Source organism: Micrasema longulum, unplaced genomic scaffold (genome assembly GCF_059751315.1).
Source record: "Micrasema longulum isolate JH-2025_06_02 unplaced genomic scaffold, ASM5975131v1 h1tg000696l, whole genome shotgun sequence".
Taxonomy (NCBI): domain Eukaryota; kingdom Metazoa; phylum Arthropoda; class Insecta; order Trichoptera; family Brachycentridae; genus Micrasema; species Micrasema longulum.
In genome coordinates, this window is record NW_028277892.1 from 429,405 (window position 1) to 573,583 (window position 144,179).

The following is a 144,179-nucleotide window of genomic DNA, read 5'->3' on the forward strand; positions in this document are numbered from 1 at the left end:
TTCACGCGATAAATGAAGAAATTTGCGAAGCAATCTATGAAAATCCTGAAGGAAAAGATGTATTCAATGACCATCTTTACGAAGCGGCTGAACCGTTGATTAACTGCTATGACGAAGAGTTTGCAGATGTCGGGGAAAACGAATGTGCTCTGGAAGTTGAAGATTACCTAGAACCAAGGCAGTACTTTGACAAAAGTCCAGAAGCAGTAATGGACAGTTTGGCTGAAGAGATGATGAGACTTTTTGATGCAAGCATGCAAAGCAGAGAACATTCCAGGGGTAAGATTTTAAAATATGAGTTTTATTTTGCTAGCTTGATTGTTTTTTTCCTTCCATGACGACATGCACAATCCAACGCGCATGTATTGCGTAACATGGCTACGAGCCTGAATACTTTTAACATTATTTTTACTCTAACAATATGTACGAGTAAATAACAATAACAGGATATTACCCTTAAAAATGTTTTTTAAATGTCTGAAAGCATAAAGGCATTGCGTTTTCTTTCTTACGTTTCATCTATCTACACCACCCAATGAAGTGCACTACAGCGTACTTAAAAGGCACAAACAAGATTATTTAGTTCAGGTCTTTAAATGTCTGGCACTAGCTTTAAAAAAACGCCATCAGGAAAGAGATGGAGCCATTTTTTTGAAATGTTATTTCATGCATAAAAATAACGCTCTTATCCACAAATTTATTTACAGAAAATATGTCAAAACATGGATTATTTGTATTTTTAGCCAAATGTACATCCGAGAAAATGTTTGTAAGTCGACTGACACTGACTGTCGCATTAATCGATTCTTATTACCAGGACCACATAAAGCTACATTAGAGCCAGTGAATTAGAATTCGAAACGAAAATTGGCGGGAATTGTGGTTTCTTTGTTATATGTTGTTATTACGCAATTTTTTTGGTCTAAAATAAAGTTTTCTTTAAATTCTTTTTATTTTCACAAAATCCACGCATTTTCTTTTATACCCTCTCGGCTGGCAAGCAGCGCCACTAAAATAATATTACGCAAGTAACAATCGGTTTTAGTTACCAGGAGCACAGAACTGAGAAGCGCAAACATTCATGTCTCATTTATTTTAGTTTTTGAGCTTACACTGGATGGCGCTGTTTGTAATTTCAAATTAACATTGCCGCGGCAAAGCGCGCATTTTAAATAATAATATTATGCTATCTGCACCAACAACAATACTTTTGTTATTTCTATTTGAAATTAAAGTGAAATGAACGCTAAACGGGTAAGTAATATTTTGATATTAGATTTAATTCATTAAAATTTCGAATTACCTTCATAAAATTATTGAAATGAGAGGAAAACTACGAATTGTTACGCCATTTTCTTATCGACAGCGCCAATTGCGACAACACATGGTTTGAAGGCTTGCAACTACCAGGAGCGTAGAAAATCAAAGAGAAATCTGACGTATGCACAAAACAAACTTTAGTTTCAAATTTTATCAATGGGCGTCGCTATTGATCACACGATTTCCCGCGCGAATGTTGTTTTTGCCGGTAATTAGATACCTACATATAAAATTAGAGATATTGAATCCATATAATAATATTATAAATGCGAAAGTGCGTTTGTTTGTTTCCTTCACGTGTCAACGGAGCGACCGATTGACATTTTTTTTGCATAGGGATAGCCGGAGCGAATCATCCCGAATTAAAAAAAGTACAATGAAAAAATATATAATATCTGTGTCTTGAGCCTAAAAGGTCCAATGTCGGATTTCATTTTTTTCTTACCAACATTTTGTAGAGGGTTTATGTCAATTAAAAAATATACATATCTAACAAATTTATATACACACACATATTTGGTAATGTTTGTTTGTTGACAATAGTTTTAAACACCTCAAACAGTTTATTATATCGTCACAAAATAGCTGTAAAAGTACTCACCTATAATGTTGTGATTTACACGATTGGCCTTTTTAGACCCAAGCCACAGATAAATTAACAATGAGGACAACGAGCAACAGTATTTGAAAATAATTAGGCGGTAAAGTGGGCTGTCAAAAGGAACATATTTAAAATTATTTTTTTGAATTTGTGACTTGCTTTAAATATGGTTAGTTTGGTTTGCTTTTCGTTTTGGTTTTATGAAAATATTATAGACTCAACATATTTTTGATAAAACCAGCTGGTCCAAGAAGATATTTGGAAATTTCAATTATTTTTTTAGGCCTTGCCTAGTATGTAGGTGAAATAATTTTGCATGTGATATTCTGTGCATGTGAAATTGAAGGTAATATGATCAGTCTCACGCTTCTGGTACCAGTCCAGGGAATGAAATATTTTTAGTGTAAAAACACCCTTTTCAATAAATCTATCATATTACCCGTGTCGGGAATCGAACCCGAGACCTTTTGCATGGTAGGCAAACGCACTGACCACTACGCCACGAGGCTGTAACTATATTAATCCACAAAAAAAATCTCGAATTATTTATTGCTTTTAAAGGTTGTGAATTTAACCAAATAAATATTTCCTTTTCTTGTTTTTTTTATTTTGTCCATATTTGGTTTTGAAATAGGGAAATATCACATACTACAAATACCGATAAAAGTATAGGTAAATGGTTTTAGACAAATTAATCGTATTTTCCAAATCAATATGGATATTGTGGAAAAATGTTTTTATGTGTAATTTTTAAAAAGAAATTACGAAAAATATGTTACTAGAAAAATGCGACATGTTTGGCATTGATAGTTGTGACGTCAAGATTCGTGATGACGTTCTGAAAAAATATGAACGGTCAGGAACAATGTTGAAAATAAACATAAATCGTGACGTATTAGGGGCGTGGCCAATGCAATGACCGTTTTTGCGGGAATTCAAAATAAAAAATTTAAACATATTTTTTATGCAACTAATGAATAGGGTCCAGTGAATGAACACCCCCCAAAATAAGAAAATGGTTTTTTTTTCTGATTGATAACAATATTTTGTTAGTTATTGGTAATTTTATGTATCTGCCATGAACCAGTTACAGCATGGCCGTGTTGTGAAAATCACATGTTGTGGTATGTTCGAAAAAAATAGATTTCAGATAAGAACAATGTGTTTTTGTCAATATTAGAATATTACAACAGAGATGAAGAACTTTTTAGAGAAGGCAATATAGAAGTCCAGGCATCCACAGGGCTTATGACCTGTCATTGGCTGGTTTAAGTGCCCACTTTACACACTGTGTAACATTCACTATTCTGCCCATATTTGAACATTTCTATTCCTTCAATTCTTTCATCTGTTGATGTTATGGCACAATTTTGCAGCTTTTTATTTTCATTGTAGTAGGAACTACAGTATTGTTTTTTATTTATACATTTTTATATGCTTATAATTTTAAAACAATTGTACAAAATTATAATAATATCATATAATTAATTACGAATAATATTCAGGTTTCTAAATTGATTGAATAAAATAATTTAACTGTTCATTGACTGGGTTTTATTGTGTTCATTCACTAAAAATAGTGTTCATTCACTGGCGATCTGGATCATTTCTGATATATTGATTAATTAATAAAAATCTAGACAGAATATCTCAAAATACTTAAAAGGTTTTATTTTTTAATAATTGAGGGTGACATAAATGTATCTTAGAGTATACCAGAGCCATTCCATCATACCGAAAATATTTTTTAAAGTTGAATAAATCCTTTATTGTTCATTCACTGGACGGTTTACCCTGGCAAAAAACTAAATCTTTTGCTCGACAGTACTTCATAGACTTTTTTTACTTAAAAAATATACAGAATGGTAATATTTGCCTATTTCTGGTTGTATATAAATAAATAAAATATTTAAAGTACCATCCGCGGGTGGGTGTGGTGGAGGGGGTAGTGGGTACACCGCATCGGGTACTCCACTCTCTCTGTACTCATTCATACATCTGTTTGTCACTCGTATCTCGTATATCCCCTCGATCTTTTTCTTTATTTTCTCTAGTAGCAGAGGAGTACTTTTTTCTTCATTTTACTAAAGATCATTCCAAGATCTTTGAGGGGCGCGCTAATAATATATGAGACGAAAAAACGAAAATATATCTTTAATTGTTCTGTTTAAAACTTTTCTTACACTGAAAAATATTAAAATATTTGTTTAATTAATAAAACTAAAACATCTAAAAATGAATGTGCATTCCTTTTTTTTAATCAGTCAATATTGAGATTTATAACTGAAATTTTTTTTTTAAATTTTCTCCTATAAAATCGCGTTTTGTGGGTTACAATATTATACGTAGGAGAGTTTAATATCTTGAGCAATACGACCATTTTGACCATTTTGGCAAAAGCGTAAAAAAAATCTAACTTTAATGCTTTTTAAACTTAACTTTTAGTTTTTAAACTGGCCATTAATTGTATTTTAAAAACAAAGAGGAAAAAAACACTTTTTTTATTTGTATTAGTTTATCATGTAAATTTACAAGCTAACTTAAATTGACTTGCTTGTTAATTAACACAACAAAATATTCAAAGAAATATGCGTAACTTAAATTAATCTATAGAATATCTCTATCTAAAATATAGCTTCTCTGAGATTTTCTGGGCCGCGATTTTTTAACGGCTATTCTTTATCGGTAGGTATATCGATATTTATGTACGAAAGTGTGTATATAACCAGTAATTAAACAGGTTTAGGAAAAAAAATCTAAACATGTTATATTTTTCATACAGACACCTTAATTTTACTTTGTAGATAAAATTGAAGATACATTTTAACTTCCCATCGGGGGTGCTATTCTGAACCACGCTCGTAGCACTAGAAAACACTTTTTCTCGTGTATTCTGTATGTAAATACACGAGATAATACGGCCACGTGAGCATTTGGAATACCAGCCCAGAATAAGTATGCTGGCAAATCATTAAACATGTTTTAATATTTATAGTAAAGGTTGTTACGAGTTACAGTCACTCTTCCTTAGGAAGCCTGAAATCAACTTTGCTTCTCGTTCCAAATTGATCTTCATATTTCGGATTGGGTACTTCTCATGTTATGAGAAAAATAAACAAATTTATCGGATCAAAACTAAGTATGTAGAGATTAGAAATTCCATTATTCTTATTATCTAATGCCTTATCAGTGTTGAGGTTCTTGTGATACCAATTACAATGAGGATTTTTGTTTCAAAAATATTTTAAACATCTGAAAAATAATGTTGATGAAATGGAGAACGAATTTATAACATGCAGCGATTGAATAAGGAGGCTATTAACCATTATAGTCTATCTCCATGTTGAACAATATTACTTTGGACATTAACATTTTTCACGTCACGTGAAAGAGTTTTTTGTTACAAGATTCTCTTACTTTTTAACATAATATTCACTGGATATTTATTTATTTTATTTATCTATTTATTTCACATAAAACATTGTATTTTTTATTTTCTATATGAACACCTCACTGGGCATAACCCGTGTCGAGGCATTCTTTTACATTATTTTTATATTATGTTCTAGGGCATAATTAAATATGTAAAATAATAAATACCACTGTATTGATATAAACATAAATAGTAGACATGCAACAATAATACCAAGTTCAAATAGACTACTGTTTTGGTGGGGTGACCATCTCAAGGCAGTTTTCAGGACCCAAATCCAGAAGCCATTTTTTTCACAAATAAACTGAATTTCTGTAAATTTGTATTCAATTTTAAATCAAGAGGTAGAGTGTTGTAAATTTTGGGAGCAAGGTACATGTGACTCCTCTGACCAAACGATGTTGTCATTTTAGGTGGCACAAATAGTTTTCTCTTTTTTATCTTGTTTTATAGATTGTATTATATTTACTGCCACCATTTTTATATATACTATGTATACTTATGTGTTATTTTTATATATACCTAATTTAACTTTATTATTTTGATTATTTCCATATGTATGAATTAAGATATTCTATTTTGTAATGTACGTATATAATATGAATAAATGAATTGAAAATTGAATTAAACAGTAAAGGTGATGAGTGGGATTTGCATGTCACTATAATAAGTCTCGTAGGTACAGAGTCGTTTACATCTGGACAATACAATGTGCATGACAATATTGTCTTGTCCCAGCTCCGTAAACAGCCTCGACCGCGCGGGACAGAACGCTGGGACAATACGAAAATTCGGCCGCAGTTCACACATTAGTGCTGCAAAAATAAATGCATGACGGCGTTTAATACGAGCGAGTTCAAGAAAAATACTATTTATTTTAAATAACACAAATGATTTTTTACTAGCTCTTATTTCGGCAGAAAAAATGTGCAGGAGCGGCACGTTCACGCCTAGCGAATTGCTATTGTCACTAGCTCCTGTCCGTGCGTGTCCTGTCACACAAAGGGGTAATCGCTGTCCCGCGAAAATATCCTGCCCGTCTATCTCGGTGGCAATGTCCTGAACAATTTTTGTCCTTCAAATTGCTGTTTTCACTTAGACAATGTTAACATATTACAACAGAGACGTAAAACATTTTAAAGAAGACAATATAGAAGTCTAGGCATCTACAGGGCTTATGACCTGTCATTGGCTGGTTTGAGTGGCCACTTTACACACTGTGTAACATTCACCATTCTGCCTATATTTGAACATCTGTATTACTTCAATTCTTTCATCAGTTGATGTTTGTAAGGTTAAAGAGCTGAAACCTTTATTTATGCGAATGAGATTCATCTAATCGAATTATTTCACCTACATACTGGGCAACGCTTGAAATTTTTATTTTTCCAATTTCTATACTTCTTCGTGGACCAGGTGGATTAATCAACAATAACAACATGTTCTCCCCGGGGAGTTGAATCCAGTCCTTGTCTACAAAAATTTGGACCAACTCAAAATATTGTTGACTAAGACAATGATCGAGTCCTGGGACAAAACAATATTGTACTATCCACATGTAAACAGTAGACATCGGAAAGTTGGTAAGTGATTATAAGTATACAAATATTTTTGCTAATTTTATTAATTGCATCGACTAACGCTTCGAAGAGCCCTCACAAGATGATATAAAAACTTTGTCATAACTTTATTTGAAATTAACTCAGTTAGTTAATAAACGTCGGTAATATAACTGAATTAAACAAAGTTCGAATAAATAACGTGAATTTTAATAAGCGAATATATTTTTTAAATTATTTTTTAACAGTGATGAAAATTCAAACGTTTTGTAGTTACTGTGTTTAAGAAAAGTTGTTTTATAAATTAAAGACCTCGTTCTGAAAACATGAAATGCTCAAAATTTTCCAAAACGATATAATTGGGTCGTGTTATTCTTTATCTATGCGTCCATACAATCGTGCATCCAAATAATTCTTAAAAAATCGTAACGATCTCAAATTCTGTTCGATTAAAAATACGGTATTTTTGTGAAAACTGCAATGGTCTACATCAATTTGTTTGAAAAAGCAGCGCAGACTGCTAACTAAGCCATTTTCAATTTTTATATATCGTATTATCAGGCGCTATGATTTTTTAAAGATTTGTGTTTCTGAAATAACTCCGCGTGTGACGTCAGAGGTTCTTCTTCCGCTTGTTCTCGTTCAGTTTTGCCCATTGGTCCATTGGTAACGAGCAAACCGTTAATCTTCCATAACTCCCTTATCATTTATTGATTCATATGATTTTATTTTATTTAACAAATTTACGGACAATGTCCAGTTCAAACAAAGTATATAACGAAAAACAATAATAATACAGTAACAAATAATAGAAGGAATACAAAAAAGAAAAGCAAAGACAAGTTAATACATTTCAATTTTTCATTTTCATTTTTATTTTATTTATTCATATATATGTACATTACAAAATGGAATATCTTTATTTTTACACATAGAAACAATTAAAATAATTAGGTATATATAAAAAAACACATAAGTATACATAATATCTAGAGAATAACATGTTAAAAAGTAAAAGAATCTTGTGACGAAAAACTCCCTCAGAGACGTGAAAAATGTCAATCCAAAGTAATATTGTTCAACATAGAGATAGTCCTTTCAACAGGCATAACCATTGGCAGGTTGGTCCTGTATATTGGAATGTGAAACAGTCTATGCTGACGCTGTCTAAGGTAATTATCCGGAACATAAAAACTAATGCTCCGCATAATTTCAGGGTTGTGTATAATACCGCGCAACAATCGAAGAAGTGCGTAGTTAAATACACATTCCTTTTGGTCTTCAAACTGCTGTAACCGAGCATACCCTGGAGGAACTCAGTGGGATAAAGCCATGGATAATATCCGCACTCCCTCATGTAGAGAAACCGAAGAAATTTCTTCTGAACCCTCTCCACCATAAGAGAGTACTTCAACTCACACGGTCCCCAAATCATCGAGCGAGTCTCGAGTCTACTTCGCACCAACGAGTTATAAAGAATTCTCAGTTCTCGTGTACTACCAAAAACCCTGGCAGTACGCAAGACGAATTCTAACATCTTCAATGAACTACTACAAACTGTTTCCATCTGATCATGAAATGTCAGGGAACTCACAAAAGTGATGCCTAGATCTTTAACCTTCGCAATCCGCATAAGATTCTGGTCATTCATTCTATAGCGGAAGAAAAGCGTCTTGTGGGCCCTGGTGAAAGACATAACTGAGCATTTAGAAATATAGAACAATAATTTATTTCGTCTTCCCCATTTAGATACGTTTTTTATATCCGCCTGGAAAGTACGAAAATCATCCAAAGTTTTAACCATCAAAAATATCTTCAAGTCATCCGCGAATAACATTAGACAGGCATTGTGCACAGAACTCTCCTCTGATTCGCTTGACGCGTAATTATAATTTATTTTTCAATAACATAGACATATTTAACTGCAGTAAACTCACTTTTAAAACCAAAATTAAAAAACTATTATTTGAAAAAAAATATGTTTCGTTATAAAAAAAAATATATATTTTTACATTATCAATTTAAATTGTTTCTATTCACTCATATCAAATACACACTTACCCTGTCCTTAAACCTACCCTCACACCCATATACAATCACACACATATTCACATACCTACCAAAACCACACTCCACTTTTTTACACACGCATCCTCACACAAAAAAAACTCGCACACATGCACTTCTAAGAATTATATCTAACTGAACTGGATTTTTATAATTGTATTTATGTGGAAAACTGATTTGGCTTTATTTTATGTTTTTTTTATAATGTTGTGTATATTTTTTTGTATTGCTGTTGTTTTTCTTAATAAACAAAAATTAAATTAAAATTATGGAATCCGGGTTAATTCTACAAATATACAGTCAATTTATTCGGAAAATTCCTTCTATATCGATATTCCTTGGAGAATAGTCGGGACATCAAATAAACTATTAAGTATCTTAAACATGCAAATTAAGATTAACAAATTACAACAGGGATGGAGAATACCTTAAATAAGGGAATTTGCAAGTCTAGGCATTTACAGGGCTTATGACCTGTCATTAGCTGGTTTAAGTGGCCACCATATTATACATTTTATTTCATATTTAAATATTCAAACAACATTTATACAATTTTCTATACTGAGCACTGAAAGTGTATGTATGGTTTTATTTCATTGAAATACATAAATACAAAGGCAAAACCGTGGAATTCAGTTAACACACTCTGAAAAATTGTTAACTTGTGACATTTGAGGATTTTACGTAAAACGAGGTCTTCAATTATTATGACCAGCGAATACCATAAATTTCATTTATTCCAAACAATTTGCGTTCGATGCTAATTATTGTTAACATACGTTGTTATTGTTATTACAAGAGACTTGAACAGGAAATACACTTAAATTTCGTTTTACACGGTTTCGAAATAATTAAAATGCTAAAAAAATATTTATATAAAAAATACATTACATAACAATTAAATTAACAATGCATTGTCCATAGTTCCATAATATTCATCATCATCATTGCCATTCCGCAAAAAAAAAAGTTTTTTTTTTGTTACATGAAGGTAAGATGATCAGTCTTACGCTTCAGGTACCGATCCAGGGGCTATAAAATATTCTAGCGTAAAAACACCCTTTTAAATAAATATTTTTAATCAACCATGTCGCGAATCGAAACCGAGACCTCTGGCACCATTACGCTGACCATTACACCACGAGGCCGGCAATACTAATGTTATAAATGTGAAAGTGTGTTAGTCTGTTCGTTTGTGTTTCTCATCAAAGCGATAGTTTGAGGACCGGAAATCGATCAGGCTATTCTTTATCCCAAAAAATTTACAATTTCATCCGTAAAATTATTATCTTAAACGACAAAACTAATTTCAGTGCAATAAGAAGCCTCAGTGCCCTGAAGCTCAGTGCTACAGGAAACATGATAGTAGTTTTCTCAGGCGAAGTAAAAATTATTTTTGAAATTGGGTAATTATGTAAAGTGGCCACTTAAACCAGCCAATTACAGGTCATAAGCCCTGTGAATGCCTAGACTTCCATATTTCTTTTTGTAAGGTGTTCTCCATCCCTATTGTAATTTGTTAATCTTAATGACTCCCGAGGGGGTGAAATCCAGTCTTTTGTCTGCAAACATTTGGACAAACTCAAATATTGTAATAAAACCAACTGGTCCAAGAAGAAGTTTAAAAAATGGAAAATTGTTTTCAGGCGTTGCCTAGTATGTGAAATTATTCAGTCAGATGGTTCGCTTCACAACAATAAAGGTTTCAGCTCTTTAACTTCGCTAAAATCAACAAATGGAAGAAATTAAGAAATATGGATGTTCAAACATAGGCAAAATGGTGAATGTTACACAGTGTGTAAAGTGGCCACTTAAACAAGCCAATGACAGGTTATTAGCCCGGTAAATGACTAGACTTCCATATTCCCTTTTCTAAGGTGTTCTGTTAGTTATATTATTTCTTACAAACTGGATTTTGACACTAGATGCCAGCACTTGGGTATGTGCTGTAGCAAATTGTTGATATACATGTCATTTTAAAGCACAATTTATAAGCTATCAAAATCAGTCACAATGTTTGATTTGGTAGTGCGCATCATATTTTTCTCAACCATGGAAAATTTTAATAACTAGCCAAAAAACAGCGTTTGCGGGAAGTTTTGCTGAGTCATTTTTTTGCAAAGAAAACTGCAGCCGAAAGTCATTGTTTGCTCGTGGAATTGTATGGCAAACATGCTCTAGCAAAATCACAGAGTTTCGAGTGGTTTCAACACTTTAAAAGTGGAGATTTTTAAATCGGACAATGAGCGGCCTGGACAACCGAAAAAGTTTGAAGATGAAGAATCGGAAGCGTTACTCGATCAAGATTCGTCTCAAACACAAGAAGAGCTGGCGGAATTATTAAGCGTAACTTAAACAGCCATTTCCAAGCACAAAAAGCATTGGGATTTATCCAAAAGCAAGGAAATTGGGCGCCATACGAGTTGAAGCAGATAGACCTGGAAAGGCGATTTCGCATGTCCGAAATCCTGCTCGAGCGTCATAAGAAGAAGTCGTTTTTGCGTTGAATTGTTAAAAGCGACGAAAAATGGATTCATTACGACAACCAGAAGCGCAACAAATCGTATGTTAAGCTTGGCCAACCAGCCAAAGCGACATTGAAGAAGATTATTCACGCTGACATGATAATGCTCTGTATTTGGTGAGACCGAAAGAGATTGTGTGTATTATGAGCTTCTAAAATTGGGTGAAACCATTACTGGAAAGCCGTACTGACAATAAATGATTCGTTCAAAGAGAGCATTGAAGGAAAAACGGCCAGAATGGGGGACCAGACACGAGACATTGATTTTCCAACATGACAATGCTCGACCACATGTTACTCAACCCGTTAAAAACTATTTGGAAAATAGCGGATGGGAAGTTCTGCCCCACCTGCCATATAGTCCAGAGTGGCCACTTTCTGACTTCTATTTGTTTCGGTCGATGCAGAATTCACTTTCCGGAATACGCTTCATTTCAGTCCAAGGCATCGAAAATTGGCTCGATTCGTTCTTTGACTCAAAAGATGACCGGTTTTTTGGGATGGCATCCACAAATTGCCAGAAAGATGGGGAAATGTTGTAACTTCTGGTGGACAATACTTTGTATAATACAATTGTACAAGATTTTCTTTGATGAACGCTCAAATTTTCTTTAAAAAAACAGGTTTTTAAGTTATAGACCCAATAAGATTTAATTGCGCAACAAAGTTTCTCGAAAATGTATGAAAAATCGCAAACCAAGACCGTCGGTTACACGTTTATTGTTAAACTAAAAACCAAAAGAACGTATACCCCGTGTAAAAAAGGTTCCAGTGTATAAAAATAGTTATTTGAACCATTCAAAATAATCATAAATTTGAAATTCCTGCTACGAAGACAAGCATGCATGAAAACGTTTTATTAATGACTTAATTTTTCCAGTTGAGTGGTGTTCTTCTGATCAGTTATACTAAATTAATTTCATAGTTAATTAGTTCATCATAAATAACCGATGGAATTAGGTATACATTATTATCTCTCTGTTTGTGACTAAAGCAATTTTTTTTACTGGGTTTAAATATTTTTTATGGTGTTTGGTGACGGTTTTTGCTATGTGTTTCTAAACCCATAATGTGCTGGTGTATGAGAGTGACTTGTCCCATTCTCGCTAATTTGGGACACAGAGCTTGGACAGAACTAGCTGATCTGATCAGCTATGCTATAATGGGCCAAGGACAATCACGGGACGAAGGTTGTGTATACATATTTCTAATTAACCAAATAATTCAAACTCAAACAAAAAAAACTTGTTTTTAACCACTTATTATTTATTTAATCACAAACCTGTTTCAAATCTTCATTTATAATTTTAACTGTGTCTACAAAAATATAACACATATGGAGATAACTCCTGTCTCCTTCCAAACTCTTTACCTGATCCCACATTTCTCATTATTTAATGTGTATTATTATTATGTTTATACCAATGGGCAAGCTTTATCTGCTTAGTAAAAAACAGATGTTATTTGTAATTTGTTTTTTTGTACGAATTTTAAAAATGGATTAGTTGTAACAATGTTTGTACTGCTTTCAATTGATATATTGATATGTGATATACAAAAACGAGCACTTATTATTAATTAAAAACATTTTCAGCATGTCCAAATCTATGTAGACCTAGGCATGCTCAAAATATTATAATTTAAACTAACTGGTATAAAAAGAAGTATCCAAATTGGAAAGTGTTTTCAGGCGTTGCCCAGTAGATAAAATAATTCAACCAGATGATTAGTTCACGAAAGTCAATAGGTGGAAGAATTGAGAAAATAAGGATATTCAAGCATAGGCAGGGTGGTGAATGTTACACAATATGTAAAGTGGCAACTGAAATCAGGCAATGACGGGTCATAAGTCTCTAGACTTCTACATTCCCTCCTCAAAAAAGTTAATCCGTCTCTGTTGCAATAAATTTCTAGATAGGTTTTTGGATTAAGCTAATTTATTAAAATTGCTGTTTTCGTTTGTTTTATTTTCGACACTAACCTTTTTATTTTCAGTTTAGCCAATTTTTTGTCTAGTATTCTACCAGATTGTGAAAAAAGTTTCTAGATTCGTTTATTAGCGAACAGCAGTAATAAAAAAATACTTCAAACTCGTAATGTTTTTCTTTTAGATATACAAGAAAACTCAACACAGATTGTTCAATTAGGAGACCTCTATAAAGATACAAACGACAATTCAAACATAGCTATGAACAAACCAAAACCTCCCATCAGCAAAAAGCCTCAAATATTACCAATATCCAGACAGCCAAAGCCAATTCCACGTAAAAAACTTAATCTAGAATCTCCAGCAGTTGTAATGCCAGAAGCTAAAATTGAAGAAGACAAAATGGACGATGTTACAACAGCCGGTGAAAGGCCGTTTGTAACTCTTCAAAAATGGAACGAGTCGTTGAGGAATAGTGCTAAAAAGAAAAAGGTGGGTTTCAAAACTAATATGGCAGAAAGACCATTACCAGTTCCTGTTGAAAACGAGTTTTACTATATGGATATTGGAAGAAAGGAGGCTGAGAATCTTCTGGAGGGACACGCAGATGGAACCTTCATTCTTAGACCTTCAAGTCAGGTTAGTGTGAAAATGTTATTTAAATTATTTTATTTGTATGAATATTCCAACAGACGGATCCATTTTAATGAGAATTATCATGGAAGTCTATAGGCTATCGACCAAATTTTGATGAAACGTTAATGTATTTGGATCTTTGTTTACTTTTAATTTCCAATTAAAGTTACTGAACGTATTTGCGTTGTTAACACACCCTTCGACACAGATATTATTAATGAAACAAACTTTTTATAATTTATAAATGGCTACTTTACTATTTTTTATAAAATAATTACATTTATTTGTTATAAAATGAAGACGTAGAATCATAGCTGGTGGTAGAATCAGACGAAGATCGATTGGTACCATAAATAGCCGAAAAAACTGCTTGCTGTATCTTAATCTGCACAGCGAGTCGTTTGGCTGGTGACAATCTGTCTAAATGGGGAAGAAGAGACATCACAAAATGGTAGTTCTCGTTTGCTTTAGTCAATTTTTTGTCGAGACCTTCAACTTTTAAATCATCAATCTGAGTATCTAAAGTGGAAGAATCGAGAGTTTTGAGCCTCTTTTTGGCCGGACCCCTTGACGAACAGCTTTTGTTTTGATTCTTCATCAAAGTCTTCAGTTTGACGCTTCTATATTTCATTTCGTTAATGTCTGGTAAGAGTTTTTTAACAGTTACGGGTACTTCGTCCGTTATGTCTTTAGCTGGTACCTCCATGTAGTCAATAACTTCTTTGTTGTCTTCTAAGCTGACTTTTTCGTCTTCTGATTTTGTCTGGTCTGTTTCGTCTGCCTTTTCAAGTTTGATATCGAGTTCGGCCTTCTCTGGTTGCCTTCTAGGGACGAATTGATCCTTGAGGAAGAGCAGAGATTTGTAGTGAGACCAAGAAACAGAATCCACGTCTGTGTCTTCTAATTCCCCGCGGGAGACTAATTCCTGCTCTTTCTTGTACTCTTTACGGAAGTGATCCTTCAAGTTTTTCCATTTAGTTCGGGCTTCTTTTACTAAAACAAACGAGAAGAACATCTTCAATAAAATATCTCCATAATATTGTATTTTGTCCTTATGCAAATCCCCTGATAAGAAAAATAATAGTTCAGTATAGTATTTACACTATAATCCATTTTATTTAGTGAGTAGGTAAATATTATATTATTTTTTTATTTACACATAATGTTTTTCATACATAAACGTAAATGACATAATATACTAAAATAAAACAACTTTGTTTTTAACCACTAATTTTTTATTATTTTTTTTCCACCGACCGGTTTCAAAACAACAAGTAAGTAGTTAATTGTTATATTTTAAAGGAATAAATAAAATTACTTTGTTTTATGAACCACTTATTTACTATCACAAATTAACTAGTTTTGGCAACTCTTTTACTAAATATACATACGTATAAGAAACAACAAAATGGTTTAATTTTTTTTTTTAAATGTATCCAAAACAAAATAAAAATAAAACAAAGTAAATCTAAAATTTAAATTCATATCTACAGAAGAAAAACAAAATAGGTACCTATTAAAATTATGGTCTAAAATATGTTAAGGGTTAAAAAAAGGAAATAATAAAAATGTATTTAATGAGAGATAAAAATACTTGGTTTAATTATGTTTAATGTAAATAATAAATCACTATAGAAACGTTCTGTCTACTAACCACTTTCGTAATAAAAACATAATTTTATTTTTATTATGACAAGTTTTCAAGTCAAGCAGCAACATATTTAATATTTTTGGAACAATGTAATCCAACGTACGTTGTCCATATTTATTTTTAAATTTTGGTACAACTAGGCCATCAACAGATGTAAATCTTGTTAGACAGCTGTGTTCTCATTTATTTTTAAACATCGAGCAAATTGTTAAATATTTTATTTTTTTTAAATAGTATGGCAAAGTTTTCCAAAAAAATACTAACAATGTTTTGAGTGTGTACAAATTTTTGTAGGCAAATACTGGATTCAACCCCCTAGGGAGCTGTTAATATTGACATATTACAACTTGTCTACAAAAATTTGGACAAACTTAAAACATTGTTGATAAATCCACCTGGTCCAAGAAGAAGCATGAAAATTGAAAAATATTTTCAGGCGTTGCCTAGTATGTAGATTAAATAATTCAATTAGATAAATCTCGCCGGCAACAATAAAGGTATCAGCTGTTTAACTTCACAAACGTCAACAGATAAGAGAAACGAAGGAACATAGATGTTCAAATATAGGCAGAATGTTAAACAGTGTGTAACAGCCAATGACAGGTCATAAGCCCTGTGGATGCCTAGATTTCTATTTTCTCTTCTCTAAAATGTTCTTCAACTCTGTTAAAATTTGTTATAAAAATATACCAATTTGAAATAAAAGTTTCTATTTTTCCAGCACAAGTTATTTACGACTTTTGGGAAATGGTCATAAAATTTAAATATTTGAGTAAATAATAAGAACTCTAGTATTTCTCTTAAAAAAAAAAAAAAACTACTTTGAACGACGTCACTAGTTCTCCGAAATCAACCAATCATAGAGTTATGTGATAGATTTCCGGTGTCCGGGAAGCTAACCCTCCAGTCGGAACAACTCACCGTAGAGGACTTGTGACGTCACGCGTAGAGTAATTTAAAAAACACAAACCCTTTTTAAAAACGCAGCGACGATAATCCATAGATTAAAAAAAATCTTTATACTCGAAATTTTTGGATTAGTCTGATAGTTTACATGTTATAACAAATAAAAAACTGGCTCCCCAACGGGTGTGGAAACAATATTTTTTTTAAAAGGGTTATTTTGTTATTTCAATACCAACCGTTTGCTAAAATTCCAACTTGAAATTCGAAAAAAAAATTGTCGTAATTACGTTAAAAACAATATTTGTCAAGAATTGAATTTCATTTTTATGCGCCAGTAATAATTTTAAGCAAAACTGTGAATTTTATAATTATAAATAAAATCATTTTTAAATGTAAATAATTATTTTATTTTATTAGTACGTACACGAGACGGCCAATAGAAATCAATAAATGACGATTTCCTCTTCATTAATGTGTTTAAATAAGTTTACATTAAAAAACATATATTACTTTATTATTCCTATATTATCAAATTCCTATATAACGCTCAAAAAATCTTCATGGTTAAATCTAAATTCGTCTAAATTTCGCTCAACGAAGCTTGGCAAAATGTATTTATGATAAACTAAAAAATGAAAAGTCTAATAGCAAAAAAAGTGTGGCGACTAAAAAAATATTACTTAAATCTTTTTGACGGTGATAGTTATTAATATAATTCCTATAAATAGTGTTTAATACTGCGTTTTATGTTTCTAATTTTACGTTTTCTTACTATGTTGGATTGTTTTAACCGATATTATGTATCACAAAAATGTTTACTTTTTATGTAACGTCCCAAACAATTTTTTTTATGACTCCTGTAGCTCAATCACAAATATCTATCGACGTGTTTAAAAACATGCTAAGCATTTGAGCGATCACAATTAACAATAATGAACATGCTTAAGTTATCGCAGTCATAAGGCAACGCGTGTGTAATCTCTAAGTCAACGCTCGTATCGGTTTGTTTTTTGTTTTCCTCGTAAATAAATACAGTTCATTGGCGAAAAATCAGCGTTTACTATAAAAAATAATACGATATATTGCATTTTCAAAATAGTACGGAGTATCTATTTAAAAAAAAGAAAATTAATTTACAATTACTATGGCGACTGCTTTTCTTGACATTTGGCTTACCAACCGCCGGCTAAATGCAATAAATAGCTTGAAAAATAAATAAATAAAAATAGCTGTTTTGTAATATTTTCCATATTTATACCGGTGAAATTCAAATATGTGATTGCGCAGCAGGATTATACGTCGCGAAACGTAAATATTTTGACATTTAATATTAGGTGTTCACGGGTGTTCCATTATGATCGCGAATACGATAAACAACCACGGCGAGAAATTGTTATCACGTCGCTTATTAGCACGTCGATAGTTATTTGTGATAGAGCTACTGGGCCGCGATTATAAACGGGTATCTTCATCGGTATATACTGAGACGGTATAAACTACTATCGATATTTATGTACGAAAGAGTGTATATTTGTATGAAAATTCAAAGTATGTTCGTCGGTAACCGGTAATTGAACATGTTTAGAAAGAAAAAAATGTAAACATATTCTATTTTCATTCAGAAAACTTAATTTGACTTTCTAAATAAAATTGAAGATAAATTTCAACTTCCTATCAGAATTCGTACCCTGAGAGTTTAATATGTTCATGTATTATATGTTTTATTAATAATAAAATATATACTATTGCCGTTTCACCGCAGAAAAGGGTGCGCATAGAGGATAGGGCGCCTTACTTTTTCATTACACACACCAAGATGGTACATAAAATGCATCTGTATGCACGCCGCGCCGATTATTCCTACTTTTTAAAATATAATAAAATACATTTTAAAATATATTTATTTAAATAATCAAATACTTACTGGAGCAGTCCATGACAGTAGCAATTTCCCCCCATGATTTGTCCAACATATATCTATTATGGTGCTGTTTACTTCTTCTGTCCCATAATAACTTCTTTTTACTAACTTCTTTGATCAACAACTCAGTATCCATTATTAACTGAACTCATTTATCATTAAAACAAAAAAACATCAAAAATTGCATGGGCACAGTGCACTTGATGAGCAAAACGTAGCTTGAACTAAAAACTAAATAAAATAGATTTAAAAAACTTCGCATAACTGTTTCCATTCACTGAAATTATAATATTTTTTCTCGCGATAAACATAACCACAAAATAATCTTGTATTTTATACTAGGAAACCATGGTCAACTTCTGATAGTTTAAAAAACGTTCTTAGACGCTTGATAACTTTAAAATTTCGATCAGAAATTAAAAACATATCACAATCACTGAGATAATATACCTCAATGATCACAAAAGCGTATTTTTTCACTATTTGATTGTATTTCAACACCACACAATATTAATTGAGGCTTTTTTTGCGACATTTCGATGGAATACGGTGCATTTTAATTGATTGTCGTGTCGTATTTCACGTTATCGTGAGTTTATATGATATTGTCCGCTTTTTTAGACGCTCTTAGACGCTTCAACTCGCTACACGCTGCGCTATTCGCTCTCAGTCTCAGCGCTAAGCGCCCAGACAACGTTGCATCGTATAATACATTACACAGTACATAGCACACCTACAAAATTACACCTTGATCCAAAAGTAAATTAGCGTAAAATACTTGAGGGTATTAAGCAAACTTAGAAATCTCCATTGAAGGAGTTACTGAGATATTTGCAAAAAGAATTGTGAGATTTCTAATAATTACGCTTCACCAACTAAATGGAGAATGCTAAGTTTACGGTGTCAAGTAGTATAATTGAAATCTGTTTTTGCAAAATTTGGAAATGGTTTTGAATTAGGTACGTTATTATTTAGGTGGCTACCTAGGTTTTTATGTATAGTTTATTTTGGCATCAATTACTAATTTTCCGTTTATGGTGGAGATTTCCAAGTTTGCTTCTAATACCCTTATTTATCACATGTCTTTTTAAATTACGATGTGAAACTTCATCAGTGAAAGTACCTACATCCCCCTGGACATACCCGAAACGGTCGTTGCAAGATGAGGCCGCTGTCATATTTCGCTTGATGCAACACAAAGCTACAGCACCGTCTCCAGGGGTGCTTTTCTAAATCTTCTCTACTCGAGATTTTTATTTTTTGCATTCGTTTACATTTTGCTTCAATGTGGCCACACTGATGATTAAACGTCAAACACCGAGGTGCCACTTAATATACCCAGGTGATTTACTCCCCAATCCTCCTCGAAGAGGAGTGTGGGAGTAAACTACCGCGTAATCATTTCGAATTGGCGCAATGCACTTGGCATTGAGCCAAAATTTTTAAACTCGAACTGTCATGGCATCTCTTTGGTTTTTGTAGCTAGGATAGCGACCAAACAATTGTTTCAATTTTTCGTCAATTTGCGTCAGTTTTGGCATGTTACTACCTAATTTCTGAGTAAAGCCATTGAAACGTTTAAAAATCTTACAATCTCATTATGGTTTTTCGTACATCATGTTTTTTGTGCTTGTGTCCAGTCCACGTGACCACTTAAACCAGACAATGACAGGTCTTAAGCCCTGTAAATGCCTGCACTTCCATATTCCCTTCTCAAAGTGTTTTCCCTCTTTGGTAAAACAAATTTAAATTATGATTTTCATTTAGAACATTATTGCGACCTTAAGCATTACCCAAAACACTTGGTTGTGGTCCCGTGGTAGTATTGTGGATTCACGGACCAAAGGTCCCAGGTTCAGATCCCACTCTACCAAAATTCAATTTCTATTTTACCAGCACAAGTTATTTAAGACTTATAGGAAATGGTCAAAAAAATTGAGTAAATAATAAGAACTCGAGTATTTCTCTTTTAAATAAAAATAGGTTGAATTAATCAAACCGAGTTCGTTTTTTTCCGTTTTTAAAACAGTTTTATACATCATTTGACGTTTATCATCAGTGTGGCCGTATATGAAGCAAGGTTTCATCGCATTTAAATAATAAAAATCCCCAAATTGAGAGCTCTCTAGGAGGTAAAGATTTAGAATACCACCCTTCCAAAAATAATTTTCGATTGATCCCTGAATTAGTATTTACTTTAAAAACAATTCAATTGAATAATGTCACTTCACAGTCGCACTGTAGTCGCTCACCCGCTTCTCGCCCCGCTCGCCTCTCTCCTTGACGCGCCCGCCACGAGCCGCAGAGTAGCGTCTGCACCCGTCTGCCGTACGCGTTCTCGTACCCGCTGCCCGCTACCTTTCCCGCTCCGCTCTGCGGGCCGCTGGCAACGCCGCGCCGCGCCGCTCATCGATCGACAAGCCCGGCCGCGTGGCCGCGAGCTTAGCATCATTCACATACCTATGGTCCTTAAAATATAGCTTGATTAAAATGACAGCTGCCAAACTAATGTAATGGGAAATTACTGATCACTGATCATGTACCGATCAAATCTCTCTTTTTCATGCAAACATGAAACTCTGTTTCCGAAAATTGATGTAAAAACGCAAAAACAAGCTTATTATAGTGTCTTTAAGACAATTATACACCAAAAAATAAGACATTTATCCTTTTTTTCATGAACAACATCAAATGAATTATTTTTTTATTCGATCGATTTACATTGATCAATTTGTCCCATCTCTAACATTTTTGCAAAATCACGTAACCTTGTAAGAACGTCGTTAATAATTAGGTTTATTTTAGTTTTTTTTTAGTTTTAAAGCTGATTTTACATAATTATGTTGATTTATATGTCAAGCATCGTATTGAAAGGAGGGTGAGTGCCGGGAACAGGGTGAACGGTGCACTAAAATCTACTTTGGCAAACAAATGTTTATCGCAGGAGGCTAAACTAGCAGTTCACAACGGAGTTCTAGTTCCAACTCTAATGTATGAGAGTGAAGTATGGAATTGAAAAAATTATGATGAAAGTAGGTTGAATGCTGTCGAAATACGATCCCTCAGGCGAATGTGTGGTAAAACGATGTATGATAGGTGCACAAATGTCGAGATCCGTGTGTGTAAGGTGTGTAAGTGTGTAAGGCTGAGACATGCATTATTGACAGAATCAAAAAAGGGGTGCTGCGTTGGTTTGGACATGTAGAGCGAATGGACAGCGAAAGAACGGCTAAAAGGATCTACGATGCAAATGTTGATGGATGCAGAAAACGAGGAAGACCGAGAAAGACATGGCACGATCAAGTCCATCAAATACTTGAAGATGGACATGTCAAAAGTAGGAATAATCGACGTGCGTGCATGAGAAGATGTATGAATGTAGAGGAAGCGAGGTCTGTATGCCAAGATAGAGTGTTATGGCGTTCTATCCTCTCTGCCTACCCCTACGGGGAAACGGCGTGATGGTTTGTTTGTTTGTTTGCATCGTATTAAAAAAAATAATTAAAATGCCAGATACGAACGATTTTTCGTGTGTCAATATAAATTACACCTTAGACGTTACTACAAAGTTATGTCGTCACTTTTGCTGACAACTGCCATTTTAATCAAGCTATATTTTAAGGACTATAGTACAAATCGAAACAAGATTATCGGCCGAAACCGAACTTCGCCTTATGTTCTGGTTACGGCCGAAACCTGAACCGAAACGTATTTAAATATGTTAAGAGATAGGTAAGGAACGGCGAAACATAAAAGTGTGTATTAAGTGGCGTATTCTTTTATTATTATGGATATTGTAGCACTAACTTTGTGAATCCTTTTTGGTATAATATAATAATTTTGAGAATAAAATAACTTTGTTTCATGGAATTAAGAATAGTCCAGAATCCGCATACGCGCATCAAACAGAAGGCGACTTAACTAATCTTAAAGGAGTAGTTTTACGTTTTGACCCATCAGTTTCTTTGTAGACGTCGCTCAGTACGCAACTCCCGATTTGAATTCAACTATGCCGTGTTGTGTCGTTTTAAAGTATAGAAATACTGCCGAGATAAAAAATAAACAGGATGGGATCACATTTCATGTGTAAGTAGCGAATGCATGTGTAAGTAGCAAATGCATTACTTAAAAAAATGATTATTTTTCCATCTGTCAGATTGTCAAAGAAAACAAAATGGACATTATGTTAGTGTTGCCAGGGTAATCAAATTTTTTACGCTACTTTTCTCATCATATATTATTTAACATGACATAAAAATATCCGCTTTATGCGAAATAAAATTTGTTAAATTTTTCTTCAAAGTTCATTTATTAAATTACTCTTATTAAATTACCCTTTCCTTATCTACTCTGTTGTGTCAATCAACGTTTCCGCGTGCACAATAAAATTTTAGAGAACTTTAAAAATACATATAACTAAAATAAAATATATAATGATTATATTTTTCGCGATCTGGCAACATTACGCGGCGACTTCAAATATGCGCGCGGTGAAAGTGGGGCCAGAGCAATAAAAATAATAATTTACCTTTTTATTTCAGCCTCTTCATGCCTACACAGTGACACTCACCTACATGGGAAGAATCTACAATATTGGTTGTCGCCGGAGACAGGATGGAAGACTTGCTCTAGGGTACACCAAATCCAACGAACAAAGTTTCCTCACTATAAACCATCTGATAGAGCACTATTACACGGAGAAGTTGGTACTCCTAGCCGATGGGAAGAAAGTTGGAAGCACAGCGCTGAAGAAACTCAATGGATAAACACAAACAACTTTAAAATTTATTGCAATAGAGAATGAAAACATTTTTGAGAAGAGAATATGGAGGGCTTATGACTTATCATTGGCTGGATTAAGTGACCACTTTACACACTGTGTAACGCTCACCATTTTGTCTACGTTTCAACATCCACATTTTCTCAACTCTTTCATCTGTTGACTTTGGTTCTTCTGTTACCAGACCAGTCTGGAAACCTGACTAAGTTAAAAACAGTAGGAATTTTAAATTATTTACGTAACTCAGTTTGTTAGCTCTTGGATTGAGAAATGGGAGATTCTCAGGGGTGCTCCATAATATGGTGACCGATATTTGTCAAACTCTAGCCTTTGAAAAAATGTACAAAATGGTTGGTAAATTTTGTATATTCAAATGATGTCTCAATGTCTCTGGGTACGTTAAGAAATTTTTAAATAATTATAATTATAAAGTAATTTGATGTCATTAAATTTATAAAAATACTTTAATGGACATAGATTTTTGTAACTGAATTTGATACAAGTAAACACCGTTTTTGATACTATTTGTATTTGCAATATGGTCATTAGGAAGAATGATAATATCCGACAAAGGTCCTTCATATAATTTTCCAAACTCACTGTGAAAGTAGTAGAGTTAAATTCATCGAATATTGCGAAAAAAAAAATTTCTTTCTTTTAAATCCCAAATTTATTTTGATACAAGGAATCCTTCCACTATTATCCTATTTTTTTTTATTAGCATACTTTTTTTACTCAGTGGAATGTATCCATTCTGAAAAAGGAGGTTCCGGTGCATTTTAGGGTGGTCCTTAGGGTGGCCCTTAAAATAGGGCACCCAGTAATTTTGATCCACAATGTGAAAAAAGGGAACTCTCTATAAAGATATCCAAGAGAGCATACCAAGCTCTCCTTGGTTCCACACAAAAAAATTGTCCAAGAGATTAATCTCAAACATTAGTAGACTACGAATCGGCCACTATTGCACTAATAGCCACCTTTTCAAAATTAATATTGTAGGAAGTCCATGGTGTGAATGTGGTTTGGACCATGAGACTCCAGACCATATATTCTTTGGCTGTCCAATAAGGGACAAACATAATATGTACTCCTCCTTAAAAAAATATCCTTACCCTATTAACATAGCATCACTCCTCTCCATCCTTGATCCTGAAATTATCCACCATATAGGAAGCTTCCTCTCAAAAAATATGATAAATTTTTAGTTTTTTTTTAAAAATGTTTTTTAATTTTTATTCCTTTAAATAAATTGTACTATTGGCAGAAATCATCATTCTTAGGATGGATTGCCTTAGTATATAAAAAAAAAAAAAAAAATGTGAAAAAGAATTACTGTATTTTTTAGGAACTATTAAACATTATTTTACAGCAAATTAAAATTATTTTATAAGAAAACAGGTAGGAATCTATTATGAGGAAGGTCAGTATTTTAAAAAAAAAATGTGTTAAAAGCCTATTAAACTAAGGAAAATAAATATTTTTTTATTTTTTATGTATTATATTATCAGCGCTATGATTTTTAAATTTTGTATTTATAAAACTACTGCGCGTGTGACATCTCAAGTTCTCTTCTGCTTCTTCTTTGTCGGTTCTTCCGATTGGTCCGTTGAATAACCGTAAACCGGAAATCTTCCACAACTCTCTTATCATTGGTTGATTCTATGAACTAGTGACGTCGTTCAAAGGTTTTGGTTTTATTAAAATATAATTTTTTGTAGGTTTTCAAAAAACTTTGTTGTACAATTTTTACTGCACGTAAGAAAACATATTTTGTATCTAATTTCCAGTAGAGCTGAAGGCGTATTGCAAAGTAAATTATGTTTGATAAAGATGTGATTTATATTTACAGAAATTATAATGTTATGTAATATATATAATGTAGGCCTCGTGGTGAAGTAGTCAGCGTGTCTGCCTACCATGCAAGAGGTCATGGATTCGATTCCCGACATGGTTGACATGAAATATTTATTTAAAGGGGTGATTTTCACTAGATATTTCATAGTTTGTGCACTGGCACCTGAACCGTGAGACTGATCATCTTACCTTTATGTAACAAAAATTATCAAGATATGCTGCGATTAGTGTACCAATGCAGTGCCCAATGCACCATTAGGTGCGGAAAGGGGATGATGATAATGATGATGAATATAGTAATATAAATAAAAAGGTATTTATAAAATAGCAATAGTATGGAGGATAATGTACTGACCTAATTTAGTAACTTAATATAATTTTGCTGTTTAAATTATATTTAATTTCATAGAAATATCTTGAAAGTGTTTGTTTTTAATATTGATTATACTGTATGTTTTCTGAATAAAGTAAAATAATTTTTCAAAGGAAAATATTCAAATTAAAAAAAAACATAAAATTCTCAATTATTTTAAAAGTTCAAGGCTCGGTAGCGGCCCCTAAAACATTAAAAAAATATCAGACATTTTTTTGCCCTCGTTTTCTGCACAACATTTGCATCGTAGATCCTTTTAGCTGTTCTTTTGCTGTCTATTCGCTCTACATGTCCAAACCAACGCAGCACCCCTTTCTTGATTCTGTCAATAATGCATGTCTCAGTCTTACACACTTCACGGATCTCGACATTTGTGCACCTATCATACACCGTTTTACCACACATTCGCCTGAGGGATCGCATTTCGACAGCATTCAACCTACTTTCATCATCATTTTTCCAATTCCATACTTCGCTCCCATACATTTGAGTTGGAACTAGAACTCCGTTGTGAACTGCTAGTTTAGCCTCCTGCGATAAACATTTGTTTGCCAAAGTAGATTTTAGTGCACCGTTCACCCTGTTCCCGGCACTCACCCTCCTTTCAATATCTTTCTCAGCCTTTCCGTCCCTAGTAAACATACTTCCCAGGTATACAAATTCTTCTACCTGATTCAGAATATCTCCGTTCACGCTGATCTCACATTTAGTTATATTTTCATCCCTTTCAAAAACCATCACTTTCGATTTATCAACATTCATAAGCAAATCGCTTTTCTTGCATACACCGTAGACTTTTGTTACCAAGAATTGAAGGTCTTCTTTGCTGCTAGCAAGAAGCACGGCATTAATGCTTCACAAAAATATATTACATGATTGAATTTACAATGTATTCCTCACTGGGAAAACCCGTGCCGAGGAAGACATTTTACAGTTTTATTTTAGGGTGATATATATATTTTTGACATAATGAATTGTTTTGGATTTTTTACATGGATATACAGAAAATGATTTGATTCAAATACAAACACATGGTTACAAGTATCAACTAAGTGTAGGTAGCTTAGCTTGGATTATCGGAATTATAGAGTGTGATTCCATTTCTGTCCATTAACAAAATATTTTTTTTCCGTTTGAATTTTGAATATGTGGATATGTCGCGAGCATTTTTTGGCAGACTGTTGACAGGAATTGGATCCAAGATATAAGTGGGAACATTGACCATAAAATGTTCTCATTCTCGGCACCGGCTGCAGTTCTTCAATGGTTTTCCAGGTTTCTAAGTTTTTGGCGTCGGTTTTGGTCTTGTGATTGAACCAATAAAATAGTAAAACCCAATTGAAAATGAGTATATAAATAATATTAAATTGTAGAAATGAAAAACACAAGTTAAAAATATTTTTTTATACAATTTCACAGAATAAATATAGATAATTGTATTTTATTTATGAAAAAATTGTTTTTCTGCAATTCCATAGAACAATACTATGATGAGTATTTTTATTTATAAAAACAAATAATTTTTGAGTATAACAAAAGTGATGGTGAGATAAATCCAACATGATTCAATGGCAGACGCTCCTGAAGATATAAAGTATGGACGGAATGGATTCTGACTGTTCTTTGCTGCAAAAAAAATTTCATTATGATAAATTCCATGTAAATAAAAGCAAAAAAAACACAAGATTGTGTATTTTATGCAGTTCTTATATTTTTTAGTACATATCTTGTGAACAACTCATCATTTTGTTTGGAATGTATAGGGTCAAGATGGGGGCAGGCACAGTGGATCAAGTACCCTGCACGTTTAAGTATTAACACTACAGTTTAATCTGGCTCCCAGTAAGGTCTCATATATATATATTTATATATACGCCCAATGGGCATTTTTATAGACACATTTATGCACAGAAAATTATTATAAAAAAATTAGAAAGACTCAATGGTTTATAGTAGACTTTGTGGGAGTGGAAGCGGGACAGAGGTGTTTATAATTGAATTTGATTCAGTGATCGATGAAAAAAGACAAATTGTTATCAAATAAATCAAGACTGGTATGTTTGTTGGCAGACCTAAGAATTCTGGGCATTGGGGAATGAAACCATAGTTAGTTATATGGATATCGGTATCGAAGAGTAAGTTTTGTCTGAGGTTTCTAGTTGGGATATTTAATTTTATTAAGCTCAGTAGTTCAGGGGCATCAAAGAGTGAGTTGAGAATTTTAAATAGGACTATAAGGTCGGATTTATTTCGACGGTCTTGAAGAGAAGATATATTCAAGGTAGTTTCTAACTCATTATACGTATATAGGTCTCTGGATAAGCCCAACCTCCAGCCTATCTCATAGGGCAAACACATCACTACTAACTGGCTAGGAGCTGTGACAGTGCGTACAAGTGGTGCGTACATTTTTTTTTTGTGTCTCAAAAGTAAACTTGAAGGTAAATTTTCTTTGTCTCTTGTCCGATTTGATTTTTATCATTGATTTTACTGTAAAATAACAGTATCAATATTCCTATATGAACTATTCGTAGAGAGTTGACTCCTTGGTTTCAGAAAATTAAATTTATTTCAGTGCCTGAAATATGTTCACGTAAATAGGGAATTTTTTAGCAATAATTTGAATCGGATTAGTGATATATCCGATAGTGTACTGTCAGTTCCAGGATGCAGAACTAAGTTCAAACAGAGGCACTCTTTATTGTTGGTCCAAGATCCTTCAATCTCCTACCTAAGGAATTACAAAACATCAAATCTCTGATACAGTTTAAATTAGGTTTGAGGTCTTGGATTAGCATGGAAGGAACAAATACACCTTTAAAAAAAATATATTAACAAATAAAATACATACTGCAAATAAATCCTGTTTTTGTAGTAGCAGCATATGTTAATCTTGTTTTTCTTTTCATGGTTATGTGACACCATATTTATATACGATAAACTTATAAATTATTAAAAAAAGAATGGCCAACGCTCAGACCTCTAAGTCTTTGTGGGCATTTTTTCCAAATTACAGTATAGCTCAATTTTAAGATGTATTTTTTAAAGTGTATTTTTGTAATGAAATTTCTATGTAAATATTTGTATGAAAAAATAAACAAATAAAAAAATTATAATAATGATAAAAGTGAATAAATTTAGCAATTTTTGATTGTTTGACTAGAAAATCAAAATGGCCACATTAGGGTACAGAAGATCAAATACGTTAAGACACAGTTAATCATGAACCACTATGTACCTAACCTATTAGAAGTATTTGTTATGCTACCCACATATTCACTAAAATCTAAATACATATTTATTTACTGTGTACTAGAATGACCCACTGTTAATTTGTTTGTGATGTACTGTACTTGACCTATACGATACAGCTGTGTACACAGTGGACCATTTTCCACTTTTAAATAAAACCGTTGCAACTCTTTATATTGTTAGTAAATCTAAAAAAATACAATGAAGTCTGAAAATACAATAGTTGGATAATAAAGTAGCGAAAATGAATGATTTCCTCACGTTGTTCGTTGGGGTCCCTGATGCCGCACTGGCGGTACGAGATGACCTGCTTCCTCTTGGTGTCCAGGTAACCCGGCACGAACAGCGTGGGCTGGGACAGGCGGCCGGTGGACATCAGGCGGGAGAAGTCCAGCTCCGCAGCGGCGGCCTGGGGACCGCGGAAGTGCAGCAGCAGCTGCAGGCAGGAGCCGTGGTGCAGGGTCTGCACGCTGCGACTGTCGGCGTTCAGCATCCACGGCGGGAGGCCCATCACGTGACGGATGTCTTCCATGAACTGACTTCTGCAGATGAAAAATATAAATATATTTATTTCATGGTCAAATTCAACCTTTAATCTCTAAATATTTTAAGCTCTGTATACTTTACAACGATATTTGGAAGAATACTTAATATCAAATTTAGTAAAAAATGCTGTTTTTTTTTTTTGCTTTTTAATTTGCATAAAATATAAACAATATTTTCCCTAAATTGCTGAAATTGTTTTTTGTATGGCATCACTAAAAACATTCCAAATAATATACCTGTCATAGCGGCAACTCTTTCTTTAAGCTTAAATAAAGATTTTGTGGGGTTTTTTTCACTTTTCCTCTTTTACCTTTCACACCGTAATTAATTAAGATAGACTTCAAAACGCGGACATCAATCAGAACAAGGAAATGTCTACTTTCGGCGTGGCGGAGGAGTAGTGGAGGGACAATTTAATTCTCGTAAAATACATATAAACGGGGTCTATGTTCAAAGAATGCGGTAATGTTATAGTTGTGAATATCGACGAACCAATTTTTATCGAAACTCAACTTGACAACGTCACAAAACACTACCCAAAATTCCTTCAGTTTTGCCTTGAACTTAGAACCCGTCATTACCACTACAATTTTCAGAAATGCGTTCAACTCTAGGGTCTATTGCGTTTCTTGTTTCTTCAAGACTCTTTAGTTTGAAAAGGCTCCAATGATCTTTAAAGCTGGGCAGATTACGATTCTCCCTAGACCCGTAGGTTTTATTTGATTTTATTTTTGTTCTATCTTATTTAAATAATTTTGTACATACACTACAAATCGAGGTGGTTTCCTTATATTGGCGTACTTGATGATGTGAAAGTCAGGCTCAATATTGGCGCAGGCAAATCGTTCTGAACTTCTGTTGGCTCCCATAATGACAATGGACCTTCCCAAGGCGCTTACTACTCCCTCCAAGGGAAGATTAGAGTCTGTGAACATCTGGCGATTCAATCCTGGAAATTTAAACCAAAAAATTACTCATTGAGTCCTGTAGGTGCGTGCACAAATGTCAAAATCCGCGGATTGTGTAAGGCAGAGACAAGCACTATTGACAAAATCAAGAAAAGAGTTCGTTGTTGGTTTGAATGCGTAGAGCAAATGGACAGCAAAAGAACAGCTGAAAGGATTTACGAAGTATATGTTGATGGATGCGGAAAACGAGAAAACCCGAGATAGACACGAGAATAGTATTGCAGACTGTACCAATGTGGATGGTCCCCAGGCGTGAGGACAGATCGCCCACGTGGCAGCGAAGGGGGTTATCGGGACCACACTCCTGGCGGTACAGGTCATGGTTGAGTGGGTCAGCTAGTTGGGTGTAGTAAGGGTTCCAGCGGTATCCTCCGGCCACACAACGAGTGTTCGTCACCTGCACTGCAGCATCCACACCGACAGGATTCACAAAGATAGCCCAGTCGTGATTCATGCTCTGAAACAACAATTCAAAAACATATACAAGGGCTGATGAAAAATATGCCGAATAAATTTTTAAAGCAGCAACTGCTGACGCTATATACATTTGAAGTTATAAGTTCGATAGCCTGATCCATTGAGATAGTTAGTGTCAACAAGTTGTGACTTATCAGTCGGCTTCTAGAGCCGGAAAAATGAGGTCGTATTTACCATGTCTGTTGATTTCGCCAAAGAAGTTAATGAATTGTTCAATTCGGTGTATGGTGATAATGTGATGACTCTGAAAATTGTTTACAAGTGGTTTTTTACATTTTAACCAATAATTTGCAAATGAGTGAAGTGAGTGCATAATTTGTCACAAAATCTCGCTTCTGATCTACGAGATACTGGCCGAAAAAAAGGTTTTCTCCTGTCCACATCCCTCTTACTCTCCGGATTTAGCACCATGTGACTTCTGGCTCTTTTTTGGAAAAAACGTTTTAACACCTTTCCCGACATTGGGAGAGCCACAGCGGAGCAGCTGAAGGCCCTTTCGAAAGAAGTCTTCCAGAAATGCTTCCAATCATGCAATGTTAAGACGAGTGCATCGTTAGCCAAGGACATATTCGTACATAATATAATTAAGGTAACAGTGTGATTCAATTGACATTCATTTAATGCCGATGCACAGCCAGGTGATTGAGCCATTTCTAAGCAGAGATTAAATTTAGTAAACTTACAACATTCCTATCTCTCACTCCGGGATGCCTGAGGTTGACCTCTATAGTGGTGTCACTCTGACTTCCATCATTATACACGAGCTGGGTCATCCTGACGTAGCCGTAGGCAAACCCGGCTGGGTGGTGGAAGGACGCTATGGCCCGTAACTCTCTGGCCTCGGACGGACTGTACCCCCGCTCTATACTGGAGCACGCCCATCTGCGTTGGCCGTTCTGGAAATTTTTGAAGGCACGCATAATGAGAACGATTTTAGACCAACGCTGTGATAGATGATATATATGTAAGCATTTTAAGAAGAGAATAAGGAATTTAAAGAACTGGTTAAAGTTATTTATTTGCATATTTATTTAGAGCAGTAAATTTTTCACTTTTAATTAAAGCTAGGACAAAAAAATAAATAATAATTACTACCTCAAGCTTAGTGATTGTTAAAATCTAGAAAGACTTACACCAAAAAAGTCCAGGTCATGTCTGGAGTTTACAATGCGACATAATCGGGACATTGGTGCATGCAAGCCATAGTTTGCCCTGTGCTGATTATAGAACAGCACAATATTATTTCTCAACAGGTGGATCAGAACATTGAATGCCACTTGTTCCAGTAACAATTGTATATCAATTAAGCCATTTAGTAAATTAAACATAAATATGGAGTCAATGTTATTTCTACATTTCTGTAGACTTGAGATTTGAACATTGACTCCATTTCTCCATAAGTGTGGTCTCCCCTCCCGAGGCCAATTATTTATGCTATTTTTCTTAGCAGACAATGCTGCACCAATTCGATATGATTTTGATATGATTTATCCGGCCCACATGGAAGGGAGACCAGATCACAGAGGAATATTCTAAAAGGAGACGAGCAAGTGAGCAATAGACGCTTTAACTGTGAACATATGATTATATAAACTGTAAGCAAACCTTCTTATGAAGAATGACAGACCGCCCGAGTATACTTTGTGACCCGAATAGAGGAAGAAGCGAATCATTGTATGATCCCATGAACTGGGAGTTCCCTTCTATACCACCAAACTTTCCACTAAGATCTCCTACTTCATATTGATCTGTTGTACCTGGAGGAAAATATTTATGTAAAACACACTTATACAGTAAAACTCACATTCAAAACCTACTTAAACATGTCCAGCAAAGTTAATTACACAATTAAATTCAAATTAAAAACATCATTATTTTTTATTTTCTGATAACGATTTGATAAACGGAGTTCTGCTGTATTTAATAAATATTTTAATAACATCCTAGCAGATTGTAAAGCTATGATTTCGGTGAGAGCGGAGCCGTCATGTAGCGGTGGATGATGTCACTAAAATGTTGTCTGTACAAACCAGATAGCGCAGGCTTCCTAGAGAGTGTTGATTGTGAGCAGAAAGTCGAAAAGTGGTGCCGTCATTTGCAGGATGACCATCAAAATGGTACGAACAGTTTGGAACGTTTTTTTCTCATGTAGCGGTGGTTTTTGTGACTGAAAATGAGTGCAAACGTGATTTGGACTATCAAAAATGGTGAAACTTTGTATGAAAATCATTACAAATTTAAAATTTACACTAAACCTTGAAATGCACACTCTGCATCATGATTTTTAAACATTTCACTCGCCTTTAAATGATAGTTTTAGACTTCCTAATTACACTTTTATTCCAAATATACCTATTCATAATGCTGAGTTTGTATTGATTGTCCTACCAACACAGTATGTCTTAGTTTTATACGAATAAGTCAATAAAATTAGGTGATCACGGCATATCATGGTCTTTAGATAATGGCACCGCTTTCTGTCTATCAGGACGGAAATATACACATGTGTCAATTAGTACAAGCATATTATTCTCCTCTCCCTTGTAACCAAGTGGGGTCTTTGTGGCAACTGAGCCTAGTCTGGCTCTGATGGATTCATATTAAAGTAAATTTTACTTATTTACCTTTAGCTGGTGGTGGAACACTTCTTTCATCGACTTCTACCGGGTTAAACACCTCATACAGAGTGGAAGGTTCACAGGGAAACTCCAGGTCGTCTTCTATTGGAGTCTAAAACACAAAAAAAAATACAATTATTATTTAAAAAATCATATTATTACATTAATAATATTTACTTTAATTTTAAGGAGAAAAACACCAGTGTTTCCGCTAATATTCTGTTTCATTAATTGAAAAATTACAAACGGGCCAATATAATAAGAAATTTGTGTGTTTTTAAATTTTTCTCTTATTATCTATTGTGCTACTGTTATTTACTTTTAAGTTAAAACAATTTTCATTTTGATTAACACCTCTCGTTAATAACATTTTAGAATAGTTTCGCTTTACAGTTAAATTTTCAAGAAATGTTTAAAATACATACCATAGCACAAAACTTATATTAGTATTTTAAAAATGCTGATTTTTAAAAACATGGTAACATTCTGAGTCATGAATACATCCATAGACACTTAAAAATTCTTAATATGGTAACATTATAAAATATCCTTGCACTCTTAGATGTGGTTTGTTTTTTAAAATAGTAGTTGCTTATTTTTCGCCTTACTTATTATGTAAAAGGCTAATAGATTTGGACGTGGTTACAAACTAAGGCATGATTACATTCTGAGATGTAGTTACATTCTAAGACATGGTTACATTATATGATTTGGTTACATTCTAAGGTGTAGTTACATTTTAAGATGTGGTTACATTCTCAGATGTGGGGTTATTCGAAGACATCCTACCATTCTAAGACAAAGTTTTAGGTTCTTGCCTTACACTTCAATTTCTAGAGAGATCACAATAATTTAATATGATTTTCCTTAAGTCTAGATAATATGTTAATAACCTCAACAATGTTTGAGTATGTCCAAATGCTTGCAGACTGGCTGGATTTTCGGGAGTTATTCATATTTAAATTTATTGCAACAGAGAGGGAAAACCTTTTTGAGAAGGGAACATGGGAGTTTAGGCATTTACAGGGCTTATGACCTGCCAATGGCTGGTTTAAGTGGCCACTTTACACACTATGTAACATTCACCATTCCGCCCATGTTTAAACATCCACATTTCCTCAACTCTTCCATCTGTTGACTTTTGTGAAGTAAATGAGCTAAAACCTTTATTGTGCGGGTGAGATTCATCCGGCTGAACCAAATCACCTACTAAGCAACGCCTGAAAACAATTTTCCAATTTTTATACTTCTTCATTTACCAGGTAGTTAATTCAACAATGTTTGAGTATGTCCAAATGCTTGCAGACTGGCTGAATTTCTTCCCTAGGGATTCATATTTTAATTTATTGCAACAGAGAGGGAAAACATTAATGAGAAGAGAACATGGAAGTCTAGGCATTTACAGGGCTTATGACCTGCCAATGGCTGGTTAATTTGGCCACTTTACACACTGTGTAACATTCACCATTCTGCCCATGTTTAAACTGCTACTAAACTACTCTCTGTTGCGAATAATTTAAATGTTGATAACCTACTCACCAAGTGAATAGTGTACTTGCTGACATCGCTAAGTCCCTCTAAGTCCACCTCCATATTAGTGACATCAAACTCTGTCTGCTGAAGGAACTCCAGTTTCCCCGTCACCTTTATCTTGTCCCCGTTGGAGTGCCAATCTTTAGCCACTGCTTTACGCCGATAAACGCCGCCGATACTGAAGAAACAAAAACAATACTTTGTTTTACGAGCTCCTCAAACCCAATAAAACCATCAAGGGAGATCACTATCGAGTACAATTGAAGTGTTTGAGCCGAGCATTGAAGAAAAACGACAACTCTCAGGCACATGTTGCAAGGCCAGTCTAAACATACTTGGAAACGCTCAAATAGAAAGTCCTACCCTACCCACCGCATTCATATTTTCTCCTTCTGATTACCACTTGTTCCAATCGATGACTCATGGCCTGGCTAAGAAAAACTTCCATTCTTCTGAAGATGCCAAAAACTCGCTCTATCCGCGGATAGCCTAAAAAAATGAGTCGTTCTTTTGAAACTATATTCGTATGCGTTTGTAGTGTCTAGAGTCGATTATTGTAATGGTACCTATGCAGGTCTACCAATGAACAAAATGACTCGCCTACAGTCAGTCTGTATTAAATGCTGCAGCGAGACTTATTTTTGGAATCTCTAAGTTCAGTCATATCACTCCACTACTTTGGGAATTACACTGGCTATGTTTTCCACAAAGGGTGGAATACAAACTCTGTTGGCTTATGTATAAATCACTGCACAACTCTGCTCCGGAATATCTAAGGGAACTATGCATTCCAGGTGAACTAGACCAGCTACGTCCACGGCGAGAGAAAAAGTTGTTATACCTCTACGCAAACAGCGCACTAAATTCAATGAACGCGCATTTGCGGTCCCATCCCTATGGCATAAAATGCTCTCCAAGGAGAGGTGCAAGGCTGTGAGAGTGAAGTGATGTTTTGGAAAAAGCTTAAAACCCACTTGTTCTCTAAATTATTTGAATAATTCCGTAGCATGTGATAACAAAATAAATTGTTTGAATTAAATTACAAATTTAAAAGCTTCAGCTAAATTTATTTATCTATAGAATTACTATGTTAAGCGCCCTTGAGATATTATATTACAAAAATAGCCCTGCATAAGTTATCCATAATAATAAAAGTACGCTGCCAGAAAGATGGGAGGAAGCAGTCGCTGGCGATGGACAATACTTTCGATGACATGTTTTTTACTAATTTTTAAAAAATATAGCATTAAATTTTACAAAAAAAATAGCGAAGAACTTATTTGAGTCCCCAATAATATTTATTTTTTTACAGAAATGAAGATGTTGGAAATATGTAAGTCTAGGCATTTACGGAGCTTATGATCTGACATGGGCTGGGTTATGAGATCAAACTTATCTCTTTCAATAACAAATGTTGCTAGTTTACGATTGCAACTTACATTGAGCAGGCCATTCTTTCACCTCTGGCGACGGGTCCGTGATCGTCATATATTACCAGAGACTTCCCGAGGATAGAGTTGACTCCCGCCAACGGCAGAGAAGGATCGGTAAACATCTTTCTAGATATTTTGACGCCATCATTTTTTCGTCCAGCTACGCCCAGAGTTCCGTGTCTAAAATAAAAAATTGACAAGAAAAATTTTAGTTAAATCTTCTGTGTCCAGGCGGATGAAGAAAACAGTTAAACGTGTGAAAAGAAACAAAACCCTAAATGAGAGCTTTCGACTCGACGGCTGCTCTAGGGTACAAATCTTGATGAAGGAAATTGAGTGGAGATAAGTCTGCCTCGTCGTGCAGTGGTTGACGCATTCGCCCACCATTCTCAAGGTCCTGGGTTCAATTCCTGACAGCATGGAGTGTGAAAAAGTGATATTGAATATATTTTGAACTTTAATATTTTATTGTTACTGGATTGGCAACTAAAGTAAAAAATACATTTATGTAACAGACAATCGAACTACGCTGAATTTGGTTTTCGAATGCAGTGGCCTGTGCACCGCTGGGTGCGGAAAGGGGAATGATCAGTTAATTAAATACCAAACCTTATGATGCATAGGTCACTGCATTGGTACTCTAATCGCAGCGCATCTGGATAACTTTTATTACGTGGAAATAAGATGATCAATATTACGCTTCAAGTGCCAGTCCAAAGACAATGAAATATCGCAGTGTAGAACCCCCCTTCAAAATCAATATTTTATGTCTACGCCAGCAGTCGAACCCTGGACCTTAAGCATGGTAGGTGAATGTGCCAACTGCTATGTTACGAGGCGGACTCATCTCTATTTGATTTAGAAATCTCCACCAAAAACGGAAAATTAGTTATTGATGCCAAAATAAACTTAACATAAAAATGTACCTACCTAAATAATAGCGTAATTCAAAACCGTCTCTAAATCTTGCAAAAACAGATGTTAATTATAGGTAATTGACACCGCAAACTTAGCATTCTCAAATCAAATCTCAAATCTCACAATTATTTTTTCAAAGTTTTTCGCAAATATCTCAGTAACTCCTTCAATGGAGATTTCTGAGTTTGCTTCTGATATCCTCATATATGTGTTATTGCCTGAAAAACATGTACGTTCTGCGCACGCATACGTGCAATTTTCAAGCTCAGAACCTGCCCCATGTAAAATAGCAAAAAAAATCGCCCAAGATTTGGCACATTGTACAAGAAACTGCACAAGATCTTTTACAATTTTCTGACCGATGTAAAACGAGCCTAAAAGCTGATCCACCTTACAAATGCATTATCAAACGTTTCAATTACCTTGTGGACAAATCGCCGACCCTGCATTTTCCTATATGCCCAAATCCGCACGCAGTTTCGGGAGCAGACTTATCAAAATCGACCTTAAACGGATTATACACATTCCCAGCGCTGAGGCATCTTCCTGTCCAGTTGTAGAAATCCTGATTCGGGGCAGACTCGTGTACAGCCCACCTGTGTTCGAGGGAGTTGTTTAAGTTCGCCCCGTCCGCGTGCACCAGATACTCAAACAGTATGCTCGTGTCCGTCCACGGCTGGTTTTTGGGTTGCCGCAGAACGACTCTGCCTACCAAAGGGTAGCGGAGAATCACTTGAGCCGTGAATATTTGAGTTTGATATTTTGTATCCTGGTCATACAATGCGATTGATCCACAAACTGTAGGCTTGTCTTCATGTCTAAAAAGATAATTATATATTTTAAATTTTTTGGCAGGTTCTTATAAATTACTTACTTGAAAAACATTACATATTTATTTTATTTTATTTTATTTTGTTTATTCATTCAAAATTACACTAGTTTAAATATTTATGAACTTATTAAGGCCTTTTAGGCTATGCCCGTGTCAAGCCACAATAAATAACAATAAAAATACGTAGTAAAATTAATTAGATCAAATTATAATGACAGAATAACAATCTAGAAAAAAAAGGTAAATGTAATAAATAATCAAATTCCAAAGAATACAATGCAAAAAATATAATCAGAAATAATTTTTAAAATATAAATTATACAAATTAAGAATCACACATAATCAAATATACAAAATAGTGGTATCATAAAAATCAACAAAATGATAGTAAAATATAGTAGTATTAAAAAAAACAAAATAAGAGTATCATTTAAATCAACAGAAAAAAATATATATAAAGCATAATTGAGATATGTTTTCTAGAAACTCTCTCAATACTATAGTAAGAAATATAAGAAACAGGAGCAATAAATCATATGCCAAGTAATAGTACGTACTAAATTAAATTATACAAAAATACATAATGAAAAAAACATAAAAATTATCAATTTATATAAAAAGCAAATAAAAGTAAAAGTATGGAAGGAAAGCAGATTTAAGTAAAATTTTGCTAATCTCGAACTTTAAAAAAATTGACAACCTCGTCCCTATCGATGTGCAGCAACCAATTGCAAACATTTTTCTTAAATACATATTACACCATATTTCATTACATTATTAAAAATTAAAAACTATCACTAAAACAAAAAACTTTTTTCAATTAACCATTTGAGCATACGTCTCACTCCTGTATTTTTAATATTGTTTGGTAAATTGTTAAATATTTTAGGTAAACTATATTGCAGTGTTCTTTTGCCATATTTATTGCAATATCTAGGAACAGCTAGCCCTTCCATACTAGTAAACCTGGTGTTGTAATCATGTACCAACTTGTGTTTATACTCGGAGTGCGACGCATGCTGACAAATTAAGTTGTTCCAAAGTAGAGCCCTGACTGATAATTTATTTACAGATTTATACATCAATGATATTGAAATATTGTGTCTCTGGCGGTATACATATTTACGTAGTACCCATTTGATCATAGAATTTTGCAAAGTTTGAATAAAATTAATATTAGTTTCACTTGATAACCCCCAAGAAGTTATAGCGTATCGTATAATTGATTCAGAGAGAGATAAATAAATAATTCGTTAAGTATTAACAGGGACATAATATATTAATATATACATTCTATTACTTATTGCTCTTAATCGCATACACAATTTCCTAATACGATTTGTTTGCTATTTAGCAAAGTGTTTATAATTATTCGAAAGAGCTCTTCCTGCTCTACAAAACTGTGCTAATAATAAACTGCGCTGTTTAGAATAATTCAGAAGTCGAGAGTCAAGCGATACCTCCACCTAAAGAAGACCATGATCTGCGTTTGGTGGGACAGGAAGGATGTGTTGCAAAAGATCTGGAAAGATTGTCTCTAGCAGACGGCATTCTTATCTTGCATGCGCTAATCGTCACCGTGCATATTTTGTTTAGCACGAGCTTTAACCCTAAATTTATATAAAAAATACCAGATCTGGTAAAAGAGTGAGTTGAGTGAGATAACAGTAAATCACGAGTAAGAGGGAGAAGATAATATATTAGATGTTAACATAAGATGTGTTGGATTTTTCCAAATTTAAAAAAGAGCACCAAAAGTAAAACAAAATGGTAAAGGCAGTATGCCATTCGAAAGAAAACTTTATCATCTACAAGATAGTGTGTTTGCTTTTACGTTACATATATTATTTTGTTTAATTACGAGCCTTCAAAATAGAATATCAAGTAGATGAAAATAAGCATTTTTGACACCTGTTCTGTTTGCGTTGAATCGAGGAACTAAAGCTGCCAAAGCAGCTCGCGATATTTGCGCAGTGTATAATGAAAATGCTATGAATTATTGACTAATATTTTGTAATATTTTTTTATTGTGTTCTCATCTTATGTTAACACCTAATACCTAATTCTAGATATATAGTTCGCTTCTAATGTCACTTTGAACACGCGTTCTGGTTTCATATTCCGTTTTCAAAAATTTTCTCTGCCTCCATTGTGATGTATCAGTTCATAATAATGCAAGTAAAGTACAGAATTGTAAAGCGCCCTTAGGGCGATATTTCATCAAAAAAGTGCTACAAATATTAACCACATATATGTAGGATTTTATGCACGTCGAGGCATGGGAGCTCCTACCCAGTTGGAGGTGACAGAAGAAAACGATGTTGATGTTAGATGCGTGTTATCACATGTCGTATAAACAGAGTAACAACATAAATGTTTTACGTTTGTAACCAAGCACCTGGGCCACATTCTGAAACTGACTGTATGAACTGACTTTATGAACTGACTGTCCGAACTGACTGTATGCTGGAACTGAACTATCTAAAGATGCTACCACTTATGTATAGTTATTGTCCAGTGTCCACTTTACTTCCTAGTGAGAACTTGATTTCGTGTACTACTTCCCTAGCTGTCAGCGATTATCGATATGGCTGATATCCGCGCATGTCAGCAATTTTTCACAAGGAATTTAGGTGTTTTGACAATCTGTTGTTTATTTATTTTTTTAAAAAGAAATATTAGCTTTCTTATAATTTACCCAAATATTTAAATTTTGGTGACCATTTGCAACGAGTTGTAAATAACTCATTATTAGAAAATGGAAATCAAATTGGGGTAGAGTGGGATTTGAACCTCGGACCATTGATCCGTGAGTCCGCAATACTAGCCACGGGACCACAGGGATTAAACCCGGTTGACACCGGGATTAAACCCGGTTTGCATACAGGAAATGTATGAATTGATTTCTGCACTGTCCTTAAGACGATAGTAGGTCATATGACAGTGGGCATTTATTTCCCGGTGACTTCTACATATTAATTAATTATTTATTCAAACATAATACAAAATAAATTTTACAATACAAAATTTAAAAATATAGATTATACAAACATCACTCTGTCAGATTTAAAATTTACACTAAAAATGTATTATGTAACTTAGTAGACATTATAATAATAAATATGTACATCTCCCCCCCCCCTCCTTATCCTCTCTTCAAGCATTTTTGTCCTTATCCCGCCCAATTTACAGTAACTTAATGTTCTTAAAATTAATGTTTAAAAAATCTTTGATTATTGAGTACTTGAAAATAACATTTTTATATGTATAAATTGTTTGTATTTATTTGATATGTAATATATATATTCTTTACTAACTTTGTATACTATGTGGAAATCTGTTATTAGTTCTGAGTTTATACACTATATCTGTTTGTTTACTAAAAATATGTATGTAGAACTGTTGATTTCCCTAATAAAATAAAAATAAAATAAATAAAATAATATAAAACAAGAAAAATAATTTTTAAATGTTACCGTTTGATAAGCAAGCTCCTTTGTATAATACTATTTGGCCCATGTAAAGGAAGGAATATGTCCCAATATGAGCCACTCAACTCGTTACTTAACCCAGGAAGTAAATATTTATGGACCAGATACTCGGTGCGATCTTTCATCTTCCCCAACAAGTCTCCGATGGCGTATTGGTCCTGTGTACCCATTCCTGAAAAAAATACATTGAGGTGTTTCATTAAAAAGAATTGTAGACGACAGATAGCTATCAAGGCTCCCAGATTACAGAGAGCTCCATCAGGCAGCTTTTCTCGTTTGGCTGGCTTTTCTTTGTACCCGCTAAACATCAGAACACACTAAACTTCGAAAAACATGGCTACATGAGAAACCGGAAATCTAACATTACAACCTGTGAACCTGTGACGTTTCAAAGTAGTTTATTTTTACTAAAACCATTTTTAATATTTTTTTCATACAGTTTCGAGGAACTTAGCTGTACAATTAAATACTTTAATTTTTAAAGCGTGCGTCGGGGTCAAACTCCATTCATCGATGACACACACACGTGCCAAACAATTTTACTTGCAATGTAGAGTAACGACCGAAGAGGTAAGTCAGCATTTTATATAGAATACAATACGTCATATTTGCAATAGCAACAGTATTGCACATAAGATGTCCTTCTAACGTCCTGGAGTACATTAAATTTGTTCCCGCCATGGAGATATGAATAACAAAGGAACACAGCCTATAAAGAGGGCACAGGGCATGGTAACGTCAGTCCAACCATGCAACATAACTAAATTCATCATTTATTTGCCATGTAACAATTTCCCGTAGCACTGAACTTTCTCATTGCACCATTCATCATTCATCACTGGCAGTCTCCGTGGTGTAGTGGTTTAGACACTTGACTCACGCATGAAGGTTCCGGGTTCGATTTCCGGTGAGAACACCAAAAATAATAATGTGATTTTTCTCAAGCCTTGACATTCTGTGCCGTAATTCACCGCTGTAATTTGGCATCCTGGCCTGTTGTGATGCAAAAAAATAAAATAATAATAATAAAATCAAACAGAGTGGGAAAAAATGCTTAGTCAACAGAAAGCAATAAAAATGGAAGCTTAATCAAAAAAATTATTACAAACATATTTTTAAAACATTATTTTCATCAATTTCATTAAAGCGCAATTGTAATTTTTAGGTCCCAACTTGTTAGAAAATTCCATGGTAAGTCAGGACTCTTCTATACTAAAATCAAAATGCTCTAGAGTTATATAGATTGTTTGGAAATATTTGTATGTGTGCTGTGAACTAATGAATAAATAAACTTGCCTGCAGGAGGGGTCCTATTAACATCAACATTTTTGGGATTGTATATATTCCCCGTGGAGGAACACTTATCAAAACTTTTCACAAAATACTTTTTCGGTTCCTGGGGCAGTTCATGGATGTTGTAAGTGGATACAGAACTGGCGTAGCGGAGAGAGGACTCGTAAGTTCCATCAGATGCAGATATATTGAATGTCACCCAAGTGGGGTCGAATCTAGACTGCTGTTTGAATTCAACTTCGCCTTTGATTCCGTGGGAGTCTAATAATACCCTGTAATCAATTATAATCGAAATTATTGCATTTGCATAAGTGCAATTGAAGAAATAAGGAAGATCCAGGCGTGTACTTCAAATTCCCAAATAGTTTATTTCCAAGAAGCATATATTCCTAGCAGATGATTCTACAACAAATGATTTTTTAATCCAGTTTTTTAAACATCTAAATATTATTACTCTAGAAATGATTGATTGCATCTGTCCTGTACGGGCTTATTTTGCCTTATGGTGAATTTTTTTTTTAGTATATGTACTTACGAAGCGAAAAGTTTCGTAAGTGAGTTGAAAGGTCTGATTTCGGTTTATAAATTGGATAAAATTTTGGTTTAACGTTTCACAAATCGGCCGCTAGATGGCAGGATATTTAAATGTTTTTATTTTGCTTATAAAATAATATCTGTATCTATATACATATATAAATGAGACAGATTTGAGTCAAGCGTCGTAACCACTTCAATACGGAGGCTGCCGGGATATTAAATATATTATAACTGTGTGGTTTTGAAAGCGTTATTCTAAGAGACAGATTTTTTTTTTTTTTTTGAAGAAATATTTATTTTATTTTTATTATATATTTTTTTTTTTTAAAGATTTACCCAAACTATTTATTTATTAGAAAATGAGAACCTAGTTGTGGTAGAGCGTGGTGCGATGCTCGGACCTCTGATCCCTGGGTCCGCGACACCTAGCCACAGAACCACGCCCCCGGTTCATTATTATATTTAGATTGCTCATAACAGCAAAAAATAAATTGTGAGGCTCAAAAGGGTGAAATTTCACTTTGCCCGAGATTCTAATAAATCAAATGAGGCCCGAAGGGCCGAATTTCCTAGCATGTCACAGTCGGCGACAGCCATATAAATAGTTTACTAGTATAAATAGTTTACTGCTAGTGCATATAAATAGTTCACTAATTCTTTGAGTTTTGATTTGTTATGCTATTTTAAAAATTTTCTGCAATTTCAAGTCTTTTGTGAAGTTCCCATAGGCTATTTTCAGTACAATAAGAAAAATCTTGTTTATTCACAGCTCCAGAGATAAAAATGGGCTCGATAAAAATAGGTTTTAAAAATTCTCTCGGAGGGATTTATTAAAGCATTTCCTGACAGCTAGTCAATAACACCCAATCCTTGGACAAGCATTAGTTTGTAGGGATGAAACAACAAATCTTCATAAAGAATTCTCCTCAAAGAACGGTGCGTCATCACAAAAGCAAGCACGTGCTTTCGAGTTTAGCGTTTCGGTGACTGCTCAAATACTGTTCTAACCAACTGCACGGGTAACTGTTCGGGTGTTTTAACAGTTCTAGGTGCGAAATGTCCACCTTCTTTTAAGGTACATTCAGTTTCTTTCGAAATGGCGCGTGGAATGCTGAGGTGTTGAAAAAGTCCTTTGCGTAGTGATCACCGAATGGTTACTTTCGTAAAATACGCTCACAACAAAACCTCAGTGCAATCCAATAAAAATCATGGTGTTGACTGAAAATGGGATGATAGTGTAAATTCAATAAGACTACTCGTATTTGTCTACTTTAATTTCAGCCTGAGCAATGACAATATTACCAAGTATCAATGCAAAAAAAGAAACTTTTATAATATTGGTGTGGTGAAACAAACTGAATTTAAATATTACAGTTTTGAGAAAAATTAGTATAAGTGAATATTCTTTTTTTAAATACATAATAGTTCTGTCATAATACTGGTTAGTGAAAATAAAATTCCTAACCGAGTATACCACATATTTCAAAGACTATATTATATAATGTTTTGAAAAGGTTTATTACAAAAGAGATAAGTAATTGATATTTTTCAATTGGGCCTTTCCACCATCAATATAACGATATTGTTATCATATGAAATGTTTTTAATTTAAAATACTTACTTTGAGTATCTCGGGTGATGATGCCTTATTTTCGCACAAGCCAAAAAACTGTCGGAGTGCTTCGGGTCAAAAATAACAATATACAGAGTTCTATGAGGCCCTTCGAGGTCACTCGGTAATAAGGTCAACCCTTCATCCTTATAAAGAGACTTCGTCCTTTCGTTTGTAACGTCTGTCGCTATTTGAAGCTCATCGAGCCTGGAATCGATATCCCCAATCCCTTTTCCAGCTCCCTTATTCTCCGGATCAAACACCAACTGCAGAATATTGCAATTTTCTTCAGATTTATCTTTACCAGAATCAAAAATATCAGTCACGTAAACTTTCCACTTGTGCTCTGTAAACGGCTGTTTCAAATTTGTATTTTTAACATGGTATAAATCCGTTTGGATAAAGGTATCCGGGTGATCAGAATCTTTTGATGCGATCCATCGGAAAAATATTGTTCCAGCGATCGGGGTGTAAAATTTAGCAAACGCTACCCTTTCAACGGTTCTGTCATTTGAAACAATCGTAGCGCAAATTCGTCTTTGAGTTTCAGGAGAAACAAGTACTAAACTTTTTCCCCAGAATCCTATTTTCCCAGTGAGATTATTTTTGCTTTCGAATTCGCTGGTTTGATTGTCGGGAAGCGTCAAAAATCCGAGTTCCTCTGTCAGTTTTATAACGTCTTTTCCGAGTTTCGATGGCGCGCACCTTTCTTCGTCGATTTCTGAATAGTCGACAGGGAATTCGTGAATTGTCCATTGCCATACTTGATCTGGATATTCTAGAGTAGTTTTTAAATTTGTTCGTATGCTGACGACAGCTTCAGCCTTTTGAGAAAACTCTATCTCCCCGTGTAATCCATGTTGAGAAATATACGCTCTCAATACAACAGCTTCCGAAAAACCTGCAAAAATATTTTTTCAATTCGTCAAATTTCTAACTTCCGGAAAATGAATTTGGAACTGAAATATAGAAGAACAAAACAATCTCGCTCACCATTTTATATATCAATTTCGAATTCATATTCAAAATAATAATTACGCTGTCAAAATGTCAAAATAAAGTCAAAACGAAATGACAGAAGATGATATTTGAAAAATTGCCGTTCTAAAAACAAAACAAGTCGATAAAAATATTTTGCTATAATTCTATGCTACAAACACTGGTGTTAAAAAGCGCTAAACATGAATGATAAAATACTAAACATGTAAAACTATAAGTAATGTTCTTACAATAGACATTAGGATCACAACCGAGATAAAAAAGTTTATTAGTGGTGTAAATTATGAACAAAACTTTCATAACAGATTTTTGTAGCCTAAATTAGTTTATTGGTTTATTGAAATATCAATATATAATTATTCGTGTTTAAATTTATTATTCATACGGAAAAATGAATTGACGATATGTTTTTTTAGGACTCGAGAAAAATTAAAAATATATATTTCAAACTAGAATCATACAAGATTCGAAGGGAGTAAGCAGTATTTCGATTAAAAGTTTCGAAAACGTTTACGTTATAACCTTGTTAAGAATATTTACATGAACTCATAATAAAGATTTTTTTACCGGCGTTTATTTTTTAGTGATTTATACAATCGGATTTTATTTCCTGTGTGAAATATGTAACATTGTTCGCGATTCGCGACTGACTAATCCGAGCATCCAAGGTTCTGAAGTGGCATACTTAGATATAAGAAATACAAGACAATGTAAATATTGTTTTATTTGTATTAAAAAAAAAAACGTTATCCCCTCAAAGTAATAATGCGCATGCTATAGAGAAGCCTAAACCTAAAAAAAACATGATGATATTAAGTATTAAGTTAGCTACAGTTCGCAGCAAAACAATGGGCTGTACTCAGGTCGAGAATAATTGCCAAATCGATATTAATTTGCATTGTAATTACTTTGAAATATTTAAGCTAGGGTTTCCTAGGACAGCGGTGCCCGTATTTTAACGGCCGTAGTGAACGGTGATGCAATGGACAGCCGTCGTAAAGGTGACTAGAGTGTGGTTTTCTAGGAAAACGGTGTTATCAACACCATTTAACACCGTTTTCCTAGAAAACCACTCTCTAATCACCTTTACGACGGCTGTCCACTGCATCACCGTTCACTACGGCCGTTAAAATACGGGCACCGCTGTCCTAGGAAACCCTAGCTTTACACCTTTGACGCTCATACTGCTGCAACCAAACACACTATAATTCAACATTGTCGATTTTTATTTATTTTAAAAATAAATATCCAAGTTATTTAAAAACAAAGCTTCCGTTACGCGTCTGTTGCCAAACAAAACAAAATGGCCGCCAGCAGAGTGAAGTTGTCGCTAACTAAAAATATGTTTCTAAATGAGTTTTTTTTTAAAAAACTCCTTGGGAATATTGTATATAATTATGTATAATATGTTTTCAATTTAATAAAAAAATAAAAAAAATGTAACGGTTTCCTTCTATGCAAAATAATGATAGGGCCCCTCTATAGCTAGCGCATTATTCATCATCATCATCAATCCCTTTCCACACCTAATGGTGCATAGGGCACTGGATTGGTACACCAATCGCAGCATATTTAGATCAATTTTGTTACACGAAGATAAGGTGATCAGCCTTACGTTTCAGGTACCCGAACAGGGACTATAAAATATTTTAGTGTAAAAACACCCTTTTAAATAAATATTTCATATCAACCATGTCGTAAATCGAATCCGAAACCTCTTGCATGGTAGGCAAACGCGCTAACCATTACACCACGAGGCTGACATTATTAATCTGAGGTTATCCCTATATTTTTCCACCAATCCTTCTGCCAAAAAAAACACATTAGAACATTGTTTTAGGATGAACTAATGTCATAAAATAGGTATTATTTTAGATTTAGAAATAATTTTATCGCTAAGTAACCAACATAATTTGATTTCAATTTATTCTGTAAATTTTTTAACATTAAACATCATTTTTAGTTATTTGTAAAATAGTGTCCTTCAGAGCATTTTCTGTCGACGACATTGACATATTAATACACATAGACATGCCTTGAGCCCTCAAAAATGACGACACTCAACTCATGCCCAACGCGTATTTAGTCGTTCTTCGACCGCCAGCCACGCGTGACCTTTATAATTGAAACCAAAATATCTGTTTGTGTCATGAAAGCGTGTAAAAATCTTTCGGATTACCATTGTAAAGAGGATTTTGTAACTTTTCTTTAGTAAATATTTGTTCATGAGTGAAACGAAGCTTAAAACAATTCATATTCTAGTGTAAATATGTTTTTATTGTAAACGGCAAACTACGCTTAGCGGCGCAATTGCGAAGCTCTTTTTACTTACAGGGCTGTACTGATAGAAATACGTTTTTAAAATATAATAAATGTGAGTTAATATTATATTTGCGATCCCAAAAATCCAATTAAATATGGGTCGAAATTAAAAAAAATTTAAGGATAGAATCCGATTGGGATACGCGAAAAACGAATCTTGATTTTATTAACGTCAAAATATAAACACTTTTATACTGCTGTTGAATGCAGCCCTGGTCTAAATAAACAAACTAATGTTTTATTCTATAGTGCGCGTCTGTGCATTAATATATCAATGGTCGACGATATCAGATATAGAGACGTATGAATTTTATTGGTGTATTATTTTAAAAGAGGTCGAATAATAGCTTTAAAATCGTGTAAAATATTGGGTAAGTGCTTAAAACTATTAATATGACTCATTTTATTGGTCATCGTAAAAACATTTCTTGAAATTAATAACAAATATAACCATTATAATTCGTGTGTTTTTCATAGGAAGACGCGTTCTATACATATAATCTTCAGAATTTATTATATTTAAAACATCTGTTAAGTCTGTGTCCAAATTGTCCAGTGGTCAAGATCTAGATCAAAATTATAATATAAAACACCTTTACTCACAATTAGAAAGTAGGACAAACACACAATTATAAATTAAACACAAATTAATACGGAACATTATAAAAATTTGGACGGCAATATCACAGAAATGTTCATCTACTTTAAGTCATAACGAAGGAACAAAATATTTAACTTATCATTTCAACATTATAACCTTCAGACACAACTCCCATTCGCATTTGTCACAAGAAACTGGACAAAATGAATTCATTCATTTACCTGTGAAAGTTTGTGAACTTGAAAAATGAAAGAGATAGACTTATGCAATGTTACTACTAAAATAGAGAAGGATAAAAATGACAGCAACTGCCGTGAAGTTCGTATAAAGCAGGTAAAAGTTTTGACAGTTTTATATATGAGAGCCATCTATTGAGTAAATTATAAAGCATTTTCTAAAAACTCTTCTAAAATAATCACTTGTTTTCAAACTAACTGGATTCGAAGTGGATTTTTATGGGTTGTCGTGGAATAAAATATCATTTTTACTTAATAATTATATTTATTTGTAAAACGATGGTATTATTTACAAAATGGCGATCTGGTGTTATTCGATCGCAAGCGTGCTAGTTTAGGTTGGTCATTCTTCTTGCCACGCAAAATGGGACATTATTTGCATACAATAATAACAAAATGGAAATAATTTAGTGATATTATAATTAGAAATAAAACAAAACGAGATAACTAGGTACCGCTGACGTGTCCATTCGATTATATAATAAATAAATATTATCCATGACTTTACATTCAAAATACACCATGGGTAAGCATCCTTTATAAAGTGAAAATAAATAATATCAAAAGATGATTTCGCGATGAAAACAGCCTGGGTCACGTCACTAAATGCAACGCATCCCGCGTTTTTTTTTATGAATCCCTCCGATGTTGCCAGGCCGCGATGTTATAGTTTTAAATTATTTTAATGCTGTTGTGAGGGACGCTTTCGGTGAGGCAATGATTATTGTTTTTAAATGTGATTTACGCCGCTTCGCCGCCATCTTCTTCTTCGGCGGAGGCGGTCAGCATGGTGATGAGCCTGGCGGTGTCGATGAATCCTTTGTCGTCGATGTCCATCTGGTCATAAGCCTCGTCGACTTCTCCGGCGGAGAACTTGTCTCCCCAGGTCATGAGGGCGTGACGCAGCCTCTCGCTGTCGATCTTTCCTTCCTCGTCGAAGGACTTGAAGGCGTTGATGACGACGTCGTCCTCATCGGAACCTCCGGCCATCCTGGCGGCGAAGAGGGTGAGCAGCTGAGTGAAGTTGATCGGTCCAGGGGCTTCGTTGACCATCTCGTCTAACTCCTTTTCTGAGGCCAGACGACCCAGAGAGTCGAAGGTGGCACGGAGATCGTTCTTGCCAATGATACCATCCTTATCGTGGTCCATTAGCTGGAACGCCTGTAAAAAAAAAAACCATTAGCTTGCTTATATCGTGATAATTATTACCTAATTTCAATCGATTTATTATTTGCCCAATATGGCGTTGACATCAAACGCCTTCAAAAATTTAGAATCAAGTAAGTGGTTGATAGAAATAACAACATGAGTAATCATCAGTAAACTAAATATATTTTCGGGTCATATAACCATAAGTCTTTTTTTTTCAATGGAAATATTTGAGTTCGCGTGATTTACCAAAATATATCCATTTTAGGGTCATTTTCAACAAGTTGTAATTAACTCACAATTAGAACATGGGAATCAAGTTGAGGTAGAGTAGGGTTCGAGCCTCGGACCTCTAATCTGTGAGTCCACACACTAGCCACAGGATCACAACCCATTTTATCATTCCTTCGTCATCCATTCGTTCAAACTTCCAACTATCTTAGCGACCTTTTCGTAATCTTATCAACTATACCTGCCTTAGATTCGCACTCTAGTCTGATTTCATCATTTGTAACCCTGGCATACATTGATTTTCCTCACATTTCCCACAGATCGCATTTGACCTCATTCACTCCGCTTTTATCCGTCATCTGCCGGTACTATACACAAGTGTTTTCGACCACTCGCATTTTGATGCATGTGGACGTTTATTTACCTCCTTGAACTCAGCGACCTGCCTCTGGGAGAACATGGAGAAGACATTGGAGCCGGTTCTCTTGGCCTTGCGGGAGCCGCGAGACGACTGCCTCTGGGAGTCTCCGGTGCTGGCGGGTGCCGCCGCTGGGGCGGGGGCGGGGGCGGCTTCTTCGGGAGCGGCGTCGGCGGGCGCGTCTTCTTTCGCCTTCTTCTTCTTGATCTTCTTATCCTTATCCGCCTGGAGAAGATACAAATAGTCATAAGCGGGAAGAAAAAACCTCATTGTGCATAAACAAGTATCATATTACTCCCGCCGTGTGGAAAATCCACTAAAAAATACATCTTCATAAGTCAAATTGGAAAAGTTGAATAAAGAAGTTCTTCTTCATTTTCTATTTTTATTTATTTATTTTTAATTTTAAAACATATAACAAGATCAAGTCATGTTATGTCTCGTCTGGTTATTTTAGTCATCGCGTGATTTTAATGTTGATTTAAATTTGCCTCCAATATATTTTTTAAGCCGTCTTATTTTTGTTTATGTAAGCGTTTTAGTTTACTGTTTGAATTGTTGAATGTTTCCCAATGCAATTTTCTGTACAATTTTTTTCGTCCTAATTTTCGTCAAGTGACAAACTGCCGTATATTCCCTTCCTTTCGTTCAACCACTTATTTTATACACAAATATGGAGCGTATTCTCAAAGTTTATTATTTAAAGGCGAGATGATGATCCCTTCTGTTTTATTAAAAAATATGTCCGATGTAAAAACTATGTCCTCGTAAAAAAGTGTTTGTGGTAAAATTGGCTACATATTTTTCCCTTTTTTTTTATAAAATGCCCCTTAATTTCTGCATTCTGCCACAAAATTTAGCAATATCGTAGAATATTATTTTTAATGAAATCATGTTGAGTAGAAGCTTTTTATCTACGATAACGTTGTGTATAAATGGCAATAAATAAAAAGGAAAACCAGTAAACACTAACAGATTAGCTAAAGCTTTGTAAATCTAAAAGTGATAAAAACACATGTGATAATTCAATTCGTTGTTTACTCATCCGGAAATTACATGTCAAATTAGAAGGACGAGACGAAACTTTAATTATTTAATTTCCTTTATTTTAACTATTCAAATTTTGAATTATGTCTATGATTATAATTACGTAAATAAGAATTATAGAAATTATGGAAAATTTATTTGTTTGCTTATAAATGGTTTATTACACATTTTTGAGACATAAGTCCCAACTCCATGGGACTAAAAGTCCTGTGTTGAGTTGGGACGAGAACACAGGCATACGAGTACATAACCATAAATATTATATAGAAAACTAAAATTTAAAGAGAGAAAAAAAAGGTGGTCATATATTCTAAAAATCATCGAGGAGTTTCCCACTCAAATCCCTCCCACTAAGTAAAATCCAGTCCTTAACTCCTCTCTTAAAAATAATAATTGTCCTTGAGAGCTTCCAAAATATTGAACACTCTCGGTGCGATAAAGGAGAGATGCCTCTGAGCGAAAGTCGTACTGGTTTTGAGTATGACATAATTCGTGCTCTGGGAAAACCTCGTACGAACATTTTACTGAAATCTCTCCTTATTGTTCATGTATTGGAATAACTGTTCTGATGGGTATAGAATAAATAAAAAACAAATTATAGAGTCGTTAATAGATAATGTGATAGACACGTGATAGACACGTGATAGATGATCAACAATCAACATAACAGCTGCAGTGAAGTTGGTGTAGATACCAATGCACCGACGTGTGCAAAAAAAAAATAAAATATTTTAATATTTCAGTAGTTTTTAAAAAGTTACCAATACATGACATAGGTAACCGAGACTAATTAGTAAATTTTCTTAAAACAAACAATTTTACTAGTTAAAAATAATTAATCAAAAATCTCTTCAATAAACAATGGAATGACAATGAAAAATGAATCCTTGTTATGTAAAAACTATACCGCCGTCTGCTATTAAAATTATGTCGATGTCATTTTAGTCAAAATGAGGAAGTTCAGTGGTTTTTTTTAAAATAATTATTTGTTAATAGACTGTTAAACTAAGTCAATTTTTTTTTTAATTTTTATATATCGTATTATCGGCGCTACGATTTTTCAAAGTTTTGTATTTCTGAAATATCTCCGCGTGTAACGTCAGAGGTTCATTTCCGCTTATTCTCATTCAGTTCTTCCTATTGGTCCAGAAGCGACAAGCAGACCGGAAATCTTCCATAGCTCTCAGATCATAGGTTGATTCACATGAACCAGTGACGTCATTTAAAGTAGTGCGTTTTTATCAAAATATTTTTTATTATTTTTTTTGTACATTTTCAAGAAACTTTGTTCTATAATTTAATGCTCTAATTTTTACCCCGCGTAAGAAAACATTTTTTGTATCCAATTTCCCGTAGGGCTGAAGTTCCTCATTTGTCTTTTAAAATTAAAGATTTCCCTGATAAATTAAGTTTTGCAATCAAGCTTGTAAGTGAAATCTAACCCAACCCTCCCAATAATAATTGTAATAATTAATTATTAATTTTGAGTGAGAAACTCTTTGATGGTTTTTCAAATATTTGAATTGGTTTTATTTTTAAAAAAGCATATATTTTTTATGGTGTTATATTGCATGTTCTATTTTATATATGATATGCCATGTATTTTTAACTTATGTTTTTGTTATATGTAGTAAATATGGTGATATTGACTATTAAAATTGTATACATATACTCGTATTCGTTTGAACTCAACACAGGACTTTGGTTTTATGAAGTTGGGACTTGTCTCAATAAATGTTAAATTAATATATTGTGAATAAGGTAAATAAATAAAATAAAATAAATTAGAATATTAAAATCGTCGTGATCGTGGAACAACGACGGATGTGACATTGACTTTCTTTTAAAATATATTTGATCTTGAAAAGATTTTAAAACGGCCTTATATTACATGTTTAAAAAAAATAAAAAATAACCCAAGTATCAATAGAAACATATTTTATGTCATTGTGTACTTGTCAAGTTATGACAAAAAGCGTCAAAAAATAAAACCGTTCTCATACAAAATTGAAAAAAATCACATGCGTCGTTCTTCTACAAGCATGACGAAATGTTTCTTTGACTCTCGATCATTTCAAGATTACAGATTACAAAAGCCTTGTTTATTTACGTTGCTTTCAAACAATAATAAATGCAACTTTTACACGGCTTTTAATCTCTGAAATACAATCATTATTATAAAATCAAAAAATCATGACCTTGATCGTAATGGCGACTAGGATCGACCAAAAGATTCTTTTAAATATACTTTATGTAGGTATACTGTTTGGTCGGCCTCGTGGTGTAATGGTCAGCGCGTTTGCCTACCATGCGAGGGGTCTCGGGTTCGATTCCCGACATGGTTGATATGAAATATTTAATTGAAAAGTGTTTTTTACACTAGAATATTTCATAGTCCCTGCACTGGTACCTGAAGCGTAAGACTGATCATCTTTTCTTCATGTTACAAAAAAATATCAATATACGCGGCGATTGGTGTACCAATGTAGTGCCCTATGCACCATTCGGTGCGGAAAGGGAATGATGAATGATGATACATTAAGTTATTATAAAACTTATTTTCATACTTATTTTGTCATTTTCAAACGAATATGAAAATAAAGAAGACTGGAGGTCCTTTTATAAACAAATGTATATTGAATAACTGTATACAGTTATACAAGCCTATATTCGTTTGAAAATTCCCATGTTATCCGATTTTTTGTTTTAAGAAAAACTGAATTTCAAGATTCAAATCAGTGTTTGATTTTAAAATTAAAATTATAATAGTGAGTTCTACAAAATAAACGCCAACTCTATTATGAATTATATTTTAAAACCCTGCAGATATTGGGGTCATTTAATAATGATTTAATTTTCATTCGATTTCTAGAAGTTAATCGAACGTTCAATAATGATCGTAACGCGATATCGGTTCGTATTGTGTTTCCTCTTTGGCAAATGTCCATATCGAGATCGGGAGCTTTTCTTGGCAAGCGGTGTAGCCATTATCCAAAATAACTTGAAGCATCACACACCGTTCGGATTCAGAGTTGGTGTCGGGGATTCAAAATAACCCGCAGCTTTGAGACATAGTTCGGATTCAACGTGTCAGCGGTAGTTTTAAATTTAGACCGGAAAGCGATTGAAGTATTTTGTTTTTTTGGCTAACGAATGTGTTTATTGCACATTGCGAGTTAGATAAGAACTTTGGCCCCGCCTACCCGATTGCATTATTTTAGGATATATATATATATTTTTAATTTTATACGATGCATTTTAAAAACTAACATCTGGCCTGATTTATTTATTACACAATAATTTTGAGTTTATTTTGTAAATTTGGATTAATGAGTAGTTATTTTATTTATTCTAATGAAAAATGTTTGTGTTGTTTTGCTTTTGGCAATAAGTAATGCAAACGATGCTATTTTAATTATCTTAACTAATAAACTAATTTCAAATTGCAAAAAAAATATTTTTCCAAAAGTCTTTCTGACACCTACGGTTCAAGTGTGTTTTAGGTAAGAATTCATAGAAATTCATTAAATCAAACAATGCATTATGTAAATATTTTTTAAAAATTCACGAATGATATTCTAAAGTTGCACCATATTTTAATAGTATTGTAGTCTATACTTAAAACATTTATTTGATAGGATATTTTTACATTTGAATATTAATTTCATAGTCCCCGGATTGGCACCTGAAGCGTCATCTTACCTTCTTGTAAGAAAAATTATCGAGATGCGCAGTGGTTGGTGTATCAATGCAGTGCCCTATGCATCATTAGGTGTGATTAGGAAAACGACGACGATGTATTATGTTTTTGTATTTTTTTAATTTCAAAACTCATCAGCTATGAACTAAACAATATTCCGGGTTTAAAAATATACGTATACAAATAACTATCCCAAGCATCAAAGGATATACTTTTGTATTTATCGAGTTGTGACGTCAGTGTCAAAAAAAAATAAACCGCTCTCATTTAAAGTTGAAGAAAATCACATGCGTCGTTGTTCTACGTTGATGAAGATTTCTTTTAATTTATTTGTTTCATTTAACACGGGCACGGCCTAAAAGCCATAAGTTCGTAAATAATATATGTGAACTATTATTAATTAATTTGAAATTAATGAATACATATATGTAAATGAATGTTTTGATTGATTCAGTGACTACGATATTTGCAGTTTGTACTATGAAAGCCTATTTAAAGTATCGTGGCTTCTCTTGTATTACGATTTCAATCATTTTCAAAATAACAGAACCCGTAAACATAATTTGAAGTCCGAAAATATGACTGACATTTTGTAATATTTTGGTTTAATTGAAATCGATTGGTACATTTTTAACAAAAAACAAATGCACACATGTTGTTTTTAGAAGTAGGACTAGAAATAATAGAGTTAGAGTTCCTTTTCAATTACACTGTCAAATCATCGTAATTCTTGTACCCAGTATCCGCAATCAATGGTGCATAGGACATTGTATCGGTATAACAATGCAGCGCATTCTTTACAGGTGATGATGCGTTTAATAATATAACGAATGAACAGTGTTATTTCCTTTCCGGGAATCAAACCCAGAAACTCAAGCATGGTAATTAAACGCGTTTACCGCAACACACGAGACACAACTTCACGAAATCATCACAAGTGCTTACGTAATATATAAAAACACTTAACTTTTGAATTCACTAAATAATTTCGATGTAATATAAAAATATTGAAAAGATAACTGTTTCTCGATAAAAGTTGGCATCACCACGATAAAAAAATGTAATGGAGTTAAAAATTCCACAAGCAGTCGAAACGATAACGCTTTGAGCAACTTTTCACTGGTTGTATTCCCCGGCGCACATAACGCTGTGTAGATGAGTGTCGGTTCTTCGCGACTTACCATTTTGTGTTATTGAAGAATGACCGTTAACCCCAGGAGTACAGCAACCGACTGGCGACTGGTGGCGAGGAGGTTTTCCAAGTTGGCTCCGTGAGACAGTCGCCCCTTCCTCTCGTTTCCCGGCCACTTCGAGACGCCTCCCGAGTCCATATTTAGTAGGAGCCAAGAGTTAATTCTGTCCCAGATTCAATCTTCTGACTTTCGCAACTGCAATCCCAGTGGACTTAAGACTCTTCATCTAAAAAATCCACATAAGTTTACAAAAATAAATGAATTTGAATACACATGTTTCACACAAAATTTAAAAGATTATTTTGGAAAAAAAACAATATGGAAGACTCTAGGCATACGACCAAAAAAGAGGTGGCACGGTAAGATAAACCCAAATCTCAAGTCTGGTCATGTCAAAAGCAGACACAACCGAAGGGCATGAATGACAAAACGTATGAATGTGGAATAGGCTAGAGATGTGTGTCAGGATAGGCGTGTGTGGCAGTTCATCCTCTCTGCCTACCCCTACGGGGAAATGGCGCGATGGTTGTAGTGGTCTAGGCATTTAGAGAGCTTAAAAATTTTGTTATTGTCTGGTTTATGCTATCAGTTCACACACTGTATAACATTCGCCGTTCCACCAACTACCATCACGCCATTTCCCCTAGGTAGAGAGGATAGATCGCCATTCCTAGCTTCTTCCGTTTTTGTTTCGTATTATCATCTCTATGATTTTTTAAGGTTTTGTAATTTTGAGGTTACTCCGCTCCGCCCGTGACGCTCCAAAGTTGTCGTCGGAGAGTTGTCCTGACTGGTGAGTTGGCTTCCCAGATACCGGAAATCTATCACAACACTTAACAACGCTAAAGTTAATCGGTCGATTCCCAAGAACTCGTGACGTAGTTAAAGTAGTTCTTTTTTTTCTAGAAACTTCGCTGCTCAATTATACTCTAATTTTTACAGAGTGTCTCTCTTCAATCCGTGCCTTATGTCTGAGGATAGTGATTACGCCTGACTCCAGGCATGGCTCGTCTGTGAACTATCTTCCTCCATCTGGAACGGCCTTGTACTCTTTTGTAAGCATTCGTCAGTAATTATTCAGTGACCAAGCCGCTCCATCTTGTCGGTTGACGTCCACGCGACCTTGTCCCTTTGACACTTTCCAGGAGAATAGTTTTCTCCAAACTACCAGAGTTCCCCCTGAAAATACGTCCAAAGAACTGTAGGATTCTTTTATCGCACATGGATGTGAGTTTTTCTCCTCCTTACCGTGTGTAAGAAATGTTTATATCCAATTTCCCGTAGTACTGAACTTCCTTATTGGCTAGAGAGCTGTAATGTGCATTGAATTTGAAATAAATAAAAGGGATAGGTTGGAGAACATTTCTGAGAAAGTAAATACAGAAATTTAGGCTTTCACAGGATAACTACCTACCATATGAAATTGATCGATTAAACCAGCTAACGATAGTCATACGCCCTGTAAATGCCTAGACTTTCATATTTCCTTCTTTTAAATGTTCTCCGTCTATGTTGTTATGTCTTAAATTAAAAAAATATATTCATGTCTTAGGACTAGTAAAAAGAAAACTGGGTTTTATAATGGCTGCCATTTTCCGTTGTAATCCGCGCAGACGCGATAATATCAAAATAGGATTCACGGTATTGTGGAAATCGTATAGGTATTATCGGGTCCCTACATTCTGTGTTTACTTTTAGAAGTTTTAAAGGTTATGTATTATGCTGAAGACAATTATTATTATGTTCAAATGCAGATTAATTTTCTAGAACAGGGTCAAAAATTCCTTTTTGATTAGGAGTTTTAGTTTTACGCGGTCTTTACTTCGAATATGAAATATTTTGTTCTTTTTAAAATAATGCTTATTTCGACCTATGGACAAATAAATATTTTATTAGTGTATTCACTAAACTTTTTGTTGATTTATTAAACTTCAAGAACAAAAATGTATGCATTTTGGTGGACTTATTGCTGAAATCAATATATTTCAACTATCTAAAAAACAGAAAGGTCAAAAAAAAAATTAAAAATTTGTACTCAAAAAAATATATAAGTATATATAAATATACATATTTATTTTCAGAATTTAGGCATTTTTTAGTGGGCAGATAGAGCTTGTACATAACGCACTTTTAGGACGAAAACAACTCAACTCAAAAATTCAACTTTTTGGGAAATTGCAAAAAAAGAATGTAAATTGTGACACCTTCGTATTCTTTCGTCGATTGTTTCGTATTTTTCAAATTCAGCACCAAATTTTGAGTTAAAAATTATACCAAAGGCATTCAGCTTTGAATCTATGAAAAAAAAGCGTAATAAAAATAAATTATTATAAGTTTAAACAGTACATTTATTTAATGAGTCATTATTAGATTGAAAAAAAACAAACAAATGCACTGATTAATAAGATAATGAGATAATTTCTATTAAGTCAGATCTGGTCACCAAACACATGTTATTATTTATTGACATGTCATTATTAAAATCGGAACGAAACAATCACAAAGCAAAATTGGTCATTTTAATATTTAAAATAATAAAGTAAAATTGCCATTTGTATCGGAATAAAATCGACTCAAGCGGCTTTCGGTCACTATATGTTTGTCTGCGTTGCGTCATTCACACAGCAATATAAACACAACACTAATAGCGTCGCTTCCATACCGACACGGAACCTAAATTCATTGAGTAACAAAGACACCGATGTAACGGTTTTGTCCTATTCCCACCCAAATGTTGCATTATTTTCAATGCGGAAAGATGGACAGTGTTCATTGAAGTCGCTTTATAATCTTAACTCATTTTAAGTTTTTTTAATATTTTTTTTTTTAGTTAAGTCGTTTTCGTTTTGAAAGTGCGATATAAACTTAAGTATAAAAATACGTGTGTTATACATACACGTTACATGATGAGAAATGTGAGATCAGATAACGAATTTGGAAGGAGACAGGAAGAGGATCCAGGAAAGAAAAGGAATAAAAAAAACGAGGGGAAGTTGGGTTCTTCTTCTTCTTCTTATCAGCCTGTTTCTCTCGACTGCTGGATAAGGGCCTCTTCCAATTTTTTCCATGTTTTTCTGTCCTGGGCATTCTGTTTCCATCCATGGCCCACGAGTTCGACGACGTCGTCACTCCATCTCCTCTGCGGTCTCCCTACTTTCCTTTTACTTTCGTTGGGTCTCCAGTTTCGTATTTAGGGGGTCCACCTATCGACTTCTTGTCTCGCCGCATGACCCGCCCACTGCCATTATTGTCTTCCCACTCTTTCTGCGATATCAGTCACCGTTGTACGGCGTCTTATCTCCTCATTCCTTATTCGGTCTATAAAGAGACGCCCGACATTTGTCTTTCCATAGATCGCTGAGTGCATTAATTTTGTAAACTCTTCTAGCAGTGAGTGACATAGTTTCAAGACCGTATGTTGCCACCGGCAGAACACAAGAGTTGTAGACTTTGTGTTTCAGCTTTCCTAACGCAGCCCAACTTAACCCGATTCGTCTAGGCAGTTCCGCGGTTGGGTTCTAAGGATGTATACTAATGTTTCAGTGTTGTTATTCTGAACCACTCTCGCAGCACTAGAAAACAGTTTTTCTCGTGTATTTTGTATGTAAATACACAAGATAATACGGCCGCAAGAGCGTTTGGAAAGCAACCCAGGTGTTTCTTAAAAATATAGCTATAAGAGGTAGCTCATTCTAAAGTCTGGCACCTTGAACACAACAGAAAATTGATGAAGAATGATTTGGTATGTCCAGGAATTTAAAGTGTCTTCTGAGAAAAGCGAAGTAGTCGACCATGTGATCATGGTTCTGATGAAAGGTAAATGAAGTTCTCAGCAAGATATTTTGGTGCGCAAGAATTTTTGAGTAAGCCTTAATAGATTGGCATTAATGAGTTAAGTTACTTAATCTAAACAGTCTTAAAATCTACATAAATTTACAAAATGTATAATTAACAAAATAAATAAATATGGCATAATCTAGGCGGAAATGGCAAGTGTGACATCGCGAGTCAAGAGAGACAACATCGCTTGCTTCTTAAATGCCTGCCCTTGCTGTAGGAACACATCCGCAGTACCGTTTAGTGAGATTTCGTTCACTGTTCTGAGGATCCTTGGCAGCGGGGAAAAGAATCCGATGTTAGTTTTATAATTTCCCACAGCAAAGACAGGATTGGTACGCAAGTTACGCCGAGGTACATTAAGGTTTATCTGAGCAAGGATATCATGGGCATCTATACAGTTAGATATTGATTTGTGCAAGAATATCAAACTAGCCAAAATCCTTCTGAATTCTAAACTAAAGATATGAAAGTACTCTAGACGATCATAATAGTTGTGTGCATATTATAAAAATCCAAAAAATACATAAAGAGACTGTTGTCAAAATAGTAGGAGAATCCTGCCCCGGAAAACCCCTTCGGATACATGGAACAGATCAACATTCAGAGCGATGTTGTAGCTCTCCCAACAGACATAACCATCGGCAAGTTGGTCTTGAATATCGGAATATGAAACAATCTTTGCTGACGCTGTCTTAGGTAATTATCAGGAACATACAAACCAATGCTTATCATAATCTCAGAGTTATCGATCATATCACGCAACAATCGATAAAAATGTGTAGTCAAATACAAATTTCTTCTAGTTTCTAAACTGTTGTAGCCATGCATACCCTGGAGAAACTCGGCCGGGTAGAGCCAAGGCTAATACTCGTACTCTCTCATGTGAAAATATTTCAGAAACTTCTTTTGGAATTTCTCTATCATAAGAGAGTACTTCAGTTCATGTGGCCCCCAAATCATTGACCCACTCTTAAGTCTACTTCGCACTAAGGAGTTGTAAAGAGTTCTCAGTACGTGGATATTTTCAAAAACCCTGGCAGTACACAGAACGAATCCTAACATCTTCAATGAAGAAGTGAGAGAGGTTGAAAGTTTATGCGCTGATTAAAACGAAGGCACTTAAGTTCGGTGCGCAAGGGTGATTGATACATGGTATTTTTTTATTTTTTTTTAATCTACCACGATGATACATGTTCTGCAAACCCTCCAGAAGATTAATAAAGTCTATATTGGCGTCATGATAACAAACAGAGAAGACTAAAGACACACCATTTTAAAAACTGAGAATCTTCCTATCGATTTCGCTCGTATAAATGTATTTTTTTACCAACATATTATAACAGAGATGTAGAACATTTTAGAGAAGGGTATATAGAAGTCTAAGCATCTACACTGCTTATGACCTGTCATTGGCTGGTTTAAATGGCCACTTTACACGCTGTGTAACATTCACCATTCTGCCTATATTCCTTCAATTCTTCCATCTTTTGATGTTTGTGAAGTTACAGAGCTGAAGCCTTTATCGATGCGGGTGATATTCATCTGATAAAATTATTTTACCTGCATACTGTCAATATTGAAAGAGTGAAACAGTTCAGGTACTTCCGGCAGTATCATCCCTGAAAATCTAGACCCCGACATTGAGATAAAATGCAGAATAGAAGCAGCCCGAACAGGATTTAACTAAATAAACAATATTATTTGTAACGACAATATAAACCTTAAGCTGAGACAACGAATGATCAATCATCAATCCCTTTTTGGCCGAGCCCGCACAATGTGTAAGGAAAAGAACTTCAAGTTTGTTTGGATAAAATATGGCCAAATATTTGTCCGAAAGAGTGAAGCCAGTCCGGTACTTCAAGTGACTTCTGAATTTGTGCTGCAAGATATTTTTTTATAATAATTTTTTATATTTTATTCTTTACTTTGTTTTGTAACTGCTTTTTCCATACTTTAATTATTAACTATCTTTCATGCAATTTCTGCCCATGTTGTTGGTTTTCTATAGATAAAAATTCAGGGCCAAAGCTCAAATAAGTATATATTATCAGAATGTAACTGGTTTGCGTTCAAAGACGAATGACTTTTATCTTAATGTGACTAATAACGACTATGATGCTATATTTATAACAGAAACGTGGCTACTCCCTAATATTCACAATTCTGAACTATTTGACGACCGTTATCAGGTTTACAGGCATGATAGAGAAGGTGACAGACGTGGTGGTGGTGTAATGATTGGATTGAAAAAAGAATACAAAGCTTTTCATCAACTTGTATGGGAATCATCAGTTGAAGACATATGGGTAACATTAACTATTAATAATAATTTTAAAATTAACTTATGCTGTGTCTATATTCCACCAGGCGTTAACCATTTATCTCATTCTGTAATCTTTCTCGACAAATTATGTGATATTAGAACTAAACATCCCAATGATGAATTTATTATAATAGGTGATTTTAATCTGCCCCAAGCCTCTTGGCATAAGAGTATCGATGGGACCATGTATATGGCAAATAGTAATCAAACTGTTACTACAGCTAAATTTTCAGATGTATTGTCGTTTACTAGTCTATCACAGTATTGCAGTATACCAAATAATAACAACAAATATCTCGATCTAGTCGTAAGTTCTCATAATTTGGAAGTCTCCAAGATTAGCCAGCCTCTCATCCCTGAGTGTCGGCACCATATCGCTCTATGTATTAAACTTGAATTATCCGTTTTTACACCGATGCCTAATCACTCCCGTACTATAACATTATTTAAAAAGGCAAATTATAATACAATTAATAACTCCCTTCAGAATATCAACTGGGATAGCGAATTTTTTAATCTTTCTTGTAACACTGCTGTGGATAGATTCTATTACATCTTAAGGGAAATTATATCTGTAAATATTCCCACGAGAGAATGCAAAGCAAATAACTCGTATCCTGTATGGTATAGTCCAGCATTAATTAAACTCACTAAAGAAAAATACAAAATTTTCAAAAAATGGAAGAAATTTAATAACCCCCTTGATAAGATTGAGTTTAATATTCTGCGCGCAAGACAAAAACAAATGGCTAAAGATTGCCTTAAAAGTTTTGTAAATGACTCTGAGATTAAAATTAGTAAAGATCCAAAGCAATTTTGGAATTTTGTTAAGAGTAAAAACAAAAATCATGGTTTGTCGCAATCTATGGTTCTTGATGATATTACAGCGGACAATCCCAGTGATATTTGTGAGTTATTTTCAAAGCATTTTGTTACTTCCTTCAATCATTGCACCCCCAACACACAATTACCTTATACAAACATACAAACTGATGATCATGTCAACATATCTTCTATTTCAATTTCAAAAAGGATGATTATTGGTCATATTAAAAGTTTGTCAAATAGTACAAGCGGGGGTAGTGATAACATATCTTCATATTTCATTAAAATGTGTTGTTATGAAATCGCCAAACCATTATTTCTATTATTTCAATTATCATTAAGTGAAGGCATATTTCCTGATATGTGGAAAAGCGCCCTTATAACACCCATATATAAATCTGGTTCAAAAAATGATATAAAAAATTATCGTCCAATCTCAAAATTAACTATTATCAGCAAACTTTTTGAAAAAATAGTCTACAGTCAACTTTATAATGCTGTCAAAAACACTATCATCGAGAACCAACATGGTTTTGTAAAATTTAGATCCGTCACTTCTAATCTTGTTGTATTTTTGGAATCTGTTTTAAAAGCAATGGACGAAAGAACTCAGGTAGACGTAGTGTATACTGATTATTCAAAGGCTTTTGACACTGTTACGCATAGTATATTACTCAATAAATTATGGAATTTGGGTATCCACGGTAATCTACATAGGTGGCTGACGTCTTACCTTAATAATAGACTACAATCAGTAGTCGTAAACGGGTTTAGTTCCGATGTTGTAAATGTACCCTCAGGCGTTCCACAAGGATCGCATTTGGGGCCATTACTATTTATAATTTTTATCAATGACATTGGTAAGTGCTTTAAATTTGCAAATTTTTTACTTTTTGCTGATGACATGAAAATATATTTAAAAATAAAATCTAATTTAGACTGTGTCAAACTCCAAGAAGATCTCGATAGATTAAATTTATATTGTAAACAAAACTTACTAAAATTGAATATTAAAAAATGCTCTGTGCTCACATTTTCAAGGAACAACTTTAAAATCATCCATAATTATTGCCTTGACTATCAAGTACTTACTAAAGTTAATGAGATGCGGGATCTCGGGGTTCTACTTGACAATAAGTTAACGTTTGAGGCACATGTCAACTCAATTGTGAAAAAATCATACCAAATGTTAGGTTTCCTCTTCCGTATAGGGAGAGAATTCAATCATGCGCGCACTCTTAAAACTCTTTACTTCACATTTGTTCGAAGTCAATTAGAATTCGCATCTCCCGCTTGGAGCCCTCAATACAAAAAATACACAAACCGAATTGAATCTATACAATCAAAATTTTTATCGTATTGCAATTTTAGACGGTTGACTCAGAATACAGGTCCAGATGAGTCTATAAACTTACCTAAACTCCAAACTCTCCAAACTCGAAGGAACATGGCTGATGCCATTTTTATGTATAAAACTTTGAATAACATGATAGATTGCCCTAAGATTCTGTCACTTATTAATTTTAGAGTCCCAGTAACGCAGACCAGAAACCAATCTCTTTTTAAAATTTCTAAATGTAAAACTAAATCTTTTCAAAATTCATTTGTAAATAGAACCTGCCATATGTGTAATCAAAAATTAAATTGTATTGATATTAATAATATATCTTTAACTTCCTTTAAAAGTGAAATTTCCAAAAATAATTCAAGTTATGATGTTGCGCCTTGAATCCGCAGCCTATATTATGCAGGTGATGTGCAGTTCTGTATGTAGGCACATAATAAATGAACACTGTATGGTCAACTATAGTTGTATTATTTATTGTAATGTGCAACTGTGTGACCAATATTCATTTACATTTCTAGTAATATTATAAGTTTTGTATGATTAGTTATTTTATGTTATGTATAATTTTGATGTGACAACATTTACAATAACAATATTATGTGGAAGCCTCTAATTGGACTTTATGATATGTATTTATGGTATAATTGATTCTTATAAATGTATAAATGTCTGTTGGCTTTCCAATGAAATAAAATAAATAAATAAATTTGAAATGTGGATCCACCGTAGAATGTTAAGAATATCTTAGACCGATATGATAACCAACAATGAAGTATTACGTAGAGCCAATACTAAAAGAGAACTATTCACCACTTTTAAGCTCCGTAAGATTTCATATTTTGGCCATGTATTGAGAGGTGATAAATATGCCATACTTCAGCTTGTCATGAAGGGGAAGATCGAGGCACGTAGAGAGGTCGAAAGAAAACAGCTTTCCTGGCTTCGAAACATCCGAGCATGGACCAGGATTAGAACTGTGGAGGAGCTTTTTCGCACTGCTCAGGATAGGGAAGCTTTCTCCCAAGTGATCGTCGACGTCGGGGGGACCCGACATGACACGTGAAGAAGAATACTGGGCAATGTCTGAAAATATTTTTAGTGTTTATACTTCTTGGACCGGGTGGATTTATCAACAATATTTTTGGTTTATACAGAGCTGTTAATTTTAACATATTACAACAGAGATGGAGAACATTTTAGAGAATGGAAAATAGAAGTATTTTTTAATGTTTACAAAAAGCATTTGTGTTTTGTGGATCTAAATCAGATTCTTTCCTTAAATTCCTTCTAATTTCCACCCATTTATTTATTTTTACTGGATTTTTGGATTACCAAGTAGTATTAACTAAAATAATATCAAATTCAATACATTTTTAAAAGTTGATTTCTACATTAGTACACTACTCTGTTGGTGAAAAGACCACCATTTTTGAAAAAATATTTATTTTATGTTTTCAACCATAAACAAGTACCTACTTAAATTTAATATTTACAATCCTTAGTTTTGGAATTTAATCACAAAAAAGTATCTAGGTACCTACTTATCAATGAAATATCTTTTTCCAAGCTAATAGCAGGCAAACCGACGTTCGGGCAGGACAACGTCTGTCGGGTCCGCTTGTATATGTATAAATAAATAGTGTGTGCTCATAAATGTAACCAAAACAAGATAAAAAATAAAACAAAGGTAATCGAAAATTTCAATTCTACAGAAAAATAAGTACCTCTTAAAATTAAGATCTAAAATATGCATGTAAAATAGGAAAGAAAGAAAACAAAAGGTTAAAACTAAAATAATTCAAGTGTATTTAATGAGAGATAAAAACACCGAGTTTAAGAATGTTTTACGTAAATAATAAATCAGTACAGAAACGTTTTGTCTACCAGCACTTTCGTATTAAAAACATAATTTTATTTTTATTATGACATGTTTTCAAGTCAAGTGGCAACATATTAAATATTTTTGGAACAATATAATCCAACTTACGCTCTCCATATTTATTTTTAAATTTTGGTACAAAACCAGTCCATCAACATTTAAATCTTGTTAGATAGCTATGTTCTAATTTATCCATTAAATCAGAAATGGGTCGATTTTGTTGCGATTTAGCAGCGATTCGCAGATGGAAAGTCGGTTGATGAAGTTTTTGCCTCAGCTGGTGTGGCACCCAAACATCGAGCTTTTTTTCAATCCAGCCTTCTGCAAATAGTTCAAATGGTTTTATAATCGATATTCAGCTCCTGGGCGATGCTACGACTGCTAACATGACGGTATATGTCGATATTTTCTTTAGTTTTATCGTCATTTTCGATGACAGGCCTGCCAGAGCGTGGTGCATCATTCACCTCCACTACACCAGAACAAAATCACTCGAACCACTGTTGTGCAGCACGAATCAAAAGAGTATCGGCCCCGTGTACATCGCACATTTTTTTGGTCGCTTTCGACGCGTTTTTCCCTTTCAGGTACCTAGTAAAAGATGACGAATTTCTTCCTTTTAGACCTCTATACTCGACGCACGATAGTTCACGACTGAACCGACCAAGCGCAATAATGCCAAAGAAACGTTTGTAGTATACACTCACACCTTTACAACGCCGTATTGTATAATCCAATATGACTAATAATGATCGATATATACTTAGTTGAAAAAAAGGCGCGAAATACGAAATTACTTTTTCCCCCAATCTGATATATATATATTTTTAAGAAAGAAATATTAGCGTTCTTATAATTTACTCAAATATTTCAATTTCTGTTGCTAATTTTAACAAGTTGTAAATAACTTACTACTAGAAAATGGAAATCAAGTCGGGGTAGAGTGGTATTCGAACCTCGGACCTCTGGCTCGTGAGTCCGAACACTTGTCACAGGACCACAACCTAATTCAGATATAAAAGAAATTGGGACAAGACAGAGGATGGTGGGAAGGAAAAAGAAGGAAAGTGGTGGAAAGTGAGGAGTGGTGAAGGATGAATGAAGGAAAACAGTAGTTTAAGATGGCATTTTCAAGAGCAAAAAAGATAAAACGTCTATTCTTTGTGATTCTGAATCAAGCTTGTTAGTTCTTTTCTGTGCCTATTCAATATAAATATATCTAGACTATATAAAGTCTTGTTAAATCTTTCACATCACGAGGGATGGTAGAATATTTCCGATGATTGGTTTTAATGTTAGGAATGTAGAAATGGCCAGAAAGTCTAGTTGGTTTGGAGGGGGCACGGCAAGCAAGTACAGTAGATTAATTAGTTCTGAGGAATCAAACTTATTGTTGTTTTCATTATAAGTCTCAAGACTCAATAATTTATTTTTTTTAATTCAAAATATGCATAAATACAAAATGAAAACAAAAAATATAAAAACCGACTTTATTTAACATGTTACAGCATCATCTTTACTAAACGGCTTTTAAAAGAGTCATGATTCATGATGCCGTATTGTAAGCTTGTATGTTCTGATTCTATTTCACACGCAGAACTATATTCTTCCTCCGCTAAAATACGGAATTAATAGATACCTACGTGAAATTATTTCATTTGACTGACGCCTGAAGCGTGAGACTAATCATCTTACCACGATTTTAAAAAGTGTTAAAATAAGTGTTTTAACAACTACTGCCCATTTTAAAAACAATAAGAAAGAAAATATCTCTAGTTAAAATATTATCTGCTCAAAAACTTAAATAGATCAGGCGCGACCTCACGTTATTTATAAGCCAACGCAGAAAACTTAGTCATGAAATAGGAATTCGGAATTTAGTTTAGAAAATAACACAATACTTATGTAGGTTATGTGGGTAAAAGAATTATAAATATATCAAACCAATGCAACAGGTATATTATACATTTTCAGATATAATTTCGACCTTTGCTCAGAGAAATTTCTCTTTGATGGCCCCAAGAGTGTTGAATGTCCTGAATAAACATAAAACAAAAACCATTTTCAGAAAGAGTTTACAAGTCTGGGTTTTGTCTAAGGGAAGAGACCATTGCAGGAGACTGCTGCGAGATGTTGCATAGATTTATATTCAATAGAAAGCGTGTTGTCCGGATGTTTGTTGAAATATATGTATGTTCATGTAATAATATTTTATTTTTGCTATTATTTAATAATGTACATGCTCCCACTTTCCATTATGTTGTATCCAAACTCAACACAGGGCCATTGGCCTCATGGAGTTTGGGATACGTTATTATTATTGTTTGTAATATGTACGTAAAAAAAATACAAAATTGGGAAGACAAATAATGTAAAAATATGATGAAGGTAGGTATAATGAATGCATAAAGAAATTGACTTCCTCACACTAAAGCAACAAGTAAAATATAATCTTCCATTTTTATTCATAATATGATAGAATTTAATCAACAATGCCATACATCTGTCTTCAATCCGTGCCTCATGTCTGAGGAAGGTGACCACGCCTGACTCTCTCCCTCCATCTGGAATGATCTTGTGCTGTTTTGTAAGCATTTATCAGTGAAAATTCAGTTACCAAACCGCGCTCCGTCTCAAAGTTTCTCGACAATGCATGAAAAAAAAAGAACTACTTTGAACGACGTCACGAACTTTCCGCAATCAACCAGTGATAAAGTGTTTTGTTCGGTTTCCGGTTACCGGGAAGCCAACTCACCAATCAGCATAACCCAACGAAGAGAACTAGTGACGTCACAGGCGGAGTAATTTCAAAATTACAAAACTGAACAAATCATGGCTCTGATAGGTACGATACATTTTATTTTTTGGCCTAGTTTGATGGTCTATTGACAATTTTTTTTTTTAATTAACAAGCCCACTGAATCTCCAGTAACATGATAAATAAGGTGCATATTATTATACATTTTAAATATGGTTGCTAGCCATCTCACTGATAACCCGCTCTGAGATAGCTTGCCATGATTCTTTAGCTATTTGTACGTATTTTTTTATTTGTTTCTTTTCAGTTCACATACAGTAAACAATATAAGTATAGACAATTGATAAAATAAATAATAATACCACTAAACATCTTTCATCATTTATATGTGAACACCGCAATTATCACAAAACAAAATATACATTTGTTAAATAGACCAAAATTTCATTTGGAATATACCGGTGTTCTTTACACCCTGTCACATCCGAAACCACGATGATCAGTATGGGCAAGAAGATATATTAGCATATTTTAAAAATATTTAGAATAAAGAAAAAAAATTACAATAAAATATTTTTAAAAACAAATGGTTGCTTACTTCTGCAGGGGAAAAGTGAGGGGAGCGCGGCGCAGTATCAGACTCCCCTTTTCCCCCTCCTCGTTTCACCCCTACAGAAGTAAACAACTTTTTGGTATTTTATTTTTTTAAATTTTGTTCGATCTAAAAAAATATTTAAATGAGCCGATATGTCTTCTTGCTCATACTGGTCATCGTGGTTTCGGATGTGACAGGGTTTAATGAACACCCTGTATATATATAAATTATGCAATTTATTAAAATTTAATTCAAAATAGATATAATTTGTACAATTTCATAAAAAAATATTAAAGATTAATAATGTATAAATAAGTGTCTTGTAATAACAATAAGTCCTTTTTTATGATTTACAATAATTATAATAATAATGGTTACAAAAAATAAAAAGATGAACTAACAATTAATTAAGGGTATTTAACAATTCGAAACTAATGGATGGGATGAAGGGAGGGGCGTGAGAGTTTAATAGGTTTAGAGTGATCTTTCAATATAGCCCGTTATACGATGTTCCATTGTTATAATTCATCCTCTCCTTTTTTTCCAACTATATCTCAAACAACATAAAATATTTTCATAATCTAATCAGTGCTTGTTTGTCCTAATCAGTACGTGTGCTTATAAAAAGAATATCGTGTTGGTTTTATATGTTTGTGCACCAACTATGGTGAAGGTGTATTGTGGGTTTTGCATGTTGGTTTGATTAGTGTCCTGACGAAGAGATGGGTATGTCCCGAAACCGGTAGACTTAGAAAAGTCAGTAAGTAGTAATATACAAATATTTAATAATATTTAGATATCATTTTAACTTGCTAAAATTCCACTAGTCCATGTGTTTTGTAGCTGCACGACGATTGGTAATCTAGCTTCCATATATAAATGTTATTAACTATAAAATACCTAAATTTTGTAAATTGGGTCTAGAATTCCAACCGTCCATGCGCTTAGTAGCTGCAAAACGTGTTGTAATTTTACTCGTTTTTATTATTGATAGTATATATTTTTTTATTTTTTTTATTTCATTAATGCACTAAATTTCTTTGCTAATTTATAAAATGTGCAAATGGGGACTAGATTTTTCACCGTCCATGCGCTCTGTAGCTGCAAGACATGCTATAATCAAGCTCCTATCTGTTATAATTTAATTTGATCTTAATTGGAAAAGAGAAACTAGAGTCCCAACGTCCATGCGCTCTGTAGCAGCAAGACGTGCTGGTATATTTATTTATTGTACAGCAACCTTGAGGTGCTTTTCACAAAAATGGCGTTATGTAAATTATCCAACTATATATTTATTTATTTTACATAAACGGCATAAATTGCCTTTAACAATATATTATTATATTATATTATTATAGCATTCAGCTTTCAACCAAATATAAGGTGTATTTTGAAATTGAAATTGGTAGAACACAATGTAAAAATAGTAACAAAATATGCTCTGTTTTTATAAAATCAGTTCCTACTTTTAATTGTGCTTGAAATTTTTAGTATCTATTATTTATTTATTTGTTGGCAACATTAAGTGCAACATTTGGTTTGCCGGCAAAAACGAAATTTAAATCTTCGGATGCAAAACTGTGATTTAAAACGAATGTTTGTTCTTTGCATAAAGATAGTAAAACAAATCAAATAAGTTGAATAAAAACGTATGTTTTTAATTCAGTTTTAAAGGGTCCTGCTCAGACAAATAATATTTGTGTGTTTGTGTATAAAATAATCATAGATTTTGACAGGTTCGATGGCGACGCTCAGTGATAAATTTTGAAACTAGAATTTGTTTTGTGCATATGTCAAATTTCTCTTTAATTTTCTATTCTCCGGGTAGCTGCAAGCCTTCAAACCATGTGTTTTGTCTAAAATGGCGATGAGCGTCGGCGCTGCGCTCGTTAAAAAATATTTTCTTCTCATAGCTTTTCTAACCAAACAAAACGTTTACATAAAAATCAATATGAAGTTCATTATTTAGTTATAAGGTTAGCGTTCTTATTTATTTTATTTTATTAGATTTATTTTAATTTTGTTCGACATATCATTCTAAAATGATTTTATGGTACTAAAATTAAAAAATGTTAGGTAATAAATACTCAGAGCTCTAAAACTAAAATAAACTAAATTTTACCTTCTCCATTATGTGCGCTCCTGGTGAGAAAAACCGATTGTAACTCGGCAAGCTTTATGTCGCTAGAGTTGTTAGGGAGTGAAAATTCAACTTTTTGACGCGGATTTTATTTTGTCTCGTTATTTTTTAAAAATATTGTAAAAATTCAATTTTTAAAAGACTTGGTTTTACTTGAACCTTATTTTTTATCTTCATAGCATAGGTACTAAAAATTTAATTCGATTGTTTTTTTAATCCATTGAAAAAATGTATAAATTTATTAATCATTTTATTTGAGAAAGTTTGTTTATTTCATTACTCGGCAAAGTTTTATTGTTTTGAAAATGAATACTATCAAAACACACAAAAATACAAGAAACCAAATTTCCCGCCAAATTTGAAATCGTGTTTTCATATCATTGAAATTCTAACAAAAATTTACAGCTATAGCTTTATGTGCTCCTGGTAATGAGAATCAATTGATGCGACCACATTGTGGGCAGGTCTGGTAAAACGAACGCAAAATTAGGAATCGTACGATTTTGCCATTTTAAAACGAATGTTTTTTTAAACTCGCGCAATAATAAAAAAAAAACATAAATTAGATAAAAACAATATGTTTTAAAGATATTTATGTTAAAAAATATACTTAAAAGTTTTATGTAACTAAAATATAATTACTTCTAGACCGGCAGATTACGCCATTTCAAATTTTATCTGGGATCTCAATAATAAAATTTGTGAAAATGATTTTAAAAAATTAATTGAACAAGAAAGTGGCCGCAGCAGAATCTTACTTTTTTGTTTTTGATAAGAAATAAAAGCATTTTAAATCACATAAATTTTTACGACATTTTCCTTTATTTTTACTTAAAATTATGCCTTCGGTAATACTTTTAAAAAATATATTGAAATACTTTAGTTGAAACCTTTTTTGTAGAATTATTTTTTTTTTTTTAAAAGAAGATAATTCTGGTTGTAATATTCAATTAAAAATAATATCTTATTCACTTTTTTATAACCGTCAAACCTGCCCTAATCGTTTTCGATTTTGCCATTTTTGTCATTTTCGATTTTAACATTTTAAAACGAATGTTTTTTAAAAATCGCGCAATAATAAAAATTTTAATTTATAAATTAGATAAAAACAATATTTTAATAGGTATTTCTATTTTTAAAATACTTAAAAGTTTGATATAACTAAAATATAATTACTTTTATACCGGCAGATTACGCCATTTCAAATTTAGACTAAGCTTAGGTATCTGGGATCTCAATAAAGACTAAGTATTGAACTATTTTTTTTAAAAATAATTTAAAGATAATAAATTGAACAAGAAAGTGGCGGCGGCAGAATCTTAATTTTTTTGATTTTGAAAAAAAATATAAGCATTTTAAATCACATAAATTTTTGGGAAATTTTCTTTTATTTCTACGTAAAATTATGCAATCGGTAATACAAAAAAAATAATGATTGAAATAGTTTAGTAAAAACCTTTTTTTATAGAACTGGGTTTTTTTTTTTTAATACGGTAATTCTAGTTGTAATATTTAATATTAAACAATATCTTGCCGCGAAATTTTACGCATTTGGTGGCAAACCTTACGATTTAAATTACGGATTGATTGTGTGGTGAATACTGGGGTACAGTTTGTTTACGACAAATAAAATGGGTTGCTAGAATGATATAGTTATTATTTCAATCATGATTGAATTCATAGAATGATAATACAATAAATTATATATCCCCTTTCAACATTATTTGATCATCGTGATTATTTTAAACAATTTACATGCTCATACTACCGGAAATAAGACTATAAAGGCAGCTGTGGCGCTTTTTGGGGTATTTTCTTGAACAAATTTTTTTCTGAAATGTACGTAAAAAATCGTAGCAAACGCTCATTTTGTTATCAGTTAAAAGTGTATAGAAAACTAAAATTACATAGAAAAGGTACTGAATTTTATTTCATTCCAGGCACAGTTCCATACTATAAATGCTTGGTCACAGTGGCGAGCGTTTGCAGCGGGGCGCGGGCGCGCTTTTCCACCATGGCCAAGTATGTAATTTTGGCTGGGATAGAGTACAAATCGGTATTAATTGTGACATTTTTTTTTTGCTCATTGAAAATAGTGCCATAAATTGTTTGAAATAATCATTATAAAAGTAAAAACAATTATAATCAACGTACCATATTTTACAAAAAAAAATCATTTATTAAAAACATCATACATTACATACAGAAGTATTGATTACATCCAAAAATGTCGGCAGTGTAATCGCAGTTATTATAGAATTGATAAAAATAATATCATAGAAAACTTTTCCCCTGGAAACAAACGCGGGAAACATCTTAGAATGTCTAAATTTTACACAGAGGATCTACTTTAGTAGGTGTTGGTCTGAATGCTTGGCCATAGTGGCAAAGCATTTGCGGCACGGCGCGGGCGCGGTACGCGACGCCTTTTCACCGTGTCAGCGCCCGCCGCAAACGCTCGCCACTTTGGCCAAGCATTTAGACCAACACCTACTAATGTAGATCCTCTGTCTAAAATTTAGACATTCTTAGATGTTTCCCGCGTTTGTTTCCAGGGGAAAAGTTGTCTATGATATTAATTTTTATCAATTCTATAATAACTGCGATTAGTTTATGGTGTAAAGCAAGACAGCTGATAATTTGACATTTGACACAAACTTTTCTGGTGTATTATTGTAGATAAGATTACATTTAGTCATTTAAAGTTTCTAAGTGGAATATACTCGGTAGATTATTTTAATTCACACATTTGACATGACACAGAGAGAAGATACAGACGTTATGGGAAATCTTAGAACTGTTTTGAACCAAATAGAAGCCGCTTGTTTGAAGCGAAGCCAGGTAAAATATTAAATAAAAAATGTTTATTATCAGGCAGTATAGTTTCCAGTTTTAGTTATTCTTTTTAACAAGTCGTTTTAATTTTCGCCTAATTAATGCTTATTTTTAAATGACAATTATGCAATATGCAATATTTTAATATAAAATAATATTTTGTAGCCGTTTTTATAAATAATATGTATAATTTAAAAAGATGTTTACTTGCCTGAATTAAAATATATATTAAGAATATCTAAACATGACTCGAGTGCGGTGTGATAGTTTGCATTCGTTGAGAAGAATGCTGGAATGCACAAAACAACCCTGGCTTCAAATCTTTATGTCCATTAATAGTTTTATTAATGGCACATTGAAAGCCCCACCCACTTACCTGAATCTGTTTTAAAGGTCTTGTGTCTTCTTTTCAGATCCGCACATTTAACGTTATTTTTTAAATTTAAAAAAAAATCTTTGTTTTCAAAAGATTCGCGTATTTTTATTTTTTAAATTTATATTTCCCGCTTTCAATGCCTCTATCGCCGTCAGAGCAACCTAAGTACATACAGTCAATTTGTCCGACACCCTCAATCAAATTTTCTCAATTCTAACGACTTACCATTCTTGAGGTCCTGGATTCGATTCCTGGCAAGATTGACGATGTGAAATATTGATTTTAAAGTTTTTTTTAACAGCAATATTTCACTGTTCCTCGACTAGCACCTGAATCATAAGACTGATCACCTTACCTTCATGTAAAAAATAATCCAACTACGCTGCATTTGGTTTACCAGTGCAGTGTCCTATGCACCACCTTAAGTATTATCTTCTTCTTCGCAGTCTCAATCCTAGGGATTAGTTTGCAGCAAAGTCCCGCATCTCGTCCTCCATTAGTCTCTATTTTCTGCAGCCCTCTTTAGCTCGACATATGGGGCGCAGTTTCAATCTTCGCACACTTGCTCCAAATATTCCCATCTGGGCGCCCTCTATAATTTGTCCCCTCAGCCATTCCCTCTATGATGTCGTGCGGGAGACCCTCATGGCCCATAATGTGGCCAATCCATCGGGCTCGCCTCTGAGATGGTTTTGATTAGGTGCCTACCTTCTTCGATTCTGTTGAGAACCTCGTCATTAGTGATGTGGTCTCTCCAGCAAATTCCTAATATTTTTCTGTAGCACTACATCTCGAAGGCCTCTAGTCTGTTTTTATCTTTTTCAGTAAGGCACCATGTCTCACAACCGTGCATCAATATTCTGCATGCATATGTCTTGGCAAGTTGCTTGCGGAGTTTTAGATTGATATTATTTGACTTAAAAATCTTTGATTTTTTGTTAAACGCAAGCCTTGCTTGGTGTATGCGGCATTCGACTTCTCTTTTTGTTCTCCCATCCTAAGTATTATCATCATTGCCTTATTCTGTGGAATTTGAATTTAATTTTTATGAAGTAATATCTCTAAATTAATTATTACTCATTGATCCAGATCGACATTTACAAAAGTTTTTTTTTTTTTAAAGTTTCTTTTTGCTAAAAAGTATTATAAATAATGAAAAAACTAAATAAATAAAGTACTGTCAAAATATTATGGTTAGAAAAATAAACAAAGCTCTATCTGAAGGATAGCTCTTGTAGCAATCTACAATTAGGTAGTTACTGCTGGACATGTGACTAACAGGCTGCTTGGTGATTCCTGGGAGATGGTAGATGCACATATGTGCAGTTACCGAGGGATGGTGTGTATTGTTCCAATGACTTGGTGTCCATTTTGGTCTGAATTTTTTTGTTTTATGATAGGTACACAACATTCCAATTATATGATGTTTTTAACACAGTTACAGATGTATGGAACAGGTGGTACTGTCTACACATACTGGAAAAATCATATTTATTATTTAATGTGAAATATTTCATTACAGATATTGCCAAATATCAAACCCCGCTTAGTTTGTGTTTCAAAGACAAAGCCCAATACTTCTATAATAGAGGCGTACGAAGCTGGACAGCGGCACTTTGGAGAGAACTACGCCAATGAACTGAACGACAAGGCCATTAGTCCGGACATTTTGGAGAGCTGCAAGGAAATAAAGTGGCACTTCATCGGCCATTTGCAGACAAACAAGTTAAATAAAGTTATCAGTTGTCCCGGGCTGTTTATGGTAGAGACAGTTCACTCTGTAAAGCTCGCTGATTCGCTGAACAAAAGTTGGCCGAAGCACGCCAAAGAAGATGAAAAATTAAATGTTATGATTCAAGTCAATACAAGTGGAGAGGATGGTACGTTGTGCATTAAATTAAAGTAAATTTATGATTTCATTTAGTCTACTTTGCTGTATAGCGGTCGGTGGATTAACTTACCATGTATGAGGTCCAATTTCCTTTCAGTCGGAATTAAATATACATTTGATTGCGTAGTGCAGAGAAAACATATCCAAAAAAATTAATAGCTTGTCGGTTCATCTATGTTACATAGGAAACGTTTGAAAAATATCACATTTAAAAATAACAGTATTGTATTATATGCAATCCTGTTGTAAATATGTTAAACTTGAAAATTGACAATTTTAAACAAGTATGTCATCCATCATTTCTCTAAAAAAAATAAATTATTTCTATTTTTTATTTAAAAGACACAATACACAATTTTATTACGGCACAATTATTAATTTTAATGTCCCGACTTGTTAGAAACCTTCGTGTTAAGTCGGGACTCTTTAATGCTAAAATTAATACATTTTATAAATATTATGACACATTAATATACAAAATACATATAAAAAATTTATACATATCAAAAAATATAAAACATACAAGTTATTTAATGACACAAAGAAGTAGCAAAGTTAAGATCATGTATCTTAAATTTTAATTTATTTCTTTAATAATTTAAATTAGTCAAAATAAAAATTAAATAATTTAATGAAATAATAATAGTGATACATTTATATGGTACAATACATAATTTAATAATTTAGTAAACAGATTAATAAATAATTTCATGTTTCAATTAGCAATAGTTCAAATACATATGTATAAGTTATTAAGCATCACTATTAAGTTTATTAAAAAATGAAGCTCTGTAAATGACCAGATTTCCATATCATTTCTTTAAAAAGATCTCTATCTCTGTTATAATATATTATATACATTTTGATACACTCCCTAAGGCATCGGTCGGCAATTGGTTTTGGTGGCAGGCCATATGAATACATCGATTCTTTTTGGGGGCCACGCGACCGTCGACGTCACTCGTGTACATGCGAGCCAAACACAGCTGAATAAAAACCAATGTACCTAATATGCAATTAAAGAATTGCTGTGATGAATGAATACAATGTATAACGAAATTTTAATATAAAACTTGCTGACTACAACACTCATTTACCCTGAACATTCTGATTTATGAAAAAATAAGTGAAATCCTTGATTAAAGACCAGACTGCGTGTACTACTTAACTGTGGTCCATTCATGAACTGAACAGGAACCCCAAGAGCCAGAAGGGAGCATTTGCGGGCCGGATCTGGCCCGCAGACCGCCAATTGCTGATCGTTTCCCTAGGGAGTTGAATCGGGTAGTTGTCTAAAACATTGGGACGTGCTTATAATATTATTAAGAATATTTTCACTTATGTAATATTATAAAGCTTTATTATTTAGTACCTATTGTATAAACCTATGTGATTATGTGTAATGCCTCACCAAGTCATTAAGTCTATCTTTATGGACAATTTTTACCTTGTTTAACCCATGTTTATATTATTTTCTGTTTGAAATATGATTAAAATTTTAATTGATTTCAGTAAAAAATGGTGTAGAGCCTTCCAAAGTAGCAGAACTAGCAACACACATAAAGGAAAAATGTCCCAATCTCCTTCTGAAAGGTCTCATGACCATCGGACAATATGGATATGACTGTAGTCTAGGGCCAAATCCTGACTTTATATGCCTAGCTAAGTGTAGAGAAACAGTTTGCTCAGAGATGGGGCTAGACCTCGCAGATTTGGAGTTGTCCATGGGAATGTCAAGTGACTTCGAACATGCTGTAAGGAAAATTATTGAAGTTTCTCGGTGGAATTAATTTTATTTTTCAGGGCATTTCTATTTTAATGCATTTCGCAGCCTTTTAATTTTAAAGCGTCAGTTTAAATACAGGTAGTCATTGACTTAAGACATATGCAACTTACAACCACAATCCGTGATCATTGTCTGATCGAAAAGTATAGCGATAGTAAGCATTTTTTAAACCCTAAAAAGTGTCTACAAAAAGAAAACTGTAAATTTCAAGATGCAAAACAACTTACCATGAACCAATCATACAACCGCAAAATTCTCGACATAAACACAACTCAAATAAATAAAAACTTACAATACTTTCGGTTTAAGGGACTTATGAGTATTATGCTATTGAAATCTAGAACCTCCATAATTCTGCCCATTAAGAAAACAAGTAACGATAAAACGTTTAAAAGGGCTATAAAAAAAAGAAAATGGAGGCAGGTAAAAATCCATTGGATTGTGTCATTCAGTCGAACCAATTTTGAATTATTTTTTCTATTAGAATCACTTTTGTAATCATATCATATTATTCTTGTTGGTTGTAGATATATTGTGACAGGTCCCCGTAAATTAGTTCTCGCCCTCCAAACCCAAGTCTTTAGAGAGTTGTTGACTACTGAGTGCATGAGTGTTCTCATAATGCTAAACCCCCCTCTCCAGGCCCAGATCTCCGAGCTATTAGGTAGAGGGCGAGGGCTCTAACATCCTCAGGTTTAACCAGAGGTCCCCCAAGGATGCGACTTCTTCTGTGATATAAAGCATCACATTCAAGAATCTGTATAAGTGTTTTATCATCTACAATGCAGAACCTACATCTAGAAGTTGCAGAAATTTGCGTTCTAGCAAGGTGTTAATTCAATCTGCAGTGCCCTGTAAAGGCTCTAGTGCCAAGTTTCAGCCAAGCCTCATTAGGTCAAAAGCAAATCTTTGCAAGTACCCCTTTAGTTCTTTCTACGTCTACTTATGTATATACCTATTTAAAGAAAGTAATGAGGATTTTAGTTTTTCTCAAAAAACCCTATTTATTCTTTTGTCCCCTTCAAAGTAATCAAATATTGATTTATTTTTCAGATTGAATTAGGCGCTACAAACGTAAGAGTGGGCTCAACAATATTCGGACCCCGCTTAAAAAAGTAAAAGATTGCTAGAGAATACTTACATTTATAATAATTTACAAAAAATAAACACTAATTATGAAATTGTATTAAAATGTTTTTCATTTAGTTTTACAAACTAGTAACATCTGTCATAAGTCATTTCATCTATTAGGTCTTAGCTTATATCATCATAATTTATATTATAAATCTGCAAAAGAAGCTTTAAAAAACTTACATAATGGACAACATTATTTTTTGGTATGTGTATTTTTGTACATACACAAATCTGGATTTCTCCCGAGGGGGAGTAGGTCAATAATCCTGAATTTGAAAAAATTCTACCTCATCTCTGTAGGAATATTGATAAAAAAAAAAAAAATTACATAATGGATCCAAAATTAATATAAAATATTGAGTCTTAATCCAAGCTCACACCTGTGGGTTCCTACAGTTCTGGAAAGACCATCGATGACAATCTTGCAGATTTGTTCGGCGGAACTAAGGAATGCGGGATTGGCAAGAGTGCCAGCTACTGATAGTCTCCTGGAGCCGTCTGATGATGTCCACATGCTCCATTTAGGAGCGAAGGTAGGAAAAGAAGAAATGGATGCAAAAAAGATTTTGAAACACGCACTTCAATAAAATTTCACATTTTATTATTTGATTCGTGAAAATAAATTTCACCATGTACCTACATATTTTTATTTGAGTAAAATAAAGCAGGTAAGTTTTTATTTTTGGCTTTCGTTATTAGTCTGGATAAGTCAATCAAAATAACTCAAATCAGTTCTTGATGTAAATAAATTGATAAAAAAATTTAGTGAAAAACACCTTTTAAATAAATATTTCTCACAATTGAAAATCTAATCGCGACCTTGACTGATTTTGCAATAAACTGTTACAATGAAGTGACTTTAATTATCAGGAGAACATAATGTTTGAAAGCAGTGTACTAAACTCAACCTTGACAAATTTTTCAAGCAAGGACATGTCTGACTATTCGGTCACTGTTATCAGGAGCACATGAATACAAATGTCTGTAGGTATTAGTTACGTTGTTTGTTTTTATCAGATTGCACAGTAACGTTGGAAATGGGATTAATGTCAAGTACATTATTATGATTTCCTGGTATTTCAATTGTATGAATTGCTTAATGACAAAAGTTTTATTGTTTATGCTAAAAACATTTATATTAAAATCGATATGGTAATGTTTTTTTTTTTAAAACATTTTTATTAAAATCGAAATGGTTGTTTTTTTTTTTTTTTAGTTCTTTATTACATGGGACAAAAGTGTTCCAAAATTTTGGTTTGGTTTTAGTTTAACAATAAATGTGTAATGGACAGTTTCGGTTTGCGCTTGCAATTCTCGACCTGAGTACCTGCTGCAAACTGTAGCTAACTTCGTTGTTGACAATCATAGAATGGTTTTTGTCCGTATTCCGTATGGGTGACTATTAGCCAGTGACATATTATTACTCTAAGGATTAAACATAAATATATCATCGATATAAATATTATAATTTTTTTAGAAATCGATGTTGATTTTGAACATCGATATACTGATGTATCGATATTTTGGTAGGCGATGATGTATCCGTATTTACATGTTTTTTTTTTTTTTTTTCAATATTTCAGAGTGCAATGTATTCTTTTTGCTCATATTTTAAAACATTCTTTTAAGATGGTAAAATGTTGGCCAACTCATCCTGTTGTTTATTACCTATCATCAAGATGTGTGCCGTAATTTTTTGCATTTCTTATAATAGAAACACAAAAACTCCAAAAATGAAATGCCTGAATATGAAATATATCTTTAGAACCAATGACATTAAATTCAATAGACACGTTACTAGCGCGTAATAGAGATGTCATATATACTAGTTTTTTTCAAGAAATTTTAGGTGACATTTTCTGTAGGTCATTTTCATTTATTGATTTTACACCACATTATTATAAAAGTGGCCATTTACAGTGGTAAATTGTAACAGAAAACTTGGATTTGAGAAAAATCATATTTGATGAGGAAATTTAGTGGGTTTTCAATTTTGTTTATTTATTAATAGACTATCAAACTACGCAAAAAAATAATTAAGTATCGTATTATCAGCACTATGATTTTTTAAAGTTTTGTAATTTTGAAATTACTCCCCTAGTGACATCACAAGTTCTAGTCGGTGAGTTCTGCTGATTGGTGACAGAAATCTATCACAAAACTGTATCATTGGTTTATTAGAAAGAACTTATGACATAGTTCAAAGTAGTTTGTTTTTATCAAAATCATTTTTTCATACATCTTCGAGAAACTTCGTCCTACAATTAAATGCTCTAATTTTTACTGTGCGTAAAACTTTTTTATGTCCAATTTTCTGTAGCACTGAACTTCCTCTTTACCATATAGTCTCTATAATCCAAACAATTAAAAACCGAGTCTGTTCAGTTAGTACAAATTTTAGTATTACTGGAATCTTTAAAAAATAAAACAAACTTTCTGCATATTGTTCATCAATATGATTTATTTTTGAGAATAGTTAATATGATGCTATTTTCTTGACTAACATTTTCAAAAGGAGCTTCTGATATTACATTTTTACCACCTGAATAAAATTTTGATTCATTGGACTGCATGAGTGAAGTATAGTTTGGAGAAAGAAACATACAGTAATTTGTCATCAATCATCAAATCAGTGCAATTTGAGTGGCCAGAAGCATTATTGAGTAACAATAAGGCTTTTGGAGGCAATTTTAATTCTTTCATTCCCTCTCCCTTCACCTGATGCTATGGTTCGGTAAATAGTGTAGGTGTAGAAAGAAATTACCTTAAAGCAATATACCCACCCTTATATGTATATAAAATGAAAATGTTTATGAAGTATTTATTGTGTATGCAGTTAATTGTTAGAATTTCATATTCAAATTTGGTAAGGTATCCAAAATAAAATATTTTCATTGGATTAAATTCTACTTTTATTTATTTGAATATACAAGGGTGTATAATGTGATGTTTTAACTATTTTTTCAAAATAAACCTTTGTAAATTAAATCTGGATTTTTTTGGTGCAAGTTTTTACAGGTTTAAAAAATCTTTTCTTGAGGTAGTAATTTTAATTTTTTTGTCCTAGCTTTAATTTGATTTAGTTGTATTTTATTTTATTAGTGCCTGTATTTATTATAAGAAATTGTATTTACCATCGTTAGAATGGACTGCATAAGTCCGTGAAATAAATAAATGAAATCAATATTACCATCTAATTATGTATTATTATATTAATTTTAAAGCTGCACCCCTACAAATATTTTTAAATAATGGAAGGCTTTCCCAATATACCCCTAATGCACCATGTACCTAATAAAATGCACTCAGTATACCCTAATTGATTTTTAATTACTTTACTTATCTTGGGTTATTTAGAAATCCTCAATACTTGTTAAATAAAGAATAGTTAAGAAGGAGCGTAGAATCATATTTGAAACATCGGACTGTGTCCAAAAATACCCCCCCTTTGCCCCGCTTTCACCGCGCGCATTCGTGATGTCTCCGCGTAATGTTGCACGATGGGAAAAAATATAATCAAAACACAAATGTAAGGTAAAAAAAGCAATATTTTAATTTCTCTAAAATTGTATTGTGCACGCGGAAACATTGATTGACACAACAGAGTAGATAAGTAAAGGGTCATTAAATAAGAGTAATTTAATTAATGAACTTTGAACTTAAAAAATGAAAATTATTTAATTTTACATAAAACTGATATTTTTATATCATGTTAAATAATATTTGAGGTTTTAAAGATAATGTCAGTCAAATGTCCACCACGGCACTGTTTACAGTTAGTTTGACAATGTCCTAACAAGATCGAAACGTGTCACATTTTACTCTTGTATATTAAAAAAAATAAAAGTAGAATTTAATCCTACAAAATTAATTTATTTCGGATACCTTACCAAATTGTGCATAAATAAATATTTAGTTCAGGTTACAGATACTCCTTACTGTATTTTGATCTCACCGGAAAACGTCTCTGAACCTCTATGCCCTGGGCAAGTGTCATAGCCATCAAAGTGGTTGCCAAAAATATTAGAAATTGAATACATACCACAACCTTTTATATAGTAGACATCCATAAGTCTTCAGCGGGGTGCATATATCATCAGGCTTCTGGCACATGTTGGTAACTACATTTCACTAGTTGTGAGATATCGCACTTTTAAAGTTAAAAGCTCATCCTAAACCAACTATTCAAATAAAACTCCCAAGTTGAATATGATAAAATATAATTTTTTGTATTTATAAAATATGAAATATTTTTATTTACTTTCTAAACAAAGATTTTTTGATGCCATTTATGAAGACATCTCATTTTTGGGAAATTTGTACTTACCAAAGTTAGCGTGGTTTTCTGGGACTAGTGTGCCAGAAACCCGACGAGATGATAAATTAAAGGTTATCAAAGCATCATTGAAAAATATCCAATTTAAGATCGACATTTTGATCAAACCATTGAAGTATTAAAACGATGTATGTTTTTTGTGTTTGTCTTCTAAGATAATGTTAATAATAATTGATAATTAATGATATTGTTTTTCATTATATGTATATTTTAATTTTTAAGAGAAAATAAATATTTGTATTCTAACCCAAATATTTCAATTTTGGGGGCCATTTTTAATGAGTTGTAAATAACTCGCTATTAGAACATGGGAACCAAGCTGGCATAGAGTGGGGTTCGAACCTCAGATCTCTGATCCGTGAGTCTGCGACACCAGCCATGGGACCACAACCCGATTAACTATTGTGAAAACAATGAAATTGTTGGTTTTGGATAATTTTGAATGTTTTTTTTTAGATTGCAACACAATTTGGACCCTTCAGGGTTCATTTTTCAGTTCATTTTATCTTTGTGATGGCTCCCACTCAAATTTCAGGTTTTGTTTTATTTATCGAATCTTCTGTTGTCAAATAAAAGTCTCTTGTAATTATGATTGTATTTTAATGACTCGTTTGAAGTTTTGTAATAATTGTAAAATCAATTTTCAATATAAACTTTTGATTGAAATATGCACTTTCAAATTACAAGGAAAAAATATTAGGATTTAACAAATAATACTGAATACAAAAATGAAATAGATCTTTAAAAATTACATGTACATAATGGAAAACTCAAATTCTGGGATTTCACTGCATCTTTTACATATAAAACTTTTATTTTCTCTATAAATATATATGGTTCTTGGAGTTATGCGGGTAATTTATACTATCTAAGCTCAACAGTAAATAAGTCACTTTTATATCTCCATCCAATGAGGAAGTTTAGTTTTTGTAATAAAATTTTTACTATTCAACTAAGACTTTAATTTTTAAAATCCCCATTGAAATTTGCTATCTGTGATGTCATTATGTCTCCTCGATGGGGATATGTTCATTTAAAAAAGTAAAACAGTTGAAATGTGAACTGATCAGAAACTTAACTAAACGTTCAATTTTACAAATAGGAACATAAATTAAAGGTTTATCTGCCACCTTTATGAGAACTAACTTCGTTCTGTTCTACTCGTGGTGTTCAACGATACATAACTGTAATTCGATTCTGGATTTTCTTACACCCTTTACGTATATAGTTGGGGTCTACGTTCAATGCGCACGGAAGGAATGCGATAGTGTGTTGTGACGCAGTTAAGTTGAGTTTAGATTAAAATTATCTGGTCGATTTTCACGAATATATTAAATTCTTCAATATTGAGATGCTAATTTTAGTCGAAACTCAATCGGGCAGCGTCAAAACACATCACCGCATTCCTTTCGTGTGCCTTGAACGAACGTAGACCATATCTATACTTACTACTCGGAATGTGCGGAAGGCTCTGGGCCCCGATACAATGGGAAGTTATCTTAAATTTTCTTTTGAAATATTTTTATGTATATAATATATTTTATGTCTCCGCATCTAATGTAACATCACAAGTTCTCGTCGGAGAGTTTTGCTGATTGTGTGAGTTGGCTTCCCGGAAACCGGAAACCTATCACAACACTATCATCGGTTTATTCGGATGAACTTGTGACATAGCCCAAAGTAGTTAATTTTTTTCATACTTTTGAGAAACTTCGTAATACAATTAAATGCTCTAACTTTTACCGCATGTAAGAAAAAAAAAATTGTATCCAATTTCCCATAGCACTGAACATGTCCAAAAATAGATTTTATATAAATATTCAATATCTCATAAAGAAAATACCATTTTCCTTTTTCCAATTGATGATAATTAACTTTTGTTCTGTTATGTGCCTAGGATATCTAAAAAACCGTGTTTTATGTGTAAAAGGATACATGTATTGTGATAATGACTTAATTCTTGATATCCCTATTAGATTTTCATATAAGGAAATGTATCCACCATTATTAATTATTTTAGGAATTATTACAGAACACAAGTCCGGTGTTATCACATCCGAGAAAAAATTAAACTTCCCCATTGTCCGGTGGATAAAGCAGGCAAATCGGTGAATATCATTGGGTCTCGCTGGTAACACAAACCTGAGAAAAACTCGCCATATACTATGGTTAGATGGATACATGCAAAGTAACGTACCAGGTGTATTAAAAAATACTATATTTATCAAGAATCGATCGGACCTACAGTCGATATAATATTTAGGATATCGGGGAAATAAGTGATTTTAATTTTGAAAAGAAAATGCTAAGAAATTTTTTCGTCAATCCAATATTTATCGACACAATAAAACAAAAGTCTTTTAAAAAATATCTTTTAATTCGTCAAAATGAATTTCCAATAAAATAATTATGTACTTAGATTACATTACTCTTAAAGTATCGCTAGGCATTCAGTATCTTTATTTGTACATTATTTTACACCTTAAAAAAGTTTCCAAATGAGATAGCTAGCAAATGGCTGAACTAGACAACAAACACAACGCCCCGGGTGACTGCCGGGTTCTGTGATGAAGATTTTTGTACAATATTAAATGTGTGGGATTAATATTTATGTGCCGACATAATTGGTTTACGCACCTAGAGTACTATTCCGGCGAGATTTATTCTTTATAATACAAAATTGTATAAAATTTAATGCAAAATTGCGAAACCGTGTATTTACATTTGCTGTTTTCATATTATACATTTTAGAACTAAACGGTCAAAACGAAAGACAGACGCATTACGCTCTCCTAATTTATTCGAGTCAATGAATGGATCGATCTAGAATGAATACAGAATTCAACGAAATTATACACATATTGAAATATCAACAGTTAATGAAATAGCCAATAAGCTAACTTCCAATTGAGCCAAACTTAGTTAAGTACCACATTATTGTTAGGCTTAGCTCAGCTAACCAACACAGCTAGAGACATTCACAGCTCAAATGGACAATTCTTAAAACATGACTCCTCCCGCCTCGTAACACAAATTGCAATATGCCACCAGCTTGGCTTTGTGATTCAATAAAAAATACAACAAAAAAATATTTCGGTAATTTAATGTAATCCTTAATTATCCACTGCAGAAACACACCGTAATCACGTGTATTCCGAAAGCATTCGCGGAAATATTTAGCTATTGCGGAACATTACATCGGAGATTTGTTTTGTGGAATTTTCTAGCAGGACTAAACATACTTCGGATGCGATGTTCCTCGTACTACGGATGAAGCGACCCCCGCACAATCGACGATACGAATTTAGCGAATTAAATAAAATCAACGGATACCGAGAGTAGGAAATAAAATGGCGGAAAGGTCGCCCGTGCACATAGAAGGGTCGTGACGAGATCTTCATCGGTAGCAGAAGCGTCGCAACAACAACTGGTTTGGAAATGTAAAACAGAAATAATTAGTAAATCACCGAATACGCCGCATTGTTATATCACTATTCAAACAATTCAGTGTCCGTCTTCGCGTAAGATTCCTCACAAATGATTTCCGCATCCTTACTTCGCAACATAATCGTAAGCCGGTAAGATGCGCTCGATCGCGCTCGATCTCTCGGGATTTCGAGACGAGAACGATGACGCGAGCGTTCCAGCGACGCGTCACACCGCCACGTTCGTTGTAATCGAAAACCTACTTAACAACACTAAAAATACGATAATTAACTATAAATAGAAATCACGAGTGAAAGAGATATCCCGACGCGTCGCTAGAACTTGTCTTGGAAGAGGAAGAGGTTGTTGGTGGCGGCGACGGCGATGATGTTCTCGGTGGGGTGCCAGGCGGTGTGAAGGATCTTCTTGTTGTAGTCGAGGCAGTCGATGCTGATCTCGTCCTTCTTGCGCTTGGACGCGGCGCTGACCTTGCGCGGACGCAGCAGCGTGCGCGGCTTGGCGACGTCGCGCGACGCTTCCAGAGTCACCTCGCGCTTGCTGGCGCGGTCGAACACGCGGAAGAAGTTGTTGTAGGAGCCGGTCATGACGGCCGAGTCGGAGCCGTTCCAGCAGCACTCGAACTTGTCGAAGATGCAGTCGTTCTCGTACAGGGAGCACAGGTTGGCGCGGAGGTATTCGTGCACGGGATAGGTCTCCACCGGCCGGGCCTCCATGTGGAGGTCCCACAGCTTGAGGGAGAGGTAGTCTCTGGTGAGCATGTAGCGGCCGGAGCTGCTGAGGCGGACGTCGCTGATGGAGGAGATGATCTCGGAGAAGAAGGAACGCGAGGCGGGGTCCTCGCTCTCCTCGAACAGCTTGGCGTGGCGGTCGCACAGCGCCGACGCCCGCATGTCGCACAGTCTTATGGTACCTGCAATGTCACAATGCATACATACTATATTCCTTATACTTGGTACTCCTTCACACGCGATCCAGATTGGAGTACAGTCGAGTGACTTGGGAGGGATCACATGTGGTGTACCACAGGGTTCCATTTCCGGGCCACAATTGTTCTTAATCTATGAACTAGGGTATAAAGGGTACACTGAAACTGTATGCAGATGACACAATTATTTATTATCACAATCGTAATTTTGAAGAGTTTAAAACTGATATGCAACAAGATGTACATCATCTTGAAAATCGGCTGAGTATTAATTAACAAGCTCAGTCTCAATATTGCTCTTGGAAATGTTTATCTTGAAAAGACTGGTGCAACAAAATATCTAGGAATCTACATGCACCAATTTAATGGCTTTAAATCAAAATCGCTTTGATCACTGGTATAATGTATAAGTTTAGGGGAGTTCTTCCGACTCCACTAAGCCGTGCAATGTGCCATACAATGATCACATTTATTCAGTATACTTGTCATGCATCTGGGGATTTGCCACAAAAAAGAGCGTTATTGGAAATTCAAGTAATACAAAGTAGAGCTGTCAGAAATATCAGTGGAAAGACATGTCAAACTGACTTAAATGCTCCAATTTTTGGCCATACCATATTGTGAAATTTCATGACTTCCACTGGTATAATACGCGATAGAACAATAATCAGCAATTGAGGATATTAGAAGCAAACTTAAAAATCTCCATTGAAGGAGTTACCGAGATATTTGCAAAAAACTTTAAAAAAATAATTGTGAGTTTTCTAATTATGCTTTACCAACTCAATGGAGAATGCTAAGTTTGCGGTGCCTTGGCAGAAACGGTTTTGAATTACGCTATTATTTATGTAGGTAGATTTTTACGTATAGTTTATTTTGGCATCGATAACTAATTTTCCTAACTTTGATATATTTAGTTGGAGTCTCAAACATTTTCAATTTGTACATTTATTTGACTATCTGTTTTACCTTACGGGGCAGGCTTACGGTTTTAGCTTACGAGGATTAAATCACTGGGATGGCAATTCACCAAATTTTGACAAACGAAAATGACCCCGATTTACCGTTGATACCACAATAATAAGGCTCAAATTCCTGTGGTCGAGTATAAGTGACAGACGCAATCAATCAATTCAAGAGTAATAGTTATATAGATAGATAACATCCGAGAAAATGTTCTTACCTTTACTACTAGAATATACAAATAGGTTACACTCTGTTGGATGGAACTCAGCAGCAGTTATCACCTGAAACAATCATTAAAATTATTTTTAAAGCAAATTACAATTTCTAATTTAAAATAAAAAGTACAGTAAAACCTCATTTTCACCTTTCTAAATTTTATGTTTTCCAGCTTTTTACACTGAAATGTTCAGGTCCCATTTTTTCATACATTATCATACAAATATTCCCCTTAATCGACATTTTTCATCACCCAAATTGTTTGTTTGTTTTGTTCATTAACGCCCAAAAGGCATTTACAAAAAATAAAAATGAAATACATGCTAACATACTAAATAATAAACAGAATATACAGAAAAAAATTGTGAAATTCGTTAAAAGGGATATGATAAAAAGTTTTACAAAGTAAAAAAAAAAACAATAATAACAAAGGTATGCAAGAAAAAACAGTAAGCATATAAACAAAAATGCAAAGATATAAGCTTATGAAATAAATTCTGTAAAGCAAACAATAAATAAAGTGAAGAAAGACATAAGTTAAATTAATAAACAAGCGAGCATATATTATCACGAAAAAATAAGAAATAAAAATATGTATCTATGAAATGCGTATTTGCCAATACTACAATGCAATTTGAAATAATAGTAAAAAATAAAAAACAAGTATAAGGTAATAAAAATAAACAAGTATTTTTTTTTAATTCATGAAATTGAATTGTCAATAATAGTTTGACGAGCAGCTACAAATAAACTTGATATTGTGGACTTATAAGATGGTAAAGAATTGGACAGAATGTCTGCAGCCGTTCCATAAGTGTTACCTAACCTATGCAGTCTCGGTATCAATGAATTGTTTTGTTGGTTGGAAGAAGTACTGGAGCAATGAAACAATAAAGTACTCCTAGTGTTGACAGCAGGTACTCTAAAATTAATCAATTCAAGTATTTTTGGTGCGTCAAAAAGAGAGTTTACAATTTTATACAGTACAATGAGATCATTAATAGTTCTTCTTTCAGAAAGTGTTGTTAGGTTAAGCAGTTTTAATAAATATAGTCATAATTCACATTTTGTATTGGAACGTTTAGTTTGTAGTTTATATATCGTAGAAATTTATGTTGAATGTTTTCTATATTATAAACATGAACATTATAGCAGGGTGACCATATTGATGAATTAAAATCTAAATTACTTCTTACAAGAGAACAGTATAATATTTTCAATGATCGGATGGACTTGAAATTTTTTGTATTTCTCAAAATAAAGCAATAATAAATAAATAAATTATGTTAAATTGAAGGTTAAAAAGTGTTCAAAATTCATTTGACATGTCAAAAAAGGCAAAATTATGTCAAACTAAAAGCAGCAACGTGGACCACGCGCCAACGGGGTGTGTTGAATATTGGTTTAATTAATTTATCTTGTTGTCTTTGTATCCTTGTTATGTCCGTCTTATTACTGGTTCCCCAGAAGCCGATCGCGCAGCTGAATTTATATGTGATTCATATCATTAATTGTAGTGCTTTCACACTTATAGATTACGCAGACAAGATATAGTCTAAGCTTATAACCGAGTTACACAGTTTAAGCCCGCGCTGTGCCAGCGGGTGCCCTGCAAGACATCGGACCCTCCCGTTTAAAAAAAATTAAATTTGCTTTTAACATAAGCTTCGTACATAATGATTTTTTGTATTTTTGGTGTGAGGTCTTTAATTTTGTAGAAGAGGCTACGTAATAGCTAGTGTCGTGGACTCACGGATCATAGGTCCGAGGTTCAATCACCGCTCTACTACAACCTGATTCCAGTTTTCTAATAGTGAGTTATTTACAATTTATTGATAACAGCCCGAAAAATTTAAATATTTGGGTAAGTCATAAGAAAATAATACCTCTGTGAGTTCCTCCATGTTGGCGGGCTTGATGTCCACAATATTAAAGCTCTGGTCGGTGATGTCGAGATGCCACAAGTTCACACGAAGGTCGTCCGCACTCAAGTACGTCTCTTGGTCGCTGTTTACACTAATGCTGTTTATGTGGTACGTGTGTGCATTGGCAAATATACGTCTGCGGAAAAACACAATACAATTGTAACACTTCAGTAGAGCTGCAGAAATAATCTCATGATATTTTAAAAATATTTTTATATACTCGTACATATTTTTAATCTGTTGTTATTATTATTATGGATAACTTAGCGCCATTTTCGTAATATAATACCTCAAGGGTGCTTTACAAAGTGATTATATAAAGAAATAAATTAAATTTTAACTTTTTCAATTTGTAATTTAAGCAAAATAATTTATTTTGTTATCACATGTTCATTAGTATGTCTACAAAAGTACTATATAGCCGTGAAAATTTTTAATTAGACTCATACATTATATTATCTTCTTGACCACTACACCACGGCCTCCGTGGTGTAGTGGTCAAGACGCTTGACTCACGCACGGGAGGTTCCGGGTTCGATTCCCGGTGAGAACACAAAAATTAAAATGTGATTTTTCTCAAGCCTGGGTGCTCTGTGATGTAATTCACCACTGTAATTAGGCCTCCTGGCCTGTTGTGGTGCAAAAAAAAAAAAATGTAAAAAAAAATAAAATTATAATATGAATTGTTTATAAATTTTCTGTTGTTTTTCCAAATAAAAAATAAATAAACAGTTAAATATAACTGTACGTTTTCAACAAGAATCTTAAAAAAAAAAAAATAATAATAAAATTTAATAAAATACAATATTACTACTAATTTTTACATTAATTAAATACATATATTCACATAAACCTTTCCCACTACGTAAAAGAAAAAAACAATTCTTGTGTACACAATGGGGAGTGACGTCTTACATTAGTTTATTTTATTTTACATTATTAATATTTTTAGGATGAAATATATAAATTAAATAAAAAATTATAAACGGTGTTTTTAATCAGTGCTACATAAAAAAGAATTATAAATGTAACGTTTCACTTCTTTCTTAAATATACTGTATTCCTAATTGTACTTTATATTTTCTTTGTTCATTTCGTTAAAGAAAAATATTCCTCTGCAAGTATAATGATGTTGTGCTGTAGTTGTTTTTAATTTGGGAATTAAGATATTACCACCATTATAAATTATTCATAAATTAGCCGCTAATTGTAGATGAAGAATTAAAACTGCATTTCTTTGATATATTTATATTTTATTTAGCTTCTACAGCTTTTTTTTTTTTTTTTTAAACCAATCATACTTCTAAACACAGTTCTATATTTTATTTCTTTATTTTTATTTTTGTACCAACTATACTTCTTAACACTGTTCCTATCTTTTGTTTCTTTTATTGTATTTTCAAAATTTTATGTTGTTTATATACTCATGTTTTATATAACTTCCATATATGTAAAAGCCTTATGGGCGTGAAAAATTAGTAAAATAAAAAATAAAATAAAAATAAAACTTGAAAAAAATTGTAGTAAACATGGACACAATACGAGAATATCAGAACAATATCATATACAACATTCTAAAACGAGACAAGGACAGTCGAGACTAATAAACCAGGGATTGAAATTATACCAGACAAAACTAAATAAAAGACTCAGACAAGCTTTACAAAAGATGTGAAAAATATTATCACTAACAACAGAATATGAATTAAAAAAAGAAAAATAATTTTGTTCAATGAATGTAATCCGTAAGGGTTTATAGATATTTTTATTATTTTTTTTATCGATACTAGTCACTAATGGAAAAGGGAAAATAAAGGAAAAGGAAAACGGTAGATTAAGGAGATATTTCTTCAGGTGTGATTTAAACAGAGCTACTGTAGTAATCTTTAATAGTGGATGGGAGATGAACTGATAAGCACTGAATTTTTTACAGAAGTATACGAGAGCGTTAGGACTACGAAGTACGGTGAAAAGAGGTGAGAAATATCTTTGATAGTGGATGAGAAATAACAGTCGAGCTGTATGGACAATCTTTGAGTTGGAGAATAATGTTATCACCTTGTAGCTCACAACTAACTTAACTAGTGAAAATAATAAATAAATAAAATTTGTGTATTTCTTCTTCATTTATGTGTGAATAAATAACATTTGACAATTTTGTGGTTTACCTAGGGGAGGCTTCCACCATGAGATCCATGGGTTTGACAGTGGGAACCTTGAGTCTGGTGATGTGGGAGGGGTCTCTCATGGCTCCGCTCTCTTCTCGTGTGTTGTAACCCGTCACCCGCTTGTCTCTCTCCGACACCTGCGCAGACCAGAATTATTACCGGAAAAGATACACCCAAACACCGGCCATTTTTGCAGTCAGTTGATACGTGCGATGATATTTTTTATCGACAATATTTGCGATGTTAAAAAACAAAAGTGGGTACCTTCAGCCACAGTCGTTTCCAAGATTTTTGGTTGATAATGACTACCTTTGTTGTTTTACATAATAATATTCAGTTTTATTTTTGTTAAGAAAACAGTTCAAAAGCTAGCTAAAAGATATTGATTGCTTAAAGATAGTCGATTTACTCAATTCGACTTACAATGGATATATAGCCACATTTGATTTTTAACATCACATTTAATGTAATTTGGGATTCATTCCTGTTAAGTAACCAATGCAGTGCCCTATGCACCATTAAGTTTGAATAAGGTAATGATAATGATTTAAGTAGGCCAAAACAATTTTCAGTGTTATCTAAAAACCACTATGTTCTTTTACAAGTTTCAAATTCACACATCGAGATGCATGCATGCAATGTCTGATATTTATAATTTATGTTTTTATATATATACAGTGTTTTGGATTATTATATAATAAAGATTCATTCATAAATATGACTTAGTGGGAGGGGTAAATGCTACGCAAGCTCTTGACATCACTGCGACCTGTGAAGATCTACTGTGACGGGTCCCTGTCAATAGTTCTCGCCCTCCAAGCCCAGATCTTCACAGATCGCAGTGACGTCAGGAGTTTTCATAGCACTGACCCCCACCACTAAGAATAGCATAGAAGTGTTCATATAGAAAAAATATATATATAAAGTTTTACATCAAATAAATTTATTTTTACTTGAGATGTCGCTTTATAACCATTTTTTTTTGCACCACAACAGGCCAGAAGGCCCAATGAGGAACTTCAGCCCTACGGGAAATTGGATACAAAAAATGTTTTCTTACGCGGGGTAAAAATTAGAGCATTAAATTGTACGGCAAAGTTTCTTGAAAATGTACAGAAAAAATAATAAAAAATATTTTGATAAAAACGCACTACTTTAAATGACGTCACTGGTTCATGTGAATCAACCTATGATCTGAGAGCTATGGAAGATTTCCGGTCTGCTTGTCGCTTCTGGACCAATAGGAAGAACTGAATGAGAATAAGCGGAAATGAACCTCTGACGTCACACGCGGAGTTATTTCAGAAATACAAAACTTTAAAAAATCGTAGCGCCGATAATACGATATGTAAAAATTAAAAAAAAAAATTTTGACTTAGTTTAACAGTCTATTAACAAATAAAAAATTTGAAAAAAACCACTGAACTTCCTCATTGCAGTAGTGAATTACAGCACAGAATACCAAGGCTTGAGAAAAATAACATTGAAATTTTTTGTTCTCACAGGGAATCGAATCCGTAATGTGTGAGTCAAGCGTCTTAGTCATTACACTGCGGAGGTTGCAAACCCTACCACCGTCTTATTCTTAGAGGTGGGTGTCGGTGCTATGCAAGCTCCTGACGTCACTGCGACCTGTGAAGATCTAGGTGATGGTCCTACCACCGTCACAATAATTGGAATTCAGATCGATGGTGACAAGTATTGGATTAAGGGGCATTGAAAGCGGTAAATGTATAATATTACAGAAATGCAAATTTGAGAATAACAAATCGATTTGCAAGTGCGGATGCAAAAAAAGATAGTATAGGGCTCTTAGAAAAGAAAGCTATTTGAAAAAAATTTGAACAATAGTTTTTCAAAGGAATGAGCATGTGTTTCAACACAAACTGGAATCTCGTAGTAATGTGAAATACATACCAGTTTGCTGAAAGGATAAAAAGTATTGTATTACATTATACAGAGAACTCGAGTACTTCAATATTATATTCGTCGGGTTTCTGGCACAAGTCGGTAACTACATTTTACTAGTTGAGATATTGCATTTTTAAATTTAAATCCTAAAAAATTAAATCAATTGGAAATTAATCTGCCTCGTGATCAGTTGAGCTTTTGCGTATAATACAATGCCCGGTTAGATTCCAAGCAAGGTCGGCATAAAATATTTATTTTTCACTGTAGTATCTCGGGACTGAATCCGAAACATAAGACCGATCATCTTGCCTGCCAAATGATCAAGATGCGCTGTGCACTGCAGTGCCCCATGCATCACTGGCTGTCATAGTGACGTAGGTTAGGTTAGCAGATTGGCCAGGACAGTGAGATGAACAGCATTGCAATATTATTCTGAATATGACTCGACAAATGAAGAAAGTAAAGCTGTTAATTACCTTCCATAATTTAATAGTCTTATCATTAGTGGAGAGAAGGAAGTGACTCTGGTTCCGCCTCTTGAGCCAGCGGATTTTGTTAATCTTCTCCTCGATTTCCAGTGACTTGAGATAGTCAAACTCTGGCTCGTGGGACTGAAATGTGGAGTAAACATTGTACTCTCCTCTTCTCGGGACGCAAACTTTGGAACCTGGATCTCTCTGGAATTATAGAAAGACATAATTATATTACATGATTATCTAGTTTATTAATTAGACACCTCTTAAGTTTGGAGATAATGGGAAAAGAACTGTTCAGTGCTCATTTAAAATATATTGTTGGTACATGACCAAATTTCAGCTTTTTTTTGCAACAGCAACAACAAACCATCACGCCGTTTCCCCCTAGTTTCACGGGTAGGCAGAAAGGATAAAACGCCACATCACTTTATATTTGCATGCAGATCTCGCTTCCTCTACATTCATACATCTTCTCATGCACGCGCAATGATTATTCCAACTTTTGACATGTCTATCTTTAAGTATTTATTGGATTTGGTCATGCCATGTCTTTCTCGGTCTTCCTCTATTTCTGCATCCATCAACATTCGCATTGTAAATATTCTTAGCCGTTCTTTCGCTGTCCGTTCGTTCTCCATGTCCAAACCAGTGCAGAGCTCCTTTCTTGATTTTGTCGATAATGCTTGTCTCAGCTTAACATAATGTACGGATTAAAAAATATAAAAAAATGGCGTTGCATAATAAATTTGGTGCTTTTGCCAATGTCATATTGAATTATTTTATAAACAAACTCAACTCCAAAACAATATCACCATTCAAATTCTGTAGAAGTTTGTAGGGAGTATAATTTTTTTATTATCATTATGGAATACCTCAAGAGTGCTTATCAATGCGATTTTAAGAATACTAATTTTCATTTGATTTAATTTAAGCAAAAACTTTTTAGGAAAAAGTCTATTTTGTCATCACGTGCTACAGATTAAATCAAATGATTTTGAGAACAGGTGGGATTTAAGTTTCTTTCTGAAACATCACTTGCTAATTACGTACAGGTATAATAACTTTTCGAAAAGCTGTAGAGGCTGATCTAAGTGTAAGACGTCCGTCAGCTATTTCATCAGTGTGTTGGTTGGGAAATGTACAGCAAATGGACAGCGAATGTTATACTCGCTGCATATGTATGTATACTTATTATTATGTTATCCGCACTGTAAAATGTACATACATATCTAAATTTAATATTTATTCTTAACTTCTTATTGGTAATATTTATCTTTTAGCTTACGAGAAGGCCTGTAATTGGATCTTAATATATAATTTAACCTACACTGTAATTAATAAACATTGTAATCTGTTGGCTTTCCAAAAAAAAAATAAATAAAAAAAAAAAAAATAATAATAAATAAAAGAAATAATGGCTAAAAAGATTTATGATGCGAATGTTAATGGATGCAGAAAGCGAGGAACACCGAGAAAGACATGACATAACCAAATTCAACAAATATGCATGAAAAGATGTAGGAATGTAGTGATATGGCATTCTATTCTCTCTGCCTACCCCTACGGAGAAACAGCGTGATAGTTTGTTTGTTTTTTATATATATTCAAGTGAGTTGTGATGATTTTCCCACAAAATGTAAATAGTGAGTATTTGCTGTATTTATATGTCAGCTGTGTCGTTAGTTATTATGACATGTGTGAGTAACGCTTGTGGACAAATGCCAGAACAAAGTTATTTTATGAAATGAAAGAAATCACCGGTTTTTTATTCAGTCTTAAGACCATATTCACTTAAATTTTTGCACCACATCAGGCTAGGAGACCAATCACCAATCTATTAATTGAGATGGATATATGGGATACAAACGAACATACAAAACAAAGGAGTGACATAGGGGCTCTTATTCCTTGAAATGGGGGTCAGTGCTACATAAGATGACGCCTGCGCAGAATGATTGGTCTGTTGAACAGCCTACCGAGGAGGATCTTTTCCGTGCTGGGATTACCAGTTTTAGACTCTTCCTCTCTAACTTTGTATCATAATGTGTATTATTTATTTATTATACAGCACAAGTGCCTTTTACAATCTAAAATATAACAATATAATGAGTTAGTTAGATATACAAGAATTAAAAACTAAAAAATAATGTTAAAACATGGGTATAAAAAGAAATATATATATATATATATATATACATGTATGTATGTATGTCAGTATACAAAAGATATAAAAAATATAAAATGAATTAACACCAGATCATTAGCGTAAGTAGCTTTTGCAAATAATTCGTTAATAGTTACTATAGAACATCATAAAATATTTATAAAGAGATGGTTTGAATTCACAGAGACTCAAGTTAAAAATGTTGATATGAGAGGTACATTCATTTCCTAGTCTGTGTATACGCGGTATTGGTGAGTGACAAAGATAGTTGGTTTGAGAAGGGTGAAAATAATATAGACTATTTTGTCTAGTTCTACGTATTGGTATAATAATATTTATTAAATCCAGGAGTTGGCAACAATTGAATTTAGAATGAATGATTTTATATAAAAAATATGTGGCTTATTCGTCATTGTTTACTATTGTCTTTACAGACTTTATGTTCAACCTTAATAATCTATTGAGCTTTTTTATTAAACGTGTTTTTGTAATTACCTAATAATATAATATGTACATTGTAATTATTGGCAGTAGTGCTGTATTGTACATTTGAATTAATGAAAAAGCTCCTGAAGTCAATGCGACCTACGAAGATCTATTGAGACGGGTCCCGGTGAATTACTTCTCGCCCTCCGAGCCCAGGTCGCTGGAGAGCCTGGCTACTGTGCAGAGGGCATTCTCATTTTGCTAAATCTCCCCCTCCAATCACAGATCCATAAAGTATTATTAAAGGGCTATTAGGTGGGGGCCAGCGCTCTAACATCCTCAGGTTTAACCAGTGGTCCCGAAGGATGTGGCTTCTTTTATTATATATTTATTTATCTATACAGTTGCCATATTTACATTTTTTAATTAGAAACCGAAGCATAACATTCACATGGAATGTGTATTTTATTGTATTTTATTCATAATACATAGTCATACATAATAAGTATTAAAAATAAAAAAAAATTAACGTAAAAAGACCAATTAAGTTTTCATAAATTATGTACCTAAAAGATGGAAAAATTAAATGTGACAAAAAAACTTAAGAGAAAAGAATAATCGTTAGCATTTGCATTTTCCATGGAGGTTATTATTGGTAATAAATAAAAAATACCTAATAAATAGTGTATGTGTTTCTTCGTGTGCACTGCAGAACCTACATCTATTTATCATACATCATTATTATGAATTCGGTCTATTTGTCCCTGATAATTATCTTCGACAAAGGCAACACAGGTTGTTCTACCAACCATGATGCACAACCAACTTGCTAATGGTAATGCCAGTAGATAAAGCAATCGTGTTATACAATCGAATTGCATCAGATGTTGATATATTTCATGACCGTAGGATTTTTCTTAGGAAAGCAATTTCCAAATTGTAATAATTTACATGACTTTTTTTCTCTTTTCTGTTTAATAAATCTGATATGTATATTTTGTAATGTATTGAGAATAAATTGGATACTCAGTAATGTTTTGAATGTAACTAAAAAATAAATTAATCAAAGGAAATGAAATCTAGAAGTTTCAGAAAGGTTCATTCTAGAGAAAGGTGTCTGTTCAATCTGCAGTGCCCTGGGTGGGCTCTAGTGATAACCCTCTCCCTGATATCGGCTGAGCTTTATTAGGTCCCTCTGCCTATGGGTAATTACAGCACATAACTTATTAAATTACAGATGGGAATAAAAATCTTATCTGTGTCAATAAAATGACTTATTTTATTGACACATTATTGGCAGATATTGTGCAGCTAATCCACATTGAAAAGCGGGATTTTTTTTTTTTTTTCACATTTGCGTTAAAATTTACATTTCACATACATAGTTATAAATTTTGGACTGATTTTTGAATAAAATTAAAAGTTATGTAAATCTGAATTTTTCGTTTTTTTACTATACAAAAAATATGTAAAAAAATATTTCTTAAAATAAAAATTAATTTTTACATTATAATTATTTTTTCTAATATTTCCTTCATTTTGCTAACTCTTATAGCTTATTGTTCAGATCATTAACAAGCAAAGGTCACTTAACCAAAATTTAGCCACCTTGCCTCATTAAAAACCTTCCAGATATTTCAAAATATGAGGGCATTGGAAGCAAAGATAGCAAACTCCCGTTTTGGTGTTATCGAGAAAAATAACAAAAACTAATGCCAAAGAGTAACGAGTGGAGGCGTATAAAAAAAAATAAATAAATAAAAAAAATGCCAAAGAGTCTTTATATTACTATTTTCAAACCATCAGAAGTATGATTTTAAACTACATTTGCAACTCAACTCATGATTTTTATAAAAATAAAGTTGATAAACTACAGAATGACAACATAACCAAAAAAATATTTTTTGGAGGTTGCTATCTTCGCTTCCACACCCCTAATATATCAGAAGAAAAAGTTACAGATGGAATTTAATAAAAAGACACAAATGAATTATTTTGCGTACATAAAATCTCCAAAACACAAAAATTAGATTTTACCTTGGTCCCCAAACTTTAAAATTGCAATTTCTCAAAACAATGTTTTTTGAGTTAGTGACTTTTGCTTTAACGGTGTCGATATACTGAAAATAATGCATTTTCCATAATTTATAAAAATAATCATATAAATTAGGCGCGTTATAGAAAACTATGACTTCGTTATTAACATAAAATAAGAGAGATATACCAAGTCTCGATTCTGCGTAGACTTTCGTGACATCGTGTAGATTAATAAATAAATTAATCCCCTTACCTGGAATATAACTACGCGGCCACCCTTGTCTCCCGTGGCCAGAAGCTCTCCATCGTGGTTGAACTCCACGCAGCTGATGAGGTCGGCCTCTGTCACATCGTCCTCCAGAGTTCCCTTCACTTGGCTGAAGCACCAACTGGTCAACCCACCATTGCCTACAATGTCACAACACACCGTCAAACCGCTGCACATTTAATACCTCCGGATTAATCTAAGTACAAAATTTATATTTAGCGCACTAACTTTGTGGTTATTCATTTTTTTTATTATTTTAATAAATGGTACATGTTTTTTATTTTTTCTATTACAATCTACTTATATTTTGTTTGTGTTATAACTAACTTTCCAAAGGAGACTAAACTAGCATTATATAATTAAAATAGAAACAATTTGATTTGGTACCACTTAATCTTCATTTTATTACGGACCAGGGGTATTGAATCTTATAGCGGGGTAAAGAAAATATTTGGGGATTTTTATTTTTAGCATGCGATAATACTTTGCTTCATATTTGGTCACACTAATACATAAATATATCAAGAGACTTAGATTCTGAGGATGAAGACAATAATTATTATCAGACCTCAGCGCATACAGTCAAATCCTCACAAATTCCTGAATAAAATCTATTTTTACAAAATCCCTGTTTAAAATTTTACAGTATTTTGTATTTACTATAATCATCCGTTTTCACTAATCGGACACTTGTCTGGTTTCTAGGGTGGCGGATTAATGAGAAAATACTGTATAACAATGTTCGAGCTTAGTGCCAATGAATAAACGACTCGCTGCAACGATTGCCAGTGGAATATTAACAAATAGAAATAACGTACTGTTGTAAGGCGTAATCAGCACCCTGCATATTACCCGCATTACGCACAAACGCGTGATCGACGGTCAACATGCTAAATGAACTTTTTGCTGGGACTGACGATGAGTAATTTTACGAGAGACAAGTGGTTACAAAATCAATTGAGTAAGTAATTGATACAAATTAATAAGTTGATTGATTTTAGTATTTACACTGAGTTAAACATTGACACTTGTATAATGAACGCTATCAGCTCTACACAATCAATGTTATATATATATATATTTATTAAGATACATCAATTTATCAATACAATAATAAATACGTAACAGGTAAAGAGCCGGACCTAACATAGGCTTAGTTGGCACGAACCAGACACTCGCTTACAAGGGAGGGGAGAATAATATGCTCCTATTAATTTACAAACATGTGTATTCTCGTCCCTTTTCAGTAAGTGACGGGATGCTAGCGCCCTTTAGATCTGGCGCTGCAAAATATAATTTATTACAGTCAGCCTCAAAGAGTTTTAAAATGCAGTAGTGTCAAAGACATTTAGAATTAAGTATAAAAAATAATAATGTCATTTTAGACATTTTTTTGTGTGTTTCTAATGACACGCTGAATATTTTTTTAAAATTAAATTTTTGCATTCATACTTTCATGATTTACTCAAGTATCTCAATTTTAGGTCAATTTTCAATAAGGCAGAATAACCGTGCCTGAAAATGGGAATAAAGTTACTGTAGACCAGTGTTCTAACCTTGAGCATGGGACTTAGACTCAGTTCAATAGAAATACAGTCGAACTCGGTTATAACGATCACGGAAATAGTGAGATCTCGGATGTAACGAGGAAACATTAGTTGACATTTTAGTTCATGGTTTTCTCCATACAATTATTCACTGTTATAACTTCTCGGACATACCGAACAAAAAAATTGACAAAAAATTACACAAAAAATCTTCAATTGTTAAAGACACTATTCTCGAAATAAAACCCTAAGTAATAAAATCAAAACATCGGTTAATTTAAAGGATAAATACCGCCGGGCGCTGGGATCGGATTATGTTTATGATAGCTAGGTAAGTGTCTAAGTACCTAATTGGATTTTTCGCCGACAATATTGAAAAATGAACACACATGGTTTTGAAAAAATCCAAGCTTTGTGAACTTAGTAAGCGCCGGTTCGGCACATTGTTACAATTTACAGCTGCTTTTGTAGTTTATGTATGACATGCTTGTTTCGGGGGTTTTTACTGGGTTTTTTTAGATTTTTTAATGTTCTATGCTTATTTCAATACGCAATAAACATTACAAGTGGGTGATGTTAAATGAGTTCCAGATCAGATCGGTTAAAACCTAACCCCTGAACTATAAACATGTCTACTAACAAGAGGAAGTGTCTCTCAATTCGTGAAAAAGTGGCAATTATTTGTGGAATCGAATGTGGTGCAAAAAATGTGGAAATGTGTACAAAGTTTTCTCTATCTTCATCCACCGTGTCGACATTGTGGAAAAATAAGGATGTTTATTTGTCTACATTTGAAAAGAATTTCACGGACACAAAAAAATTTAGAAAGTCCAATCGTACTAATGTCGATGAAGCATTGTTTCAATGGTTTTGTATCCAAAGAAATGCAGGATTTTCCACCAATGGACCAATATTGAAGACGCAAGCGGAAAAGTTCGCAAAATAATTTGGAAATGATGATTTTAAATGTAATGTCTTCATGTGATAGGTATGTTTGTAAGCATTTATTAAAATTTTCCCTAACATTTAAAAAAAAAATCTGTATGAATTATATGCACACATTTGTATTTACTTGTTTACTTAGTGATAATTTGCAATAGCGATTGTATAAAAAAAACCTTTCTCTGGTATAACGAGTAACGCTTATAACGAGCAAATTCAATCGGTCCCATCGTCCTCGTAATAACCAAGTTCGACTGTATTATAAAATTGTGATTTTTTTATTTCTCTGAACGAGATTACTTAGGAGAGCCAGTTATCGATTTATTTATTAGAGTTAAGTTAAGATTAATAAATTATTATATTGAACACCCAATGTAAGACTACGACTCAAAAAATGCTTTGCTGAGAGAATTATAGATAATAAATGTTTTAATTAATTTCGGCAAATCAAATAATTTAAAAAAATATAACGTCTAAAGATATATGTCTTAAAATCATTATCATTCCCGTTTCTGTTCCCAGTGGTGCATAGGGCACTACATTGGTAAACAAAATTAAGCTTATTTTAAAAGAGTCGAAAACACTCGTCCAGGATTCTGGTTCTATTTCACACACAGAACTGTATTCTTCATCCGCATGGACATGAAAAACTAAAAGTAGTACAGTCTTAAATTATCGTCGAGTATAGTTTTTAAAAAGTAGAGGACTGTACTATTTTAATTATTATTTAAAATAGTTTATCAGGCTCATTCATTGATCGGTTGATTTGGTGTTTATTTGTAGAACTCCATATTTAAACTTATAATATAAGAAATCAAACACTGATTTGAGTCTACTGAACTTGTTAGGGCATTCGAAAATGCCCTAACAAGGCGAAACAATTGTCACAAAATTTTTGTTTTTATATTTGTAAAAATAAAAAAAAGTGTTCAGTAGACTCAAATCAGTGTTTGATTTGTTATATTATAAGTTCTCATGATATTCTTTTACCAGGTATTTATGAATTTTTTAAACCTTTCTATATTATTAACTCAAAATTGCCATATTTTGAGTTTTAATAGTCTTACATTGAGAGTTTGGTACAATGGGTCAGGAAAATAGACTACAGAGGTAAATTTAAATACATATCACACAATATTAGAATCAATACTCTCTAATGGTAGTGTGAATTGTGTACCAATAATATTAAATGCATCAACAGTTTGTAAATAAAACGGTAAAAAACAAAATTCATATTGTTATTGATATTAAAACAAGAAATGTTGTCAGAGTATTAGTAACAGCGGAATATAATCCACATGCAGTGATATTGGTGTGAAAGAAGGAAGAGTGCATAAAAAGACTACTGAATTGCTACCGATGGTCTAACGAGGGTTGAGAAGTCGATCAATCATGTTTTCTAAGCACAATTAAATATATTTTAATTAAAAATGATCGCAAGAAGCAATTAGTCTCATTTCGTAAGATTGTTTATGTCTCGGATAATTATTTAATATTGCATACATTACGAGCGTGTTTTAGCCAGAACTGTTATGGCAGAAATGTCCCTCATCTCGTATATTCACAAACAATATTAACTGCACCGAAATATCTCGGAGGACCGTGTTATGGGCACTTGCAACACCGGGTGCCAGGCCCGCCGACGCAGCAACATAACACGTCATCAGCAGCTGCAAAACTAAATTCAGACTCTTCGTCCTGCGGTTTCGGTTGTCCCATCACAACATGGTTAACGACTTTCCACAATAACATAAATTAAATTCATATATCATAGACAGGTTCAGCAAGCACCGTCGGAATTCATTTTATTGTATTTTCCTTTGTTATAATTAATTAAGTTAATAATAAAGTCCACATTAACATGTTGGTGAAATCTTTCATTTATACACACTCATCCCATACAGCAAAACTTTTGCGTAAGCCAAAATTCCATATATTCTCTACACGAAAACAGTTCACAACAGTCAAGATTATTAATTTTTGAAATCCTAAGACATATACCAATCAACTTTATCTTAAATAAACAATAATTAATCTGCTCCGGCCAGGTTCCCATTATGCCGGACCAGCGGATTTACCAGACCGGTAAAAATGCCGGAAGAGCTAGTGGCTGTACAATTTATATGAAGCTATTCACATTGTGCCGGATCTGGCAAAAACACCAAGCTCGGCATTTTTACCGAGCGTTTTGTCACTGCGAAGCGCCAGTAGAACACCCGGACTGGAGTAATGTGAACAAGTTTGCTCCGGTATCTATGAAAGGTCCGAATTCCGGCACAGGTCCGAATTCGACTGAGATGAGTACTTGACTGTCCGGTTTTCTTGTGGGATCCGGTGTTAATGTGAACACTTTGTCCGGGGAGCCGGTTTGCGGCAAATCTGCCGGTCCGGCGTAGTGGGAACGTAGCCTAACTGGTTTCAGAATGACAATCTATTATTTTGCCAAGATTCTAACAAAATGGACAGTGCTTTAAATATTTATTTTAGATTTAAAAAAAAATACGGAAATAAAAGACCAAATTATTACAATTAGTCTAAACAAATAGGTTCAAATTTAAAAACAGACCATCACGCCGTTTTCCCGTGGGTAGGCAGTGAGCATAAAACTCCAAATTCTGTATTTGCACACTGACCTCATATCCTCTACATTCATATACCTTCTCATGTCCGTCTTCAAGCATTTTTTAAATTTGGTCACGCCATGTCATTCTCGGTCTTCCTCGTTTTCTGCATACATCAACATCGCATTGTAAATATTTATAGCAGTTTTCCCACTTCTCAATGAGGTTTTCCATCTCTGTTGCAAGAAATATCTATGTTGATTAAATCCTCGAGAGACGATTAAGACCTCGTTTTAAAAACCTAAATTTTTAGGAGTGTTTAAACTGAATACTAATATTGCTTTTAAGTCTTTTAATGAAATAAAATCATAGATTTAAGTGCACTGTATAGAAATTGAGAATTTTGTAAATATTCTAAGTATTTTTAAATGTTAAATTAAATTTTAGTGTGCCATTTGCTGTTTTAAGGCAATATTTGGACCATCATGGTTTTCAGAGCAAAACTAAACAAAAATTTGTATGAATATTTGAAACAAAAATATCGGTTTTTCAGAAACTTATACTGTAGTTGAACACTCCATATTTAAATTTGTAAAAATATTCCCTAAACACTACTAAAAACCTATATAAATATATAGAACACTTTTTAAACAGTCAAACAATGAATGATCATGGCGCTACATGGTGGTAGAAATGCTAAATAAAGGATTTTTTTGTTCATTTATACAAAATTGATTGCGGTTTTCAAACAAATTAATGTAGACATTTGCAGTTTTCCCACACACACGGTATTTTTAACAGTGAATTACAGGTACCTACGTTTTTTTTTAAAAATATTTGAAAGGAATGATTGTATAGACTCATAAAGAAAGAATAATAAAATCCGATTATATCATTTTGGAAAGCTTTGGAAACTGTTTTAAGAAACAGAAAAAGGATGCACAAGGTCATGGGACTGCGCGGGCGAGGGGCGGAGTGAAGATGAGCCGGGGAGATGTCATGCGTATGTGTGCATGTACTTCTTCCTTGGGAGATAGCAAGATACGAATAAGTACATATTATGGATAAGGATTTGAAGTTAGGGCGAAGCGCCGTTCGGATGGCGGCGGGGCGTTGAATTGTTCGCGCTAAGCGAAATGTATTTTTAGTTTTGGTTTTTTTTAAACGATTTAATTTATCAACATTATTTTGAGTTTTTCCAAATTTTTGTAGACAAGGAGTGGATTCAGCTCCCTAGGAAATGTTCTTTGTCTCTGTTGTAATATGTTAATATTAACAGCTTCCTAGGGAGTTGAATCCACTCCTTGTCTACAAAAATTTGGACAAACTCAAAATATTGTTGATAAATCCACCTGGTCCATGAAGAAGTATAAAAATTGAAAAATAAAAATTTCAAGCGTTGCCTAGTATGTAGGTGATATAATTCAATCGGATGAATCTCACCTGCACAAATGAAGGTTTCAGCTCTTTAACTTCAAAAACATCAAGAGATGAAAGAATTGAAGGAATATACATGTTCAAATATGGGCAGAATGGTGAATGTTACACAGTGTGTAAAGTGGCCACTTAAACCAGCCAATGACAGGTCATAAGTCCTGTAGATGCCTAGAATTCTATATTACCTTCTCTTAAATGTTCTTCATCTCTGTTGTAATATGTTAAGATTAAATTTATGTTTGTGGAACTGTTTTAAGTGTTTCGGAAGAATAACTGTTTTAAAACAGCAGTTACCATGTTTTCACCACCTCTAGTTTCTTTATAGATTAGGATAGATTGCACATATTTGACCTTTCAGATGTACATATATGATAAGGAAGATAATTGTCGAATCGCGATATAGATAGTGATAACATATATATTATCTCAAGTACTAGATAAGCTAAACGGATGCATCGATACAATTAATTATGTACTGGCACGATGACAACAGAGCATCGGGGACAACATGAACAAGGTCTAGAGCAGAGGTGTCTTGAACAAACTGCAAATAGGGATTACCGCTTATAACTGAAAGTTATTACAACAGAAAGGGGATTTCAATTTTACAATTTATTTATTTTATAAACGTTTATGTACATTACAAAAAAGTTCAATGCATACATAAAACTAAAAAATTAATACTCAAATTTAAATCTACAAAAATGGTAAAATAAAAATACCCAGCAATTATAGAGAAAGAATGCTATCCTCTATGAACTTTTTTCACTAATATGAAAGATGTCAATATCCGAAGAGATACGGTTGAGTAAAGACATTGCTCTTCCTACTGGCATTACCATCGGCAGGTTGGTTCTGCAAGCAAGAAGATAAAACAGCTTAAGCTGTCTATGTCTAAGGTAGTCATTAGGAACATACTCTCCGTTACACCTATGTTGATCGTAATACCACAGATCAATCGGAAAAAATACATAAGCAAGTATGCATTTCTTCTTTTCCCCAAACTATTGTAGCCAAGCATTCCCAGTATGAAGTCAGACGGGTACAACCACGGATAATATCCGCATATGGAAGTCCGAGCATTAAATTAAATAATAACATTTTAATTTCAATAACTCCCCGGAGAGTGGAATTCAGCCTCACCTACAAACATTTGGACGTACCCAAAATATTAAAGAACTAATTTATTTATATATACTCCCAGTGGGCATTTTTAAGGACATATTTATACATGGAAAATTATTATGAAGGAAAGTAGAAAGACACAATGGTATATAGTAGACTCGGTGGGAGTGGAAGCGGCACAGAGGTGTTTATAATTTAATTTGATTCAGTGACCGTTTGAAAGAAGACAACTTGTTATCAAAGAAATCAAGACCGGTATGTTTGTTGGAAGACCTAAGAATTCCGGGCATAGGGGAATGAAAACCATAGTTAGTTCTATGGTTATCGGAATGAAAGAGTAAGTTTTGTCTGAGGTTTCTAGTTGGGATATTTAATTTTATTGTTGTTATGTCAGCAGTTCAGGCGCATTAATAGAGAGTTACTAGACACTACCCTGATGCTGCAAAGAGGATTGGTCTACTTCTCTATTAAAGTGTACAATTTACTTCCATTGTCCATAAGGACAATTGAACGTAATTATGCAGAAAGCACCAGTCTACAGTTTTAAAAAATGAGATATTAGTGTTTTAGAGTGCAGTAAAGTCAATTCTATGTTCTGCTTAAAACAGCCAGACCGCTTTCATAAAAAAAAGTGTAATTATCACCTTCAGAAAATAGTGTCGATCATAAAAACGACATTTATCGATTTGCAGAAATAACACACGACACTACAAAAATCTTACGGTACTTTAAACATCATTAAAACTAGTCACATACATAATTAGATTTTTGTTTGTTGTATAAAAAAAACTAATGTATTCATTATTTATCATTTGTCAGTCGAAAACATTCTAACTGTTGTGTAGATTTGATTATGCACTCTTTTCACAAAAGTGCTATTATCTCATTTTCACTTTTCTATGGCTGGCTGCTTTCTGCATAACAACATTCAATTAGTAAGTACTGTCACTATAAAATTTATATCAAGACGTGGATAATGTATGTAGGTGGGTTGCTCACGGATTGATGAATGGATCAGGTCAAATAATATATTTAAAAAACTGTTTTTATTTTAGTGTATGTTTCAAAATAATGTGAAATGTTTCTCTCAGCACGAGACATCCCAATAAGAAAACATTATTAATAAAAATAATTGTAAAAAAAATATATAACAAAATATCAAGAGGTAGTAATGCCACTCTTGAATTTTCAAATTAAATTTTTTTCTGCAAACAATGCCTGAGGACAAAAGTCGCGGCTTTCAGCGCAAGTTTCACCTTTTGTTGTTTATTTTATCTACGGGTCATAGAGGACTATCAGGATTATTTCCACTGAAAGGTCCAAGTTAGAAGTTAGATACAATCATCCCCCATTCTCCACACATTTGTAAATGGAGTGTGGGATATTTCGATCATCTGTTATATGCAAAATGATCAGTCCTACGCTTTAGATCCAGCACAGAGGCTAAAATTCTAGTTTAAATCATCCTTTTAATGTAATTTAAATCTATTTAGAATGTAAATAAAAATAATAACAATATGTACTTAGTAAAAGATAGATAGTATCTTGATAACTTGTGAAAGAGGTTACCTTCAATTAAAAGCGGTTTCTTAATATGTGCATTGCAATGCCAGTAAAACTATGTGTAAATAAATAATTGATAGTAAAAATATGTAATACAAAGAAACGGCAATTCATCGCAACATTATATTCAATACTAGCGGCAAAATTTCGAGCGAGATCGACTCTAGCTCACGACATTACTATCTTGTCATCTCACACACGCACTAATAATTTTTTGTTTTATAGGAGTTCTTACCCTAAATTTTTATGAAAAATACCAGATCTGGTGTAACCGTGGCTCGAGCGAGATAGACTATGCTTCATAGCGATCAATCATGCGCCAGAGGGAGAATACAATACACATAATCTGCGCAAGCCGGAGCATGCATAGACATGTAGTTCGCTTGTAATGTCACTTCAAACATGCGTACTGACAGAGAACATCGGTAAGAATTCATGTGATTTAGTTACGTACAATGTTTGTGTGTATGAAACAGTAGGTAAACAAAAGCAATGATGGATTAATTATGGCTTATCGCCAATTTCGAATTACATAGCTGGTGTAAAAATGCTTTACTTTGTTTATCTATAGATAATTTATGCTGCACACTACAAAGTAATAAAATGCTATGAATTTATGTTTATTTAATATTTATTAAATTGCTTAGTTATGACCGGTGCAGTCACAATAAAGTGATAAAGCTTTATCATAGCAATTTCATGACTGGGAAAATCTATTTTAATCAAATCTTTTATTATATCAAAAAAAAATGTTAAGGATTAAAAATAATTATACTGCAAGCACTGTGTTATTTATAAATACTAATTTAAACTGCAGCTTCAGACAAAAGGAGGAATTAGTAGTCTAAATGAAGTTAATCTTGATCACTTTATACGTGAAGGCATGATTATTAGTCTCATGCCTCGGATAAAGTCAGGTGATGTAAAAAACGCCTTTTAAAATAAATATTTCGTTATTACACTGTGTAGTAAAGTAGGAATTTACTATTAATTTATTTATTAAAGGACTTAGTCTATTCGTTCATTCATTCTTAAAATATAAATATAGTAAAAAAAAAAAACACTATGAAATATTCCAGTATAAAAACATATTGTTTAATAAATCGAGGCTATACTGACAGAATGAATCAAGTCAACAGTCTTTATATATTTCAAATATTTTTTAATGTAGGTGCAAGATATTAATTTCAAATTTTGCGAAATGCGATTATCTCGGAACTTGTTTTAATAACTTGCATTCTGTCGGTAAAGCCTCGAAACATTTTATATCAGCCATGTCTGGAATCGAACCTGAGACCTCTTGCATGGTAGGCAACCACCCTAACCATTTTACCATGAGGCGGGCTGATTTTGGGCTACAGAGGAGCACCAGTCACTTAGCCTTTTTACTATGGATTTTATTTATGAATTAAACACCCAGAGGGCTCTTACAATAAACAGTTTAAATGTACGTAAGTACAATAATAATAATATTTACATTAAGTAATTGTAAGCAAAAGAAGGAAAAGAAGCAAACAAGAATGAGAAAGTTCAGTGCTATGGGAAATTAGATGTAAAAATTGTTTTCTTACACGCGGCAAAAATTGGAGCATTTAATTTTGCTGCAAATTTTTTCAAAAATGTAAAAAATCAACTACTTTGAAATGTCACAAGTTCATGTGAATAATAACCAATTATAGCGTTGTTACGTGTTGTGATAGGTTCCAGTTTTAAGGTAGCCATGATTTGGTAGGCATGTTTTGACAGGTACGGGGTTTCCCCTTTTAAATGTCTGGAAAACTCACCGACTTAAACTTGTGAAATCACAGTCGATGTAATTTCAAAATTCATCATCATCATCCCCTTTTCATAGGGCACTGCATTGGTACATCAATCGCGGCGTATCTTGATCATTTTTGTTACGTGAAGGTAAGGTGATCAGTCTTACGCTTCAGGTACCAGTCTAGGGACTATGAAATATTCTAGTGTAAAAACACCCTTTTTAAATAATATTTCATATCAACCATGTCGGGAATCGAACCCGAGACTTCTTGCATGGTAGGCAAATGGGCTGACCATTACACCACGAGGCGGGCATATTACTAAATTTTGTAATTTCAAAAACAAAACCACTGAACTTCCTCATTGAAAAAAAAGGAAAAACAATGAAAAGAGTTGGAGAATTGAGATTATGGCCGTTTAGTGATTTGGAGTAATTCCAACAAAACACAAACAAACAAACCATCACGCCGTTTCCCCGTAAGGGTAGGCAGAGAGGATAGAACGCCACAACACTCTATCTTTGCATACAGATCTCGCTTCCTCTACATTCATACATCTTCTCATGCACGCGCGCCGATTATTCCGACTTTTGACATGTCCATCTTTAAGTATTTGTTGGATTTGGTCATGCCATGTCTTTCTCGGTCTTCCTCTATTTCTGCATCCATCAACATTCGCATTGTAAATATTCTTAGCCGTTCTCTCGCTGTCCATTCGTTCTACATGTCCAAACCAGCGCAGAGCTCCTTTCTTGATTTTGTCGATAATGCTTGTCTCAGCCTTACATAATGTACGGATCTCAACATTTGTGCATCTATCGTACATAGTTTTACCACACATTCGCCTGAGAGATCGCATTTCGACAGCATTCAGCTTACTTTCATCCCTGTTTTTCCAAGTCCATACTTCGCTCCCATACATCAGGGATGGGACCAGGACTCCGTTGTGAACTGCCAATTTTGCCTCTTGTGACAACCATTTATTTGCCAAGGTCGATTTAAGTGCACCGTTCACTCTGTTCCCGGCACTCACCCTCCTTTCAATATCTTTCTCAGTCATCCCATCCCTAGTGAACATACTTCCCAGATACACAAATTCCTCTACTTGTTTTAGTATAACTCCATTCACAGTGATTTCACATTTAGTCATACTTTCATTTCTTTCAAAAACCATCACATTCGATTTATCGACATTCATCAGCAAATCGCTTCTCTTGCATACATCGTAGACCTTTGTTACCAAGAATTGCAGTTCCTCTTTGTTATTAGCAAGGAGTACAGCATCGTCAGCATACAAAAGACAATTGACTTTTAAATCACCCATTTTTGCTCCCATTCTTAAGCCTTTCAGTTCTTTCATGCAGTTATCGATATACACGTTGAACAGCCATGGTGACATAACACATCCCTGCTTCACTCCTTTATGAATGTCAAACCACGATGTGTATGATCCATTTACCCTAACACATGCTGTGCTGTCTTTATACAGAGAAGCAATAGCACGTGTTAGATTTACGCTTACTCCATACTCCGATAACACCTTCCATAATTTTTCTCTGTCAACTCTATCAAACGCTTTTTGCAGATCGACAAATGCGCAGAAAAGCTTTTGGTTTTTAGCAAGAAATTTTTCTGTCATGTTTCGTAAAGCAAACATTTGATCCATACATCCTCTTCCATTCATAAAACCGCTCTGAATATCCCACACTCTATCCTTTGTAACTTTTCTTACTCTATCAATCAGTATTCTTCCATACATTTTGCCAACAGCGCTCAAAAGGCTGATTGCTCTATAATTTCCGCATTCTACTCTTGAACCTTTTCCCTTGTATAGAGGCATAACAACAGCCCTTCTCCAGTCTGGAGGAGTGTATTCCTCCTCTAAACATCGGTTGAAAAGTTTGTGCAGCCATACAAAAATTATTTCACCGCCCGCCTTTATAAATTCTGTAGCAACATTATCAAAACCTTGCGCTTTTCCATTCTTCATATATTTGGCAGCAATTTTTATTTCTTCCATTCTTATCTCTGTCGTACCATCATATGCATAGTAATTCCAACAATAACAGAAAAAATTATAATTTCTTATGTTGAATAAATAAATGAAGATTCTAACAATTACAAGGAGAGTTCCAATGTTCCCTGCATTCATTAAGTCGTATCTGCCTCAAGTTTTCTGGTAATCTAAGCCTCCTGTACATATACCAAGGAATATCTTCCCTCTTTACCATTGTACGAATTGCTAACGTTTCGCTTTATAATTTCATCGCACTCGTTATTTATTTGTCTATTTAGGAACAGCACATCATGCTTAGCAAAAATTAGGTCAGGCTTTTAAAATGAAGGATTTTAATCACACGTCAACAGTTTAAAGAGTGTCAATCAACAACAAAATAGTTTAAAAGAATATTTATATATAATAACTGATAAACTAACTAATAATAAAATAAGATTATTTTGACAAATTATGAGAAAAGATTATTAAACGGTACATACATCGTCGGTAATACTGCAATTTTTGGCAAGGGAATCTAAAAAGCATTCTGTTAATATATTACTTACAATTTTAATCAACCCTTATGTTTTGAAACATGGAACTAGCAGAGGAAGGATGACAGCAGAGTGAATGTGTGGGAAATCAGTGTATGACGGGGTTACAAATGATGAAATTAGGCGAGAGTACAAATCTGAGATGGGTGTAATTGATAAGATTAAGAAAGGGTCGCTAAGATGGTGGTCTTGTACAACTAATGGATGACGAAAGAATAGTAAAATAGACATATATGGCGACAATTAATTGTAGGATGCGGACGACCAAAAAAGACGTGGCATGATCTGATGAATCAAAATCTCAAGTTTGGTCATGTCAAAAGCAGACACAATTGAAGGGCACGTATGACAAGATGTATGCATGCAGAAGAAGCTAGGAATGAATGTCAGGATAGACGTGTGTGGTGGTCGTAGAAGTTTGTGTGGTGGTAATAGTAGTAGTAGATAACCAACTAAAAATACTGCTGGAGTATCAGAAAAACTGTCATTATTTAAAGTAAAAATAGCAATAATTTAAAACTAAAGGCTCTTAGTTGTAACTAATTTATTGCAGTAAATTATTTTTGTAGAACAAATTACGCTGTATTGCAGTATCACTGATGACTTTTGTTTTTTAACAACTATATTTCAAAATATCTCATCTTTTGCTTCACGTAACCCGACATTACAGAACCATTATCGGAGGATTTTTTTCGCAGAATTTTAAGAGTAAACTATATATTTATTGACTTAAACTTTGTACGCGTTCTTTAACAATTAAAAAAAGTCATAAATATGTCACATTTTAATTAAAATATATTTTTTAAAATTATTTTTATTAATTATGATTATATTAACAAGTCTATAATTTACTCAATTCCATATACATTTTATCGGTTAGGTTTCGAATTATGTTTAATTCATAATGTAATATGTTTTGAGGTTATTCCTCACACTGCAGGAATAAATTAAGGAAAATTAACAAGAAAATGCTGGCAGGTGTTAATTTGATTTTGAATCTAATAATTTATAGGAAAATGGTGAACATCCAGTGGAACATTTATGCTTGCATAATTAATTATCAGAACTACAACATGCGAAACTCGGTGACATATATAAATAATCTATCAAAGTTGTTTATATACTTTATTAAGATCATGTTTTAGAAGCGGATTCGCATATCATAAGTGTTGATCGAATTTATGTCTGATATTTTAGAAATAAGTATTTTTAATATATGTGATTGATGTTTAAATATTAACTACTAATTTTGAACAAGTTCCGACACTAGTTAAAGCATTGAAATGCGATGCGTATTTATTTCGGAATATTTTTAACACAGACAGTAAATTAGTAAAATTATCACTAAGCACACTCGTAAATTAACTGAATAGAACTGTACACAAGATTAGATAAGAGACTATACAGGTAACTTTATCTCGACATACTGAGACCATAATACGAGGCGCTGAAAATTTGCTGCCATCAACCTTCTGGGACATTTCACACTACACAGATCATAAACAACAAGCCTATCAAAACAAAAGTATTCATTTTATAGAAATACTGTATGAAATATAACGCGAAACAAAAGAAACTCGAGACCGTGGAGCCATAGAAAGCCCAACACTGGATTGTGTCAAGTAACCTTTTCATTCTATTGTTTGAGAAGATTATAAGATCCGAGCGGGACGTTCTGATACAACTTCTAGCTGCGGAGCCAGCTCAGCATGCATTCGCAAAATAAACAACACTAAATTGTACCTATTATGTCTCGATCTGACATCCCTGACGTCGCGTCGTAAGAAAAACACTACGGACGTTAGGTTTACTAATGTTAGTGTGACATTCATTTAAATAATAATAGCAAACATATATATCGTGTCAAAGATCGCGGCAGAGATTAGAACTCCGTAATATTATTCGTATTTTGCTAAGCCGCTAACAATCGGTCAATGGAGGTTAGCATTGACAACGAAGATGCAGTTTAAAAACACGGATACTCGTTCGATGAAAACGCATAGGCGTTGAAATTTACAAAAACTGAGAACATAAACAACCTTCGCATCATCGGGTAGCTTTATCCGCTGTGTACGAGCGGGTTTATCGGTTATACTTCGAAAAGAAGGTTAGACCAGGGCGGAAAACTGATTTTTTCTAACCAAAAAAAGAGTGCGCATAATCACAAAATAGAGACGTTTGGATAAAACCACTCAAAGAAAAGACCAAAGTCAACACCAATATGATTTTTGTGCATTTACCGTCTGCGTTCGAGCGATAAAACATCCTTGAAATTTGCAATTCCAAAACCCGAGGTCGCCCTTGACAAACGGGCGCTAAAAGTCACCACTTACCGGCCATGACAAAGCCCAGCACAAAAACTTAACAAGTTCAATGTTTTGTTAACACAGTTAGCGAGATTAAATGTTAAAAAACAGCACCGCCGCACGGATGATTTCGGATTCGAAACATTTCAGCCGAAAATTAAAGAAAAGCAATGGCGTTCGCTAATAGTACATAACATCACAGCCGATTCTGACGTCAAGCTAGCGAGAACCGGTCGGTAAAACAGGTGGTTTCTTTTTCACTATTGTTGGGCCGCGCTCTGTCGGCAAAAATAGCAACGTTTTTGCACTGTCTGTCGGTACTCGAGAAAAATTCAAATTGCAAATAAAAATAGTGGATTCAAAATTGGCTTCAAGCAAAAGTTTTGGCACGTCGAATTTTATTTACACGGTCATTCCAATGACATCGCATAAATTACAAAAATAACTACGTTAAAACTAGAGTAATAAATATCAAATAAGTATATCTAGGTAGGTAAAGTAAAAACACACTCGGTCTGAGGTACAATCACGATAATAATATATTATATGAACATTTCCTATTTTAGGTATTGTGATTTTCCATGTACAGTTTGTCGGCGTTACTTAAATCATTAAAATGTATCTAACAAATTTCAGTGGGACTTCATTATATTTATAAAATGATTTTAAATCTTTATAGTTTAAAAAAAAAGCATCTACCCTCGAGTCATTAAATAAAACTTGCTATTATGGATTATCTATTATAAATATTAATATAATATTGGTAGGTATGTTGGATTTTTTCATTAATTCCTCAAATAGGCAGTGTTGAATTGAAAAGAAAATGAAATTAGGATTTTTTCGTTAGGTTTTTAAAAAATATAGGTAGGATAAACACATAATATTTATTATATTGTAATTTTGGCACAGTGGAACTTCTGTGTGTGACTAATAATTTAAATTGACGGTCGTTTATAAACTTTACCTGACGCCTTTTGTTTTCCGTGTGTGACGGCATTATTAATTATGTCTCCGAGCTTGGAGAAGCTGGACTGTCGCATGACATGGGGCAACCCCTTCCGAGGGAATCTCTGAACAGGGGGCGTAGCGCTGCTCTGCACCGAGTACTCGCCTGAAACAATATTAATTTATTCATTATTAAATTGGAAGTAATCACCTTTACTCTTTTTACTCTTTTTTGTTTATCCCTTGCACGAGGCAAATCTGTATCGAAATAGACAAATTTAAGATTCGTGTAAAACTAGTGGAGTCTAAAAAAATTATATCCTGGTCTCATATCAAACCTTCGAACTTTACAATCTTATTTTATTAATTTATCATATCAACCCTCTAATCCATCACGAATTATAAAAAAGACAGCACATTTGGTTAAAACTGAATATAACCTTTTTAAAATCAACAGCCTGTAGATTTTAAATGCGTTTGTGTACGTTTTGCGAACGCGCCAGCTCTAGTTAATCGATCAGTGAAATAATAAGACGTTACCTATTCATTTTGGAATAGCAAAAAATACAAACCTCTCGGTCCAAATGGAAAATACTTCATTGCAGGGGACAATTGACACTTCAAACTTATGCTGAATTCACAAATTAATTACTTTTGTTCAAATAGTAACATATTTTAACCATGCGCATTTCACACTTAACTTTAGTTATAATGTTATGCGTCACTTTTAAGTGAGTTTGTTTTGTATGATTAGTGTTTATTGAGTTGTAATGCCGTGTCTTGAGTCTTGATCATTGAAAAGTGCTAAAACCTGTTTAGATATAATCTTTTAGGAAACGGTGTTTAAAAAATCTTTACTTTTCACAAAATTACAATGGAAAACGTAAATCACACTCATGGCAATTTTATTTTATTTTAATAGAAATCACGGAACTATAAAATTTTTACACCCGATTGTATCAACAAAAAAACTTTGGCTCTTCGTACTTAAATTATATCTTAGTATCGAATTGAAATTCATAGTCATGTTGTATTGTTTTATTTCACTGGAAAATATTTTAGGTTTTTCTTTTCACTTTGAATAATTTTATTTTTTTTCTCATGTAAAGGGTGGTCCAACCATAACGCACGATGTCAATTGTAAATAAAACAATATTTTTTTGGAGAATTATATTTTTTTTAAAATTATGATTGACAATTATGTGTGAAACAAAATATCAACCATATGCCTGGCCACGGCTTCGGTGGCATACCTCTATCCAATGGTCCATATTTTCAATGACGCTGATGCATAATTGAGGTTCAATGTCGTTAATGTGCCGAATTATCTCATCCTTTGGCTCTATTGTTCTTGGCTCATGTTCAATAATGTAATTATATTAATCAATAAAAAAAAGTACTTATGAAATGGCGTGTACTGCCGCACTTATCAGCAACACTACCAATAATCCTACTCCTTAGCGTCTGCGAGTGGTTTCGTAGGCCCCGCGAGCCCTGGGCAATGTGGCAACATTAGTGTCATAGCAGGCAGGGAGAGGATGAGTGGCGAGTGTCCGGCCCCGTAAAACGGAACCCCTACAGCTAAGGGTAGGTAACCCCGTTAGAAAATTCCACCGAAGAAGGCAACGGGAAACCACTTCGGCCAACAATCCTCCAGCATATCACTATGGAGAGCTTTCTCCCCAGTGGTGGTCAATGTCTGGTGGACCCGACATTGAATAGATGGAAGAAAAAACTAGAAACGTGGGACGAGGGATTAAGACGGCCAAGGAAATAAATTACCTTGTCATGTCAATAATTGAATAGCATTTAAAGAAGTACTATTTGCGATTTTTATTTGATGATGGCTTTTTTTTATATTTGGGTAAAACACCAATATCATCATCACCTGCACCGTGATGTGATGCATAGGATACTGCACTGGTACAACAAATACAACATTTCTCGATCGTTGGTTACATGAAGGTAAGGTAATCCGTCTTAGGCTTCAGGTGCCAGCACAAGGACAGTGAAATGTTGCTGGGCAAAACCAGCTTTTAAACAATTATTAGGTGTACCGTGGGTGTACCCATAAGAAATCAATTATTTTTAGGGTTTGATAATGACGCTTTAAAAACACTGGTGGAAACGAATCCTAAACTGAGTATCCAGGAAATAGCAAACACTCTTCAGGCTACTTGGACAACAGTTCAAAGACATCTTCACGAAATCGGGAAAGTTTGCAGACAGGGTATGTGGGTCCCACCATCTATTGTCGGAGATGAATAAAGATCGACGGCGTACAATTTGCACATCTCTTTTGTGCAGAGAAAGAAGTGATCCATTTTTACGAAGGATTGTTACTAGTGACGAGAAATGGATCTTGTACAGCAACAACAAGCGCACTAAACAATGGCTTTCTCCAAATCAACTAGCCGTACCTACTCCTAAACCATCCCTCAATTTAAAGAATGTGTTATTGTGCGTTTGGTGGGACTGTGGTGGCATAATTCATTTTAAACTATTGAAACCGGGAGTAACAGTTACAGCTGAATTGTATTGCTAAAAAATGATAGATTGCACAACCAATTGTTGGTAAAACGACCAGGTCTGGTCAACAGAAAAGGGGTAATATTGCAACATGATAATGCTCGGCATGCAACAAGATTAACCCCAGAAAAAAAAAGGCGTCTAAACTGGGAGGTTTTACTACATCCCCCAGACATAGCACCATCCATAATTTTTCGCCAATGAACTGTATTTATTTATGAGGAGCGTTGACTTAGAGTTTACACACGCGTTGACTTATGACCGCGATAACTTAAGCATGTTTATTTATTTATATTATGTTTATTCATTGTGATCGCTCACAAATGCTTAGCATGTTTTTAGGCACGTCAATGGTCATTTGTGATTGAGCTACTGGAGCGGATTGACCATGATTAAAAAAGTAAATGAAAATCTCAAAAATAAGTTTTGTGCACAAGGGCTGTGAATAATGTTATAGAGATGTGAGATAGATGTATGCGCTGATCAAAACGAACCAAGAACCAGAAGAAAAATCCCAATTCGATGGCACCAATAAACGAATGTTTAAAAAAAAAGATATTCGAGTAGGTGGATTAGTCCTTTACGTAATTTTTTATAAGATATTTGTTTACAGCCAAAGAAGCGCGATAAATATCATCACATAATCACTTTCACATTTTATTACTACTGATATGAAAGATTAGAACAATAAGCCTTGTTAACACTCGACTCAATAAGATATAAGTCATTTATCAAGAACACCACGGAAGCATAAGATAAGTTAAAATTACGAGAATTCATCAAAACAGGTTCGTTTCGAAAGAATTCGGCAGAAAAATATTTGAATAATGTTTAAACATTCTTCACATTCTGGGGTAGGATGTGTTAAAAATGAAATCAATATGATTTACAAAAAACTAATTGAAAAAATATTCTACCTGGGGATCCTAGATACTAGATACCCCCCTAGGCCCGGAAAGGTTAAATACACAAGCACTATCTGCCCACTAGTAGTGAAAGTACTCCCTCCACATACCCGAAAACCGTTTTAAAGACGGGGCGGGCGTCTTCTTATTGGTTTCGTCATATAAAAATATAAAAAATAGTCAATAAACTAGTTACTTTTAAAAATTATAATTTTGGAAACCGCAATTTTCATTGAATTTAACTCTACTGCTTACATTGCCCCTTTCACTGTGTGTTTGAATTTTTTTATGTAAAGCTTAAGTCGGAAATTATCATCATTCTTCCTGACCATATTGCAATCACACGAATCGAAGCCAAAACTGTGTTTATTTGTATTAAATTCAGTTGCGAATGTCCATTTTTATTATTTTATTTTAATTTAATAACACCATCAAATGAGTACTATTCTTTCTCTCTGTTGCAATAATTTCCATCTTGATAACTCCCTGTCTACACACGATCGGGCATACTTAAGAAGAATATTATTAAATAAAAAATAAAAATATGTAGCTGTATAAAAAAATAAGTAGATACTGAAAGTAATTAAAAGTGTTTTAGGGTGAAATAATTCGGCAGATTCTCACACTTATGAAAAAAGGCTTCAGCTCTTTGACTTCACAAAAATTTATTTTATTTCATTCAATTTATTAATTTTATTCATTTATTAATTTTATTTATTTTATTTATTTTATTTATTTTATTTATTTTATTTATTTTATTTATTTTATTTATTTTATTTATTTTATTTATTTTATTAATTTTATTTATTTTATTTATTTTATTTATTTTATTTATTTTATTTATTTTATTTATTTTATTTATTTTATTTATTTTATTTATTTTATTTATTTTATTTATTTTATTTTTTTTATTTATTTTATTTATTTTGTTTATTTTGTTTATTTTGTTTATTTTGTTTATTTTGTTTATTTTATTTATTTTATTTATTTTATTTATTTTATTTATTTTATTTATTTTATTTATTTTATTTATTTTATTTATTTTATTTATTTTATTTATTTTATTTATTTTATTTATTTTATTTATTTTATTTATTTTTTTACTAATTATATTAATTTGTTTTGTTTAATAAGTTAACCTAGTTAATTGCGTTTATTTAGTTAATTTTATTTCAAAAAAGAACAGCCAATACAACATAAAATACAATATTTTCAAAGAAACCGATATTAATGCTAGTTTTCTGTATTTTAGTCAAAACAATGCCAAAAACAAAAAAGCATATTAAGTATGCTTTTTACGTGTTGGATACTCCCTTATCACTCCACATTAAAAAAACACTTTTTATTTATGTTGAAATGAAAATATAACGTTTCTTTTCGTTCGCCAATGGATTATAGTATTTATAGTATGGTATATTAATACTAGATACTTTTGAAATATTTCAAATATATTTCACAAAATGCCAAAGCGTTCGTTGAATTTTACCATTATGATATTGAAGAAAAAAACATTATTTTTTGAAATTTTTAACACTTTTTATAAAAAATACACACGCCGTAAAAAACATCACTTCAAAAATGGTTCAAAAAACGACAAAATAACTCTTAATTACGTTAAAATTGTCCAATAACCCAAAAAGCGTTAGTATTTTGAAACACACGGGAATTGAACACAACTAATAAACACTTAACAAGATGTCCTCGTAACTTGAGTGATAGATAGATACTAAAGTAAAAATAAATACAGCCTGCGGCAGGTAAATATTCACGTTTTGGCGTTAAATGTAATCAGTTCCGTCACTGTTATCATAAAGTTGTTATAATGTCACGGCTCTAACGTCAAAAACCAACAAATTAAGGCTATTAGGTCATCATAGGGAGGTGCTCGGCTCGTTCAATCGTCAAGTGTTATTCCGTAAAGACCGACCACTTACTATAGCACATTGCTTTTCTTAAGTAAATTAAGCTCTTACTGTTTACTGAAATTTTTGAATTTGGGGGTCTTTTCTGTTAGTCATGAATTAGTTTTGAATTCGGAAACACGTTTGGTAGATCAAAGTTCGAACCTCGGACCACGCTGATCTGGAGTCCGTGACGCTACGACGGGATCATAACCCGTCTCGACATTAAAAAAAAAACACGAGAGCATAATTATATCCATTGAAAATCTTGATTTTATTTTCTATCTACTTTTCGTATATATATATATATATATATATATATATATATATACATATATATATATATATATATATATATATATATATATTATATTTTATTTGGGAAATCAACAGTTACATATTTTTAGTAAACAAGCAGATATAGTGTATAAACTCAGAACTAATAACAGATTTCCACATAGTATACAAAGTTAGTAAAGAAAATATATTACATATCAAATAAATACACACAATTTATACTTATAAAAATGTTATTTTCATGTACTCAATAATCAAAGATTTTTTAAATATTTATTTTAAGATTTAAATTAAGGACAAGAATGCTTGAAGAGAGGATAAGGAGGGGAGGGGAGATGTACATATTTATTATTATAATGTCTACTAAGTTACATAATACATTTTGAGTGTAAATTTTAAATCTGAGTAATGTTTGTGTAATCTATATTTTTAAATTTTGTATTGTACATTGAAAAAGTCCTACGAATAAAAGCATTTTTAACATACGATGTTTTACTTATTGGTACATGAAACAGGTGGTAAATTAATTTTTTTAGTTTTAAATGTAATTTTCTTTTTTCTTTTTATAATTACACCATATTAGTTTTTAATTGTAATTGATTTGAAGGGTATAAAAAAATAATACGCTTGGCACTCCGTAACGGTTGTGAGTTGATCAGTTTATTTATTTCAATCTTCAAGTACAATGATTAAAGCGGACTGATTGCTAAAAGCAATATCTCCAGCCAACCGAAAAACGGACTGGTCAAAAAAGAATTGGTAAAAAATTTGTATTAATCAACATAGTAATAATATAATAATAAAATAATAGAATAAATCTAATAAATTTAAATTAACAGCTTGCTTTTAATGGGGAGATAAAGCTTGCACATGTAAATTTAATCAAAGTACATGATGTTATACGCTTTTAAGATTTAAAGGACGATGAATGTGGGATCAGGTAATGAGTTTGGAAGGAGAGAGAAAGATGAACCAAGGAAAGAAAAGGAATAAAAATATTTAGTTTTTAAACAATAAAATGAAGGGAGGTTAGGTTTCTAAGGATATATATTAATGTTTCAGGCGTTTCTTAAGGTGAAGGTGCATTTAAAGAGAAGGTGCATTTTTAATACGAAGGGGTAGCTCATTCAAAAGTCTAGCGCCTTGAACAGAAAAGGAATAGCTGAAAAATTATGAGTGATATGACGAGGAATGGAAAGTGTTCTCTCCTGAGAAAAGCGAAGTGAAAGACCACGTTAAAAAAGACAAATGAAATTCTCAGCAAGATATTTCGGAACGCAAGGGTTGTGAAGAATATTATAAAGAAGTAAGAGAGATTGAAAGCCTATGCGCTGATAAAAACGAAGCCATGAAGACGTTATTGTGTTTTTTTTATTTTAAATGTATTTTATTTTAAATTTATTTATTTTATAAACGTTTATGTACATTACAAAATATTTCGTTGCATAGATAACACGAAAAAAATAATACTAAAATATAAATATTAAAAAATGGTAAAATAAAAATACCTAGTAATTATAGAAAAAGAATGCTATCCTCTCTGAACTTTTTTCACTAATATGAAAGATTTCAATATCCAAAGAGATACGGTTGAGTAAAGACATTGCTGTTCCTACTGGCATTACCATCGGCAGGTAGGTTTTGCAAGCAGGAAGATAAAACAGCTTAAGCTGCCTGTGTCTAAGGTAGTCATTAGGAACATAAAGAAAAATACTCTACGTTACACCTATGTTGATCGTAATACCACGGATCAATCGGAAAAAATACATAAGCAAGTATGCATTTCTTCTTTTCTCCAAACTATTGTAGCCAAGCATTCCCAGTATGAAGTCAGACGGGTACAACCGCGGATAATATTCGCACTCCCTTAAGTAAAGATACCTCAGAAATTTCTTCTGAACTATCTCCATCATATGGTCGTTATGGGGCGTTTAAGTGGCTATATCCACAATGCATTAAAAATATATAAATTCCAACGTACATAAATTTAGTAAACTTTGCATATATACTTGTACGTATTCATTCTTGTTGGATAATTAAAATGAATGTTATACAGTGTGTAAAGTGGCCACTTAAACCAGCCAATGACTAGTAAACGCTTAAACTTTCATAAATATTACCTTCTCTCGTTATCAATCTCAATTGATATTCTTAATGTGTTAATTAAAAATACGTTTAAAGATTTACCAATGACGAATTAAAAATTACGCAATATACGTACCTACATATCAACTTTCTGTATGTTTTCCTGTTCGAGTAAATTATTATTATTTGTGAATAATATACAAGAAAGGTATTACATTATACGGCTTAGTTCACACGCTCAGTTTGTCAACACGGAGATTTTTCATGGTTTTCCCCCCTAAAACAGAATGCATTAGCGTGCAGTGGGTGGTTCTATGTACCTATGTACGTAGTACATGATATAATATTAATATGCTAATGTAACTGAGCCGTGTTGTGGTCCCGTGGTAGTATTGTGGGCTCCCGGACCAAAGGTCCAAGGTTCAAATCCCACTCTACCACAACTCGATTTCCATTTTTCCAGCACAAGTTATTTACGACTTTTAGGAAATAGTCTGAAAATTTTAATGTTTGAGTAAATAATAATAACAACTTAAGTATTTATCTTTTATTTAAAAAATATAAAAACTGCATTGTTGCATTGCATAAAAAACTATATTGAACTGTGGTGTGGTACTAAATTATAGTGCATAAATAAATAATTTCATTTTTACAATCAACTTGCGGACCCGACAGATGTCCTGACCTAACGTTGGCTTGCCTGCTATTTCAGCAAACGTTTTTTTCGATAAACTTTATACTGTGACATTTGACATCGAGTTTGACATTTCAATCTTTTCGTTTCGTCATTGTGTTATTTGCTGTTGCCTAAAGCAAAACAAAAGTGCAACATCGCCAACCACCTACCGGGTCCAATTGTGAATTTAAACTAGAGATGGGCATTTCGGTTTTTTATAAAAGCAGCAATAACAGTTACCGTTTCACAAATTAAGCCTTTTAGTGAAGACGTTTAAAAAATAACAGTTTGGTGCAATTTGCTACTCCGTTGCGGAAACACCTTCAGTTTTGGTGTTCTTTTACAACGATAACGACTTCGTGCTGTTTGAGTATATAAATATATGTAATGTTTCGCAGCTTCCTGCAACGGCCTCTTCTCTTTGGCAAATCCAAACTTGTACACTTCTCCTGAAAATGGCCTTTGTTTGCGAGAACTTAAAATATATTTATCCGGGATATTGAACACTCTTGGAGCCACAAATGAGAAATTTTAATTCATCGCCATATTTAACCGATTTTTTAAATCCCGCTGGGTCAAAAATATATGTGTCTTTAAAATTTCGTTTTAAGAATACGAATGAACGAGGGCACGGGACTGCACGGGTGTGGGTTGGAATGGAGACGGGCCGGGGAGATTTCATGCGAATATCTGTTTATTTATTTATTTGACGGACTTATACAGTTCAGTCTAACGATGGTAAATACAATTTCTTATAATAAATACAGGCACTAATAAAATAAAATATAACTAAATAAAATTAAAGCTAGGACAAAAAAAAAAAAAATTACTACCTCAAGATAAGATCCGGTCTATCTTAGTGAATTTTTAAATCTATAAAGACTTACACCAAAAAAGTTCAGATCTTGTCTCGAGTTTACAATACGACACAATCGGGACATTGGTGCATGCAAGCCATAGTTTGCGCTGTGTTGATCGAGGAACAGCACATTATTATTTCGCAACCGGCGGATCGGAACATTGAATGCCACTTGTTCCAGTAACGATGGTACATCAATTAAGCCATTCGGCAAATTAAACATAAATATGGAGTCAATGTTATTTTTACGTTTTTGTAGACTTGAGATTTTTAACATTGACTCCATTTCTCCGTAAGTGTAGTCTCCCCTCTCGAGGCCAATCATCATGCTACTTTTCTTAGCAAACGAGGTTGCACCGATTCGATATGATTTATCCGGCCTACATAGAAGGAAGACCAGATCACGGATGCATAATCTAAAAGAGGACAAACAAGTGAGCAATATAGTGTTTTAGCCGTGAACATAATAGTAAAGTCACTAGATGTCCTGCTAACAAAACCCAAGAGTTTTAGTGACTTGTTAATCATAGTATCAATATGTTCATTAAAGGTAAGTTTACAGTCCATGATAACTCCGAGGTCCTTAACTTGACTACATCTAAATTAAAATAGTCTATTTTGTAATCAAAGGAGATAGGTTTTTTCATTTTGTAAAAATACATTATTTTACATTTTTAAATATTTAATTCTAGGTAGCTGGCTTTGTACCACATATTAAAATAATCAATATCTGACTGAAGCGGCAAACAGACATTTGTCCTTTGAATAATGTTAAGAATTTTATTATATAATATGTGTATGTACATCTTCTTTGGGAGATTATAATACGAGTAGGTAGGTATTATGGATAAAGATTTGAAGATAGGGCGAAGAGCGGTGCGGAGTGCGTGAATTTTTTTTTATTTACTTCTGCACTTGGCGATTTAGTCTTTGTTTTTTTGTAAAACAATCTAATTTTTTTTTGGGAAATTCTTTTAGGTGTTTTGGGAGGGTAACTGTTTCAAAACAACAGTTACATTTTTTTAACCACTTCTAATCTAAGCCATCCAGGGACCCACTCAAACACACACAAAAAAAATCATAAAAATCGGTCCAGCCATTCGGGACGAGTTTAGTGCCATACACACGTACAGAAGAATGACTTATTATGAATGTATTACTAATTAAGAATATTTAAATGATTTAATTTACTATTTTGGGATTGATAAATTAAACGTATTAAATTAAACCTGGCATATTATGTTAATAAAATTAGTATAAAACCACTAACCGACTTATCTGTCTACCGGTTTCGAGACGTAACCCGTCTCTTCGTCAGGACAACAACACTACGCCAACATGCAAATATCACTACACACCTTCACCATAGTAGATTTGCAAAAATATAAAATCGACATGCAGGTTAGACACATGCTTCACTACGCCACCACCGAGGGTTAATGACTGATGAAGCTAATATTTCAAAAAGGATTAACAATCGGAAAAGGATGTCTTATCTAATAGGAAAAATGTCTTAGTAATAATAACTTCTCAGAATTCGCCAACCACATTATAGACTCAAATCATGAATTTAATAAAGATACCGGTGTTCAAGTTTTACACATAAATAATAAAGGACTGAAAGTAAATAATATGGAGATTTTTTACATAAAGAAGGCTTTGAAAAATAATGTCCCATTAATTAATAATCAAGTAACTTTCCAATATAGTCCATTATTCGATATTTCATTGTAATGGTCACCCTACCCTCCCCCTCCCTTTTTCCTCCTTTTCCGATTGTTAATCCTTTTGAAATATTAGCTTCATAAGTCATTAACCCTCGGTGGTGGCGTAGTGAAGCATGTGTCTAACCTGCATGTCGATTTTATATTTTTGCAAATCTACTGTGGTGAAGGTGTGTAGTGATATTTGCATGTTGGTGTAGTGTTGTTGTCCTGACGAAGAGACGGGTTACGTCTCGAAACCGGTAGACAGATAAGTCGGTGAGTGGTTTTATACAAATTTTATTAACATAATATTAAAATGTTGGACCACAAAGTTAGTGCTTTGAATAGTAATAATATAAACCTGGCATTTTTGTCTTCGTTTTAACTTTAACCAAACTTTGTCACATTCCTAAATTCAAGACAAATTAAGCAATAATTTCACCCATCCCATCAATCGTGCTCTGACCTTATACAATCAAATATATAGTCTCGACATTGACATCTTACTAGACTCTGCAACATCCTCTAATTCTAAACGGCAATTATCCTCACTTACGCCATATATCATACTCTCTCATACACACACATCTTGTTTTGGCGGTTTTGACATACCTAGTAAACAATTTCAGGCTCTAATTGGAATATAACTCATCCAACCACCCTTTTTCACAAAAACATTCTGCATTCCATTCAATGTTGCGTCGTTTAACACTTTGAGTACCGGCCGAATACACATAGAATTTCCCTGTGCCCGGCCCATTTTTGTGAAATTTCATGCTTTATGAAGGGTTTCTTAAAAGTGTCATAATTATGAAAATACTGGGTTAAATCAATCGAAACTTATTAGATTTATTTGAAATAATTAAATAAGTAATTTTTGTATGATAGTTTTGCCAACATTGACCTTTATGGAGAGCCACATTGCGCATTGCAATGTTTGCACATATACAGGGCCTCACTCCTTTTTTTGTGCTTCGTATCCCGGATCCGTGTAAACACGTGATTATAATAACCATGACTTGTGTCCCGGTCCCGTGGTTTCACGTGGTTTACCAGCAGCGAAAAAGTACTAATAAAAGTCACTAGATGTCAATAAAATGCACTTTTTTAGACAGCTGGTAAACCACGTGAAAACACGGGATCGGGACACAACGCATGGTTATATAATCACGTGTTTACACGGCTCCGGGATACAAAGTGTTAATAAATGTTTCTCTTTCTAAACTTAACTTCGAAAATGAGTTAAATTTAATTAAAAAATTCCCATTAAAAATGGGTAAACAATTAATTGAATAAATGCTTCTTTAAATAAAAAATTTAAGAAAAAAATAATCAAACAATTTTTATATACTGTCAACAGTAATTATGATACGAGTAATACAAATGATGATAATAAATGCAGAATATTTCTTTACGATATCGACAAACGTACCAATTTTTTTACCAAATAATATCAAACCAGCTTTTTATACAAACAACAATATTGGTAAATTATTGCTTAATAAAGATAAAAACAGTTTATTAAATAATTCAGGTGTTTACCAATTAAAATACAATTCTCCTCCTTCAGTTTACGTTTGAAGAACATCATAAAAATTTAATATTTGTGTTAAAGAACATGTGAGGTGTCTTCACAATAATAATTTCTCTGAATTCGCAAATCACCTAATAAATTTTAATCATCACTTAAATAAAGATAAAGGAGTTAAAATCTTACATGCAAATAATAAAGGGTTAAAAGTAAATAATATGGAAATACAACAATGTTTGATTATGTCCAAATGCTTGCAGACTGGCTGGATTTCCTCCCTAGGGAGTTGTTCGTATTTAAATTTATTTCAACAGAGAGGGAAAAAGTTTTCGAGAAGGGAATATGGAAGTCTAGGCATTTACAGGGCTTATGACCTGTCATTGGCTGGTTTAAGTGCCCACTTTACACACTGTGTAACATTTTCAGCTCTTTTACTTCACAAAAGTCAACAGATGGAAGAGTTGAGGAAATGTGGATGTTCAAACATGGGCAGAATGGTGAATGTTACACAGTGTGTAAAGTGGCCACTTAAACCAGCCAATGACAGGTCATAAGCCCTGTAAATGCCTAGACTTCCATATTCCCTTCTCGAAAACTTTTTCCCTCTCTGTTGAAATAAATTTAAATATGGAAATATTTTACATTCAGAAATCTTTAAAAAATCATTTTCCTTTGATCAATAATCAAACAACCTTTCAATATAGCCTGTTATACGATGTTCTATTATAATGGTTACCGTATATCTATCAAACTCACGCCCCACTCTTCATCCCCTCCCTCTTTTTTCAATTATTTCTCCTCAAACATAAAATATTTGCATAACTTATTAGTGCATGTAACGTTTGTTTATTAAAATGCATGTCGTGTCGGTTTTATATTGTTGTGCAACAACTATACTGAAGGTGTATATAGTTGGTTTTGCATGTTGATTTAATTGGTGTCCTGACGAAGAGACGAGTACGTCTCGAAACCGGTAGACATAGAAAAGTCGGTATGTAGTTATATACAAATATTTAATAACATTTAGTAAAATGACGTATTTATACCTAAGAATCATACTCCTTACATGCTGTTTTGATATGATTGTTGTTGTTTTTTAAATATTTTCTTTTTTATATGGGAATTGCAGTATCATTGACCTTGCTTATAATTTACAGGGTTTATATTTCACAAGTGGATTTTGTTTCCGGGCTATATATATCTAAGTGTTGGAGAGGGGAGAGAATTTTGGCTGTGGACCTTTGTAGAAACTTTTCCGCATCTGCTTAATGAAGAGGAAACCACAGAAAACTCATTCAAGAGAAGCCGGACTATGGACATCAGTAGGCCTTCCGTTTCACTTGAAGAGATCACGGCATTTTGTGTCCTGTTATCATTAATTTATTGTTCGTATTACAGGTACTATCCTAACCATGAAAGATACTACCTCCTGTGATGAGTCATTAAAAATGAAAAACTGAAAACTGAAAAGTCGATAAAATATTTGGGAATAAGGTTAGACTGTCAACCTTAATGGACTAATCATATTAAAAAAAAACATTAACAAATTGAGATACGAGTATTTGACCTATGTTTTCAAACTTTTAACTAGTTATGTTCATCCAAAGACTAGCAAAACGGTTTATCATGCTCTTCTACAGTCTTCTCTTTCTTATGGAATAACTGGATGGGGGGGAGGCTATAATAATCATATTTAGTTTTTAGAAACTGTACAAAAACTATTTATTAAAATTATACTTCATAAAAATTCAACGTTTCCCTCCAACCAATTATTTCAGGAAGCTGTACCTTCGAAGCTACGAGAAATCTATTGCCAGCAATGTCTTCAATATGTTTTTATGCGCCAACATTGATTTCCTAAAAATGCTAATAGATCTAGTCAAAGATTAAATAGTTTACTTGAAATCCCTTATTGTTAATCCAGACTCGGGCAAAGACATTAATTTTTATAGCACCAAAACTGTTCAAAGCAATTCATAAGGACAATATGATAGAGATTAATTATTTGAATTTGTTTCAATTCAAATTTTTGCTGAAATTATGGATAAAGAAAATTAATCAATTAGCTCCTTTTTTTAATGAATAGAATATACTTTTATTATAATTTTCTCATTTTTAGAAACAGAAAAATGTGTTCTAATATTAGCACTCATTTTTTAACTTTTTGATATCTATCGTAATCTTCCAGTAGACTTTATTTCAATTTAAAATAAAATGTATACTCACACACAGGCCATACCTTTGTGGGATTTTTTTGTTGTGTTAATGTCATAGTTTTTTTTGCATTTGTAACTTATGATGAAATTAAAATAATAGAAATAAATAAAAAATGAAAAAATCTGAATGAATGTGCTATAGATCCTTAGCAACGCTTCAGCATCGCGTCTCCAGGTTGTCTTTCGACGCTGAAAAGGGGGCGATGCATCAGCAAGTGGGAAACATCTTGAAGAGTTTCATCATCACATGGACAGCAATTGATCTCGGAAAGTTTAAAATGGTGCAGGTAGCTCATAACGGGGGCGAATCGTCCACATAAGCAATTATGCGAAGCTTACCATTATATTTGGCTCTCGGTAATAATGTTTTTCAGTTGTTTTAACTATGAGAAAATAAATCAAATAATTTGTACTTATTATAAATTGACTTCGGCGTTTATATCTTAGTCAAAAAATAATTATAAAAATCTATAAGCGCACCCAGCGCCCACCGCGTTCCCAGCGAGAGATAGAAACAGGCCAATTACATCAGCTTATTTCTTCATACAAAATGTATAGTGCATTTTAATATCTTCAAACCCGGTCGGTGTTTTTTCTTCCATGAGTAAGCTCTCAGATAACGGATATTATTTTAAGTTTTTATAATTGGAGAAAAGTATTTCGAACGTTTTTTCCTAAGGACCATTTTCTTTTGATAGTATACAAGTGACATGTGACACCAGTTCTTTCGTCCGCCCGTCTTAATATTAGTGGCGCTCCGCTCGATGCAGGCGTCAATTTTTAGCATTATTCATTTTTAGAAGGAAACGAAGCGGACAGCGGTGGTCAACTGGTGGTGCACATTTTTGTTGCAATATTATTGCAAATATATGTAATGATTTTTTTTTAGTTTATTCAGAACAAAAAAATATTTCCCTTTACGTAAAAAAAAAAACAGTAATTTTTGTTTACGTAATGGAGAGTGACGTTTTACAACAATGTGTTTATTTTATTTTTCATTAGTAAATATTTTCAGTATAAAATAAAAATTACAAAAAATGTGCGCTGTGTTCAATCAGTGCCACACAAATTTTTTTTTTTTTTTTTTTACATATTGATTTATTTATTTACTTATAAACAGTTTACACATTTTTTGAGACATAAGTCCCAACTATGGGACTAAAAGTCCTGTGTTGAGTTGTGACGAGTAATTAGTTGGCACAGACGTGCAGATTATATCACCACAAATATTGTACGGAGAATATACCTACATGTTTCGCGAAGTTATTCATTGACGTTTAAGTTAAATTGGTGGATTATTCGTAATAATTATGTTAATTAATAATAATTAGGTATTCCGTCTTCTGTTGCAGCAGGTGAAGCGGAGAGATGATGTTGCATTCACACAAAAATATAGAAAAAGAAGTTGTGCGTATACTTTATTACTTATACGTGCATGTTATATATGAAGGTACAAAATTTTGAAAAAATTATTGTTTACCTATAAAAAAAGTCACCGTTCGCTGCTGACTCATAAATCCTATCGTTGTTGTCTGTTGTGTTGTAGTATGCTGCCTTTATAGAATATTAAAAATAATATTTTATAAATTAAAAAAAATAATAATAACGTGAATTTGTAAATATCACGTACTACGAATACCGATAAAAATATATGAAATTGATTTAGAATAATTAATTGTATTTTCAAAATCAAAATGGATATTGTGGAGAAATGTTTTCATACGGCGTGTTTAGCCTTGGTTGTTGCGACGTCAATATTCGTGATATTGTTCTAAACAAATTTCAATGGCCGGGAACAAATAAACATGAATCGTGACGTATTAGGGGCGCGGCCAAGGGAATGACCGTTTTCGCGGGAATTCAAAATTACAAATTTAGAATTTTTTTTTTTGCTACTAATAATTTTTACCAAAAATATTTTTTTTACTGGACAGTATTTTATAGACCTATATTTCTTTAAAAATGTTTTTAAAAAAAGATATTTCCTCATGGTGAAAATATCCGAAAAATTGCAATATGGTGTCGGTGTGCCAAGGGTTACCTCATTTTTTTACTGCATGTAAAGTATCCTCTGTAAAAAGAGGTTCCAATTTTATTATTATAAAACCTACCCAATACGAAAATGAAAATGGCTTCTTTTAGAGGATGTAATATAAAGGTAAACTCCGAGAAGTGTTTCCTTGTTAGCATTGCACCCACCATGAATGGCTTTGCCATAATAAATATTTTCCACCAGGTCCGAGTATCGAGATGTCGTCAGATTAAACCAGTGGAATCTTGATGTATGACGCACGCGTCCACACACAGAATGTCAATCGTAATTGCCTTAGCAAATGTAACCTTAGAAAATTGCGTTACGGTTAGTAATTAGTTCTAATGCATGTGTAATCAATTATGCAAATTAAGCATATCATAACTAAAACAGAAATCTCCTTTTTGTGTGGATGGCATACCACAATTTTGGTAATTTGCCAATGTCATGTTTTGAATAGATGGAAGTACAGACGTATAAATAAATTTACATATTTGTCAACATTATTTAGAGTATGTCCAAATATATTATATTTATTTTTGCTTTATAAGGTTAGTTCATAACATCTTAAGAACTAATATAAACTTTTAATAATATTACAATTTTTTAACATATTACAACAGAGATGAAGAACATTTAAGAAATGGTAATATAGAAGTCTAGGCATCTACAGGGCTTATGACCTGTCAATGGCTGGTTTAAGTGGCCACTTTACACACTGTGTAACATTCACCATTCTGCCTATATTTGAACATCTATATTCCTTCAATTCTTTCATCTGTTGATGTTTGTGAAGTTAAAGAGCTGAAACCTTTATTTATGCGGGTGAGATTCATCTAATTGAATTATTTCACCTACATACTAGGCAACGCCTGAAAATATTATTTTTTCGATTTCTATACTTTTTCATGGACCAGGTAATTTATCAACAATATTTTGAGTTTGTCTAAATTTTTGTAGACAAGGACTGGAAAAATGTTTTCCCTCTCTGTTGCAATAACTCCCTTAAAGAGGCCACTCAAATCAGCCATTGGCAGGTCATAAGCCTAGTAAATGTCTAGACTTCCTCTCCGTTGCAACAAATTATTCTATCGAATCCCAAAAGCAACACTCTCACACTACCCGAACTAGAGGATGGGTTAATAGTCTACCACAAACTCTGAATTCGGGCAGCGAAATTTCAGCTTTCCGGGCCCCAAAATATTTTATATGTTACCCAAACATTTTAAAACTATGACCCGGATTCAACCAAATGAATTTGTAAAAAAAATATTTCTGGGTAGAGAAAAATCGGAAAATTTGCTTAAAATATTCTTAAATAATAAATAGTATAATTAAATATTGTATAATGGTATTCTCAATTACCTTGTAGGTAGTCATGTTATTGTTCATTTTGCATAGAAATGTCTGCCTTAAAACAGGTTGTACGTAGTTAGGCAGAGTAGACATAATCCAGGGAAATAAGAATCGGGTTGTGGTTCCGTGACTAGTGTCTCGGACTCACGGCTCAATGGTCCGTGGTTCGAATCCCACTCTACCCTAAGTCGATTCCCATTTTCTAAAAGTGAGTTATTTACAACTCGTTGAAAATGGCCAACAAAATGAAATATTTGGGTAAATCATAAGAACGCAAATATTTATTTTTCCTTTTAAAAAAAATCTATTTAAAAAAGGTAGTGGATGTAAATTTTTTCTTTTTGTTAATAAACAGAGATATTATATTATTATATTACAGAAAAAAAACATCTATCAATTATGTAATTATATTAATAAAAAAAGTCGGCCTCGTGGTGTAATGGTCAGCGCGTCAGCCTACCATGCAAGAGGTCTCGGGTTCGATTCCCGACACAACTGTCATCAACTGATATGAAAAAAATATTTAAAAGCGTGTTTTGACACTAGAATATTTTATAGTCCCTGGACTGGTGCCTGAAGTGTAAGACTGATCACTTACTTTCATGTAACCAAAATTATCAAGATACGCTGCGATTGGTGTACCGATACAGTGCCCTATGCACCATTCTGTGCGGAAAAGGAATGATGATGATTAATAAAAATATATTTACTTGTATATTGTGACCGTTTTAAAACAATTTTATCACTTAAATCGCTTGACACGACGGTATTATAAAATGAAACTACGAAATATGAATTATGGTAACCCTATGGCATAGCTTATGACTCAATTGTACAATCTTTGTTACAATATGGTATTGTAAGATGGGGTGGTGCATATGCCAATATATTAAACCCTCTTAAATTAGTACAAAGATTAATTATTAAAGTAATTTTAAAGAAACCCTCAACATTCAATACGGAAAGTCTATATAAAATATTTAAGGTTCATATAGTAGACACTCTTTATAAAATAAATTCTATTGTACAAATTTATAAAGAAGAAAACATAAAAGAATTTGTGATGAATGAGTCAGTCAGATACCAACATGATATTGAAATTCCTAAATTCCACACAAGTCATGGTCAAAATAGCTTTGTCTTCAAAGGTGTAAAAAAATATAAAAATCTCCCCAATGAACTAAAAACTATTAAAAATAATATATCAATAAATAAATTTAAAGTAAATCTAAAGAAAATTTTTGAACACGTGTAAAAACTACATTAAATTTTAATTAGTATGAATGTATTATTGTTTTTTTCTTTATGTATTCTATGTTTTTATTTTTTTCTCATGTATTCATATATTTAAAATTATATAAACTCTTATAAATAAACAACTACAACAAAGTAAGAACTCTCTAAGCACAAGAGTTAGTCTCTTTTTTTGGAGAGTTACAGTGATAAAATTTACTAGATGTACAAAAGTAGATCTGTTTAGAATTTTGAAAAAATCATGTACTTTTTATGAAATTTATTTATAAAAAAAAACTTTTTTTTTTTTGTTTCATTTATTTCAAAGCAATTAACTCGAATTAATGTGTTGGTGGAAGGTTCATATTTTACAGTACCAAGAGACTGCTTCCCTAATCAAAAACCTCACCGCACGCCCCTGCTCCCCACCATAGCTTTGGTGTTTAGAGCGTTCATTTTCAGTCCGAATTCCTTACTGCATTATTTACCCAATCGACAAGTTGCTGTAGATGATCAGCATTATCAGCTATAATGGCAGTATCATCAGCGTATCATATACATTATTTATTGCTTTAATATTTATTTTTATTCCAATGTCATTATCTTGCAAGGTCTCTCAAAAGCTAGGCGATGTGCAGTAGGCGAAATAATTCACCAAGATGAATCTCACCGACGTCAATAAAGGTTTCCGCTATATTACTTCATGCAAGTCAGATGGAAGAGTTGAGTAAACGTGAATGTTTAAACATAGGCAGAATGCTGTATGTTACACAGCGTGTATATTGGCTACTTAAACCAACCAGTGAGAGGTCGTTAGCCCTGTAAATGCTTACACATACATATTACCTTTTCAGAAATGTTTTCCCTCTCTGTTGCAACGAATATAGAACCAACTTCTTAATCAATATTTCATGTAGAACTTCCCAGGAATTGAACCCGCTACCTCAATCATGGAGGGCAAACGTACCAACCACTGTATTATAAGGCGGACTTATTTCCACTTGTTGCATCAATAAAATACAAAAATCAAACATATGTACATTTCGTTTGGCACCGGTTTTAACATTGCGCCTGATTTGCGGCAATTTGCATAACTCCATAAACTCTAAAAATGTGATTTCGGAAGAGTAAAATAGAAAAGAGTTTATGAATTTATTTTAAATGTTAAATAAACATTTATTTGATTGCTTAAAATGTTTTAAAATTTTATTTAAAAATATTTAGACAAAAAGCACAAAAAAAAGTTTATATAATCTTAGAGAGCTTAAAAATAAGGTCGTACAATGTTTACTGCCTTCAATACCAGATTTAACTTTGACTGTTTTTAGTGATTTTATGATTATTATGATTTTTTTACTAACCTACAAGAAAAAAATCAAAATTATTGAAGGATAGAAAAGAAATTAATTTTAATTAGACATATTTTTATATTTTGGCTAGAGATACTGCAGATTAACAACATGGAGGTGTTTCAAATTAAAAAAAGTTTAAAAAAAATATATTCCCCTAAAAAATAATCAAATATCTTTTTAATATAGCACACTTTTTTATTTAAAAATTAACCAATCATGTAACGTTTAAGCACTTAGCCCCTCCCTTTCCTAACCCCTCCCCCGCAAATTCTGCAACATATCGCCAAATATTATGAACCGAATTTTAGTGCATGTTCGGACATGGTGGTGTTTGCATCTCTTTTAACTCTGCATGTAATTTATGTATTTTTTTGTAAATACCATGTTTACTACGGTGACGGTAAAGGTGATAGTGTATTTTAGTATTTGCACGTTTGTGTAGTGAGCGTCCTGACGAAGAGATGGGTACGTCTCGAAACCGGTAGACATAAAAAGTCGGTAAGTGGTTAAATACTAATATTTACTAACATTAATAACTGCAAGTACTTTAAATGTCTAAACGAAATATTTTGGTGTGCAAAACAATAAATACGATGATCCGCTGTAATGGTCACCTTATAAAACCTATAAAGCTTATTCCCTCCCTCCATCCCCTCTACTTTTTTCATTAATTCTCAAACAAGATAATATTTTTATAATTTAATCAGTGCATGTTTGTCCTAATCAGTGCATGTGCTTATTAAAATGCGTGTCGTGTTAGTTTTATATTTTTGCGCAACAACTATGGTTAAGGTGTATAGCGCGTTTTGCATGTTGGTTTGCATGTTGGTTTAATTGGTGTCCTGACGAAGAGACGGGTACGTCTCGAAACCGGCAGACATAGAAAAGTCGGTAAGTAGTTAAATACAAATATTTATTAACATTTAGTCGATGGTAAATGAAATGAAATTATTAACATATAAACAAAGAATATTTTACAATACAATGATATTTGTTCATAAAATTATAAACTCTAATAAAAAAACAGAATTTTGGAAAAAAAATGATCGGAACCAGCATGAACACGATCACAATACTAGAGAAAAGAACAAAATTAGACTTCCATTTAGGAAAAAGGCAAAGTCACAAAATTCAATTTTATTTAAAGCAATTAAAAAATATTACGAAATGGAAAAAAATATTTATGAAGAAAAAAACATATCAAAATTTTAAATAATGGTCAAGACATATGTGATAAACAATTTATAAATTAAATATATTTGCAATGTTATTATTAGAACACACATAACAATATGTATGATATGTGTGCCCTACTTTAAGATTTAAATAAAATAAAAATAAAAAATAAAAAAATAATCTTTTTTTTTTGTTTTGTACACCATTTTGTGAAAAGAAACTAATTTTTATTGTTATGGTATTTGTTACAATCAATATAATGTAAAGTTTCCGCAAACCAAGTTTTATAAAATTTCCATTGAAAATAAACGTAAAAATTGTATTTTTCAATAAAAATTTATAAAATCGCCATCTACGAATAATTAGTTTCATATTTTCATTTAGGGTGTGTTTTTTCGTTTTCAAACGTGTTTTTAATTTCTCATTGAAATTACACAATACGAGTACATAGTGTCAATAAAAAACATGTAAAAAAAATACGACATCAAATGGTAAATTGTTTAAATTATCTCGTTATTTTTTTAAGAATATTATTCAACATTTTTTGCCGGCGCAACGACAATTTGTCTGTTCAGACATAATGCTCAAATAAAAATTACTGAAATTTTTATCATTCAAATTAAATTTGCGAGTATTTCTCACACCTCGCCAGCCCTCTGTCAATATTTCCTTAGCGAAATTTTCGCAATTTCCAATCAGGACAAAAAATAAACTTTTGATTACATTTCAATCAACACGAATTGCTTTTACGACACACCCATTCGGTGACGTCACAATTCAATCGTTTAACTTCAGATACTTGTCTGTGTACATATGGCGAAACCGTATACTTTAACGTTGATGTATTGAAATGGAGCTCGGTGCTGGAAAGATATATGAAATTTTGTCACCTACTCGACTATTATCGAGCGGTCATCTCGATCGCTCTGTCAAATCGCTATTCTTGAAACACCCACGACAATTTGATTACAAAGACGGGTGAAAAAGTGGCGACACTAACAATACGTATTTATCTATGCCTTTCCTGCCACATTCAAACTTTTACTGTTTCTAGTCAAACTTCTTCCTTTGTTCGACAATGTTTGAGTATGTCCAAATGCTTGCAGACTGACTGGATTTCCACCCTAGGGTATAATTCATATTAAAATTTATTTCAGCAGAGGGAAAATACTCTTGAGAAGGGATACGGAAGTCTAGGCATTTACAGGGCTTATGACCTGTCATTGGCTGGTTTAAGTGGCCACTTTACATACTGTGTAACATTTTAGGGTGGAACTGCCTAGGATGGAAACCCAGCCAGTCTGCAAGCATTTTGACATACTCAAACATTGATGAATTAACTACCTGGTAAAAGAAGAAGTATAAAAATTTGAAAATCGTTTTCAGGCGTTGCCTAGTAGGTGATTTGGTTCACCCGCATAATAACGATTTCAGCTTCTTTACTTCACAAAAGTCAACAGATGGAAGAGTAGAGGAAATGTGGATGTCTAAACATGGGCAGAATGGTGAATGTTACACAGGGTGTAAATAAAACCAGCCAATGACAGGTCAGAAGCCCTGTAAATGCCTAGACTTCCATATTCCCTTCTCAACCCTCCGTTGAAATAAATTTAAATATAAATTCTTCCTTTGTAAATTTTGTGTATGGAATATCTTTTAAAAAACAGTAAAAAATGTTTTACTGAGACGATGCAACATTCAAAATTATTATTTGCCTTCGACATAACACATATTCTTAAAAAGCGTCATTAACACATTTTTGGGCATGCGGTTACAAGAATAGATCCCAGCAGAATGCTCCTACGAGGCTGTCTTGTAATTTGAATTATTTAATACCAAAAACACGTACGACTTTTGTTCAGAGAAATGTATTTTTTGTGACCCCAGAGTGTTCAATATCTTAGATGACCTACATGAACATATTTTTTTTTTTACAAGCCGTTTTCAAGAGAAGTGTACTAGTTTGGATTTTGTCTATGGAAGAGACCATTGCAGGGGACTTCTGCGAGATATTGCGTAGATTTACATACTATTGAGAGTGTTGTCCAGTTGTTTATTGAAATATATGTTTTTGTTTTAATTTTTAATTTTGCTATTGTTTAATAATATGCATGCTATCACTTTCCATTATGCTGTATCCCAACTCTAAACAGGGCTCATGCCCTCATAGAGTTAAGTATACTTTTTTGCATGTAATATGTATGTATTTGTATGAATAAAATAAAAAAAATCTACATCCACAGTTTATACGATTTTTTTGTTACATTTAATGGATTTTAAAAGGATGTATTATATTATATATCTCTCAAATACGTGTTTGACATTGACGAGGATGAACATAATTTTAAATCATGTTTCTAGTGAAACTTTATTCGATAAGCGATTGAACATAGTACATTTATATTTCTTGTACATTTATTGATACACCAACATCATAACATTTTAATTTTTTTATTATTTAAATTTTTCATTGATAAACCCTTACGGGTTACATACATTTAACAAAATATTTTAACTTTTAAAATTCACATTCTACTGTTCATAATAATATTTTTAACATCTTTTGTAAAGGTTGTCTGAGTTTTTGTTTAGTTTTGTCTGGTAGTTTATTGTATAATTTCAGTTCATGGTTTATTAGTCTCGATTGTCTTTTTCTCGTTTTAAAATGTTGTATGTGATATTTTTCTGATATTCTCGTGTTGTGTTCATGCTTACTACAGTTTTTTTCAAGTTTTAATTCTTCGTCTACAATTACATCAGTGGCTAATTTATGAATAAATTTTAAGGATTCTAGTTTAAAGAGTTCAGTTACATTTAATTGTTCAGTTTGTTTAAAAAGTTTTTTAGTTGCTGTTAGATAGGGTAGGTCATATACTAACTTTGATATTTTATTTTGCGGTCTTTGTAGTCTGTTTGTGTCATTTTGATTTCCCGTTCCCCATAGTAGTTGCATATAACATATTTTAGTTTTTACATAGGCTTCGTACATTAAATTTTTTTCCGTTTTTGGAACAAAGTTTTTGATTTAAAAAAAAAGACTCGATAATGTCGCCACTTTGCTAATTAAATTGTTGATATTAATTGTCCATGTCAATTGTCTGTCTATTGTTAGTCCTAAGTATTTAACATGTTCAATTTCAGTTAGTCGTTCATTATTTATGAAAGCATCTACATTGTGACATTTTTTGATCAGTGTTGTCAATTTCAAGTTTAAATACAATAAAAATACTCGTCATTCAAACATGAAAAGCGTTTTACACGTAGGAAGTTTGACAGTTAAAGTTACGAAGTCGTATTAGATTGTCAATGTCGAGTGCTTTGGACACTCGAGATAAAGTATTCTGATTTTTGATGGACTTCATTCCCATGGATGGTTCAGGAATACAGTCATTCGTCAATTTACGGAATTCGCATACGATACTAAACACGAATGAGTCTAGGATAAGGTCTTGGGCCTATTTCACACGTAAAGTTCAAATCCACGTGACGCGGTAAAATTTGGTTGGATTGACATTTATTGTATTTTAAAAATTTACAGCATTAATTTGGTCGTCAAAAAATTCAATTAAATGTTTGTAAATCTATCCAGTAATCATGGACTATTGCTTCGCTCTTCTCAGGATAAAACAATTT

General features: G+C 33.2%; 6 protein-coding genes across 11 annotated transcripts; 2 read left to right on the plus strand and 4 right to left on the minus strand.

Annotated features, from left to right (window-relative positions):
• Positions 1 to 1,112: 1,112 nt before the first annotated feature.
• LOC148279597 (uncharacterized) lies at positions 1,113 to 24,800 on the plus strand. Its single transcript, XM_088229691.1, has 3 exons — positions 1,113 to 1,254; positions 13,616 to 14,070; positions 23,087 to 24,800. The coding sequence occupies exons 2-3, from the start codon at positions 13,693 to 13,695 to the stop codon at positions 23,309 to 23,311; spliced, it is 603 nt and encodes a 200-aa protein (XP_088085817.1). The 5' UTR covers positions 1,113 to 1,254; positions 13,616 to 13,692; the 3' UTR covers positions 23,312 to 24,800.
• LOC148279598 (uncharacterized) lies at positions 14,296 to 19,336 on the minus strand. Its single transcript, XM_088229696.1, has 2 exons — positions 18,549 to 19,336; positions 14,296 to 15,060 (listed from the first exon to the last, which is right to left on the minus strand). Exons 1-2 carry the CDS (start codon positions 18,679 to 18,681, stop codon positions 14,348 to 14,350), a joined length of 846 nt encoding a protein of 281 aa, XP_088085822.1. The 5' UTR covers positions 18,682 to 19,336; the 3' UTR covers positions 14,296 to 14,347.
• Positions 24,801 to 26,941: 2,141 nt separating the features above from the next.
• On the minus strand, positions 26,942 to 49,161 carry Rsod (superoxide dismutase family protein Rsod). Of its 2 annotated transcripts, none has more exons than XM_088229690.1 (14): positions 49,141 to 49,161; positions 45,072 to 45,963; positions 42,917 to 43,185; positions 41,606 to 41,792; positions 37,720 to 38,115; positions 36,386 to 36,559; positions 34,953 to 35,124; positions 33,420 to 33,525; positions 32,401 to 32,552; positions 31,479 to 31,691; positions 30,550 to 30,775; positions 30,116 to 30,299; positions 29,066 to 29,346; positions 26,942 to 27,178 (listed from the first exon to the last, which is right to left on the minus strand). In XM_088229690.1, the coding sequence occupies exons 1-14, from the start codon at positions 49,157 to 49,159 to the stop codon at positions 27,057 to 27,059; spliced, it is 3,393 nt and encodes a 1,130-aa protein (XP_088085816.1). In that variant the 5' UTR covers positions 49,160 to 49,161; the 3' UTR covers positions 26,942 to 27,056. The 2 variants fall into 2 exon arrangements, with proteins under 2 accessions (XP_088085816.1, XP_088085815.1); XM_088229689.1 differs by lacking the exon at positions 49,141 to 49,161 and adding an exon at positions 48,987 to 49,124.
• Positions 48,721 to 80,743, plus strand: LOC148279600 (pyridoxal phosphate homeostasis protein). 3 transcript variants are annotated; one of them, XM_088229699.1, is made up of 4 exons: positions 48,721 to 48,754; positions 77,403 to 77,760; positions 79,284 to 79,525; positions 80,611 to 80,743. In XM_088229699.1, exons 2-4 carry the CDS (start codon positions 77,640 to 77,642, stop codon positions 80,674 to 80,676), a joined length of 429 nt encoding a protein of 142 aa, XP_088085825.1. In that variant the 5' UTR covers positions 48,721 to 48,754; positions 77,403 to 77,639; the 3' UTR covers positions 80,677 to 80,743. The 3 variants fall into 3 exon arrangements, with proteins under 3 accessions (XP_088085825.1, XP_088085824.1, XP_088085823.1); XM_088229698.1 differs by lacking the exon at positions 48,721 to 48,754 and adding an exon at positions 49,121 to 49,317; XM_088229697.1 differs by lacking the exon at positions 48,721 to 48,754 and adding an exon at positions 75,269 to 75,510.
• On the minus strand, positions 49,466 to 57,103 carry Mlc2 (myosin regulatory light chain 2). Its single transcript, XM_088229700.1, has 3 exons — positions 56,947 to 57,103; positions 51,025 to 51,243; positions 49,466 to 50,381 (listed from the first exon to the last, which is right to left on the minus strand). The coding sequence occupies exons 1-3, from the start codon at positions 56,947 to 56,949 to the stop codon at positions 49,962 to 49,964; spliced, it is 642 nt and encodes a 213-aa protein (XP_088085826.1). The 5' UTR covers positions 56,950 to 57,103; the 3' UTR covers positions 49,466 to 49,961.
• Positions 80,744 to 87,385: 6,642 nt separating the features above from the next.
• tws (protein phosphatase 2 regulatory subunit tws) lies at positions 87,386 to 119,521 on the minus strand. 3 transcript variants are annotated; one of them, XM_088229693.1, is made up of 8 exons: positions 119,265 to 119,521; positions 118,712 to 118,858; positions 101,942 to 102,096; positions 97,062 to 97,262; positions 94,675 to 94,811; positions 92,468 to 92,642; positions 90,583 to 90,646; positions 87,386 to 89,384 (listed from the first exon to the last, which is right to left on the minus strand). In XM_088229693.1, exons 1-8 carry the CDS (start codon positions 119,290 to 119,292, stop codon positions 88,789 to 88,791), a joined length of 1,503 nt encoding a protein of 500 aa, XP_088085819.1. In that variant the 5' UTR covers positions 119,293 to 119,521; the 3' UTR covers positions 87,386 to 88,788. The 3 variants fall into 3 exon arrangements, with proteins under 3 accessions (XP_088085819.1, XP_088085821.1, XP_088085820.1); XM_088229695.1 differs by lacking the exons at positions 118,712 to 118,858; positions 119,265 to 119,521 and adding an exon at positions 117,775 to 117,957; XM_088229694.1 differs by lacking the exons at positions 118,712 to 118,858; positions 119,265 to 119,521 and adding an exon at positions 117,682 to 117,957.
• Between the last annotated feature and the right edge of the window lie 24,658 nt (positions 119,522 to 144,179).

What these genes read in the sequence shown, in the direction of transcription:
- LOC148279597 (XM_088229691.1), top strand. Translation starts at nt 13,693, where the DNA reads ATGAACAAACCAAAACCTCCCATCAGCAAAAAGCCTCAAATATTACCA. An exon ending in TTCTTAGACCTTCAAGTCAG is followed by an intron (nt 14,071 to 23,086) that starts GTTAGTGTGAAA and finishes TTTTTATTTCAG; the next exon opens with CCTCTTCATGCCTACACAGT.
- LOC148279598 (XM_088229696.1), bottom strand. Translation starts at nt 18,681, where the DNA reads ATGGATACTGAGTTGTTGATCAAAGAAGTTAGTAAAAAGAAGTTATTA. An exon ending in TACTGTCATGGACTGCTCCA is followed by an intron (nt 15,061 to 18,548) that starts GTAAGTATTTGA and finishes CGTTTGTTTTAG; the next exon opens with TAAAAGAAGCCCGAACTAAA.
- Rsod (XM_088229689.1), bottom strand. Translation starts at nt 49,044, where the DNA reads ATGTTCCGTATTAATTTGTGTTTAATTTATAATTGTGTGTTTGTCCTA. An exon ending in TAATAGGACCCCTCCTGCAG is followed by an intron (nt 41,793 to 42,916) that starts GCAAGTTTATTT and finishes TATTTTTTTCAG; the next exon opens with GAATGGGTACACAGGACCAA. An exon ending in GTCGGCGATTTGTCCACAAG is followed by an intron (nt 36,560 to 37,719) that starts GTAATTGAAACG and finishes TTTTTATTTTAG; the next exon opens with ACACGGAACTCTGGGCGTAG.
- LOC148279600 (XM_088229698.1), top strand. Translation starts at nt 49,231, where the DNA reads ATGAAAGAGATAGACTTATGCAATGTTACTACTAAAATAGAGAAGGAT. An exon ending in CAATACAAGTGGAGAGGATG is followed by an intron (nt 77,761 to 79,283) that starts GTACGTTGTGCA and finishes AATTGATTTCAG; the next exon opens with TAAAAAATGGTGTAGAGCCT. An exon ending in CAAGTGACTTCGAACATGCT is followed by an intron (nt 79,526 to 80,610) that starts GTAAGGAAAATT and finishes TTTATTTTTCAG; the next exon opens with ATTGAATTAGGCGCTACAAA.
- Mlc2 (XM_088229700.1), bottom strand. An exon ending in AGGTCGCTGAGTTCAAGGAG is followed by an intron (nt 50,382 to 51,024) that starts GTAAATAAACGT and finishes TTTTTTTTACAG; the next exon opens with GCGTTCCAGCTAATGGACCA.
- tws (XM_088229693.1), bottom strand. Translation starts at nt 119,292, where the DNA reads ATGAAGTATTTTCCATTTGGACCGAGAG. An exon ending in AGACTATTAAATTATGGAAG is followed by an intron (nt 94,812 to 97,061) that starts GTAATTAACAGC and finishes TGGTCTGCGCAG; the next exon opens with GTGTCGGAGAGAGACAAGCG. An exon ending in TGTATATTCTAGTAGTAAAG is followed by an intron (nt 89,385 to 90,582) that starts GTAAGAACATTT and finishes GTGACATTGCAG; the next exon opens with GTACCATAAGACTGTGCGAC.